Below are 144,179 nucleotides of genomic sequence, written 5' to 3' on the forward strand. Positions count from 1 at the left end.
TTCATAACATTTAGATAATGGTGTAGGCATGGGCATGCTGAATGGGGACTAATGTATTCAGGACATCTCAATATTGTTGCACAAAATTATTCTATTCCCCACATATTCAAAAGAAAAATGGTTAATAACCTCAAATGGAGATACGCCAGAAGAATAACAACAACAAAAACATTTTATACCTGGTCAGTGTGTCATTGGGTTACTTTTTGTAGGCTTAGAAAAACCTGCACACCAAAAATCAATGATAGTCATTCGGGAGTAAAATAGAGAACATGAAAACAGATTGCTGATTATTGGAAATATAAATTCCTCCCAACACATAGATAGGCTATATGTCCTATTCGTAATACACATTTTGTAAGAGAGTAAAGACACATACATTCTTTCCTCGGACACTGTAATTATAAGTCAATAGCGAGCTATCCAAAAGTCAAAATGCATTAAAAAAAAAATTTAATCTGTGAGAATTGAGGCACTGAAATGGAAAAATATAACAAAGTAAAGAGGAACAAAAATAGAGAAAAATAAGAAAAAAAGAAAAGGTAAGAGGGGAAGAAATTACTCACCAAGGAAAATTTCAAGAGTAAAATTGTTCAAAGAGCAATAAGAGATCAACAGACGCAGAAAAAGGTACAGTACTGTCACGGCAGCAAGGCAAGCACCGACTGTAGTGAAATTCAGCAAAGAGCCACTATCTGCATGGAGCAAACCATTTTTTTTACCATAGGGGTGGAAACAAGGGATCTGTCTCTGCACAGTGCACTGGAAGTTCCATTCCCACCGCATGATTAAGGCAAAGACTATTCACCCCCATGAAAACCATGTGAAATGTTCATAATCATTTATATGAAATAACATTTTTAACTTTGTTTCCCATTTCAAATTGTGTAAACACAAATCACAATTCGAATGACTGCAGTTGACTGCTGAGGTACAATGTAATGTCGTAATTTGTTTGTGCTTAGCACTGTTATCCTACCTGTTAGTGGCTTGCTTAATCTCATTTTTCAACGGAATTGATTTGAGTTGGTTTACAAATGTAATGCTTATATTTAGTTTGTATTGTTACGAACAGGTAATGTAACAATTATACACTGTAATTGCACTGTACTTGCCATTACCATGTGAATACTTAAGAGGGACATAACTTTATACAGCTATAATCCTGATCTTGGTTGACCATCACTGAATCAGTGAATGACTGCAGTCTATTCTAATATGCAATTTTAGGATCAAATCAAAATGTATTGGTCACATACACGTGTTTAGCAGATGTTATTGTTGATGTATCGAAATGCTTGCTCTTCTAGTTCGATAGTCCAGCAATATCTGACAAGTAATATCTAACAATTTCACACAAATCTAAGTAAAGGATCATGTACTGTGTTGGCTGTTTTCAGGCACTTTTAATCAAATGGTGCAGTAACTGAAATACACCAACTCAATTGTCCATTTATGGGCTATAATCGATTGGAGAATATATGTTTTTTGACATTTTATTGAGATAGTATGAAAATCAGAAGAGGGTACAGTGGGAAGGGTGATCAACCAGAGGATTGAACCTTGGTCACCAGTGGGAATAATTGCATGGGACTTGTGCTAGGAGTGCTACCACTCAACTATAGCTCTGCACAGAGATTACAAGATATTTGAAATTAGTTCAGTGCAGTTTAAATCCATTGGCATGGTCCTCCATGCTGCTAAGGTTTTGTGCAGAGTGAACTGAGGGCCAGTTGGCTTTGCAGCGCGCTGCTGATGGGAGTGTCTAACACTACCCCGAAACAGTAGTGTTAGCAGCATAGCCACGGAAAGTACTTTGGGGGTGGGGGTCGGGGGGGGGGGGGGGGGTTTAGATTTTTTTTCAGGGTGTGCTGCAGCACTCCTACTTTCTGTGGCTATGGTTAGCAGTCAGGCTGCCCAGGGTTTATTTTCTCAGTGTTCAGACCGCAAAAGATGCTCTCATCTTACAGCAGTGTCTAGCTCTACAGTACCCTATTCGTCTCTCTTGCATCAACCCACACGTACACACGGGTGTGTGCACAGCCACGCACGCACCGCCCATACCAGGCAAGGGGGGGTCAGCAAAGGGCCATGCCAGTCAGAGACATGCACAGCCAGAATTAAGGGCATGTTATCCATGTGTGGATGTAAAATCTCACAGGCTTACTCAACTGTTTAACTTTACTTGTCTTGGTGTTTCTGTTGAAATGTACACTGTGGCAGTGTTAGCCAAGCCTCTGGTCTTAGGACTGAAACAAAAAAATATGCCTTAATGTTGCCTAACATGAAAATATAAGATGTATGGCATGATGGATGTACACATCACACAACTTTCAACAGTGATATAGGAGCAGTTTGTCGAAAGGATTCCACTAAGCACCGAGTCTATATCAAACACTAATAGTCTTATGACACACTATAGTGTGCCATAGGACAATGCCACCGTCTCTTATGACCGAAAAGAGCTTCTGGATACGAGAACAAAATATTACTCCCCTCGTACTGGACAAAGATTTTTTCTTTAAAGAGTCGGACGCAAAGGATTTACTTCAGACACCCGACAAGGCCCTATTCCCTGTCATTCACGGGAGAAAGAGATGGAGATATCGAGGATGTAGGTCGGGGTGCCTTGTAAGGATCCGACAGCGAATGGGTCATCTGCCTCTACCATCAGTCTTATTAGCCAACGTACAATCATTGGATAACAAATTAGAAGAGCTACAATCACGAATATCCTACCAACTGGACATTAAAAATGGTAATATCTTATGTTTCACCTAGTCGTGGCTGAATGACAACATGGATAAAATAGAAGAGAGAACAGCTACCTCCGGTAAGACAAGGGGTAGCGGTCTATGTATGTTTATAAACAACAGCTGGTGCACAACATCTAATTATTAATGAAGTCTTAAGGTTTTGCTTGTCTGAGGTAAAGTACAGTGGGGCAAAAAAGTATTTAGTCAGCCACGATTGTGCAAGTTCTCCCACTTAAAAAGTAAAGCCTGCAATTTTCATCATAGGTACACTTCAACTATGACAGACAAAATGAGAAAAAAATCCAGAAAATCACACTGTAGGATTTTTAATGAATTTATTTGCAAATTATGGTGGAAAATAAGTATGAGTGAGTACAGGAGGGGACTCAGCACGGACTCCTGAGCGGCCCCCGTGTTGAGGATCAGCGTGGCAGATGTGTTGTTACCTACCCTTAAAACCTGGGGGCGGCCTGTCAGGAAGTCCAGTATCCAGTTGCAGAGGGAGGTGTTTAGTCCCAAGGTCCTTAGCTTAGTGATGAGCTTTGAGGGCACTATGGTATTGAACGCTGAGCTGTAGTAAATTAATAGCATTCTCACGTAGATGTTCCTCTTGTCCAGGTGCGAAAGAGCAGTGTGGAGTGCAATAGATATTGCATCATCTGTGGATCTTTCTGGGATTCTGGGACAGTGGTGTTGATGTGAGCCATGACAGCCTTTCAAAGCACTTCATGGCTACAGACGTGAGTGCTATCAGCCAGTAGACATTTAGGCAGGTTACCTTACAGTTCTTGGGCACAGGGACTATGGTGGTCTGCTTAAAACATGTTGCTATTACAGACTCAGTCAGGGACAGGTTAAAAATGTCAGTGAAGACACTTGCCAGTTGGTCAGCGCATGCTCGGAGTACATGTTTTGGTAATCCGTCTGGCCCTGCGACCTTGTTAATGTTGACCTGTTTAAAGGTCTTACTCACATCGGCTACGGAGAGCGTGATCACACAGTCGTCCAGAACAGCTGATGCTCTCATGCATACTTCAGTGTTGCTTGCCTTGAAGTGAGCATAGAAGTAATTTAGCTCATCTGCTAGGCTCGTGTCACTGGGCAGCTTGCGACTGTGCTTCCCTTTGTAGTCTGGAATAGTTTGCAAGCCCTGCCACATCCGATGAGCGTCGGAGCCGGTGTAGTACGATTCAATCTTAGTCCTGTATTGACGCTTTGCCTGTTTGATGGTTCATCTGAGGGAATAGCGCGATTTCTTTTAAAGCGTCCGGGTTAGAGTCCTGCTGCTTGAAAGCGGCAGCTTTACCCTTTGGCTCAGTGCGCATGTTGCCAGTAATCCATGAATTCTGGTTGGGGTATGTACATACAGTCACTTTTGGGACGACGTCCTCAATGCACTTATTCATAAAGCCAGTGACTGATGTGATGCACTCCTCAATGCTATTGGAAGAATCCCGGAACATATTCCAATCTGTGCTAGAAAAACAGTCCTGTAGTTTAGCATCTGCTTCATATGACCACTTTTTTATAGGCTGGTTAAGGGCTTGTAAGTAAGCATTTCACTGTAAGATCTACACCTGTTGTATTCAGCGCATGTGACAAATAACATTTAATTTAATTTCATTGAATCCTGTTAGGTTTGGAGCACCTTCACAAAGGAGATCCTATTAAAAATGATTGGAAAAAATAAAGGATTATGTTGTAGAAATTGTCATGCAGTGCACAACTATGGTAAATTAAGGGTCCAGGATTACACTTTAAAGAGCTGAGGGCTACAAACAGTTCAGAAGTCAATTACAACCAACAATAGCTCAGGACTCAAGCTTTTGCCCTTTTAAGGGACATGCATTGTGTTGGTTTAAAGCCATGCAGCTACTGTGGGTTGGGGAAATAATGTGGTTTACTTCAGTGAAAACAGAGATTGTGTATTCCCAAATTAATTCTTTATCGTAAAACACAATTACATCAAGTTTTAGCATAGGGATGTGCTTACAACACATAAATGTGATGTAGGAGGAAATGCCTAACACTAAACCTTGTGTAACATTGACTAGTCATTTCTATAAAGGCTTTTACAAACATTGGGTGTATCCCCTCTAGCTTTAACCTGCTTATCCATTCCATCATTGTAATTTTGCCTGTTTGTATCTCAAAGCCATAATTCATCATCAGAGAGTTTCTATAGATAGGCTACACAAGGACCCAACCATTTGTATGATACCAGTCCATTTGAAGGCCACCATCATAAATACTGTTTCGTCTAAAGACATTTTTTAGAATACATTGAATTATTAAACAAGCAAGTATTAGCCATTTGTCTGTCATAGACTATGCCACTGCACATTATAAAAGCTGGCGAGATACTGCCTCTCCTTTTCAGGGCACTGAATAAATCTGTATTGAATATTGTGCGTCATTAATACAGCAGCAAAAAAACACTCACGTCGCACTCAAAAAGGAGCACTAAAATATCAGGGACGTGAGCTTTCCATTTCGTGCAAAATCGGAAAATAAAAACCATCTCTGGCTTCCCTACAGCTTTCTCTCCTCTCTCACATTACACTCCTTTCACATGACAACCATTTGCTATTTGAGTTGAATATGATAGGCTTTAATTAGTCCTCAACCATGTCCTCAACCACAACTCCTCCATGAGGGGGAAGCAGCTCTCCCTCTCCTACTTATACGGCTGCAGTCCAAATAGGAAATATTGGGTGTTATTTATTATACTATTTTGTCGAGGGCCTAAACGGTGCCATTTATTACTCGGTATAGTCAATGGTACAGATGCGCCATCTTAATTTGACCCCAATTCTCACAGCAGGAAAATAATCCTGGAGCAACAGGAAATTTGAATTATAATAAATTTACATTTTGGTAGGGGTTGATCAATTTTTTCAGACTTTAGAGCCTCTGTAAACCCTGAATATACTACTGTTTGCATTTCCTGCTATGAGGAAAAAGCTCTGCAACAACAGTTATCACATTAAGATAGAAATATGTATTTTGATGTATTAAAATAAATAGTTAATTAATTATTTCTCCATTGTCACCCACTACTTAAAGCCTAACCTTTACGAAGAGATAAGATCAGTACTGGGATTTTTCAAGTCCTGAGGTACTTATTCCATGCACTGATTTACTGTATTCACTCTAGTCACCTTCCATTAGGCAAATAATTCATAAAGCGAGGACATTTGACAGGACATTTGACTTCCTGAAATTGAGATGAAGCCTAGTCACCAATCCAACAACAGAGCATATCTGAAATGAATCCAAAATGGCAAAAGAGGAGAAATACACGCATTTATGGTTGATCTTTATCAATCCATGCTTTTTTATCTACATTTCAATATTTTTCCCCACTACACCTGAAAATGAGTTTCATGTTCAAGCAAAGATATGTAATAGTCTGTCGCATTGATATTTAAACGAGGATCTATATCTTTCCTTGCAGACATTCAAACCACCCTAGTTGTCATAGTGTACTGGAATGAATTAGAGATACAAACTGGTATTGGAATTATGAAGGCTGTCAAGCAATCTAAACACACATCACAGCTATGGTAGTGAGGTCCAAGTTTGCAGAGATGGAATGTCCTCCAGGACAAACAACTTCTGGTTGGGATAATTTGGGGAGTAGATTGGTTCTCATGTCCAGTGGATTACCTAGCTACCGTCTTAAAATAAATTGGGAATGTATGGGGAAACAAAGGAATCAAAAAATATGTAGGACAGTTATTTGAAAAATGCTGCTGGATGTCTGCTTTTGCATTCTCAAAGGGAACAAATGTGAGTTATTTGAATGCCTTCTTTATGGTTTGACTAGAAATATATAGGTTACATTCACAAATGAGAAATAGTGTGTACAAAACATTATGAACACCTTCCTAATATTGAGTTGTACTCCCTTTTGCCCTCAGATCAGCCTCAATTCGTCGGGGCATGGAATCTACAAGGTGTCGAAAGCGTTCCACAGGGATGCTGGCCCATGTTGACTCCAATCACAGGAGGCTGCTGAGGGGAGAATGGCTCATAATAATGGCCAGAACGGTGCAAATGGAATGTCAAACACCTGGAAACCATTTTATTTACCATTCCACTAATTCCGCTACAGTCATTAACACGAGCCCGTTCTCCCCAATTAAGGTGCCACCAACCTCCTGTGACTCCAATGCTTCCCACATTTGTGTCAAGTTGGCTGGATATCCTTTGGGTGGTAGACCATTCTTGATACACACAGGAAACTGTTGAGCATGAAAAACCCAGCAGTGTTCCAGTCCTTGACACACTCAAACCGGTGCGCCTGGCACCTACTACCACACCCCGTTCAAAAGGCACCTAAATATTTTGTCTTGCCCATTCACACTCGGAATGGCACACATACACAATCAATGTCTCAGTTGTCTCCAGGCTTAAAAATGATTCTTTAACCTGTCTCCTCCCCTTCAGCTACACTAATTGAAGTGGATTTAAGTGACATCAATAAGGGATCATAGCTAACTACTGGATTCACCTGTTATGTTCCTAATGTTTTGTACACTCAGTGTATGTTGCAGCAGTATGACTCTACAACTCCTCCATCCATATGGTAGAAATATAAGTGCACACCATTATCACAATGGAAACTATGGAGCAACATATTTCAGAGAGAAAGGCAAAGTTACCTGACAATCACAAAAAAGCCTGCCAACTCGAACATCGAGACTATGCCATCTCCCTACCCCAGGGATTTTGTAACTGTCTTTTTATAAACCTAAATGGCATGTCTTTTATGTTCCCGGATCAACATTATTAAGTGCACTCACCAGTATGGTTCCTTGCTGTTCCTGCTGTCACAATTGTTCTTAATGGTCTCAGGGGAACAAAAAAAAGACAGCTAAGGAACTATGTATTTATCCATTTTGCTGTGTGCCAGGCCGTATCATAATGGACTTGGCAGATATGCATTGCAGTCTCAAGGAACCATGTGTCGTCATCATCATTATCCTCTGCCAATCTCAACGGAACGCTCATGGACCCGTTATTACCCAAAGAGAGGGGCGCATGCACCCTATTATTTTGTGACCATTTCAGGGAAGGGTAAGCTAAGTATATTTGTCATGGGCAAATTTCTAGCTCAGATAATTTGTATTGAACATACAAGGTGGCAATTATTTACAAAATTCAATTTGGCAATAGAAGACACTTACTCTCCATTAGACGAGTGACTGTATCCACTGCCCTTTGATAAATAATGGAACACTGTGTGATCAAAATGTTCAGTGAGCTTTATTTTCTTAGTCTGATTTAGCACGTCATTGGTTCTGATTCACACAATGGCCTTCAAGCTGGGCAGTATCTCAATCTTAATCTGTATCAGGACATCCCTGCTAAGGTAAGATAACCCTTTTCCTTTGTGCAAGAACACATGTTTGGATTCATTTAATTAATAAACACTCCCAAGGTATCCAACATTTCTTATTGATATAACATTGAATTTGGCCTTATTCAGCTATTATCCCATATAAACACATTGAATAACAGATTCATACTGTCTGCATCTCATATGGCACCCCATTCCCTATTTAGTGCATGGCCTATAGGGCTCTAGTCAAAAGTAGTGTAATATACACTGTGTGCACAATTATTAGGCAACTTGTATTCCTCAGGAGGAATTTTCTTGTTGAACAAACACTCTTGTTGAACAAATGCTCTCAGTCAATCCAAAATGCTATTGAACCTCAAACCTGAATGTTTAACAAAGGAAAAGTGAGTTTTGTCTTTCTCAGGGGAATATATGTGTGCAGAATTATTAGGCAACTATTAGTGTGCAGAATTATTAGGCAACTAAATTACAACATTTATTTCTACCAACTCACTTTATTTTTAGAGTAAGTGTAACAAATAAGTGACACAAAATGACAATGAAATAATATTTTTGGCCTTTCAGAAATATTCAGTGACCAATATAGCATCCCTTCTTTTCAACAACTACCATGAGCCTTCCATCCATGGAGTCTGTCAGTTTCTTGATCTGTTCACGATCAACTTTATCTGAAGCACCAACCACAGCCTCGCAAATTTTCAATGCCATTTCAATGCCCTGGCTGAGGGAAGGAGGTTCTCACCCAAGATTGGTCCCTCCATAAAATGCAAATACATTTCTAACATTTTTGACATGTATTTTTGACATTTTTTTGTTGTTATTCTGTCTCTCACTGTTCAAATAAACCTACCATTAAAATTATAGACTGATCATTTATTTGTCAGTGGGCAAACGTACAAAATCATCAGGGGATCAAATACTTTTTCCCCCTCACTGTATATGTGTATTAATGATATAATCACTTGGGTGTCACTACCCAAAACATTTCCAACTAATTTCTACCGTGACCCTCTAGAAAAGGAGATGGCTGATGAATTCTGGATATCCAATCTTTACCCCTTATTGCCCACTTTATGCCCTTTACTTCCTACTCTGCTAAACCGTAAATTATAATATTAACTCTAACAAGGGAGTGGAAGTAACAATTTGGGTGTGCAACCGCACAGTCGGGACATATTTGTCCTTTGTATTGTTGAGGCAAATGTTGTACTTTAATGATGTGTGTACATCTGTAAATATGGAGTCTTTAGCTTGTATTTGACATCTCCCTATTTTATCAGCAAGGTCCTCTGTGTGTGTGGGTGTGTAATGGCCTGGATACTGAGCTGTCTCAATGCCAGTACCCAAACCTCAATTCAAAGCATTAATCTCATTGAAAAGACAGCCTATGCAACAAATCATTGTTTTAGTTCCATAGAATTGAGAGAAATAGTAATGGTGTTTTTTTGTAGGCACTAACTCCGCCACGGTTTGTTGGACAAAGCCTGTGGGAAAAGTTCATGGTTTTTGGATAAACACCAAAATAAAAGTCTGTGGTAAACACAGGCTTAGGAGATTTTATAAGTTTTGTTCTATGAGTTAGCTTATGAAGATTAACATTACTTTTTGAGAATTTTAAAGCATTTATGTAAAACGAATGTAAATAGGCACAAAGCACATAAAGGCTTCAGAATTAATAAAGGTCATGTTAACTGACTGATATTATCTCATTGAACAAAACATACAGTATAAGATCTCCTAAGCCTGTGACCTGTTATTTAACCTCAAAACTTACTTTCTGTGTTTATCCCAAACCCTATTCTTTCCGCTTCATTTTCCCAATAGGAATGGCGGAACGAACCAGAGGTAACTAATTTAGAACTACACGTCTAAACCCGTAGAACTACGGGTTTAGAACTACGGGTTTAGAACTACAAGTTGATGAGCTCAATATGTATAATGTTCAATATAACATCTGGAATACGAAATTCTATCATTATAATAGATAGTTATATGTCTATCAAATCAAATCAAAGTTTATTTGTCACGTGCGCCGAATACAACAGGTGTAAACCTTACAGTGAAATGCTTACTTACAGGCTCTAACCAATGTTGTTGTGTGTGTGTGTAGGTAAGTAAAGAAATAAAAAAAACAGTAGAAAGACATTTGAAAAAAAGAGTAGCAATGCTAAATACAGACACCTGTTAGTCAGGCTTATTGAGGTAGTATGTACATTTGGGTATCGTTAAAGTTACTGTGTATATATGATGAAAAGAGAGTAGCAGAAGCGTAAAAAGAGTGGTTGGCGGGTGGTGGGACACAATGCAGATAGCCCGGTTAGCCAATGTGCGGGAGCACTGGTTGGTCGGGCCAATTTAGGTAGTATGTACATGAATGTATAGTTAAAGTGACTAAGCATATAAGATAAACAGAGAGTAGCAGCAGCGTAAAAGAGGGGTTTGGGGGGGAGGGACACAATGCAAATAGTCCGGGTAACCATTGGTTACCTGTTCAGGAGTCTTATGGCTTGGGGGTAAAAACTATTGAGAAGCCTTTTTGTCCTAGACTTGGCACTCCCGTACCGTTTGCCATGCGGTAGTAGAGAGAACAGTCTATGACTGGGGTGGCTGGAGTCTTTGACAATTTTCAGGGCCTTCCTCTGACACCGCCTGGTGTAGAGGTCCTGGATGGCAGGCAGCTTTGCCCCAGTAATGTACTGGCTGTACGCACTACCCTCTGAAGTGCCTTGCGGTCGGAGGCCGAGCAATTGCCGTACCAGGCAGTGATGCAACCGGTCAGGATGCTCTCGATGTTGCAGCTGTAGAACCTTTTGAGGACCCATGCCAAATCTTTTTAGTTTCCTGAGGGGGAATAGGCTTTGTCGTGCCTTCTTCACGACTGTCTTGGTGTGTTTGGACCAATCTAGTTTGTTGTTGATGTGGACACCAAGGAATTTGAAGCTCTCAACCTGCTCCACTACAGCCCCGTCGATGAGAATGGGCACGTGCTCGGTGTTCCTTTTCCTGTAGTCCACAATCATCTCCTTAGTCTTGGTTACATTGAGGTTGTTATTCTGGCACCACCTGGCCAGGCCTCTGACCTCCTCCCTATAGGCTGTCTCGTCGTTGTCAGTGATCAGGCCTACCACTGTTGTGTCGTCAGCAAACTTATTGATAGTGTTGGAGTCGTGCCTAGCCATGCAGTCGTGGGTGAACAGGGAGTAGAGGAGGGGACTGAGCATGCACCACTGGGGAGCTCCAGTGTTGAGGATCAGCGTGGCAGATGTGTTGCTACCTACCCTCACCACCTGGGGGCGGCCTGTCAGGAAGTCCAGGATCCAGTTGCAGAGGAAGGTGTTTAGTCCCAGGATCCTTAGCTTGGTGATGAGCTTTGAGGGTACTATGGTGTTGAACGCTGAGCTGTAGTCAATGAACAGCATTCTCACATAGGTGTTCCTTTTGTCCAGGTGGGAAAGGGCAGTGTGGAGTGCAATAGAGATTGCATCTGTGGATCTGTTTGGGCGGTATGCAAATTGAAGTGGGTCTAGGGTTTCTGGGATAATGGTGTTGTGAGCCATTACCAGCCTTTCAAAGCACTTCATGGCTACGGACGTGAGTGCTACGGGTCTGTAGTCATTTGGGCAGGTTGCCTTTGTGTTCTCTGGCACAGGGACTATGGTGGTCTGCTTGAAGCATGTTGGTATTACAGACTCAATCAGGGACTGACATGTTGAAAATGTCAGTGAAGACATCTGCCAGTTAGTCAGCACACGCCCGGAGCACACGTCCTGGTAATCCGTCTGGCCCCGCAGCCTTGTGTATGTTGACCTAGCGTGATCACACAGTCGTCCGGAACAGCTGATGCTCTCATGCATTGCTCAGTGTTCCTTGCCTCGAAGCAAGCATAGAAGTGATTTAGCTCGTCTGGTAGGCTCGTGTCACTGGGCAGCTCGCGGCTGTGCTTCCCTTTGTATTCTGTCATAGTTTGCAAGCCCTGCCACATCGGACGAGCGTCAGAGCCGGTGTAGTATGATTCAATCTTAGCCCAGTATTGACGCTTTGCCTGTTTTATGGTTCATCTGAGGGCATAGCGTGAATTTCTTGTAAGCTTCCGGGTTAGAGTCCCCCACCTTGAAAGCGGCAGCTCTACCCTTTAGCTCAGTGTGAATGTTGCCTGTGATCCATGGCTTCTGGTTGGGGTATGTACGTACAGTCACTGTGGGGACGACGTCCTCAATGCACTTAATAATAAAGCCAATGACTGATGTGGTGTATTCCTCAATGTCATCGGAAGAATCCCGGAACATGTTCCAGTCTGTGATAGCAAAGCGGTCCTGTAGTTTAGCATCTGCTTCATCTGACCCTTTTTTTATAGACCGAGTCACTGGTGCTTCCTGCTTTAATTTTTGCTTGTAAGCAGGAATCAGGAGGATAGAGTTGTGGTCGGATTTACCAAATGGAGTGTGAGGGAGAGCTTTGTACGCGTCTCTGTGTGTGGATTACAGGTGATCTAGAATTTTTTTTCCTCTGGTTGCACATTTAACATGCTGATAGAGATTTGGTAGAACTGATTTAAGTTTCCCTGCATTAAAATCTCCAGCCACTAGGAGCGTCGCCTCTGGGTGAGTGGTTTCCTGTTTGCTTATTTCCTTATACAGCTGACTGAGTGCGGTCTTAGTGCCAGCATCTGTCTGTGGTGGTAAATAAACGGCCACGAAAAGTATAGCTGAGAACTCTCAGTAGTGAGAGTAGTGTGGCCTGCAGTTTATCACAATATACTCAACTTCAAGCGAGCAAAATCTAGAGACTTCCTTAGATTTCGTGCACCTGCTGTTTACAAAATATGCACAGACCCCCCCCCCCCCCCTCATCTTACCGGAGTGTGCTGTTCTATCCTGCCAGTGCAGCGTGTATCCCGCTAGCTGAATATCCATGTCGTCCTTCAGCCACGATTCCGTGAAGCATAGGATATTCGTTTTTTTATGTCCCGTTGGTAGGATATTCGTGATCTCACCTCGTCTAGTTTATTGTCCAATGATTGCGAGTAATATTGACGGTAACGGCAGCTTTCCTAGATGTTTTCTGCGGGTCCGGACGAGGCATCCGGCTCTTCTTCCTCTGTGTCGCTTCCTTTTGCAAATAATTGCAATGTCTGCCCTGTGGGTTGTTGGAGAATATCGTTTGAGTCCTGCTTGCTGCTGTTGTTGTTGAAGACATCTTCATCTAATCCGAGGTGAGTGATCGCTGTCCTGATATCCAGAAGCTCTTTTCTGCCATAAGATACGGTTGCAGAAACAGTATGTACAAAATAATTTACAAATATCGCACAAAAAAACCCACATAATAGCACAATTGGTTAGGAGACCGTAAAACAGCGGCCATCTCCTCCGGCGCAATCTTATCTATAAAAAATTTTGTAATCAGTCATAATGACTGATATATTCATTTTTCAAAGACCGTCAGTCAATCTATGACGGGTTAAGTGAGCTTGGTGACAGACGGCCTCCAGCTACCTGTCCCCAAAAACTTCTGTCCCCTCATGATCTTGGAAATTAAATTTCCTTAATTGAATTTTGAAGAATGCCTTCATATGACTACTGCAGGATACACTGTAAAGTGTGGACAGGAGCTTGGTGGAAAAAAAGCGTATTGAAGGACCATGAAATATTTACACTGGGTGGTTTTTGCCTGACGTCCAAAGGACGTCTGTATTTGGTTCAGGGTGAAAGTTTAAACAACATATTTTATGAACATCAACGAGACATCTTTATGGATGAAATGATCTTGAAAGGACGTCTTAATGAACTATTTTTTAGGTCAAATCAAGACCAAGTCAGGCCTACAAAATTTGGCACAACTCTAAAGACTAATCTGATGTGACTGGCAGCAGATGCCATACCATTGACTGAGAATCTAGGATCCAAGGTACCATTTTCAATCAGAGTATGTAGCAGCTGAGGAGCACAAAGCAGGAACCCAAAAGGAGTTGTCTCACTCGGATGAAAGTCTGTTACTCACCCTTCACCGACAACTTCCTTCCAAACTTACCTGGATTGAGAAAGCCAGACGTCAACTATAATTTCATACTTACCCATGATTAGCTTCAAAGCAATCCCTACCTCAAGGATTCCCCTATGTACAGTCTTAGAAAAAAAGGTCCCAAAAGGGTTCTTCGGCTGTCCCCATAGGAGAACCCTTTTTAGTTCCAGGTAGAACCCCTTTTTGGTTCCATGTAGAAGCATCTGTGAAAGGATTCTATACATGTAACCCAAAAAGTTTTTTTCCTTTAGGTAATTTTTTTCTAAGAATATACATAATGATTTCAGCTCTGGTTGAAAAATAGAAGAGAGAACTTCTGGAACAACTGTTATTTAACTGGCATGATGGTGAGAATCATTGGCCCTTTTTTGCATTTAACCTGTGCAACCATATATTGGCTCAGGGCAAAACACCTAGATAACTGCATAATAATTCCATGAAAATATGTAGATAATGTATATGCAAATCACTTATAAAATATACCAGAGTTAACAAAGCTTCTATTTGCCTTTTAATTTTTAGAGCGTTTTACGTACCGTACCGCAAGTTTGCAAATACTAAAACTTGTCATTCGATTGAAAAGACAGCGAGGCACGGATTTTAACGGCTGAGAGAGAATGACACTAAGTTCAAAACTGAGCCCACTATTCAAACATAACTCTGTCTGAAGCATAGCTGTCTGAGTGGTCAATACCTTTGGGGAGGTCTGGAGGTTAACCACGAGTGACTGCATGGCAGGACCTTTGATCCGACAAATGTTTCCCCATTCCCCAAAGGGAGAAGTGCCACTCACTCCTGAACTTTGAGGTTCAAATGCTGGTATTTGTTCAAATGCCACTGACTGCTGTCTACTTGTTATGTCATGATGTGCTCCTTCTTCACGGCAGCCAATGACAGCTGTGACCCAGGCAAGGTCCCATGTGTAGGGACATTTTAATGTAACCCTTTTACTTTGTATGGCCAATCTGTTCTTTGACAAGCTGCTATGTTCATTGTAGTGGCTTTGTTTGCCTCATTCAACCTTCCTAAAGACTCTCAAATGAAGAAAACAGAGCAGCTAGTGTAGCAGCTAAATACCCACATCGAGTTTTAAAAATGTGACCATGACACCCGCAGTGTAGCAGCTCTGTTTGGGTGTAGGATTGGAGTGCTCTCCTGGGTGTCTTTAAAAAACGTTGTGCTTTGATCATAAGGTGACACAGGGTTAAATTCAACTCTCTGAGATACTTAATGACTCAGAAAGAACTGTACTGCTGGTTAAAAGAAAACCACAGTTTTTTTTATTCTGTTGAAAATAGTTCTTATTATTCCTAGAAATTGACCAGTGCAGAGGGTTCATAATAACTTCTCCTATAGATAGAATAGATAATTGTCAGTCCACAGAAGAGGCAGAGACCCTGTATCATTTTTCATACTACCCCTACAACAACATAATAATAGGGATGTCTTCCAAAAAGGTTGTTTGAAAAGAGTGGCCTCTTTTCCAGGAACTCATTCAGGGGCTTTTTGTTAACTGCACCATGCTGAAGCAATGGATCCTTTTACCCCAAAACTCCCCTTTGCTTGTAAAGATCTGTTTGCTGGTCGCCCACCATTTCTTGGGCTGAGTCATAAACAGGACTTTGTCCCTCCCGCTGAACAACAACGGGTGTTGAATAGTAATACGAGACATTGATCACAGTTGACGACTCCAAATGAGGTGTCCCTCTCTAGGAGAAGCAACAGACGCAGGCCTCAAAATCAGGCGATACGCCTCTCTATGGATATGTCCCAAATGACACACTATTCCCTACATAATGCACTACTTTTGATCAGGCCCCAGTCAAAAGTAGTGCACTATATAGGGAATAGTGTGTCATTTTGGACTCAGCCTATGGGTCTCGATGACTGAACACACAATCTCATGGCAGTTCCTGTGAAGAGTGAGAATATAACTTATGACACAATAATGTTTTGTTGTGTTCCAATATTACCCCCTCCATGACAACCACACTACAGCCATTATGCACATAAGCACCAAGGACAGAATGCAGGCAACCGATTCAAATGTGAGGTAAGTAGAAAGCTATGCTATTATCCAATGTTGAAAGCCATTGAAATCGTTTTTGATTGCTTTTTACACCTTTAGAGTGGCTCGGTCTGCAAGTGCATTGGATCACTAAGTGTCTTTATTGAGCACAGCTAAGATGAATCAGACATTGCTTTGGCAGCTGCGCTATATGTCCTCTCAATAGACAGTATAGACAAAACGGACAAATATTTGTAAAACTAAGTTCCAGACCCGTTGAATATTAATGTTAAGTGGACATATCATCATGAACAGTACCCAGTAATTCCTTGTACTGTATATATGATTTGTATGCAATTTTCTTTGCACTAGTATGCACTGTTATAGTAAACAGAATGAATCATTTTACATTGCAGTTTTCATTTTAAAATTATAATCATGAAAAATTGGGGAATAGGGCTTTTTTTTTCTTTTTTTCTTGATAGTCTACATTTACTTATAATTAACTTTGCTATAAGATTTCAGATGCCTTACTACTGTAATCATTTTTTTGTATACAGTAACTCGTGGTAAGGGACAATTTCCTGGTACTAGCTCTCTCATTCATTGTTGTCTCTATCCCCCTATGAACATACCAAAGGGTTGGCTAGCAAATCTACTGACTGATTACAATCTCAGTTTTCATCTAATATAACCTTTGTCCCTCTGTGACGAACACAGTGTTTTTGTTTCACGTCTTCAAATTGTGTTTTTTGTATGTTTGTCATTGTACAATGGCCTATTTCCTATTACTGCAGTAGACTCTCAGCTTTGCAGCGCTATGTAGCTTGTGTGCCTGGGATGTACTGTTCCACCTCACACTGACGGACAGTCTGAACAGCAAATGAGTGTTAAAGCGGCACTCCCGAGCCTCGACTGGCTGCGGATATGTAACCCAACACCACAGAGTCATTCAGAGCCAACTGAATTGAAACAGGGAATCAGGGCAATCAGCCAGAACTGTCGCGAAGCGATTTGGTCTAACAGAAGTTGATTTATAAGCGATTTACCTTGATATGCCTTAATAAAACAATATATATATACGCTACCGTTCAAAAGTTTGGGGTCACTTAGAAATATTTAAAATGAAAAACTTTAATGTCTTGAGTCAATAATTATTCAACCCCTTTGTTATGGCAAGCCTAAATAAGTTCAAGAGTCAACATTTGCTTATCAAGTTACAAGTTGCATGGACTCATGCAATAATAGAGTTTAACATGATTTCTGAATGACTACCTTTAATGGCAGTGATAGGAGAAAACTAAGGATGTATCAACAACATTGTAGTTACTCAACAATACTAACTTACATGACAGAGTGAAAAGAAGGAAGCCTGTACAGAATAAAAAATGTTCTAAAACATGCATCCTGTTTGCAATAAGGCACTAAAGTAAAACTGCCCTGAATAACTGTCCTGAATACAAAGTGTTATGTTTGGGGCAATCTAACACAACACACCACTTCATATTTTCAAGCATTGTCCCTGATAACCAAAAATGTCCCCCACGTGCTATTTTCTACTGGCGCTACGTCCAAGTCTATACGTTTGTACCGCCAGCAGGCGAGTGGAGTTTGGCGTTCTAGACATAATTTGCATCTGTTGCAAGCCCACAGCAGTCCACTTTTCCATCTCTGGCATTTAGCATCCGCTCAGAGGACAGCTATAAGCCTTAGGCAAGCCATTTAGCCACGAGTTAATTTGAAAGACAAAAGCAAGGAATTTCTCTAATCTCAAATTCGGCCTGCCACCTTGCAGGCTTCTATATATTTGAGACAGAAGCTGTTTTTGTTGTTTCTATAAATAACTTACTGTTGTGATTTTAATTTGATTTAATTTATTTGCCAATTTAAAAACACAATACAACCACACGTGGACATAATCCATTTACAATCATTGCTGATGACACAAAACGTGTCAACATCAGGCCAACATCTAATAATTTACTGTTTAACCTTTTCACATGTGAGTTCCAAATATCTCTAACGGTCACCCCAACATTAGCTTTTTTATGAGTATGATGTCAGAATACACTCACTGATGACAAACAAGGTTAATTATCTATAGGCTTCAATTTGTCAATTTCAAATGATTTTCTAACAAGTTTGAATTGAGGGGAGTTCTGCCTCCTCATTAATTCACATAGAAGTATCCCATTTCACTGTTGTGGACAATTTACGTTTGAGGCATTACTGAGCTTGACAAACTTCTCTTTTCGATGAGAGCCCAAGCACAAATGTTTTCCTCCCTGGCACATTTTCCGGTTGGCACACTCATTGCATTCACTACTAATAATAACTTTGAACATGCGTGCGTCCTAACATGTTATCATTATAGTTTCTGTAAATTGTGTTGTTGTTTCTACTATAGCACACCATTTGTATGGCGCATAATGTATTGACTGTTATATTCATGTTTTCAGGTCTGATGTCAAATCATGCATTCCGATTCTTACATAGATTGTAATGGACACACATGATGTGTGTAAAATACTTTTTTGAAGGTTTTACTGATTATCATGAGCTAATGCTAAGCTAATTACCAGCTATGTGTGGCACCATGTTTGTTGGCATCATGCAATGCATTCTGGTTGTCATGTGAACGTCTGTCAGACCAAAGATGTTATAACAAAATTAGGTGAAAGGATGGTTCACTAGTCTTTCGAGTAAACTTCCAGAAGTGAATGATGGTAGACAACACACCCCCATCAACATGCATTCTACAAACAGACCCAACTCATCTTCAACCTCTTATCTTTGGTTGACACATTTTTTAATTTTTTTAAAAATGGTGGCATGAACAAACTACCCATTGTCAGATTACTTTAGATTTTGGTGATGAATTGTAACTGGCAATTGTATTACCTAATTCATATTATGGTTTCTGTCAGTTGAGAGTAAGCTACATATGACCGCTTGTGTTAGTTTTAGCGAGGAAAGAGTGACCTAATGTAGCCTACATTTTCCAGTTTGGATGAGAATTGTGTTATTTAACCTTTACTTAACTAGACAAGTCAGTTAAGAAAAAAATATTATTTACAATAACGACCTACCCCCGGCCAAACCTGGACGACGCTGCCCTATGGGACTCCCAATGATGAGATGCAGCCTGGATTTGAACCAGGGGCTACAGTGTTGCCTCTTGCACTGAGATGCAGTGCCTTGCGTCAGGAGCTGTCACTACTTCTGTGGATATCAGAACATTGCATCCACATATAAACTGCTCACATTGAGGACATAACATTGTATAGACTGTTTGTTCAAAATGTTTCTGTGAAAAAAACAGTGTGGCCAGCTCAAACGCTGACTGCTGCATCAATCGTAACTGGACTTTCTAAATACGTTTTCTAATCACACCGGTTTGAGTATATGCTGCACTGTAGAATGATCACACCCATGTGTTCGTACATGTCAAAAGGTTAAGTGTATTAATGATATATTAATTACGCCCAAAATTGCCTACATTTTACCACTGATTTTAATATAAGCTACTATATATTTGAGGTTCCTTTAAATGGTTAGTTTCTAGCAATAAATTAACAGTGGTGTAAAGTACTTAACCTGTCTAGGACTAAGCTAGCGGAACACCTCGCCAACAGCCAATGAAATTGCAGGGCGCCAAATACAAATCAACAGAAATCTCATAAATCAAATTTCTCAAACATACAAGTATTAGGCACCATTTTAAAGATAAAATTCTCGTTAATCCAGCCACAGTGTCTGATTTCAAAAATGCTTTGCAGCGAAAGCTCCACAAACGATTATGTTAGTTCACCACCAACTCACAGAAAAACCCAGCCACTTTTCCAGCCAAAGAGAGGAGTCAGAAAAAGCACCAATAGAGATGAAATTATCTTCATCAGGTGACACTGATAGGACTTTATGTTACACAATACATTTATTTTTTGTTCGGTAAAGTTCATATTTATATCCAAAAATCTTATTTTACATTGGCGTGTTACGTTCAGTAGTTCCAAAACATGCAGTGATATTGCAGAGAGCCACATGAATTCACAGAAATACTCATAATAAATGTTGAGGAAAATACCACTATGATAAATGGAACTTTAGATACACTTCTCCTTCATGCAACCGCTGTGTCAGATTTCAAAAAAACTTTATGGAAAAAGCATAATCTGAGAACGGCGCTCAGAGCCCAAACCAGCCAGAGAAATATCCTCCATGTTGGGCAGTCAACATTTATTCATAAATAGCATTATAAATATTCACTTACCTTTGATGATCTTCATCAGAATGCACTCCCAAGAATTGCAGTTCCACAATAAATGGTTGTTTTGTTCGATAATTTCCATTTATGTCCAATAGCTTCTTTTGTTAGGGCGTCTGGTAAACAAATCCAAATGCGCGATCTGGTCCATTCGGATGAAACGTTATATTACAGGTCGAAGAAACTTGTCAAACTAATTATAGAATCAATCTTTAGGATGTTTTTATCATAAAACTACTATAAAACTTCAAAAACTACAAACCTCAGGTTTATGCCTGCCATATGAGTTATGTTATACTCACAGACATCATTCAAACAGTTTTAGAAACTTCAGAGTGTTTTCTATCCAATACTAATAATAATATGCATATATTAGCATCTGGGACTGAGTAGGAGGCAGTTCACTATGGGCACGCTATTCATCCAAAAGTGAAAATGCTGCCCCCTATCCCAAATATTTTTTTAAGTAAAAATACTTGAAACTACTACTTAAGTAGTTTTTTGGGGTATCTGTACTTTACTTTTGATATTTTTGACAACTTTTACTTTTGAATGCTTAGCAGGATAGGAAAATTGTGTAATTCACACTTATCAAGACAACATCCCTGGTTACCCCTACTGCCTCTGATCTGGTGGACTCACTAAACACAACACAGCCGCGGGCTGCCCAGTGACACGAGCCTACCAGACGAGCTAAATCACTTCTATGCTCGCGTCGAGGCAAGCAACACGGAGGCATGTATGAGAGCAGCAGCTGCTCCGGATGACTGTGTGATCACGCTCTCCCTAGCCGACGTGAGTAAGACCTTTCAACAGGTTCAACTCAATTCACAAGGCTGCGGAGCCAGATGGATTACCAGGACGTGTGCTCCGGGCATGTGCTGACCAACTGGCAGGTGTCTTCACTGGCATTTTCAACATGTCCCTGATTGAGTCTGTAATACCAACATGCCTCAAGCAGACCACCATAGTCCCTGTGCCCAAGAACACAAAGGCAACCTACCTAAATGACTACAGACCCGTGGCACTCACGTCTGTAGCCATGAAGTGCTTTGAAAGGCTGGTAATGGATCACATCAACACCATTATCCCAGAAACCCTAGACCCACTCCAATTTGCATACTGCCCAAACAGATCCATAGATGATGCAATCTCTATTGCACTCCACACTGCCCTTTCCCACCTGGACAAAAGGAACACCTATGTGAGAATGCTATTCATTGACTACAGCTCAGCGTTCAACACCATAGTACCCTCAAAGCTCATCACTAAGCTAAGGAACCTGGGACTAAACACCTCCTTCTGCAACTGGATACTGGACTTCCTGACGGGCCGCACCCAGGTGGTGAGGGAAGGTAGCAATCTGCCATGCTGATCCTCAACACTGGAGCTCCCCAGGGGTGCATGCTCAGTCCCCTCCTCTACTCTCTGTTCACCCACGACTGCATGGCCAGGCACAACTCCAACACCATCATTAAGTTTGCTGATGACACAACAGTGGTAGGCCTGATCACCGACAACGACGAGACAGCCTATAGGGAGGAGGTCAGAGACCTGGCCGGGTGGTGCCAGAATAACAACCTATCCCTCAACGTAACCAAGTCCAAGGAGATGATTGTGGACTACAGGAAAAGGAGCCCCGAGCACGTCCCCATTCTCATTGACAGGGCTGTAGTGGAGCAGGTTGAGAGCTTCAAATTCCTTGGTGTCCACATCAACAACAAACTAGAATGGTCTAAACACACCAAGACAGTCGTGAAGAGGGCACAACAAAACCTATTCCCCCTCAGGAAACTAAAAAGATTTGGCATGGGTCCTGAGATCCTCAAAAGGTTCTACAGCTGCAACATCGAGAGCATCCTGACCGGTTGCATCACTGCCTGGTTCGGCCACTGCTCGGCCTCCGACCGCAAGGCACTTCAGAGGGTAGTGCGTATGGCCCAGTACACCACTGGGGTAAAGCTGCCTGCCATCCAGGACCTCTTCACCAGGCGGTGTCAGAGGAAGGCCCTGAAAATTGTCAAAGAACCCAGCCACCCCAGTCATAGACTGTTCTCTCTACTACTGCATGGCAAGCGGTACGGGAGTGCCAAGTCTAGGACAAAAAGGCTTTTCAACAGTTTTTACCCCCAAGCCATAAGACTCCTGAACAGGTAACCAAATGGTTACCCGGACTATTTGCATTTTGTACCCCCCAACCCCTCTTTTACGCTGCTGCTACTCTCTGTTTATCTTATATGCATAGTCACTTTAACTATACATTCATGTACATACTCCCTCAATTGGCCCGACCAACCAGTGCTCCCGCACATTGGCTAACTGGGCTATCTGCATTGTGTCCCACCACCCACCAACCCCTCTTTTTACGCTACTGCTACTCTCTGTTCATCATATATGCATCGTCTCTTTAACCATACCCACATGTACATACTACCTCAATAAGCCTGACTAACCGGTGTCTGTATATAGCCTTGCTAGTCTTATTTTCAAGTGTCTTTTTACTGTTGTCTTATTTCTTTACTTTCCTATACACACACACACACTTTTTTTTCTCCGCACTATTTGTTAGAGCCTGTAAGTAAGCATTTCACTGTAAGGTCTACTGTTGTACCGGTTGAATTCGGCGCACGTGACAAATAAACCTTGATTTGATTAGTTTGTATATTATGTCTGAGTTTTGGAGTGTGACAAGAAAATGGTGCTGTCTGGTTTGCTTAATATAAGGAATTTTTAATTATTAATGCTTTTACTTTTTTAGCAATTGCATTTACTTTTGATACTTAAGTATATTTAAAACCAAGTACTTTGACTTTTACTCAAGTAGGATTTTACTGGGTGACTTTCACTTGAGTCATTTTCTACGAAGGTATCTTTACTTTTACTCAAGTATGACAATTGGGTACCTTTCCCACCACTGTAAATGACACTCCCTATACCGCATCACCCACTTGAAGAAAAGTGTTGATCACAACGGCCATTAGGTGATGACACCTCTTAAACCCCACAGAAGAACCGGAAAAGCCTCAACCGGAAGTTCTTCGTAGCTAACATCCTCCATGGTCGTCACTAGTTACCACAGCCACAAAGTCATAAACCACGCTCATTTCTGAAATTGTTCTTCTTAAAATGTGATTTTAAACCTAACCCTACGCTTGAGAAGAAGGTCTGCTATGTATGCCCTCGTGACAGTTAGTACAGAGATAGCCAAGGCTCTCTAGGTTTCTTCCTAGGTTCTTGCCTTTCTACAGTGTTTTTCCTAGCCACCATGCTTCTACACCTGCATTGCTTGCTGTTTGGGGTTTTAGGAAGGTTTCTGTACAGCACTTTATGACATCAGCTGATGTAAGAAGAGCTTTATAAATACAATTGATTGATTGAAGGGTGGTTAGTCCGGTATTGTTCACCCTGATGATAGATTACATATTTAAGGAGGTGGGACAGGGAGTGGGTGTGGCCTTGTATGCTGATGATGGGGCTGTATGCAAGAGAGGTGGGAATGCGAAGAAGAAGATGCAAAAAGCTGTGGGAGTTGTGGAAGACTGGTCTCTAACATGTGGGTTTTGGATGTCTGGCATTAGTGTTTTCTAGGAGGAAGGTTAAAGATATTAGGCTGGAAATATATGATGAAACGTCTCAGTGTAAGAGGCATGTTGAGTATATTGAAATTAAGTGTAGGAAGGTGCTGAACCTCATGAGGGCAGTGGCAGGATACGATCGTGGGTTGAATAGACAAACACTGTTGTGTACGTATCAGGCATTGATCAGGTCATATTTGGATTATGGGCGCTTTCTATATGGATCGGCAGCCAAAACGGACACAGCCAAGCGCCCCGAGATTGTGTGTTTGTGCCTATGAAGCATTGCAGGTGGATAGTGGGGAACTGCCACTAAGGATAAGGTAGGACAAACTTGCATTAGCATACTGGGCAAGGTTGAAAGGGAGTTCAGGAGGACATCCTGCGGCCATGGCAACTGGGGAATTCTGGGAGTGACGAGTAGGTAAGCAGAAGGCTTACGGTGGACAACTGGGCAGAAGGTGGTAGGATATGGACAGAGATAGGGCCGGCAATTGTATTGGGGATTGTTCCTCCGTGGCGGTTTCCGAAACCAAGTGTAGATGTGGATATGATTGAGGGTGTCACACTCTGATCTGTTTCACCTGTCTTTGTGCTTGTCTCCACCCCCCACCAGGAGTCTCCCATCTCCCCTCATTATCCCCTGTATATTTATACCTGTGTTCTCTGTTTGTCTGTTGCCAGTTTGGTTTGTTCATCAAGCCTACCAGCAGTTTTCCCCTTGCGCCTATCTTTTCTAAAGTTCCTGTTTTCCCATTCTGCCTGCCCTGAGCCTGCCTGCTGTCCTGTACCTTGCCCCACCACACTGGATGATTGACCTCTGCCTGCCCTGACCCTGAGACTGCCTGCTGTACTGTACCTTTTGGACTCTGATCTGGATTATTGACCTCTGCCTGCCCTTGACCTGTCGTTTTGCCTGCCCCCTGTTCTAGTAATAAACTTTTGTTACTTCGACACTGTCTGCATCTGGGTCTTCCCTAAAACGTGATAGAGGGTAGGATAGAATGGGGTGAGGAAGTGAGATGATGTGTGGAGTGATATATAGATTGTCGTTTTTAAGAGTATACAGTGGGGAGAACAAGTATTTGATACACTGCTGATTTTGCAGGTTTTCCTACTTACATAGCATGTAGAGGTCTGTAATATTTTATCATAGGTACCCTTCAACTGTGAGAGACGGAATCTATAACAAAAATCCAGAAAATCACAATGTATGATTTTAAGTAATTAATTTGCATTTTATTGCATGACATAAGTGTTTGATCACCTACCAACCAGTAAGAATTCCGGCTCTCACAGACCTGTTAGTTTTTCTTTAAGAAGCCCTCCTTTTCTCCACTCATTACCTGTATTAACTGCACCTGTTTGAACTCGTTACCTGTATAAAAGACACCTGTCCACAAACTCAATCAAACAGACCACAACCTCTCCACAATGGCCAAGACCAGAGAGCTGTGTAAGGACATCAGAGATAAATTGTAGACCTGCATAAGGCTGGGATGGGCTACAGGACAATAGGCAAGCAGCTTGGTGAGAAGGCAACAACTGTTGGCGCAATTATTCGAAAATGGAAGAAGTTCAAGATGACGGTCAATTACCCTAGGTCTGGGGCTCCATGCAGGTGAGGGATCAGCCCAGAACTCCACGGCAGGACCTGGTCAATGACCTGAAGAGAGCTGGGACCACAGTCTCAAAGAAAACCATTAGTAACACACTACGCCGTCATGGATTAAAATCCTGCAGCGCACGCAAGATCCCCCTGCTCAAGCCAGCGCATGTCCAGGCCTGTCTGAAGTTTGCCAATGACCATCTGGATGATCCAGAGGAGGAATGGGAGAAGGTCATGTGGTCTGATGAGACAAAAAAAAAGCTTTTTGGTCTAAACTCCACTCGCCGTGTTTGGAGGAAGAAGAAGGATGAGTACAACCCCAATAACACCATCCCAACCGTGAAGCATGGAGGTGGAAACATCATTCTTTGGGGATGCATTTCTGCAAAGAAGACAGGACGACTGCACCTTATTGAGGGGAGGATGGATGGGGCCATGTATCGCGAGATCTTGGCCAACAACCTCCTTCCCTCAGTAAGAGCATTGAAGATGGGTCGTGGCCAGGTCTTCCAGCATGACAATGACCCGAAACACACAGCCAGGGCAACTAAGGAGTGGCTCCGTAAGAAGCATCTCAAGGTCCTGGAGTGGCCTAGCCAGTCTCCAGACCTGAACCCAATAGAAAATCTTTGGAGGGAGTTGAAAGTCCGTATTTCCCAGAGACAGCCCCGAAACCTGAAGGATCTGGAAAAAGTCTGTATGGAGCAGTGGGCCAAAATCCCTGCTGCAGTGTGTTCAAACCTGGTCAAGAACTACAAGAAACGTATGATCTCTGTAATTGCAAACAAAGGTTTCTTTACCAAATATTATGTCATGCAATAAAATGCAAATTAGTTACTTAAAAATCATACAATGTGATTTTCTGGATTTTTGTTTTAGATTCCGTCTCTCACAGATGAAGTGTACCTATGATACAAATTACAGACCTCTACATGCTTTGTAAGTAGGAAAACCTGCAAAATCGGCAGTGTATCAAATACTTGTTCTCCCCACTGTATATACAGATGATTCAAAGGATCCAGTCAATGGTAGGGTGGGGGCAGGGGTGTATATCCCAGATTTCAATGTGAGAGTATGTAAGCGGTTAACTGATTATGTGTCAGTGTATGTGGCCAAGTTGATGATTTGAGATGGGTGGAGGAGGTGAAACCACTTAGAGTGGTGATCTGCTCTGATTTGCCTGCAGTGATGGGTAGGTCAGATGAGGGAGACATGTTTGTGGAGATGATGGTGCTGTTAATGGTATTGGAGAGGATGGGAGTGGTGGTAAGCTTTTGCTGTTGAGGGTAATAAGAAGGCTGATGTGGTGGCTAAGAGTGCGGTGAGGAGAGAGGGGGTACATATTCAGGTCCCGTTGGGCTGCAGGGAAGTGAAGTCCTTGGGAGTGGGGTGCTAGTAGCAACGGTAGGCAATTGTATCGCGTGCACCGGTCAGTTAAGGAAGAGGTGGGGAGTATGGGATGTAGAAGAGAAGAAGTTGTGTGGAGTAGAATATGGTTTGGGCCCACAGGTTTGAATGCATTGTGGATGATAGAGAGACATGAAAACAGGTCTGTGTGATGAGTGTTTAGTGGATATTTTGTGAACTGTATGACATATGATGTAGAAGGGGAGACTGTGTGAAAGGGTTAGAGAGGCTGGGCTGGGATCAAATCAAATTTTATTTGTCACATACACATGGTTAGCAGATGTTAATGCGAGTGTAGCGAAATGCTTGTGCTTCTCGTTCCGACAATGCAGTAATAACCAACTAGTAATCTTACCTAACAATTCCACAACTACTACCTTATACACACAAGTGTAAAGGGATAAAGAATATGTACATAAAGATATATGAATGAGTGATGGTACAGAACGGCATAGGCAAGATGCAGTAGATACATTATATACATATGAGTTGAGTAATGTAGGGTATGTAAACATAAAAGTGACATTGTTTAAAGTTGCTAGTGATACATGTATTACATAAAGATGGCAAGATGCAGTAGATGATATAGAGTACAGTATATACATATGAGATGAGTTATGTAGGGTATGTAAACATTATATTAAGTGACATTGTTTAAAGGCGCTAGTGATACATTTTTTACATCAATTTCCATAAATTTTCATTATTAAAGTGGCTGGAATTGAGTCAGTATGTTGGCAGCAGCCACTCAATGTTAGTAGTGGCTGTTTAACAGTCTGATGGCCTTGAGATAAACAGCTTCTTTCAGTCTCTCGGTCCCTGCTTTGATGCACCTGTACTGACCTCGCCTTCTGCATGATAGCGGGGTGAACAGGCAGTGGCTCGGGTGGTTGTTGTCCTTGATGATCTTTATGGCCTTCCTGTGACACCAGGTGATGTAGGTGTCCTGGAAGGCAGGTAGTTTGCCCCCGGTGATGCGTTGTGCAGACCTCACTACCCTCTGGAGAGCCTTAAGGTTGTGGGCGGAGCAGTTGCCGTACCAGGCTGTGCTACAGCCCGACAGGATGCTCTCGATTGTGCATCTGTAGAAGTTTGTGAGTGCTTTTGGTGACAAGCCAAATTTCTTCAGCCTCCTGAGGTTGAAGAGGCGCTGCTGCGCCTTCTTTACAACGCTGTCTGTGTGGGTGGACCAATTCAGTATGTCCGTGATGTGTACGCCGAGGAACTTAAAACGTACTACCCTCTCCACTACTGTCCCATCGATGTGGATAGGGGTGTGCTCCCTCTGCTGTTTCCTGAAGTCGACAATCATCTCCTTAGTTTTGTTGACGTTGAGTGTGAGGTTATTTTCCTGACACCACACTCCGAGGGCCCTCACCTCCTCCCTGTAGGCCGTCTTGTCGTTGTTGGTAATCAAGCCTAGCACTGTAATGTCGTCCGCAAACTTGATGATTGAGTTAGGTGTGCATGACCACGCAGTCGTGGGTGAACAGGAAGTACAGGAGAGGGCACAGAACGCACCCTTGTGGGGGCCCAGTGATCAGCGGAGTAGAGATGTTGTTACCTACCCTCACCACCTGGGGGCGGCCCATCAGGAAGTCCCAGTTGCACAGGGCGGGGTCGAGACCCAGGGTCTTGAGCTTGATGACGAGTTTGGAGGGTACTATGGTGTTGAATGCTGAGCTGTAGTCGATGAACAGCATTCTCACATAGGTATTCCTCTTGTCCAGATGGGTTAGGGCAGTGTGCAGTGTGGGTGCGATTGCGTCGTCTGTGGACTTATTGGGGCGGTAAGCAAATTGGAGTGGGTCTAGGGTGTCAGGTAGGGTGGAGGTGATATGGTCCTTGGCTAGTCTCTCAAAGCACTTCATGATGACGGAAGTGAGTGCTACAGGGCAGTAGTCGTTTAGCTCAGATACCTTAGCTTTCTTGGGAACAGGAACAATGGTGGCCCACTTGAAGCATGTGGGAACAGCAGACTGGGATAAGGATTGGTTGAAGATGTCCATAAACACACCTGCCAGCTGGTCTGCACATGCTCTGAGGACGCGGCTGGGGATGCTGTCTGGGCCTGCAGCCTTGCGAGGGTTAACACGTTTAAATGTTTTCCTCACGTTGGTTGCAGTGAAGGAGAGTCCGCAGGTTTTGGCGTGTCAGTGGCACTGTATTGTCCTCAAAGCGAGCAAAGAAGTGATTTCGTCTGCCTGGGAGCAAGACATCCTGGTCCGCGACAGGGCTGGTTTTCTTTTTGTAATCCGTGATTGACTGTAGGCCCTGCCACATCCCTCTTGTGTCTGAACCATTGAATTGCAACTCTACTTTGTATCTATACTGACGCTTAGCTTGTTTGATTGCCTTGTTGAGGGAATAGCTACACTGTTTGTACTCGGTCATGTTTCCGGTCACCTTGCCCTGGTTAAAAGCAGTTGTTCGCGCTTTCAGTTTCGCACGAATGCTGCCATCAATCCACGGTTTCTGGTTTGGGAATGTTTTAATCGTTGCTGTGGGTATGACATCGCCGATGCACTTTCTAATGAACTCACTCACAGAATCAGCGTATTCGTCAATGTTGTTGTTGTTGGACGCAATGCGGAACATCTCCCAATCCACGTGATCGAAGCAGTCTTGAAGCGTGGAATCAGATTGGTCGGACCAGAGTTGAACAGACCTGAGGACGGGAGCTTCTTGTTTTAGTTTCTGTCTGTAGGCTGGAAGCAACAAAATGGAGTCGTGGTCAGCTTTTCCGAAAGGAGGGCAGGGGAGGGCCTTATATGCATCACGGAAGTTTGAATAACAATGATCCAGGGTTTTACCAGCCCTGGTTGCGCAATCGATATGCTGATAGAATGTAGGGAGTCTTGTTTTCAGATTAGCCTTGTTAAAATCCCCAGCTACAATGAATGCAGCCTCAGGATATGTGGTTTCCACTTTACATAGAGTCATAAAAGTTTGTTCAGGGCCATTGATGTGTCTGCTTGGAGGGGAATATATACAGCTGTGATTATAATCGAAGAGAATTCCCTTGGTAGATAATGCGGTCGACATTTGATTGTGAGGAATTGTCGGGTGAACAGAAGGACTTGAGTTCCTGTATGTTGTTATGATCACACCACGTCTCGTTAATCATAAGGCATAACCCCCCTCCGCCCCTCTTCTTACCAGAAAGATGCTTGTTTCTGTCGGCGCGATGCGTGAAGAAACCAGCTGGCTGCACCGACTCTGATAGCGTCTCTCGAGTGAGCCATGTTTCCGTGAAGCAAAGAACGTTACAGTCTCTGATGTCTCTCTGGAATGCTACCCTTGCTCTGGTTTTCATCAACCTTGTTGTCAAGAGACTGGTCATTGGCGAGTAGTATGCTAGGGAGCGGTGCGCGATGTGCCCATCTCTGGAGCCTGACCAGAAGACCGCTTCGTTTGCCCCTTTTATGGCGACGTTGTTTTGGTTCGCCGGCTGGGATCCGATCCATTGTCCTGGGTGGAAGGCAAAACACAGGATGCGCTTTGGGAAAGTCATATTCCTGGTCGCAATGATGGTGAGTTGACGTTGCTCTTATATTCAGTAATTCCTCCCGACTGTATGTAAGGAAACCTAAGATTACCTGGGGTACCAATGTAAGAAAAAACACACACACAAAAAAAAATACTGCATAGTTTCCTAGGAACGCGAAGCGAGGCGGCCATCTCTGTCGGCGCCGGTTGGGTTTGGGTTGTGTAGTAGGGGGAGAAAATGTGAGGGGAGTGGTGTCTAGGACGCTATTTCACTTTCTTTGAGGAATATGACTAATTAAGATAATTTAATGTAAGTTGGCCGTGACTAGCCTTTAAATGTAGGTATGCTGTGACTGGCACCTCAAAAGTTGAATGCGATCTGCCAACCCAATCTTAAAATAGAAGAACCCTAAATTTAACGACACTGATAACCCTAACCTTAAATTAAGACCCAAAAGATAATAGCTGTTTTCATACATTTTTACGATTTAGCCAAATGACTTTGTGGCTGTGGTAATTAACGATAGTAGAATCAATCCTCCATCGAGGTTGCAAATCTCTGATACTGGCTAGCTAATAGCCATTAGCAAGCTAGCTTTTGGGAAAGAAAATTCCACAAGATTTTGTAACTAAAGAACAGTTTAATGGTTTTATTTATCACCACCAAACGTTTGGAAATAATTAATAATATTACAGTAGCGGTCGATGAGATGCCGCAACAATTCGCTAGCCTAAATTTTGAATCTTACATGCAGCCAGGCAGTGGATCATTTGTGGGAGACAATAGACCTTGTTAGCTAGATAGCCTAGCCAACTATTATATTTTTACTCCCTGAGGAGTAACATTGTTTTTGTTTTTAGTCCTCATCTGTTCATGCACCAGATTGGAATGCATCTATAATGTTACTGTGTTAATTTCTTAGTAGTTTTACTTGTGTAACGTCCACAAGGAAAATAATGTAACCTAGCTAGCCTAGCTAACATTACGTGGCTAGCTTACTAACATTAGCTAGCTAGATAGAAACATGAACTTGACCATTGCTAGCGAAATTATGGTGAATGTGGTTAAGTTGGCTAGCTAGTTTTCTATCTGCTTGTGTCCTTGCTAGCTGAGTTAATTAGCTAGCTTGCTAATGTTATGCTAGATGGTTTGCTACCTGGCTAACAACATCGACTAACCTTATAGCTAACGTACACTACATTGCCAAAAGTTTGTGGAAACCTGCTTGTCGAACATTCCAAAATTATGGGCATTAATATGGTGTTGGTCCCACCTTCGCTGCTATAACAGCTTCCACTCTTCCTGGAAGGCTTTCCACTAGATATTGGAACATTGTGGGGACTTGCTTCCATTCAGCCACAAGAGCATTAGTGAGGTCTGCACTGATGTTGGGCAATTAATCCTGGCTCGCAGTCGGCGTTCCAATTCATCCCAAAGGTGTTCAATGTGATTGAGGTTTGGTCTCTGTGCAGGTCAATCAAGTTCTTCCACACCGATCTCGACAAACCATTTCTGCATGGACCTCGCTTTGTTCACGGGGGCAATGTCATGATGAAACAGGAATGGGTTTTCCCCAAACTGTTTCCACAAGGAAGCACAGAATCATCTACAATATCATTGTATCCTGTAGCGCTAAGATTTACCTTCACTGGAACAAAGGGGCCTAGCCCGAACCATGAAAACTGGCCCCAGTATTCCTCCTCCACCAAACTTTACAGTTGGCACTATGCATTGGGGCAGGTAGAGTTCTTCTGCCATTCGCAAAACCCAGATTTGTTCGTCAGACGTTCAGACAGTGACGCGTGATTAATCACTCCAGAGAATGTTTTTCCACTGCTCCAGAGTTCAATGGCTGTGAGCTTTACACCACATAGTGATTTTAGGCTTGTGTGTGGCTGCTTGGCTATGGAAATCCATTTTATTAAGTTCCTGACGAACAGTTATTGTGCTGACGTTGCTTCCAGGGGCAGTTTGGAACTGGTAGTGAGTGTTTCAACCGGGGACAGACAATTTTTACACGTTAAAGCTTGTCAACATACTTTTGGTCATGTAGCGTATGTAGTTAGTTAGCTACATTCAGAGGAGAAACTTACCCTTTCTTTAGTCATCTATAGAAGCTAGCTAATCTGTTCTTTCCATTAGATCATTGGCCAGCCTCAGCATCATATTCACCACAGCACCATGTGAATGTGATATCCAATGAGGTAGGTAATGTTACATTCACTTAGCCCAGATGAGACTTTGCCAATCTGTTCTTTCTTGCACAGTATGTACTTTATTTCAATGTAATGTTACTGTTTCTGACAGGGCCAGGATCGAGTCACTACAACGGGCCAAAAGTGCCAAGTTTGGGTCGTAGACATAACGGTGAGAACATTACTGTTACCAACTTAAATGTACATACTTACAGGATTGGAAATATCTGGCCATCTGGCCATAATAAAGGTATATCAAATATAGGGGGTGGGAAATATGTTAAGTGCCATTTCTAATACTTAATTTGCAGCTTAGGTTTCTGGTTGTAATGGATGCCATGGACCTAAAGTCGACAGTGTGGCGGATGCTACCTTGCTTTCTGTCAAACAGTCTTGCCATCACCACCACATAGGCAGGAGATGAGGCCTGTTTCGTGAAATTGTTTCTGATGACCATTCTTCACAGTACGTTTTTATATAAATGTGTTATATTTGTTTTGTGTACTTTATATGTACATTCTTAAACTTGTTTAAAAGCATCTGGGATTCATATGTAACTCCATTGTCTTTCTTTGTGTACAGAAATTGACCGACATACTTTCCGTGTATACTTTCATATAAATGATATGCCGTAACTGTACAGTACCTTTCCCACTCACTATACACATGGACAAACAATGGACAAACTATGTCCACAGCCTTCTGTATCCCTATAGGCTTTTTCATCTTATTTGTATTCATACTGTGGAAGGACCACCAGAGGGCAGGCTGGGCTCATGGATAGTAGCCCAACAAGGCATGGGAGACAAGGTAACCAGAGGCAATTAAGCACAGCTGACGGTACTAATGACATACTCTCCTTCTCCTATAAGAGAGAGAATGGAACCAGCAGAGAAGGGGGAAACTATCTCTGGAAGATGGCCACCGAGAGAGAGGAGCTATCCATGAAGAACCACTAAGACGGTGACAATCCCGTGACTTTTTGTTGTAGTTTAAAGATAATCCTATTGTGTTCCTGTTTCATCTGGAGAAGAAGATGTATGTTTTTTTTCCTTAGATTTTCATTGATTATGTTGGAGTGTTTGTGTTGACCAAATGCCCTCAATAGAGAACTGTGTTCAATCAAGAAAACCTACTACTGACTTGTTTATTCCACCTTCCCGCTTTAGAGTGACACCCAATTACTTGGTCCGCTCACAATACCTTATTTTTTATCTGCTTGTTTCTCGTACTTTATTATTTGTATTAGTATGCTATAATACAACATACTGAGCTGAGACACTTTTCTATTGTGTTTTACTTATTGAACACATTGAAATAAACTCAGCAAAAAGGACCCTGTCTTTCAAAGATAATTTGTAAAAATCCAAATAACTTCACAGATCTTCATTGTAAAGGATTTAAACACTATTTCCCATGCTTGTTCAATGAACCATAAACAATTAATGAACATGCACCTGTGGAACGGTCGTTAAGACACTAACAGTTTACAGACGGTAGCCAATTAAGGTCACAGTTATGAAAACTTAGGACACTAAAGAGGCCTTTCTACTGACTGAAAAACACAAAGAAAGATGCCTTGCTCATCTGCAGGAATGTGCCTTAGGCATGCTTCAAAGAGGTATGAGGACTACAGATGTGTCCAGGACAATAAATTGCAATGTCCGTACTGTGAGACGCCTAAGACAGCACTACAGGGGGACAGGACGGACAGCTGATCGTCCTCGCAGTGGCAGACCACGTGCAACAATACCTGCACAGGATGGGTACATCCGAACATCACACCTGCGGGACAGGTATAGGATGGCAAAAGAACTGCCTGAGTTGCACCAGGAATGCACAATCCCTCCATCAGTGCTCAGACTGTCCGCAATAGACTGAGAGATGCTGGACTGAGGGCTTGTAGGACTGTTGTAAGGCAGGTCCTCACCAGACATCACCGGCAACAACGTCGCCTATGGGCACAAACACACTATCGCTGGATCAGACAGGACTAGCAAAAAGTGCTCCTCACTGACAAGTCGCGTTTTTGACTCACCAGGGGTGATGGTCGGATTTGCGTTTATCGTCGAAGGAATGAGCGTTACACCGAGGCCTGTACTCTGGAGCGAGGTGGAGGGTCCGTCATGGTCTGGGTCAGTGTGTCACAGAATCATCGGACTGAGCTTGTTGTCATTTCAGGCAATCTCATCACTGTGGAAGACATCCTCCTCCCTCATGTGGTAACCTTCCTGCAGGCTCATCCTGACATGACCCTCCAGCATGACAATGCCACCAGCCATGCTGCTCGTTCTGTGCATGATTTTCTGTCAGTGTTCTGCCATGGCCAGTGAAGAGCCCGGATCTCAATCCCATTGAGCACGTCTGGGACCTGTTGGATCGGAGTGTATGGGCTATGGCCATTCCCCCCAGAAATGTCCGGGAACTTGCAGGTGCCTTGGTGTAAGAGTGGGGTACATCTCACAGCAAGAACTGGCAAAGGAGATGCACTGCAGTACTTAATGCAGCTGGTGGACACACCAGATACTGACCTTTACTTTTGATTTTGCCCCCCCTTTGTTCAGGGACACGTTATTCCATTTCTGTTAGTCACATGTCTGTGGAACTTGTTCAGTTTGTCTCAGTTGTTGAATCTTATGGTCATACAAATATTTACACATGTTAAGTCTGCTGAAAGTAAACACAGTTGACAGTGAGAGGACGTTTCTTTTTTGCTGAGTTTATATGCGTTTCTACTTGATCTACACACACATTCCAGAATCATTTAGTTCTTAATGAACACAATTATTTTGTTTATGTTCACACAAGTTGGCCATAATTAATACCTTTCCACTTGTGTACAGTTACTGTGCCTCCCAATACCTAGAATGTTGTATTCAAATCTGCAGCTAAAATCCTAATTGAAAGCTTTTGGAGATTCTTGTGGGCCTAATGTAGACTTGTCACTAGCTCACCAAGCACTGAGAGCGAACTCATGAGGCTCGGAGCCAGAGTGTGCTGCTTAGACCACTGCGCTTGGCTACCTGCCTAGCACTAAGAAGGCTATGAACACTGATGATACATAAGTAGTCTTTTTAAATTACCCAGATTTAATGCCTAAACTATTAACCTTTGAGTTGTTTCTGTTTTAAGCCTGTAACCACGAAGAATTAAGGCGTCAAAAATGCATTCATCCATGAGTGAAAGGGCAGTGAGGCAGATTCAAACCCGTGCCGGGGTAAACCGCTGCACCACACAGGCCCTGAGGTAACCAATAATGTATTCTGCCTATTGCTTGCCTTCAACATATAATAAAACAATTGATCAAACAAAACAAATGTTCCCTCACGAAAACGACATCTACCGCCTACAAATTTGTCCATTTATTATAATCCACATAAGAATTCACACGAGACGCACTGTAGCCTGCACGTAGCCAACGTAAGGTACAATGATGGATACGGTAATGCATTGTATACAAATACCACTTCTAATTCTAAATATTTCTTAATGTATTCAAATCCTCCTGTGCAGGATTATTTTCCTCCTGCGACAAAAGGGTCAAATTAAGATCCGACATCTGTATTCTGTAAGAACCAATATGACTTTTGATCATCCCAGCAATCTTGACGGAATCCTATTTGAGTTATAAAAGGATATTCATTAGACATGTAAGATATACAAAACCTTGCAGAGAGCCTATCCAACTGACAATCAGTCACAAAAATGTACTATTGGAACCAAGACTGATATTGGCACAAGATGGAAGGAATGTTGGAACATGCAATGCACGCTTTATCAGGTATAATGTAATGTATAGAATATTTCACAAGACACAAAATGGACAAATCCTACAGCACAACAGCAGTCATGTCTTACATCTTAAACTACCATTGTTCCTGTTCCCAAGAAAGCTAAGGTAACTGAGCTAAACGACTACCGCCCCGTAGCACTCACTTTCGTCATCATGAAGTGCTTTGAGAGACTAGTCAAGGACCCTATCACCTCCACCCTACCTGACACCCTAGACCCACTCCAATTTGCTTACCGCCCAAATAGGTCCACAGACGATGCAATCTCAACCACACTGCACACTGCCCTAACCCATCTGGACAAGAGGAATACCTATGTGAGAATGCTGTTCATCGACTACAGCTCGGCATTTAACACCATAGTACCCTCCAAGCTCGTCATCAAGCTCGAGACCCTGGGTCTCGACCCCACCCTGTGCAACTGGGTACTGGACTTCCTGACGGGCCACTCCCAGGTGGTGAGGGTAGGCAACAACATCTCCACCCCGCTGATCCTCAACACTGGGGCCCCACAAGGGTGCGCTCTGAGCCCTCTCCTGTACTCCCTGTTCACCCACGACTGTGTGACCACACACGCCTCCAACTCAATCATCAAGTTTGCGAACGACACAACAGTGGTAGGCTTGATTACCAACAACGACGAGACGGCCTACAGGGAGGAGGTGAGGGCCCTCGGAGTGTGGTGTCAGGAAAATAACCTCACACTCAACGTCAACAAAACAAAGGAGATGATTGTCGACTTCAGGAAACAGCAGAGGGAACACCCCCCTATCCACATCGATGGAACAGTAGTGGAGAGGGTAGCAAGTTTTAAGTTCCTCGGCATACACATCACAGACAAACTGAATTGGTCCACCCACACAGACAGCATCGTGAAGAAGGCGCAGCAGCGCCTCTTCAACCTCAGGAGGCTGAAGAAATTTGGCTTGTCACCAAAAGCACTCACAAACTTCTACAGATGCACAATCGAGAGCATCCTGTCGGGCTGTATCACCGCCTGGTACGGCAACTGCTCCGCCCACAACCGTAAGGCTCTCCAGAGGGTAGTGAGGTCTGCACAACGCATCACCGGGGGCAAACTACCTGCCCTCCAGGACACCTACACCACCCGATGTTACAGGAAGGCCATAAAGATCATCAAGGACAACAACCACCCGAGCCACTGCCTGTTCACCCCGCTATCATCCAGAAGGCGAGGTCAGTACAGGTGCATCAAAGCTGGGACCGAGAGACTGAAAAACAGCTTCTATCTCAAGGCCATCAGACTGTTAAACAGCCACCACTAACATTGAGTGGCTGCTGCCAACACACTGACTCATCTCCAGCCACTTTAATAATGGGAATTGATGGGAAATTATGTAAAATATATCACTAGCCACTTTAAACAATGCTACCTAATATAATGTTTACATACCGTACATTATTCATCTCATATGTATACGTATATACTGTACTCTATATCATCTACTGCATCTTTATGTAATACATGTATCACTAGCCACTTTAACTATGCCACTTTGTTTACATACTCATCTCATATGTATATACTGTACTCGATACCATCTACTGTATCTTGCCTATGCCGCTCTGTACCATCACTCATTCATATATCTTTATGTACATATTCTTTATCCCCTTACACTTGTGTGTATAAGACAGTCGTTTTGGAATTGTTAGTTAGATTACTTGTTGGTTATTACTGCATTGTCGGAACTAGAAGCACAAACATTTCGCTACACTCGCATTAACATCTGCTAACCATGTGTATGTGACAAATAAAATATCATTTGGTGGTGGAAAACGCTGTCTCAGGCACGGTTCCAGAATCTCTCAATCTCAATTTAATTGGGTTGTGATCTGGTGATTGACACACACACACAGAAAACCCCCATGCTCCTTTAAGAACTCACTTTCAAAGTAACTGAGATCTCTACATCTAGCCACGATACACACACGTCTTGGAAACATTTAATACCATTTATACAGTCACTATGTGACAAGGTTATTGTTAGCTACAGTACATACAATCCCTAAAATGGCAGAGCCAGAGACTGTGTTATATGGAGTGCTCATGAAGGACATGCCAGCGCAATTACCCTAGTGTTATAACACTGCGTGATGGACTGGGGTCGCACATAAAACCGTCTAGTGGAGAGTAAATCAGCGGCTATACCTATATAATACCCACCAAATTGCACTCCACTCTTTTTGATGGATTTCAGAATTACCTTTTGAAAGGGTTTAAAGCCAATAGGGCTCTGGTCAAAAGTAGTGCACAATGTAGGGAATGGGGTGACATTTGAGATGCTGCCCACATTTCCCTGAGGAAATAAATCATGCAGCAAATAAAAACAGTATCTGGCAAATTCCATCAGGAACCACTAATAACAGGAGACTCACTTGCAGTTGGCTATAGTTGGTCATCTACTATCACTGCTTAATATGGCCTGTTTCTGAGTGTGCACATGTATATCAGAATATCTTTAATCATAAGAAGTAGATGCTCAGTATTGAGAAGTCAGAATAAACACAGAGCTTGACCAGACTTGATTAGTTGGCTCTGGAAGGTCATGGATCTTTACACATAATATTAGCCCCTAACACCTTGTCTACTGTCCTTATTTCACACCCCAGTTCAGCTCAGAAGGCTGTCTACTCCAAATATTTATTTAGTAGGCCTATACTTAGTTCATTTTAAAAACATCTTAATTTAATAAGAATGATTAAGTTTATAGTCTATGAAGTATATATTCATACAATCATTAATTAAAGATCCATTATGAAATCAAACTTGAAGTGAAATTAAAATAGCAACACTTAAAACAAAATGAAAAAACAAGCATGGCAATTAAAGATAAAATGTTATCAAAGAACAAATACAAAGGTGTCATTGAATAAAGGCCAAGCTAAAAAGGCTGGTTGACAAATGGGATTTTAACACATCAAGCAGCTACACAGTACAATGCAAATTTCCAAATAAAAAACTGACAATAAAACATAAGTGATACACTTTATTTTATAAAGAAAAGTGTTTTTTACAACACTAACTAAATAAACATTACCTTTGCTCTCAAATGTCAAATGCTAGGCCCCTTGATTTCTCAGTATTTCACCTCCAAGTAGCCTAATACCTAAAAAGCAGCCTTGCTTGAAACTGGTACTACCACAGTTACTATCTCTGTAGTTCTGAAAAACTGCACTTTATACCGACAATATAGGTATATCTCTCTAGTCACCCCCAAAACCAATTCTTTCTTTGGCCGCCTCTCCTTCCAGTTCTCTGCTGCCAATGACTGGAACAAACTACAAAAATCTCTGAAACTGGAAACACTTATCTCCCTCACTAGCTTTAAGCACCAACTGTCAGAGCAGCTCACAGATTACTGCACCTGTACATAGCCCACCTATAATTTAGCCCAAACAACTACCTCTTTCCCTACTGTATTCAATTTATTTATTTATTTTGCTCCTTTGCACCCCATTATTTTTATTTCTACTTTGCACATTCTTCCATTGCAAATCTACCATTCCAGTGTTTTACTTGCTATATTGTATTTACTTTGCCACCATGGCCTTTTTTTTGCCTTTACCTCCCTTATCTCACCTCATTTGCTCACATCGTATATAGACTTGTTTATACTGTATTATTGACTGCATGTTTGTTTTACTCCATGTGTAACTCTGTGTCGTTGTATGTGTCGAACTGCTTTGCTTTAGCTTGGCCAGGTCGCAATTGTAAATGAGAACTTGTTCTCAACTTGCCTACCTGGTTAAATAAAGGTATATATATATATATATGCACAGCGCTTCATAATTCTCTTAACTGGAATAACCTGTGCCTCTGATACAGATTCTAATGCCTTGCCCCAAACCTCTGTAAATGATATTAATTTGGATGTTTCATGAAGCTACACGAGCCATGACATGAGAAATGTGTGTTTTCACATGCTGGACCAACAAGCACATCACAAGACAACAACTGTGGTACCATGCCTGGTGTTAGCTCTGCATCTGGTTGAATACGTGGTAGGCCCTTCTGTCATTCAGTGGCAAACCACTTTGTAAGTACACATGATGAGCGAAAATCAGTGCTTATAACCTTTCCCAGCATGTCTACCATATCATGTTGTTCTGTCAGCTGTCCAATGGTGAAGTCCTTGTTTGGATACACTAATGTGAAGACACTATATAAACCATTCCTATCTTCACTTGCTATGACAAACAGCTGTTTAGGGTGCAGGCAATAACATCTGAGCTCACTTCAAATTCAACACTGGTGAGATCCTTATTCTCACTCTGATCAAAGGTATGTACAGTGCATTCAGAAACTATTCAGATCCCTTCACTTTTTCCACATTTTGTAACATTATAGACTTACTCTAAAATGTATCAAGGTGTTCTTTTCCTAATCAATCTCCACACAATACCCCATAACGACAAAGCAAAAGCAGATTTTTATAATAAACTGATATAACATTTACATAAAAGTATTCAGACCCATTACCCAGTACTTACAGTCTTGAGTGATTACAGTCTTGAGTCTTCTTGGGCATGACGCTACAAGCTTGGCACAAGATTGGAGTTTCTCCCATTCTTCTCTGCAGATCCTCTCAAGCTCAGTCAGGTTGGATGGGGAACGTCGCTGCACAGCTATTTTCAGGTCTCTACAGAGATGTTGGATCGGGTTCAAGTCCGGGCTCTGGCTGGGCCACTCAAGGACATTCAGAGACTTATCCCGAACCCACTGTTGCATTGTCTTGGCTGTGTGTTTAGGTCATTGTCCTGTTGGAATGTGAACCTTCGCCCCAGTCTGAGGTCCTGAGCTTTCTGGAGCAGGTATTCATCAAGGACCACTCTGTACTTTGCTCTGTTTATCTTTCCTTCGATCCTGACTAGTCTCCCAGTCCCTAATGCTGAAAAACATCCCCACAGCATGATTCTGCCATCATCACAGGGGCGGCAGGGTAGCCTAGTGGTTAGAGCGTTGAACTAGTAACCGAAAGGTTGCAATTTCGAATCCCTGAGCTGACAAGGTACAAATCTGTTGTTCTGCCCCTTAACTGACTTCGGGATGGTATTGGCCAAGTGCCTGGTTTCTTCTAGACATGATGTTTGGAATTCAGGTTTAAGGGGGTGAGTGGGGCCTTCCCTGCTGCTCTGATTCCTTTCCCTGTAGATCATTGTAATAAACCCTGCAGTACAAATTAACCATACTCTGACTGATTTGTTGGTTTTATCAGACCAGAGAATCTTGTTTCTCGTGGTCTGAGAGCCCTTTAGGTTCCTTTTGGCAAACTCCAAGTGGGCTATGCCTTTTACTGAGGAGTGACTTCTGTCTGGCCACTCTACCATAAAGGCCTAATTGGTGGTGCTGCAGAGATGGTTGTCCTTCTGGAAGGTTCTCCCTTCTCCACAGAGGAACTCTGGAGCTTTATCAGAGTGACCATTGGGTTCTTGGTCACCTCCCTGACCAAGGCCCTTCTGCCCCTGACTGCTCAGTTTGGCCGGGCGGCCAGCACTAGGTAGAGTCTTGGTGGTTCCAAACATCTTCCATTTAAGAATGTGTTCTTGGGGACCTTCAATGCTGCAGACATTATTTGGTACCCTTCCGCAGATCTGTACCTCGACACAATCCTGTCTCAGAGCTCTACGGACAATTCCTCCGACCTCATGGCTTGGTTTTTGCTATGATAGGCACTTACTTCAGTCATTTTCTATTAAGGTATCTTTACTTTTACTCAAGTATGAAAATTGGGTACTTTTTCCACCACCGGCCTAATGAAAGTTAAAAACATGAAACTAACAAACGTTTCTAATAAAGGTTTCTAATAGAATGACATTGAAAATAAACAGGGGCCTGAAAGGCCCGGCAATAAAGTAGACATCTTTAAAATTGTTATATTTAGTTGGAGAATAGGCTACTGGGAGGCACGATTTAAGAATGCTTTTACTGAGGAGTCAAACAACTCTGTAATAATAAACACGAATGTACCATGTTCATCCTGCCAAGATAACTCTTGGGTCTGTTCTTTCTGCAATGGCAATTTTTCGGGAAAGGTTTCTGTGTCTTGTCGTTCAACTGTCCATTGATGAGTGAATTTATCATTATGTTAATAGTATGCTGTCTTTCCCAAACATCTGTGGCAGTGGCCACCATCTTTCAGGGCCAAGTCCTGGGTTTGAGATGATCTGCCTTGCACTTTCACATGATAGCGACAATAATTTTCGTCAATAAGTCATTTGTGAGGCAGATGTCTTACTCAGGCCGTTTACCATTGAAAAATATATCACAGTTCCGGTCTACTTAAGGGATGGCTCTCCCATAGACACCAATGCAATAGCAGCTGGGTCTGGTCTACCTGTAAATGAACCAGAAAAAAATTGCCAGAGGGATGTCTCGCCTCCTCTCCCGTCTATGCTGGAGTGACCATATACGGTCATTGGGAGAGACACACATGTATCACAGAGTTTCTGTTTTGTAGTGACGTGCAGTTCGCAAATGATTAATTCTTTTGGAATGACTCTTTTAACCGACTTGAAAGCAGGATTAATATTCGGGTCCGGAGGGAAATAGATCAGGCTGCTGGCAGCATAGAGGAGAAAAATACATGTTAAGAACTGATAATTGATCATATGATGCAAGAATACTATGAATTAATTCTTGAATGTTACTCGATGGACAACTTTTCGTAGAACCAAAACATACACAGTCTGCCTCTCCTCAACACTCGAACGAATCGTTCGGGGGCTGCTGCAGTTCGCAAACGGTTTTGTGCTATTCTCCCTTGCGCAGTCAAGCAGTGTCATTCCGCCAAGAGCCGTTCACCATCTAGTCCGGTTGCGGCTGCAACTAGATAATTCCAAAAGGTATCAATAAACAATATTATTTGCCTAGCAATCACAAATGTACATTGTTTGATGCACACTTTTACAAGTCTTAGTCACAAAGGACAGCTGCAATAACAAGCCCCCTAAGGTGAACGAGAGACTTGTATCATGATTTATTTGAGTGTTTTGTTTATTGTTCGCCGGTAGGGGATCCAGCATGCTCTGGGCATTACTGAATTGAATGAAATTAGTTGAAAGATTTGTAATTTTGACTGAATAAGTAGAAAAGATCTGACTATGCGCACTTCGAGGCAAGCAACACTGAAGCATGCATGAGAGCACTAGCTGTTCCAGCCGACTGTGTGATCATGCTCACCATAGCTGATTTGAGTAAGACCTTTAAACAGGGTAACATTCACAAGGCCGAAGGACCAGACGGATTACCAGGATGTGTACTTCGAGCACGCTGACCAACTGGCAGGTGTCTTCACTGACATTTTCAAACTGACCACTATAGTCCCTGTGTTCAAGAACAACAAGGTAACCTGTCTAAATTACTATGACCCGTGGCACTCACGTCTCTGCCATGAAGTGCATTGAAAGGCTGGACATGGCTCACATCAACACCATCATCCCAGAAACCCTAGACCCACTCTAATTTGCATACCGCCCCAACAGATCCACAGATGACACAATATTTATTGCACTCCACACTGCCTTTTCCCACCTGGACAAAAGGAACACCTATGTGAGAATGCTATTCATTGACTACAGCTCAGCGTTCAACACCATAGTGCCCTCAAAGCTCATCACTAAGCTAAGGACCCTGTGACTAAACACCTCGCTCTGCAACTGGATCCTGGACTTCCTGACGAGCCGCCCTCATGTAGTAAGAGTAGGCAACAACACATCTGTTACGCTTATCCTCAACACAGGGGCCCCTCAGGGGTGCGTGCTTAGTCGCCTCATGTACTCCCTTTTAACTCATGACTGCGTAGTCAAGCACGACTCCAACACCATCATTAAGTTTGCCAACGACACAACAGTAGTAGGCCTGATCAGCGACAATGATGAGACAGCCTATAGGGAGGAGGTCAGAGATCTGGCAGTGTGGTGCCAGGACAACAACCTCTCCCTAAAGGAGATGATCATGGACTACAGGAAAAGGAGGGACGTGCACGCCCCCATTCTCATCGATGGGGCTGTAGTGGAGCACGTTGAGAGTTTCAAGTTCCTTGGTGTCCACATCACCAACAAACGATCATGGTCCCAACACACCAAGACAGTCGTGAAGCGGGCACGACTATGCCTATTCCCCCTCAGGAGACTGAAAAGATTTGGCATGGGTCCTCAGATCCTCAAAAGGTTCTATAGCTGCACCATCAAGAGCATCCTGATTACACTGGTTACATCACCGCCTGGTATGGCAACTGCTCAGCCTCTGACAGCAAGGCACTACAGAGAGTAGTGCGTAGGGCCCAGTACATCCCTGGGGCCAAGCTTCCTGCCATCCAGGAACTCTATACAAGGCAGTGTCAGAGGAAGGTCCTAAAAAACTCCAATCATAGACTGTTCTCTCTACTACCGCACAGAAAGCGGTACCGGAGCGCCAAGTCTAGGTCCAAGAGGCTTCTTAACAGCTTCTACCCCCAAGCCATAAGAATTCTGAAAAGTTACCTTGACTAACCAGTACCCCCTGTATATAGCCTCATTATTGTTATTTTATTGTTGATCTTTTAACTTTAGTTTATTTAGTAAACGTTTCTTAATTTCTTGGCGCACCCATCCCTTTAGCGGGATAATTTGTGTCAACATCCACTGAATTGCAGAGTGCCAAATTCAAATTCAATTACTAAAAATATTTAATTTTCATGAAATCACAAGTGCAATACAGCAAAACACAGCTTAGCTTTTTGTTAATCCACCTGGCGTGTCAGATTTCAAAAAAAGCTTTACAGCTAAAGCAAACCAAGCATTTATGTAAGCACATCTCTCTCAGCAGACTGAATGAACACCTTTACAAACAGCTAGCAGCAAAGTAGATTGGTCATGAAAGTCAGAAAAGCAATAAAATGAATCTCTTACCTTTGTTGATCTTCAGATGTTTGCACTCACAAGACTCCCAGTTACACAATAAATGTTCCATAAAGATTATTTTTATATTCAAAATACCTCCATTTGATTGGCGCATTTTGTTCAGAAATCCACAGGCCAGAGCGGTCACGACAGGGCAGACGAAAATTCCAAACAGTATCCGTAAAGTTCATAGAAACATGTCAAACGTTTTTTTAAATCAATCCTCAGGTTGTTTTTACAATTAATAATCGATAATACTTCAACCGGACCGTAGCATTTTCAATAGTAGAGAGAGAGAAAATGTCTGCTCAACAGCTTGCTGTTGCGCATGCTAAACTCTGCTGGCACCTAGGCATCCACTGATGTGATGTGATCGTTCTCGCTAATTTTTCAGAATAAAAGGCTGAAACAATGTCTAAAGACTGTTCACACCATGTGGAAGCCACAGGAATCTGGTTGATATCCCTTTAAATGGAGGGAAGGCATGCAATGGAACAGGAAGCTTTCAAAATAAGAGGCACTTCCTAGTTGGATTTTCCTCAGGTTATACTTACAGACAATATTTTGACAGTTTTGGAAACTTTAGAGTGTTTATCCTAATCTGACAATTATATGCATATTCTAGCTTCCGGGCCTGAGAAATAGGCAGTTTAATTAGGGTAAGTTTTTCATCCAAACATCAAAACACTGCCCCCTACACTCAACAGGTTTCTTAACTCTTGTATTTTCTTAACTGCATTGTTGGTTAAGGGCTTGTAAAGTAAGCATTTCATGGTAAGTTTCTATTCAGCAAATGTGACAAATAAAATTTGATTTGATTTGAGTCCGTTTTTGTTTTTTTCCCCATCATGGGTCAGGAAGTGTAGTGTCATGATACTTATGGTTTGTCGAAACTGATGGTTTGTACCATTGTGGTTAACTTTACAGGTCCATCTAGTTGTCATGTCGGCGATAACTGAAGCATTTTAGCTAAGCCTCACGCTATCCCTTTTCCTAAGGTTAACCTCAGTGGTGACAGTCCTTCTCACGGGGATAGTAAAGAAGAACTCCCTAATAGAATACTGGAGTACAGATCCTATGTTTGCAACTCCCTTCTATGCCACCCTCTCTTCCGAAGACAGCTTCCTTGTTCTGCTGCGATGCCTGCATTTCGTCAACAATGCTACTGCCAACCTAAATGACCCATAATACAAAATAATATATGTTCTACCAGCCTGACATTAGCATTTGGTCGGGTCTTTGTGCCATACAAGGACATATGCATTGATGAGTCCCTGATGTTATGTAAAGGTAGGCTGGCATTCCGTCAATATATTCCCTCCAAAAAGCACAGGTTTGGGGTCAAGTTCTATGTCATGTGCGATGTGAAGACAGGATTTGTCCAGGGCATTACACACCATGCTGGCTCCTCATCTCAGCAAGGGAAACAATTGTTACAGCAGTCCCGCACTCTTCCAGCATCTGCTCCAAAACAGCACAGGGGCCTGTGGCACAGTCCGGTCGAACAGGAAGGGGATGCCAGCATTCGGATGCAGGAAGATGCAGAGAGGTGAGGTGGAGTTCAAGGATAACGGTCAACAGCTGGCAGTAAATTGGCATGACAAACGAGACGTCCATGTCCTCTCCACTGTCCATACAGCAACCATGTCGGCCACAGGGAAGGTGGACCACCTGACAGGAGAGAGAAATCAAACCAGACTGCGTGCTTGACTATAACCTCAAAATGGGGGCATTGGATAAGGTGGACATGTTAAACAGCTTTGTGGAATGCACTCTGGAAAACGACCAAGTGGTATAAGATATTTTTCCATCTGATCAACACTGCTGCCCTCAATGGCCATATAGTTCACCATCAACTAACAGATGAGATGATTGCTGAACAAGGTATTTTTTGTAATTGGACATACAGCTCACATATAGTAATTATTATAAAGTAAAAAGGCACTTTGATAGAAATGCAGCCTGGATTTGAACCAGAGTGTCTGTAATGACACCTCTAGCACTGAGACACTGACCTTAGACCGCTGCGCCACTTGGGAGTCATAAGAACAGGGTAGCTTCAAAATACAAGACAAGCTAATACTTCTCTGATGCAAATAGCATTGTTTCACAGAGCTATTAGAAGAATGTTGCTAGCTACATAAGCACGATTGAATGTAACGTTACCTCGCGTGTCCGCGGTTATAAGGAATATACACAAATGTTATACTCCATACATAGTGAGCTACAGTTGAAACGGCATAGCGCGACATACAGAAACTATTCATGTAATAAGGCACTTACAGTTGAAGTCGAAGTTTACATACACTTGTTAACACACACATTTCTTGTTAACAAACTATAGTTTTGGCAAGTCGGTTAGCACATCTACTTTGTGCATGACAAGTCATTTTTCCAACAATTGTTTACAGACAGATTATTTAACTTAAAATTCATTGTATCACAATTCCAGTGGGTCAGATGTTTACATACACTAAGTTGACTGTGCCTTTAAACAGTTTGGAAAATTTCAGAAAAAGATGTCATGGCTTTAGAAGCTTCTGACAGGCTAATTGACATAATTTGAGTATATTGGAGGTTTACCTGTGGATGTATTTCAAGGCCGACCTTCAAACTCAGTGCCTCTTTACCTGACATCATGGGAAAATCAAAGGAAATCAGCCAAGACCTCAGAAAAACAATTGTAGACCTTCACAAGTCTGGTTTATCTTTGGGAGCAATTTCCAAATGCCTGAAGGTACCACGTTCAACTGTACAAACAATAGTATGCAAGTATAAACACCATGGGACCAGGCAGCCGTCATACCGCTCAGGAAGGAGACGGGTTCTGTCTCCTAGAGATGAACGTACTTTGGTGCGAAAAGTGCAAATCAATCCCAGAACAACAGCAAAGGACCTTGTGAAGATGCAAGAGGAAACCAGTACAAAAGTATTTATATCCACAGTAAAATGTCAAATGTGTGTACGGGAGGCGAAGTCAGGTGTAGGAGAGCAGAGTGTATTGAACAGGCGCACTTGAATTCTGTTCCAAAATACACAGCACATAAAAACAATAACGTGCCAAAAACACAGAACATGGCAAAAGTAAAGTGCCCGACAATAATTCACAATACCAAACAAACAATTACACACAAAGACATGATGGGAAACAGAGGGCTAAATACATGAATGATTAGGGAATGAAAACCAGGTGTGTATGGGACAAGACAAAACAAATGGATATATGAAAAATGGAGCGGCGATGGCTAGAAAGCCAGTGACGTTGATCGCCGAACGCCGCCCGAACAAAGAGAGGAGCCGACTTCGGCGGAAGTCGTGACATAAAACGAGTCCTATATTGACATAACCTGAAATGCCGCTCAGCAAGGAAGATGACACTGCTCCAAAATGTCCCTAAAAAAGCCAGACTATGGTTTGCAACTGCACATGGGGACAAAGACTGTACTTTTTGGAGGAATATACTCTGGTCTGATGAAACAAAAATAGAACTGTTTGGCCATAACGACCATCATTATTTTTGGAGGAAAAAGGGGGAGGCTTGCAAGCCGAAGAACACCATCCTAACCGTGAAGCACAGGGGCGGGGGTGCTTTGCTGCAGGAGGGACTGTTGCACTTCACAAAGTAGAGGGCACCATTAGCAAGGAAAATTATGTGAATATATTGAAGCAACATCTCAAGACATCAGTCAGGAAGTTAAAGCTTGGTCGCAAATGGGTCTTCCAAATGGACAATGACCACAAGCATACTTCCAAAGTTGTGGCAAAATGGCTTAAGGACAACAAAGTCAAGGTACTGGAGTGGCCATCACAAAGCCCTGACCTAAATCCCATAGAAAATTTGTGTGCGGAACTGAAAAAGTGTGTGCGAGCAAGGAGGCCTACAAACCTTACACTAGCACTGTCAGGAGAAATGGGCCAAAATTCAACCAACTTATTGTGGGAAGCTTGTGGAAGGCTACCCAAAACGTTTTTGACCCAAGTTAAACAATTTAAAGGCAACTACCAAATATAATTGAGTGTATGTAAACTTCTGACCCACTGGGAATAAAATAAATTAAAGCTGAAATAAATCATTCTCTACTTTTATTCTGACATTTCACATTCGTAAAATAAAGTGGTGATCCTAATTGACCTAAGACAGGGAATTTGTACTTGGATTGAATGTCAGGAAATGTGAAAAACTGAGTTTTTTTTAACCTTTATTTTACTAGGCAAGTCAGTTAAGAACAAATTCTTATTTTCAATGACAGCCTAGGAACAGTGGGTTAACTGCCTGTTCAAGGGTAGAACGACAGATTTTGTACCTTGTCAGCTCGGGGATTTGAACTTGCAACCTTTTGGTTACTAGTCCAATGCTCTAACCACTAGGCTACACTGCCGCCGATTTAAATGTAAATGTTTAAATGTATTTGGCTAAGGTGTATGTAAACTTTCGACTTCATTGATTGAAACGCACACGTTTCCAAAGTAATTATTGGTAACAAAAACAACAATTACTGCGATGCGGGCAACAGACGGAAAATATGAACACCTGTGTCCAGATCCTGTTCTGATGGGAGACGTGCAAATGTCTGCAGACTTGAACTGCACAAACAATTGGGAAGTGCTTTTGGGAATTTTGTCCGGGTCGGAATTGAAAATGTATTGTCTGCTTAAGTAAAATGGACTACTTTTATGTGAATGAATGAGGAGGCGGAACACACCTCAAATCAATCTGTTATTAGAAAATAATGCCAAATTGTCAAGTTGAAAACAGCCTATAAATAAAAACAGGCTGTGTGCCTTGGTTTGAAGGCAGCGCGGATTAAATGTACTATCGCATAGCCATTCTACCATCACATGCATAAAAAACTCACACTGGGGCGACCGTTAGAGATATTTGGAACTCACACATGAAAAGGTTAAAAGTGACTCCAACACACAAATGCCGTGTACACATTTTAAGAATCTAGCAAAGCTAACCTCTTTCTTGGTAACCATGCGTTTTTTTCGGTGCAGCCCGTTGTCCAGCCCTTTGTCCACTGATCTACACGGATAGTTGTTGGCAGGTTTGTATGCTTTGCAAAAACACATTTAAAAAAAATCTGACTTTTTTTTTTTTTTTTTTTACCTTTATTGAATTATCGATTTTATTACACAGTATGCCTGCCTCCACATTGATAGGCTATGTAAAAAATATTTTTAGAAAATGCACTGAAATCAAAATACCTTTAGTGATCCTCTCAGTTCCACTCATTTTCAAATTCTCTCGTGGTGGTCCTAACCCTGGAACGAGTAGCACAATAGAAATAAGCTTGCTTGATGAAAACGGGGAAGGGAGTAGGGGGGTGGACCCCCACCCCGCCACACTGGCAACACTTCAAGGGCCATTGCACTAATGATGGTGCTGACTAGGGAAACTGTCACGCCCTGACCTTAGAGATCCTTTTTATGTCTCTATTTGGTTTGGTCAGGGTGTGATTTGGGGTGGGTATGTTCTATTATCTATTAAATGTTCTATTATTTGTATTTCTATGTTTTGGCCAGGTAGGGTTCTCAAACAGGGATAGCGGTCTATCGTTGTCTCTGATTGAGAACCATACTTAGGTAGCCCTTTTCCCACCTGTCTTTGTGGGAAGTTGACTTTGTTTAGGGCACATAGCTTTTAGCTTCATGGTTTGTTTTTGTAGTGTTTATTGTTTTGTTCAGCGTCATTTATATTAATAAAAGAAAATGTACTCTCACCACGCTGCACCTTGGTCCTCTTCCTTCAACAGCCATGACAGAAACGTTCCCGCTGTTCTGTTCTTAGTGCCAGTCTGCACGTTCAAACTAAAACAATGAAACTAATAATGGTAGCTTCATGCTTTCGTTAATTAATTAATAATATAAAAATTCTTTCAAAATGCCAATGTTTATTTAGTTATGGATCCATAGCGAATTACTATGGGAATAAATATGATTGAATTACAGAAATATTCTGCAATCTATATGTAATTATTGGCAGAGAGTCACATCATATTTTTCAATATTTTTTTAACTAGGCAAGTCAGTTAAGAACAAATTCTTATTTTCAATGACAGCCTAGGAACAGTGGGTTAGCTGCCTGTTCAGGGGCAGAACGACAGATTGTCAGCTCGGGGATTTGAACTTGCAACCTTTATTAGGTCCAACACTCTAACCACTAGGCTACCCTGCCGCCCCGATATACTGTAAGGCTACCGTAGGCAACATGAGTCTCACTAGTGTTGAGTAATGTGCTGTTAAAAGTGGTGTCTTTATTTAGAGTGATTTGAAGCAATAGCCTACAACTATTTTAGCACTGTTTTGCGCTGCTCTGGATAAATCAATAAGATTTTTATTTTCACTAAATCTCTGTTTGGGTATTGGTTCAAGTAGAATTAGAGTGTAGAAATGTTATGCTCTTAGTGTAACCTTTATTTAACTAGGCAAGTCAGTTAAGAACAAATTCTTATTTACAAGGACCACCTACTCCTTCCTCCCCATCAGGGAATTGAACCATGGTCTCCCGTGTGCAACACAGGGAATCTTTAGCTAAATTGCCCAGTACTGTACTCCCAACCGTCACATTGTACATCGCCATATTTTCTAATCCATCTAAACAGAAACCCAGGAGGGTTTGTCATTTTTCTTAGAACAGAAACACCATAATATTAATCCAAAAAGCTAATCTTTATGGTTTTGTTAATAAAATAACTACAAACAGTTACCATTCAAAACAGGCTGTTTTATCTAAGAAAATTACATTGCAATCAAAAAGAGCAGAGAAAATGGACATAGTTTTCTTCCCCATGGGCCATGTCGGTCTTCTGTGCGATTAATAATAATCTCTTTGTTTAAAAAATAACAATATTTTGGAGATGATTTTGTTTTCAAATAACATAAAATGAGTGAGGAAAAGGCCATTCTTGAACATGGGATGAGACATTGGTTCTTATTTCTGTTTTTAGAGGGAGAGAAACCAAAAACCTACAATCTCATGAGTCTCCCAGTTGAGGGCACCACAGGTATTGAAACAGCATCTGTAGCAACACAGCGTCTCAGACCATTGTGCCACTCAGGCACTGTATAATGTGATCGGTTGGGAGTGGCCTACAGTACTACAGGAAGAACCAAATAATCCAACAAAATAAAATAATAAAAACCTTAGTGTAACAACAATTTTAGTAAGTAATACTGAAGTCGTGCACGATTATCAGTAGGACCCAAAAACATAATCAGTGCTTTAACTCCCCCTTGTGCCGGTCTGGAGCAATGAAGTGGTGACGCAGGGTACCCTGTTAAAGATAGGGCTGACTACTGCCCCCTTTGGAGGAATTGCGTGCCCATAGTAAACAGAAACAAAATCTGTCAAAAATTGCTAATATATGCATATAATAATAATTATTGAATAGAAAACACTCTAAAGCTTCTAAAACCGTTCAAATTATGTCTGTATGTAAAGCAGAACTCTCAGGGCAGCCATTCTCCCAAACTCTCTCTTGCCATCATGAAAGTTGGGCCAACTTTGACGTCATCGCCCCCACCCTTCCCAACCAGCTACGGATCTGTGAACAGTTCCTATCTCTTCAGCGCGATGTCTCTTGTCAGTGGGGCCTCTCATTGTGAGAATCGAGTGCTCCCTCGAGTTTTGGCGGGCTGAACCCCCCGGGTCACGCGAAAATACATGTACTTTCATGTGCGCGTCTGGTCCGGAGCTCTCTTTCTTCCAGGATTGACCAAACGATTTCGGATTGTCTGTTCGAGCTAAGGATTGTTTTGCATGTTTAGAACATGCTAAAGCTTGATTCTGCACTTAGTTTGACCAGTTTAGTCGACATATAATATGTAAATGTGAAGTTTAGATGCGCATCCACTCGAATTTTGGCTGCATTTCAACCGGAATTTGACGCGTTTGATAACCTAAAGACACAGACTTGAAAACCAAACGCAGTTTTTGGTAAGTATAACTCCTTCCACGTCTTCTGATCGAAGAACATCAAAGGTAAGGGAATATTTATGTGTTAATTATGGGTTTCTGTGGACTCCGAGATAGAGGAGACATAATGCTAATTTCTGAGCGCCGTCTCATATTATAGCCTAGTGAACGAATTCTGTAACGTTAAAAATAAATGTAACACAGCGGTTGCATTAAGAAGAAGTGTATCTTTCTATCTATATGTAGAACATGTATATTTAGTCAAAGTTTATGATGTGTATTGCTTGTTATCTGACGTTATCTGCCGGAGCTATCATCATTTCTCCGGACATTTGAGTAGCATTTTGTGAACATGGCGTCATTGTAAACAGAGATTTATGGATATAAATAGCATATTATTGAAAAAAACATAAATGTACTGTGTAACATGTCCTATTACTGTCATCTGATGAAGATTTTCAAAAGGTTAGTGAAATATTTTTCTTTTAATCCTGCGTTTGTTGATTGCATTTTTTGGCTATTCAAATTAGCTGTGTCTTTGTTGGTGGTTTGACATAAATATGTGCTATGTTTTCGCCGTAAAACATTTTAGAAATCTGACTTGCTGGCTAGATGAACAAGGTGTTTATCTTTCATTTGAGCTATTGGACTTGTTAATGTGGGGAGGTTAAATATTTCTAAGAATATTTTTGCATTCCGTGCGCCACCGTTCCAGCTGAACGTGGGAGGGGTCGTTCCCAAAAGGGAACCTACCCCGTCAACAGGGTACCGTACTAAATCATAACATTAACTTTAAGTCCCGCAGCATAATCACAAAACCTTTAGTGGAGTAGACACTACCAGCAGCCCTACACTGCAGCTATACAGGCCTTGCAGATGCAGTATGGGCAATTACACCAGCTGGCACAGTGAGATCGTTACAATCCTTAATGCCCCTGATGTCAGAGGTGGGGATTCAAAGGTTTTCCAGAGCTTTGCCCTCGGAGTAGAACTCCTGGTTAGTATGTGGAATTCCCTTCATGGTCCCCAAGGCATGGAGCCGTCATGCACATGAGACGTAGGCCGCCTGCTGAGTAAACTTCCAAGGCACTACAGGGGTAGCTTTGTGGAGCACCTACAGGCACAGGGTAGGTTGCAGACGAACAGGATAAACACGTACAACCTGATTGACCTCTGACCAAGACCAAGGCCGAAGCATAGCGGCTCTCCTGCAAAACCACAAAGCCCTCTAAGGGAACAACCACCATCTCCAAGGCCAAAAGGTCAACCTGTCACCACCATGTACCATGCTTCTGACCAGTCGCGATTCAGAGACAGTCAGGTCAGAAAGTCCAGACATCCACCGTCTCACAGAACAACGTCAAACACTACATTTCTCAATGCCCGGAGATAGCAAAGCAGTTGTCAGAGCAGATTAAGAAGAGTATCAAGGACGACAAGCATTGCAGGAAGTGTGGCCGCACTAACCATGGGCACGATGCATGCATCCTTATGCAGGCCTATGGAGAATGAAACTAAGTACACCTCAAAGTCCTTCGTTGTGTAGCCAAGTCGAGCCCAGTGTCCTGCTTGTCACCCATCTAGATGGTCTACCTTGCCCGATCTATTCAGACCAGACAAGTCTCCTTGAAGCTAGTGACAGTCATGCTCAGGAGTGGTTAGAAGTCCCTGAGTACATATGCCATTTTAGATGACTGAGCAGAACACTTCGAAGGCCCAGAGGAGTCATTAGCCAGGAGGACAAGCCACCATGATGTTGCTCATTTTACTGTGTCATCAGTCAACGTTCAGGTGTCACCGTCGGACAGGCTGGAAGAGAGGTACACCATAAAGGGAGCTTTCACAGCCAACCGACTGGTCCTTGCCTAACAGTCCCATCCAGTGGAAGCCCTGCAGAAGTGCTATCGCCATCTAAGAGGCATCCCACTTCCTGCCTTTGACAAGGCACACCCATTGTCATTGGAGCAGACTACACCAGCCTGATAGCCACCGCAGACCTGGGTATTCCTCCGGTTTTTCCTAACATGCTATTGCCATCTGTGGGGACATCCGAGACATGTTCCATCAGGTTTGATTACTTCCAGAGGACCCGCCAGTACCGAAGTTAATCTGGAGGAACATGAGGATAGAGGAGCAGCCAAAGGTGTCATGCCTGCTCCCGCTCCCCCTCCCTGGCACTCGAAGGTGCCAGGCTGCCCATCATTTTAAGCACACCTGTCACCTTTGTTATGCACATCAGCGCTTCATTGGACCTGTACTCCTTCACAGTTTGATTTCCTTCTCTATATCTGTCTGTTTCATCCCTGTGTCAGCACGAGAGCGCTGTGAAACAGTTGGTGCAGTGACATTCTATTGAAATGGATATTTGCATAGTGGAGTATTTTGTTAAGTTTTACTATGCAATACATTTTAAAAAGCAACGTTCGACAGGATTTATTCTCTCAGCCAATCATGGTTAGTGGGAAGGTTGCTGACTTTTTCTGTGGCTTAACCAACTAGGCTCGTAATTTAACAATTGTATTTGTATTTACAGATGGCACACAAGTTTAACCTCTAGCGTCGAGCAATCCCGTATCCGGGAGCGTAATCATAGCCTCAAGCTCATTACCATAACGCAACGTTTCCTATTCATGAAAATCGCAAATTAAATGAAATAAATATATTCAAACACAAGCTTAGCCTTTTGTTAACAACACTGTCATCTCAGATTTTCAAAATATGCTTTTCAACCAAAGCTACACAAGCATTTGTGTAAGAGTATTGATAGCCTAGCATAGCATTAAGCCTAGCATTCAGCAGGCAACATTTTCACAAAAACAAGAAAAGCATTCAAAGAAAATAATTTACCTTTGAAGAACTTCGGATGTTTTCAATGACGAGACTCTTAGTTAGATAGCAAATGTTCATTTTTTCCAAAAATAATATTTGTGTAGACGAAATAGCTCCGTTTTGTTCATCACGTTTGACTAAGAAAAAGACCGGAAAATGCAGTCACTTACAACGCCAAACTTTTTTCCAAATTAGGTCCATAATATCGACAGAAACATGGCAAACGTTATTTAGAATCAATCCTCAAGGTGTTTTTCACATATCTATTTGATAATCTATCAGTGGTGGCAGTTGGCTTCTCATCAGAAGCAAACTGAAAAATACTGCAGCTGGAGATTACGCAATAATTGCGACGGAGGACACCAAGCGACCACCTGGTCTCTTATGGTCAATCTTCCAATGATATGCCTACAAATATGTCACAATGCTGTAGACACCTTGGGGAAAACGTGGAAAACATAAGCTGACTCCTAGCTCCTTCACAGCCATATAAGGAGTCATTGCCATGAGGCGGTTTCAAAAAATGCGGCACTTCCTGATTGGATTTTTATCTGGGTTTTTTCTGTAACATCAGTTCTGTGGCACTCACAGACAATATCTTTGCAGTTTTGGAAACGTCAGTGTTTTCTTTCCAAAGCTGTCAATTATATGCATAGTCGAGCATCTTTTCGTGACAAAATATCTTGTTTAAAACGGGGACATTCTTCATCCAAAAATTAAAATAGCGCCCCCTATATCCAAGAAGTTAAGGCACTTGAAAGTTCAGATGTTCGAGAAGGCATTTAGAAAAAAACGCATTTTGATTTTAAAATAAAAATTATGTACAAATGGCTCACCTGAGAAGTATTGACCCGCGACATACGCCTAGTTTCCTGAAACGGATCACATATTTTATTGCATAGAAGACGACTTCCTCACTTCTGTTTTGTTTGTGTGGGATTTGGGCTGTTCATGGCCAAGCAGCCATTTAGTCATGCGATTTTGTTACATGTAGTACATGTGTTACATGTAGTAACTACATGTAGTTACATGTAGTAAATGACTTGTTTATTGCCGTTTACACCTTTTATGCAGTTGCATTATGATGTAATTCTGCCTGCTTTATGGATATACTTGTGACACAGTTAGCTGTATGTGGTTTGTTGCCACATGCCATGCTACTGTTCATGTAGTCTGCTCTAGCTTTGGCCTACCATGCCGCACGCCATTAGTTAACTGCTGCAATACCCATTAATATGTTTACAGCATTTGCACACTGATATTGCGATTGGTACTCATCTGTTATACTAATTAACAGCCAATTAATTATGCATGTTTGCTTTTATTGCTTCGTTAGGGTCTCCTCTGTAGAAAAACCATGCTTCATACAAACATACTCTACAGAGCCACCGGCTGGTCCATCCGATTCCAGAAATGTTCATGTCAACTGTTTCATCGCCATTACCTGAAAAATATATAAAGACTCTTAAACTGATCTGCATCTGACTCCGCCTGCTCTCTAATCAGAGTCTCACAGTAGATGGGCATCACCATAAGCCTTACCCAAACCTTTCATTCAGTTACACATATCTACCTACTATATAACACATATACTGTTTGTGTGTCTGTGTGTGCATGCAGGTACATATGTGTGAGCAAACACCTAATGATGCTTACTGGGATTGTGTGAATGACAAAATCAGCCACTTTTACAATTGCTGCTGATATAATTGTTGTACTTTACTAGCCACTGGGGATCTCGGGTTTTGTCGCTTTGGAACAGTTATGATTGAAGTCGTCTAATGGCCTAAAGGGAGATGAATCTTTTTAATTAGCCTGTTCTTTGATCTCTGAATAGCAAGCAGCAGCAGCTTGGATGGCACTTGTGCTAAACACTCCCTAGAAAGATCCTTTATCGAAGGAGAAGTTTACATAAACTGGAGTGCTGCGTTCTCTAAACTGTGAACCCACCAAATATTAAGATGGACCATTCAGTATGTTGAATGTACTGTACAACACATAATCAGCAATTTGGTTGCCACTTGTTCGTAGAGTCTTGCAGTAGTTCAATTTAAACCAATCACAACAGCAGTTTTATTCGCAGTAGAAATGGCAGTGCTTCTTTTCCAGGAATGTTTCACGAACACCTTCTCCATCTGTGTTCAGTTTGCTTTGGTTGGCTTTTCTGGATTATTTTATGGAAAATTGCTAATCCAGACTACTGTATGGAAGTGCCTGTCTATACCAATCTATACCGTACCTTTCTTTCTCCATTAGATTTCAAAACATTATCTGGTGGTGCAAAACATGTTACCCTCAAGATGTCACCAAATGCAAAGGCATGATTAGAACCAGAGTGAGCCCCAAATAGTTAGTAAAAGTGGAGATAGATGGAACTGCTATTTCCCCAATGCAGTATTTACACCAGCAGGTTTCCCCCCCATCAAACCGTTTCTCTAGTTTCCTCCTCTCTCATCCCTCGCTGCAGCATTTGACGTAAACTCTGAATACTGACTGCTGTTTCATCCATTTCGAACCGTGATTAATTTGGTCGGCAATTCAAACCACCCTCTTCATTAATCAGCATACTAGCGACTGTATCTAAGCCTTCCAGCTCTAATTTAAAATTCCCTGGAGTTGGGGGGATTAATGTGGGCTCTTGCATAGAAATGCGCACTAAGTGGCTCATTCCTATGTAATGAGCCACAATGGAATTTCCAGCACAGCAAGGCTGCAAAAGCAAGCACATTGCGTTAGTCCTAGTGTCCCACTGCTTCTGTCTTCCCCTGTTCATGGCCTAGATAAGTATGGGCATACTACGGTATTATCCTAATTCTAGGACAACTCTACCAATAATCTAGCCTAGTGCCAGTCTTCTTGCGGTCTTGCCAACTCCTTATGGAATTGTCATGCCAAACAGCAATGATCTGGTTTGATTGATCATCTATTGAATTTAAGAAAAATACGGTCAGATGTACTTCTGTAACGTACAGTAGTCCATATACAGTATTTTTCAGAAAGACTTCATAATACGTATGAAGTCTAGTCTAAGTGAAGTGTATCAGTGATAATTATAGAACTTCTTGAGAGAATTCCTTGTCCCCTGGAAAAGGCCACACCAGAAAAAAATGTCCCCAGAAAAGGGCAGACAATCAACACCCGTTCCTGTCACCTTGGAGTGACTCCACAAGTCAGTAACAAAGGATTGTAACTACATTTAATAGCAGTTCAGGTTTCAGCGTTGAATAGCTTGGGGACCTTGAGTTCTATTTTAAGCCCCCTTAACAGCTGAGAGGCAGCGGGGATGCATAGGATGTTTGTGGCATTTGAAGTTAAAGTGGCTCTGTAACAATTATGAGGTGGGTCCCTCCTGATAAACGCAACCTGTCCGTGAACCTCGCTAGCAACTGTGTGCTGTGGGCTGCTTTCAGGTTGGTCAAACACCTACAGTCACATTAGGGAAGACTGTGCATGAAACTTTACTGATGAGTGTGAGTTGTACCCAGTGGTGTAAAATACTTAAGTTTAAAAAAATAACTTTTTAGGGTCTGTACTTTACTCTTTACACTGAACAAAAATATAAAAGCAACATGCAACAATTTCAAAGATATTACTGAGTTACAGTTCATATAAAGAAATCATTCAATTTTAATTAATTAATTAGGGCCTAATCTATGGATTTCACATGACTGGGAAAACCGATATGCATCTGTTAAATCTACTTAAAAATCAATGGCAAGACCTGAACCTGAACGTTGTCTAGCAATGATCAACAATAAATTTGACAGAGCTTGAAAAAATGTTTTAAAGAATAATGGGAAAATGTAATGTGTCACAAATCTATAACTGTATATAATGCTTTATAAAGAGTTCATAAATGTGGCATAACTGACAACCACCAATGTCAATAATGACAAATCTGTGCTTTATAAAGGGTGGCAAAAGCACCCTTTTTTTTTTAAATTGCCTAAAATGACATACCGAAATCTAACTGCCTGTAACTCAGGCCCTGAAGCAAGGATATGCATATTCTTAATATCATTTGAAAGGACACACTTTGAAGTTTGTGGAAATGTGAAAGGAAAGTAGGAGAATATAACACAATAGATATGGTAATAGATAATACAAAGAAAACCCCAACCGTTCTTTTGTATTATTTTTTTTGTACCATCATCTTTGAAATGCAAGAGAAAGGCCATGTATTACTCCAGCCCAGCTGCAATTTAGATTTTGGCCACTAGATGGCAGCAGTGTATGTGCAAAGTTTTGGACTGATCCAATGAACCATTGTATTTCTGTTCAAAATGTTGTATCAAGATTGCCCAAATGTGCCTAATTGGATTATTAATAACTGTTCATGTTCAAAGCTGTGCACTCTCCTCAAAACAATAGCATGGTTTTCTTTCACTGTAATAGCTACTGTAAATTGGACAGTGCAGTTAGATTAACAAGAATTTAAGCTTTTTGCCAATATCAGATATGTCTGTCCTGGGAAATGTTATTGTTACTTACAACCTCATGCTAATCGCATTAGCCTATGTTAACTCAATGTCCCGCAGGGGACCCAGCGATCTTAAAGAGGTTTTAATAAAGGCCTTAGATCATATTAAATTGAAGCTTCACAAAGCATGTATAACCCTGTCATGCATCTTGGTAGAGCATTGCAATGCCAGGACAGTGGGTTTGATTCCCGGGACCACCCAAACAAAATAAATTGATTCACGCATGACTAAATCGCTTTGGATAAAAGCATCTGCATCTGTTATAGGGCGGCCCAACCTCTTTCCCTATTGGGTGCATTGTCATTATTGGACCTGACATCAACCTTCCCCAAAATGCTGTGCTGCAAGATGACTCTAAAGTGCAGTCATGCAAGCAAAACATGTTGGTAGAGCCTTTGAAAATCAGTTACATATTTTGCCAAATTCCATTTTCTCAGTTTTGTTTTTCCAGGTTTTGGATTCCCCCAATTTTTGTCTGGTTTTCCCAGTTTGTGAACATAGAAAATATTTTTTTATTGTAGATAAACCCCCCAAAATATGTCTGTGCTCACAACAATGCTGTCACGGCTTTCTTCTGTTGAAGGAGAGGCGGACCAAAACGCAGTGTGCTTATTGTGATACATCTTTAATAAAGATGAAAAATTGAACAATATACAAAAACAAGAACCGTGAAAAACCGAAAACAGCCCTATCTGGTGTAACAAACACAAAAGACAGGAACAATCACCCACAAAACAGGCTACCTAAATATGGCTCCCAATCAGAGACAATGACTAACACCTACCTCTGATTGAGAACCATATCAGGCCCAAACACAGAAACAGAGACAAGACATCCAACATAGAATGCCCACTCAGATCACACAGATCACCAAACAAAACATAGAACATACAAAGCAAACTATGGTCAGGGTGTGACAAATGCTTAAATCACATTAGGGGATGACTTGAGATCTGGGAAAAATCTAAGGAACTTTTATTTATGAGTGTAGTTGCCCTTTAATTCTGTGAGCATGTCCTGCAATGTTTGGTTAGTTGGTTTTCTATAGTGCAGTAAGTGCAGGTGATTATGTATTCCATATACAGTGATTCGCATTGTGACTGCCAATGGACTGGGTGGAGTAAAAGGCCAGCAACACTCCGTATTATTCAGAGCCCCGTGAAATGACACCATAGACCCTACTGAGTATTCCCTACAATACTTTTACTGTGCCACTCCAGAATAGTTCATGCTCTAAGCCAACATGTATTTCATATACAGTGATTCGTATTGGCTGCATTGGAACATGTTTAAAGCCCAAATGTAATGCAAATGTCACAATTATTTTTCATATCATGAATACACACAGGTTGACACTTTTCTACTATTACGTTGGGGGACTTTTATTTGGAACATTTCTGACATTTTGTGACCTGAAAATACTTTAGTGTTGCTGACAAAACGCTGATCTTTATATCCCACAAATAACTTAACCTTTATTGATTGTAATTTAAATTAGTTTGTAGTAGTTGAGTGTTGTGTTAGATTAATAAAATAAAAATCCCACTAGATACAGCTACGTCTCATAGTCACGTCATGAGAGTTGCAAATGAAAAAAATATATAATACGAATCTAATTTCCGATCTCCCTGTTTAGGGTTTCTGGCACAGCACAGAAATGCCTTATCCAGATGGTGTGTCTAATGTTTGGTAGCCATGGGTGGACCTTGAAGGGCATAGGCCCAGCCAATAAGAATGAGTTTTTCCCCACAAAAGGGTTTTATTACAGACAGAAATACTCCTCAGCACCCCCCCCCCTTAAAATCTTCCTGTAGCATTCACTTCTGTAATTATGTAATTGGAACACAAGCTGACAACTTCAGGTGAAATTGGAGGACACGCAATTCAAATAAATAATCATAATATTAAACATCAATGAACATAAAAGTGTCTTACATAATTTAAACGCTCAACTTCTTGTTAATCTAACTGTGTTGTCCGATTTCAAAAAGGGTTTACAGCAAAAGCATACCATGCAATTGTCTGAGGACGGCACCCCACATCAAAATATTTTTCAACCAGCACAGGCCTCATAAAAATCACAAATAGCGATTGAATAAATCACTTGCTTTTGAAGATCTCCTTCTGTTTGCAATCCCAAGGGTCCCAGCTACAACATGAATGGTCGATTTGTTAGATAAAATCCTTCTTTTATATCCCAAAAAGTCAGTTTAGTTGGCGCCATCGATTTCAGTAATCCACTCATTCAACATGCAGACAAAAAGCTACCGCTACACTTCGTCCAAACAAGTCAAACAACGTTTCTATTTAATCCTCAGGTACTCTAAAATGTAAAACTATAATATTTCATACGGAAAGTAGTATGTTCAATAGGAAAGGAACATTAGTAAGTGCGCACCCTGTCCCTCGTGCCCCGAAAGACTGCTGACATTTGACAACTAGTTGACATCTAGTGGACTGTTGACATCTAGTGGAAGCCATAGGAATTGCAATCTGGGAGACGGATTTACAAAGAAACAATAGGTTTATAAGAGCCTGGCTTGTATTTTCTTCGGATTTACACCTGCCATATCAATCATGTTATAGTCTCAGACATAACAGTTTTAAAACATTTGAAAGTGTTTCCTATACAATGCTACCAATTATATGCATATCCTGGCTTCTGGGCCTGGGTAACAGGCAGCTTACTTTGGCACGTCAATCAGGCGGAAATTCAGGAAACTAGACCCTATCAGCTGTTTTTTCCAAGGCAGTAAATGAGGCTGAATTAACTGTCTTACTGCCAGACAGGACTCAGCTGGAAGCCAGGTGTAGCAGTGGTAAGGTGTTGGGGACTGGTGTTGGGACAAGTTTATTATCACGCCCTGATCATAGAGAGCCCTTGGATTCTCTATAGTGGTTTAGGTCAGGGTGTGACTAGGGTGGTGTTCTAGAGTGTGTATTTCTATGTTGGTGGTTTTGTATGGTTCCCAATTAGAGGCAGCTGGTAATCGTTGCCTCTAATTGGGGATCATATTTAGGAAGCCCTATCTCCCTCTTGCTTTGTGGGATATTGTTTGTGTTTAGTTGCCTGTGTGCACGTCATGACTTCACGTTTCGTTGTTTATTTATTGTTTTGTTTGTTTCACGGAGATTAATAAATATGTGGAACTATACTCACGCTGCGCCTTGGTTCGTCTCTCAAAACGATCGTGACAGAATATCCCACCAAACCAGGACCAAGCAGCGTGCCCAAAAGGGAAAGGAGTTTTGGACATGGGAAGAAGTAATGGGTGGATGTGAAACCCTTCCTTAGCGGCAGACGGAAGGTAATAATGGAGGACAGCGACAACACCAGAGTTCGTGGCCACAGATTGCCCAATGACAACCCCAAGATTTTTGGGGGAGGAGGCACAAGGGGTGGCCGGTCGAGCTGAGGCAAGAGCCAGAGACCGTCAGGGAGGCAATGGAGAAGTTTGGAGAGATGAGAGAGAGATGTTGTGCAAGTCTGTTCTGCTCAACATTCAACCAGAAGATCCGGTTAGCAGTCTGGTGAAACATGTGCCTGCTCCACACATCACATCTCCAGTACGCCTCCCCAGCCCGGTACATCATGTGCCGGAACCCTGCATTCGCCCTAAAGAGCCAGAGACCGTCAGGGAGGCGATGGAGAAGTTGGGAGAGAGAGAAATTAGAGAGATGTTGTGCAAGTGTGTTCTGCTCAACATTCAACCAGAGGATCCGGTTAGCAGTCTGGTGAAACCTGTGCCGGCTCCACACATCTGGACTCCAGTGCGCCTCCCCAGTCCGGTACGTCCTGTGCCTCCTCCCCGCACTCGCCCTGAAGTTTGTATCACCAGTCTGGTGCCACCTGTACCGGCTCCACGCACTAGGCCTCCAGTGAGCATTCACAGTCCAGAGCTTCCGGCGACGGTTCCCAGTCCGGAACCCCCCGGCGATGGTCCACGGTCCGGAACCCCCCGGGGTCGGTCCACGGCCCGGAACCTCTCGGCGACGGTCCACGGCCCGGAACCTCCCGGCGACGGTCCGAAGCTTCCAGGCAAGGTGTCCCGTACTGCTCCACAGCAGGAGCCTTCCTCTGCGCCAGTGCCAGTCCAGGCACGGCGTCCAGTCCAGCTTCAAGGCCGGAGCCTTCCTCTGCGCCGGTGCCCAGTCCAGGCACGGTGTCCAATCAAGCTCCAAGGCCGGAGCATTCCTCTGCACCGGTGCCCAGTCCAGGTACGTGTCCAGTCCCGCTCCATGGCGGGAACCTCCCTCTGCGCCAGTGCCCAGTCCAGTAACGGCGTCCAATCCCGCTCCATGGCCAGAGCATTGTTCTGCGCCAGTGCCCAGTCCGGGTGCGGCGTCCAGCCCACCTCCATGGCCGGATCCGACGACCCGCACCGGAGCCCCCACAGACACTATTCAACCCCCCATTTGGTATCAGGTTTGCACTTTTTTGGGGGGGGGGGGGTATTTCTATGTTGGTGGGTTTGTATGGTTCCCAATTAGAGGCAGCTGGTAATCGTTGCCTCTAATTGAGGATCATATTTAGGATTTTTCTAAAACAGGTTATAGGCAAACGAGCACACACCAGCCACGAACTATGAGTTTGCAATACTGAATTGGTGAAAATAGACCAAATTATTAGGGTGTGGCACATGGGCTACTAACAGCTTACTACACACAATACACTTAGAATTACGTTCTTAGCTACAGTATACATCTCTCTCTGGCATCCTACATAATTTATGAAGCCGCATAAGACATCATCCAAAACCTCATTTTTGGATGAATTTTGAGATTTCCAACTTCTTGTGTAATGTTATGTCCAATTGTCGATTAGCACCGATACGTTTAATCTACATTACTGTTCAAAAGTTTGGGGTCACTTAGAAATGTCCTTGTTTTTGAAAGAAAAGCACTTTTTTGTCCATTTAAAAGAACATCAAATTGATCAGAAATACAGTGTGGACATTGTGAATGTTGTGAATGACTATTGTATCTGGAAAGATTTTATGGAATATGTACAGAGGCCCATTATCAGCAACCATCACTCCTGTGTTCCAATGGCACGTTGTTAGCTAATCCAAGTTTATAATTTTAAAAGGCTAATTGATCATTAGAAAACCCTTTTGCAATTATGTTAGCACAGCTGAAAACTGCTGTACTCATTAAAGAAGCAATAAAACTGGAGGACATATAGCCTTACATTCTCCTGCAAAATGTCTTGATAAACTTGAGAATTCATTTTTCCTTCGATGACAGTAAGCTGTCCAGGCCCTGAGGCAGCAAAGCAGAGCCCTGACAAAGCAGAGTCCTGTACTCCCTGTTCACCCACAACTGCGTGGCCACACACCACTCCAACATCATCAAGTTTGCTGACTGCACAACAGTGGAAGTCCTGATCACTGATGGCTATGAGAGCCTACACTGAGGATGTCATAGACTTGGAGGTGTGGTGCCATGACAACAATCTCTCCCTCAATGTCAGTAAGACCAAGGAGCTGATAGTGGACTCCAGAAGAAAGAGGGGAGAGCACACCCCATCCACATCGACGGGGCTGTAGTGGAGCGGGTCGAGTGAATCCCCTCAGAAGTTTGAAAAGATTTGGCATGGGCTCCTTACATTTTCAGTTATACAGCTGCACCATCAAAAGCATCTCGACTGGTTACATAATTGCTTGGTATGGAAAATGCACCACCCTTGACCACAAAGCTGTCATGGTGACCGTATTACTGCTACATGAGTCATGATGGCAGTCAAATTCCATGTGACCATTTAGTCATGGTAATTAGGCTTCTCCAAGCTCTGATGCTGCTGATGGTCATTGGTAACCTACTAATCACTCTGACATCAAAGCAAAAGTAATCCAAAATCTAATCAAACACTTCATGAGCTCATGTTGCGCAACATTTCTATAGGTTATGCAATTGTGAGAAAACAAAGTGATGGCCTCTTATTAAAAGAGAATCCCATCAGCTTTCTATAGGCTAGTACTACTATATTTATTTCTCAACTTTCTTAATATTAAGTACAGGATGAAATGAAAATTAACTACGGGAATAGCATCCTCAATTACATTTATTTTTTCTCCCTGGTTCGAGACAGTTGCATGATGAATCAAAACAAATTTCACACATTATTTAGTATATGTAAAGAGAAGTTTAAATCAATATTATGTTATCACTTGTGAATGATATACTTGCTGCCGGGAAATTCAGACTTGCCTTCGTAGAAAGGAAGATGGAGGCTTTTACTAAGTTCGAATGAGTTACACTAATTGTCTATAGAACATATAAAAAATCTAAACATATAGCCCAACATGTATCACAACTAAAGTGTCCAAATAACTTCTTAAAATGAAGCATATTAATCCAAGAAAATGTATACTGAACTGCACTCTGGTCAAAGAGTGATGAGACACAGAAACCCAGTCTAGGAGTTTAATGTTGAGTATACAGTGGTTGCTCAACTAAAAGTTTGAGATTATGCTGCGGGACTTAGAGGTACTTTTTGGTTTAGTACGGTACCCTACGTCACAGCTTCATTGCTCCAGACCAGCGCAAGGGGGAGTTAGAGTACTGATTATGCTTTTGGGTCCCAAGGCGCTAATGTGTCTCTGACTGTAATGACTTCTACCGAAGTCGATGCCTCTCCTTGTTCGTGCGGTGCTCGGCGGTCAACGTCACTGGTCGTCTAGCCATCATTGATCCATTTTTCATTTTCCATTGGTTTTGTCTTTGGTTTTTCTCCTCATGACCTTGTCAGAGATTGTTTATTGTTATGCTTGTGATTTCTGGATTGGTGCGCGACAGGTTCTTGTACCCACGTTTATTTTATTATGTACTTTGGTTTTGGAGTTTTTGTTTCATGTGTTATTAAACTACTCCATTTATACCAAGTTTGATTCTCCTGCGCCTGACATCCCTGCCACCTACACACGCGACATCAACCAAATAGAAACTGATAATTGTGCACTTCAAAATTGAATTTAGAACAATACTGTGAGAATTGCTATTCCTCTGTGCTGCACACCTGAAAAAACACTTTTTTTGTTACACTAGGGTCTACTAAATAATCAAGTTGATGGCGCAGCAATATAGCCTTGGCACCTACATAAAGCTGAATGACTCAGTCATTCATGGCTTTGGATCTAAATTAATAAGTTCCAACATTCTTTCTGATAGTCTTTAATAAATAAATGTTTTTGGTTATCCTGACCTGGACACCATGCATTATAGTCTGTAAAAGGAAAAATATTACCACCGTCTCTTGAGCATGTCATTTTCCATATGGATCCATAATGAATTACTATAGGAATAAATATCACTGAATGACAGAAATATTGGAACAAAGTATGTTAATGAAGGTAAACAAATCGTTGCTTACTGGAAAATACTCTTTCAAAATTAATGGAAGAGGCAAGTGGAATGGGGAAAAGACAGTATTCAGAGGTCAAGACAGCACTGCTCTGAGACAAGCATGGGGACTGGTCTTGATAAATCGGAGATTTTTATTTTAGTAAGAATGTCTCACCCCCTTTTCAAGAATGGCCTTTTTCCTCGCTCACTTTCGGTTATTTGAAAACAAAATCTCCAAAATATAGTTCATTTTTTAAACAAGCCATAGAAAGTTGGTTGCAATTTCAGTTTAATCCACCAGAAAAGACAGAATAAATAATACAAATAAAATTGTGGTTAAACTCAAATATACTAATTGATTTAAAAAAATATTTTAAAAACTTTATCAATTGGAACCTTTAACAAGTGGAAGGGGGAAAAGTTATTTTTATTATAAACCCTGTTTTTCCAATCGGTGAATAAACTTGGTTTAAGCTTTACTAAGTTTATTTAGAACCTAACACCAATAATGCAATAAAATGTGCCATTGGGCTTTTTGTTTAGAAACTGCAATGGCTAGAGCTGTGGCGGTCATTTTCACGAGTCCGACCGAGGGTGGCTTCCCTTCCCGGTCGGGTGGCGCTCGGCGGTTGTCGTCACCGGCCTATGATAGTTGGGATTTATTAGACAGCCCGCCTGTTTCTTTGTGCGGGATTAATTATTGTGACCTTTGGTTCTGTAGTAGAGGAACGTGTTTGTTCCTGGTCGTGTATTTCGGTTGTACTATTTTCGTTCCCCGTGTTTGGGGCAGTTTGGTTGTGACAGCATTGCACAGCATTGCACTCTCTGTTTCCTGCGTCTGACTCCACACCCACGACACCCGGAGCGTTACAGTCATTCCATTTTTGTCAGACGGTTATTGTCATGCAAAAGTCTGCGGTTCTAATGGTAATTTACTGTTCATTAACAAACACATTTAGCATCTCCAGGCCACCATGCATACAAGCCGCTGATTGCACACCTACATTTAAAAGGTAATAATAAATCAATTTAATATAGGCCTATGCCGTGGGCTCCCCAACCTTGTTCCTGCAGCTACACAGTGCTTTATTTGGGAAACCAAGTGAAATCTGTTCGGGAACATTGATAGTAACATGTTTTCAAAATATACTGTATTTCACTAAACTGTTGACAGCCCGTCTGCGCGCTCAATAAATAAATTCAGGATTGAGAGGAGATGGTAACGCATGGTGGGGAGATATTCTGTATAGCTAAAAAGGTAATGTCACCCAATTAATTATGAAAATATATTTTTTAAATCCCTATTACTAGGCTATTCAAAATAAAATACTAACTGTAAGCCACTCTGCACAATCAATGAACCAACAGGACGGTGACGACGACTGCCGAGCACCGCCAGAACAAGCAGGGGAGCCAACTTCGGTGGAAGTCGTGACACTAGGGCTATACATTATCTCCTAGACTCATGGATATACATTTTGGAGCAAAGCATAAGTTAACTAGGCCATACAATATGCATAATGTCCATACTCAAATGTGTTTGATTTTGGAATATAGGCTAGACCAATTATATAGGCTACCAAAGACATCTTGAATCAGTTTTGCTTTCAGTTTTTGCTGCCATGCTTAAAATGCAGTAGGCTATGTACTGTACTGTACTGTTTAAGGGCACAATCGCTTTTAATTCCGTTTTGGGGGGGGGGGGGCTTAGGCTCCATAAACCTATGCATATGCTCTAATATGCCTATGGCAGTTTTGAATTAATCATCAGCTTTGAAACAACATCCATGTTTTACATGTTTCAACCTGCTGTTGAACTTCATAATTCAAATTGATGATCACAGTAAGGTGAGTTTTAAGTATGATAGGCCTACTGTTTTGATAAGTGTTTGATGTGATTTTCATTTGCATTTCCACTGATGTCAGTGGTTAGAGGGACAATAGAGCCCTGAGAACCAGGCCATTATGACCTGATGGTTGTTGGCAAGTTGGGTACTACCAAAGCATGTCCAGAGTGCATAAAAAGGAGATTACCATGACAACGGCCACATGGAATTTTACTTCGGTCATGACCGCAGGTGTGGCTTTTTATGGTCACTACAACAGCCCTCGTGGCCCAGTTTCAACATCTCCAAATCATACAGAAAATGAGGTCGTTTTTATCATAAAAAGAGAATGGAGGCGGGGTTGTAACGTGCAAATATAGTAGGGCTCAGATTTATCAATTAACATGCCTATGTGTTGCGTGCCACAGTTTGATAAACACAAATCCTAGAATCTCCACATGCCAGAATTTAGTAAGAAATGTATTCATGGTTGATAAATGAGACCCCTGGTCTCCTGCACACCACAAGATTGTGTTAGCCTGCTGAAATAAAGTAGGGGCATTGGTTTGTGAAGCTAATACAACTATTCAGGTCTCAGATAAGGATGCTTACTACCCACATTGCAATGGCAAACAGACCTGGGTTCAAATAGTAACAAGAAGTCTTTCTTTCAAAAGGCAAACGTTTCCATTTAGCAAAGGATGAATACAGTTTATTTGAAGGGACTTCTATTCTGCTTCAATAACGAAGTATCATACATAAACCCTAGTTTGGTTTCAATGAGGAGCCACTGCAGGAAGTGATGCAGTCCAGAGGTAACTTGGTTTCCTGTGTGTCCTGGAGCTCATGGCAACAGAGATATGATGGTTGAAAACACCCCCCAAAAAGTTGTAGCCAACAATGCAAGGATATGCCAGGAGTGAGCAAAGATATTCTATCCGGAATCATCATTGACCCACAGACTTAACCTCCATTAGTGGGGAGTATCGACCCTGCTTTAACAGAGGCTGAAATATCTAGGAACACTTGGGCCAGAAAATGATCCACTAGTGCAGAGCTGACAAAGCATCAATGCAAATAGAATACAGGTTTTATTGAACATTTATACACTGTTCAGTGTTCATATAAGGACGGCCTCAAACCTCCTGACAGATTAGATTGAGGACGTGGATATGGATATGGACTCCGTAGTAGTGAAATACATCTATGACTTCTGTACCTGTACTGACCAGCGTGCATCTGTCTCGGATGTGCATCCTGACTCACTGAATTTCCCCTGACCCAAGGAGACAGGGCACCAGGGAGAGGACTTCGCAGCAATTAGGCAAAGGGAGATTTTACTCAGCAGAAAACAACTCATTAAAAAAATCATATTACACAGTGTATTGGTTGGATTAATGCATGCAAATGCTATGCTAATTGCGGTGGAGTAAATTTCTACAGCAGATGGTTTCTGTATTGTTGTAAAGTAGCCTCCGATGGGCGGCAAGTCAGATGGCAGCGGAGGTGTGAGTGTGTGCGTGCATGTGTGAGAGAGAGTGAGGCTAAGTAAACAACACCTACTCGCTAACATGTGACTACAGGGGATGGCTAATGCCAGCTAGTGGGCTTGAGTGGCCAATGTTAAACAGCAACATTTTTCACTTTGTAATCACGCTTTCAAAGGGACCTATGTGAACATATAATATTGGTGTGTTAACATTGCCATTACTATTAGCACATTCTTAGAGCAGGATTTAATCAGCCCAGAGTATAAATATGCTTCTCAATTCCTTAAAGACCCAGGGCAGTCAAAAAAACATGATTTTCAAATATATATTCAGTTGAAGTCGGATGTTTACATACGCTTAGGTTGGAGTCATTAAAACTTGTTTTTCAACCACTCCACAAATTTCTTGTTAACAAACTATAGTTTTGGGAAGTCGGTTAGGATATCTTCTTTGTGTATGACAAAGAATTTTCCAACAATTGTTTACAGAGATGATTTCACTTATAATTCAGTGTATCACAATTCCAGTGGGTCAGAAGTTTACATACACTAAGTTGACTGTGCATTTAAACATCTTGGAAAATTCCACAAAATGTCATGGCTTTAGAAGCTTCTGATAGACATCATTTGAGTCAATTGGAGGTGTACCTGTGGATGTATTTCCAGGCCTACCTTCAAACTCAGTGTCTCTTTGCTTGACATCATGGGAAAATCAAATCAAGAGAAATCAGCCAAGACCCCAGAAAAACAATTGTAGACCTCCACAAGTCTGGTTCATCCTTGGGAGCAATTTCCAAAAGCCTGAAGGTACCACGTTCATCTGTACAAACAATAGTACGCAAGTATGAACACCATGGGACCACGCAGCCATCATACTGCTCAGGAAGGGGTCGCGTTCTGTCTCCTAGAGATGAACGTACTTTGGTGCGAAAAGTGCAAATCAATCCCAGAACAACAGCAAAGGACCTTGTGAAGATGCAAGAGGAAATCTGTACAAAAGTATGTGTATCCACAGTAAAATGAGTTCTATATCGACATAACCTGAAAGGCCGCTCAGCAAGGAAGAAGCCACTGCTCTAAAACCGCCATGAAAAAGCCAGACTACAGTTTGCAACTGCACATGGGGACAAAGATCGTACTTGTTTGATCGTACTTTCTCATTAAACAAAAATAGAACTGTTTGACCATCGTTATGTTTGGAGGAAAAAAGCTTGCAAGCCGAAGAACACCATCCCAACCGTGAAGCACAGGGGTGGCAGCATCATGTTGTGGGGGTGCTTTGCTGCAGGAGGGACTGGTGCACTTCACAAAATAGATGTCATCATGAGACAGGAAAATTATGTGGATATATTGAAGCAACATCTCAAGACATCAGTCAGGAACTTAAAGCTTGGTTGCAAATGAGTCGTCCAAATGGACAATGACCCCAAGCATACTTCCAAAGTTAAGGTATTGGAGTGGCCATCACAAAGCCCTGACCTCAATCATATAGAAAATGTGTGGGCAGAACTGAAAAAGAGTGTGTCAGTTACACCAGCTTTGTCAGGAGGAATTGGCCAAAATTCACCCAATTTATTGTGGGAAGCTTGTGGAAGGCTAGGTTTGACCCAAGTTAAACAATTTAAAGGCAATGCTGTCGAATACTAATTGAGTGTATGTAAACTTCTGACCCACTGGGAATGTGATGAAAGAAATAAAGCTGAAATAAATAATTTTCTACTATTATTCTGACATTCACATTCTTAAGATGAAGTAGTGATTCTAACTGACCTAAGACAAGGCATTTTTACTAGGATTAAATGTCAGGAATTGTGAAACGGAGTTTAAATGTATTTGACTAAGGTGTATGTGAAATTCTGACTTCAACTGATATATATATATATATATACACACACACACACACACACACACACACACACACACACACACACACACACACACACACACACACACACACACACACACACATAGTTGAAGACGGAAGTTTCTCTCAACCAGCTTCACCTGGAATGGTTTTACAACAGTCTTGAGGGATTTCCCACATATTCTGAGCACTTGTTGGCTGCTTTTCCTTCACTCTGCATTCCAAACCATCTCAATTTCGTTGAGGTCGTGGGATTGTGGAGGCCAGGTGATCTGATGGAGCACTCCATCACTCTTCTTCTTGATGAAATAGCCCTTAAATTGCCTTGAGGTGTGTTGGGTCATTGTCCTGTTGAACAATTAATGATAGTCCCACTAAGCGTAAACCAGATGGGATGGCGTATCGCTGCAGAATGCTGTGGTCACCATGCTGGTTAACCTTTCACACGTACCAACACACGGGTGTGATCATTCTAAACTTTTGTATGTTTGTATGTATACTACCGTTCAAAGGTTTGGGGTCACTTAGAAATGTCCTTGTTTTTCCAGTAAAATATCATCAAATTGATTAGAAATACAGAGTGGACATAAATAGTAAATAGTACCCACAAACCAACGTCTCAACGTCAATAGTGAAGAGGTGGCTCCAGGATGCTGGCTTTGTAGGCAGAGTTGCAAAGAAAAAGCCATATCTCAGTCTGGCCAATAAAAAGAAAAGATTAAGATGGGCAAAAGAACACACACTGGATAGAGGAACTCTGCCTAGAAGGAGTCGCCTCTTCATTGTTGACATTGAGACTGGTGTTTTGCGGGTACTAATTGAATGAAGCTGCCAGTTGAGGACTTCTTTCTATTCTGGTTAGGGCCAGTTTACACTGTTCTGTGAAGGGAGTAGTGCACAGCGTTGTACGAGATCTTCAGTTTCTTGGCAATTTCACGCATGGAAAAGCCTTCATTTCTCAGAACAAGAATAGACTGACGAGTTTCAGAAAAAAGTGCTTTGTTTCTGGTCATTTTGAGCCTGTAATAAAAATATAAAACTGAAATGTCTTGTCATAAGTATTCAACCCCTTTGCTATGGCAAGCCTAAATAAGCTCAGGAGTAGAAATGTCCTCTACAAGTCACATACAGTGGCAAGAAATGTATGTCAGGACTCTGCTTTGCTGCCTCAGGGCCTGGACAGCTTTACAGTCATTGAAAAATGAATTCTCAAGTTTATCAAGACATTTTGCAGGAGAATGTAAGGCTATCTGTCCGCCAGTTTTATTGCTTCTTTAATCATCACAACTCTTTTCAGCTGTGCTAACATAATTGCAAAAGGGTTTTCTAATGATCAATTAGCCTTTTAAAATTATAAACTTGGATTAGCTAACACAACGTGCCATTAGAACACAGGAGGGACGGTTGTTGATAATGGGCCTCTGTACACCTATGTAGATATTACATTCAAAATCAGCTGTTTCCAGCTACAATAGTCATGTACAACATTAACAAGTCTACACTGTATTTCTGATTAATTTGATGTTATTTTAAAAATGGACAAAAAATGTGTTTTTCTTTCAAACACCATACATTTCTAAGTGACCCCAAACTTTTGAACGGTAGTGGGTGTGTGTGTATACACATACATACACACACTACCAGTCAAAAGTTGGGACACACCTACTCATTCCAGGGTTTTTCTTTATTTTTAATATTTTCTACATTGTAGAATAATAGTGAAGACATCAAAATTATGAAATGACATGGAATCATGTAGTAACCAAAAGTATATTAAAAAAATTATGAAATTCTTAAAGTAGCCACCCTTTGTCTTGGTGACACACTCTTGGCATTCTCTCAACCAGCTTCATGAGGTACTTACCTGGAATGCATTTTAATTAACAGCTGTGCCTTCTGTGGAATTTATTTTCTATACAAATAATAGCAAAGAGAAACGAAAGTTCATCATTACTTTAAGACATGGTCAGTCCATACGGAAATTTCAAGAACTTTGAAAGTTTCTTCAAGTGCAGTTGCAAAAACCTTTAAGCGCTATGATGAAACTGTCTCTCATGAGGACCGCCACAGGAAAGGAAGACCCAGAGTTACCTCTGCTGCAGAGGATAAGTTCATTAGTTACCAGCCTCGGAAATTGCAGTCCAGATAAACGCTTCAGAGTTCAAGTAACAGACACATCAACATCAACTGTTCAGAGGAGACTGCGTGAATCAGGTCTTCATGGTTGGATTGTTGCAAAGAAACCACTACCAAAGGACACCAATAAGGAGAAGAGACTTTATTGGGTCACGAGCAATGGACATTAGACCATTGGAAATATGTCCTTTGGTCTGATTAGTGCAAATTAAGTTTTTGGTTCCAACTGCCATGTCTTTGTGAAACGCAGAGTAGGTGAACGGATGATCTCCGCATGTGTCGTTCCCACCATGAAGCATGGAGCAGGTGTGATGGCGCTTTGCTGGGGACACTGTTTGTCTTTTGAATTCAAGGCACACTTAACCAGCATGGCTACCACAGCATTCTGCAGCGATACGCCACCCCATTTGGTTTGCGCTTAGTGGGACAATCATTTGTTTTTTCACAGGACAATGACCCAACATACCTCCAGGCTGTGTAAGGGCTATTTTACCAAGAAGGAGAGTGACGGAGTGCTGTATCAGATGACCTATTCACCACAATCACCCGACCTCAAACCAATTGAGATGGTTTGGGATGAGTTGGATCGCAGAGTGAAGGAAAAGCAGCCCCCAAGTGCTCAGTATACTTGTGAAACCTTGAATGAGTAGGTGAGTCCAAACTATTGACTGGTACTCTATACAGTACCAGTCATAAGTTTGGACACACTCATTCCAGGGTTTTTCTTTATTTTTACTATTTTCTATGTTGTGGAATAATAGTAAAGACATAATTGTGGACTCAAAAATATACCATTCTAATTTGCAAAAATTCCCCAAAACTTGTTTTTGCTTTGTCATGATGGGATGTTGTGTGTAGATTGAGGGGGGGGGGGGGGGGGTGACATCACCAGGCAGTAAATTAGTTACACGAATAAGAAAGAGTTCCAAACCGCTCTGCCAATAACAGCTAGTTTTCCCCTCCCCACTCAGACAACTCCCAAGACAGTCCTAGCAAAATGTTTTGAGAAATTGCTATGTAGCCATTTTCAGTCCTTTTGACCAATTTAATTGAAAACAATCACATTAAGGTACTTAATTCTTACAGAGAAATTATTTGATATTGAGATAGAAGAAACTGCTGCATTGGACTTTCTAATGCCAAATGATCAGTGTAGATATAATGGAGTCACTGGCATGTCCATATTGTGCACACCATCATCAATAAAATGTACATCTCATTTTCATGAAGAAACCACTGACCTCTTGGTTTTACTTTACCAGACACTCCAAGGTGGAATGGAAAAATATGTACTTTGTATTTTATATTGTTGGTGCATCCGTCAGCAGTAGGACTAGGTCGGCTGTTTATTAATTAATGTGTTTTTGTATTCTTATTAATACTGGAAGATGTGTACACATGCATAGGGCTTAGATCAAAGATTTCTCAGCCTGAAATATTATTGATAGGTCATTTGTCTTTTAAATTAGACGCAAAAATATTTTTCAGATGCAATTACCAGGGGTTTATTAATCATCCGTTACGACGGTTTCCTTTTTTTACTTCAGCACAGTTTTTGTTCCTGAGCATGACAAATGGGGAATGAAAACACAGGCTGAATGGCAAAGCTGAATATGATGCAATGTTATCTTAGTGTGTGGACTTGAGAACTACAGTGGCAAGAAAATGTATGTGAACCCTTTGGAAATACCTGGATTTCTGCATAAATTGGTCATAAAATGTCATCTGATCTTCATCTAGGTCACAACAATAGACAAAAACAGTCTGCTTGAACTAATAACACACAAACAATTATACATTTTCATGTCTTTATTGAACACACTGTGTAAAAATTCACAGAGCAGGGTGGAAAAAGTATGTGAACTCTTGGATTTGTTAACTGGTTCACCCTCAACCAAACGTTTTCTGTAGTTGCGGATCAGACCTGTACAACGGTCAAGAGGAATTTTGGACCATTCCTCTTTACAAAACTGTTTCAGTTCAGCAATATTCTTGAGATGTCTGGTGTGAACTGCTCTCGTGGTCATACCACAGTATCTCAAAACGTGTTGAGATCAGGGCTCTGACTGGGCCACTGCAGAAGGGGTATTTTCTTCTGTTTAAGCCATTCTGTTGTTGATTTACTTCTGTGTTCTGTGTTTTGGATCGCTGTCCTGTTGCACTTCAATTGTGGGACAGATAGTCTGCAGCAAAGCAGCACCAAACCATGATGCTCCCTCCACCATACAGTTGGGATGAGGTTTTGATGTTGGTGTGCTGTGTGTTTTTTCTCCACACGTAGGGTTGTGTGTTCCTTCCAAACAACTCAATTGTAGTTTCATCTGTCCACAGAATATTTTGCCAGTAACATCCAGGTGCACTTTTGCAAACTTCAGATGTGCAGCAATGTTTTTTTTGGACAGTAGTGGCTTCTTCAGTGGTGTCCTCCCACGAACACCATTCCTGTTTAGTGTTTTACGTATCGTAAACTCGTCAACAGAGATGTTAGCATGTTCCAGAGATTTCTGTGATTTCTGTAGCTGACACGCTCGGATTCTTCTTAACCACATTCTGCGCTGTGCTCTTGCAGTCATCTTTGCAGGACGGCCACTCCTAGGAGAGTAGCAACAGTGCTGAACTTTCTCCATTTATAGACAATTTGTCTTATTGTGGACTGATGAACATCAAGGCTTTTACCTTTGTAACCCTTTCCAGATTTATGCAAGTCAACAATTCTTAATCTTAGGTCTACTGAGATCTCTTATGTTCAAGTCATGGTTCACATCAGGCAATGCTTCTTATGAATAGCAAACTTAAATTGGGATTTTTTTTTTATAGGTCAAGGCAGTTCTAACCAACATCTCCAATCTCGTCTCATTGATTGGACTCCAGGTTAGCTGACTCCAATTAGTCATTGGCCTAGGGGTTTACATACTTTTTCCCAACTTAGACTGAATGTTTAAATGTATTCAATATAGACAAGAAAAATACAATAATTTGTGTGTTATTAGTTTAAACTATGTCTATTGCTGTGACTTATATGAAGATCAGATCCAATTTGATGACCAATTTATGTAGATATCCAGGTAATTCCAGGTAATACTTTTTCTTGCCAATGTACTTCTATTATTCATACTGGAAATATATTGTAGAAAATTTAAGGTTAGCCTTTTTTTAACCTTTATTTAACTAGGCATGTCAGTTAAGAACAAATTCTTATTTTCAATGACGGCCTAGGAACAGTGGGTTAACTGCCTTGTTCAGGGGCAGTAGGACAGAATTTTTACCTTGTCAGCTCAGCAATTCGATCCTGCAACCTTTCGGTTACTGGCTCAATGATCTAACCACTAGGCTACCTGCCTTGCAAAGACTCAACCCCTGTTTTTTTCAAGATTAAGCACATAACCACAACCAAGATAATTAATTCCCTTTGGCCTCACAGGCTGTGCCATCCCATTTCTGGCAGCAATGTATGGAATTCTGAGGATAGCCCAACCAGGACTTGAATCTCTGGGAAGTTCATAATGCACTTAAAAGGTTGTTACAATATCTGAGGCTTATAACATGTGAGAAGGCTAGCATGACTATTTTGCCCAACCCCCATTTCTTTCAGATGTGAAAACATACCTTCTTTGAACTGATGTGAACTAAATACGACACATTGAGGGTATAAACTGGTACTGATACAGGCTTCCATTTTAAGTTTCACCCTAATAAAATAAATGTACTGATCCAACTCTTCCCTAGACCTTCTGAGGAGGAAGAATTGAGCCTTGAGTGGAGTGGAGCCCCACAACATTTATGGGAAATATATAATTGTTCTCTTCAGTGCTATTCTTGACATCTACTGAAAGATCCTCTCTCTTCTCACCCCATGCATACAGTATGTACCATCAAAAGAAAGGGAGAGCGGAGGTGCTATTTGGAAACCACTGTGGATTACATTATGTTTTTGCACTCCACCATGATGGAACAGATGTGTATCGATCTCAACTTTTGAATAGCTGGAGGTATTTTATAAGCCGCTCTCAAGAACAGCAAGTGTGGCTTCAACTGGAACAGTGAAGGTGTTCAAGGTTACAATGCTCAATGGATTGTTCTGATGTGCATTTATGGCTATACGTTTTCTACACTGAAAAAAATATTTAATGAGCTGAATAAAAGATCCCAGAAATGTTCCATATGCACAAAAAGCTTATTTCTTTCAAATGTTCTGCACAAATTTTAAATCCCTGTTGGGGAGCATTTATATTTTGCAATGATAATCCATCCACCTGACAGGTGTGGCATATCAAAAAGCTGATTAAACAGCATGGTCATTACACAGGTGCACCTTGTGCTGGGGGGCAATAAAAGGCCACTCTAAAATGTGCAGTTTTGTCACAACAAAATGCCACAGATGTCTCAAGTTGAGGGAGAGTGCAATTGACATGCTGACTGCAAGAATGGCCACCAAAGCTGTTACCAGATGTTAATTTCTGTACCATAAGCTTCCTCCAACGTCGTTTAGAGAATTTGGCAGTGTGTCCAGCCGGCCTAACAACCGCACACCACAAGTAACCACGCCAGCCCAGGACCTCCACATCCTGTTTCTTCACGTGCAAGATTGTCTGAGACCAGCCACCCAGACAGCTGATGAAACTGAGCTTGCACAGCCAAAGAATTTCTGCGCAAGCTGTCAGAAACCATGTTAGGGAAGCTCCTCTGCATGCTCACCCTCCTCACCGGTGTCATAACTGACTTCAGTGGGAAAATGGTCACCGTTGATGGCCACTGGCATGCTGGAGAAGTGTGTTCTTCACGGATGAATCCTGGTTTCAACTGTACCAGGCAGATGACAGACCGCATGTATGGCGTTGTGTGGGCGAGCTGTCAATGTTGTGAACCGAGTGCCCCATGGTGGCGTTGTAGTTATGGTATGGGCTAGCATATGTTATCGACAGCGAACACAATTGCATTTTATCGATGTGAAATTGATTGCACAGAGATACCGTGACAAGATCCCGAGGACCATTGTTGTACCATTCATCCACCGCTGTCATGTTTCAGCATGATAATGCACGGCCCCTTGTCAATTCTTCCATAGCTTGCATACTCAGTCATGTCACCAATTGGGCATGTTTGGGATGCTCTGGATTGACAGCATGTTCCAGTTACCGGCAATATCCAGAAACTTCGGACAGCCATTGAAGACGAGTTGGATAACATTCCACAGGCCTCAATCAACAGCCTGATCCCCTCTATGCTAAGGAGATGTTGCGCTGCATGAGGCAAATGGTGGTCACACCAGATACTAACTGGTTTTCTGATCTACACTCAGGTCAGGCACAATCCATAGATTAGGCTCTAATTTATTTATTTCAATTGACCGATTTCCTTATATGAACTGTACCCCCCCCCCCCCCAAACAAGGGTTGTGTAACGTGTACGCAAGTGAATTTAATAAATAAATGAACATGAACCAAACAAGAAACAGTAACAATAACGTCTGAGGAAAGAACCAAGGGATATCAGGAAGGAGATGAGTCCAGGTGAGTATCATGAGGCGCAGGTTCGCGTAACAAATGGTGACAACAACTAGTGATGTTGAGCACCGGAGAGGGGGAGTGGGAGTGGGAGTGGGAGTAAAAGTGACAGTTATGGCACACATTTACTTATGTTCCTAATTTTTTTTTTTTAAAGGGCAGTTTAACTACACGGGAACAGATTCAATCATGCCAGGTTTATGTTTCGTAATGTGTGAGAACCATTCGTTTACTATGTTTTTTTAAGACGCTTAAGAAAAATAATCACTGGGCTCGCTATGGACTTGGGGTTGTGAGAGACTTCTGGGTTCAGAATACAACATGGGTTTTCCAATAGGTCCGACAATAATCCAGCAACCCCGCCACAGTAGCACAAAATCAGGCTTTCATATCCCACCATTTGTAATTAAAAAAGTAATTTGGTAGATGTCTGTTGGGAATGTCAAAGTATCTCTTTGTTCAGGCTGCTTTAAAGCTGCCTTGTGTTGATTTTAAAGATGGATTTCAGGCAATTAATTTCCTGACAAGTGTAAAGATGTAATTGAATAATATAGAAATGACACAGGATGCGTCTCAAATGGCACCCTATCATGGGTTCTCAAACCTCTCCTCGGGGGCCCCCAGCCGTTCCATTTATTTTAACTATTCCCCAGCTAGCACACCTGGTTAAAATGGTCAACTAATCATCAAGCCCTTGACTAGGTGAATCAGGTGAGTTAGTTCAGGGTTACAGCAAAATTGTGAAAAGTTTGAGAACCACTGCCCTATATAGTGCAGTACTTTTAACTAGAGCCTTATGGGCCCAGGTCAAAAGAAGTGTACAATAAAAGGGAATAGGGTGCCATTTGAAATACAGAAAATTCACCAATGGGAAATTACAGCCAAGAAAGGAAATCTAAAGACCAAGCTCTATGCAAAATAGTGAAAGCTCCAGAAATCTGCTTGGCATTATGCATGGTTACAGCAGGGATGACATTGAGGAAATAGAACCCCTCAGAGAGTTCTAGAAATGTTATGGATTATATAAAAATGGACAAAGCTATATCCACCACGCATTGGCTGGTATAATAAATAATGGGGGAAAAAAAGAGCTCATCAAGCCTTTAACATTGTAAGAAATAGCCTGTTTTAACCGTATGGTCAGGAGTCAGTGTATAGGACACAGCAAAACTCAGATATAGAAAACAAATATTTATTACACTTAACAAAAATACACTGCTCAAAAAAATGAAAGGAACACTAAAATAACACATCTTAGATCTGAATGAATGAAATATTCTTATTAAATACTTTTTTCTTTACGTAGTTGAATGTGCTGACAACAACATCACACATAAATTATCAATGGAAATCAAATGTATCAACCCATGGAGGTCTGGATTTGGAGTCACACTCAAAATTAAAGTGGAAAACCACACTACAGGCTGATCCAACTTTGATGTAATGTCCTTAAACAAGTAAGTCAAAATGAGGCTCAGTAGTGTGTGTGGCCTCCACGTGCCTGTATGACCTCCCTACAATGCCTGGGCATGCTCCTGATGAGGTGGCGGATGGTCTCCTGAGGGATCTCCTCCCAGACCTGGACTAAAGCAGTGGCATTGGTGGATGGAGCGAGACATGATGTCCCAGGTGTGCTCAATTGAATTCAGGTCTGGGGAACGGGCGGGCCAGTCTATAGCATCAATGCCTTCCTCTTGCAGGAACTGCTGCCACATGAGGTCTAGCATTGTCTTGCATTAGGAGGAACCCAGGGCTAACCGCACCAGCATATGGTCTCACAAGGGGTCTGAGGATCTCATCTCGGTACCTAATGGCAGTCAGGCTACCTCTGGCCAGCACATGGAGGGCTGTGCGGCCCCCCCAAAGAAATGCCACTCCACACCATGACTGACCCACCGCCAAACCGGTCATGCTGGAGGTTGTTGCAGGCACCAGAACTTTCTCCACGGCGTCTCCAGATTGTCACATGTGCTCAGTGTGAACCTGCTTTCATCTGTGCAGAGCACAGGGCGCCAGTGGCGAATTTGCCAATCTTGGTGTTCTCTGACAAATGCCAAACGATCTGCACGGTGTTGGGCTGTAAGCACAACCCCACCTGTAGATGTCGGGCCCTCATACCACCCTCATGGAGTCTGTTTCTGACCGTTTGAGCAGACACATGCACATTTGTGGCCTGCTGGAGGTCATTTTGCAGGACTCTGGCAGTGCTCCTCCTGCTCCTCCTTGCACAAAGGCGGAGGTAGCGGTCCTGCTGCTGGGTTGTCCTCCTACGGCCTCCTCCACGTCTCCTGATGTACTGGCCTGTCTCCTGGTAGCGCCTCCATTCTCTGGACACTACGCTGACAGACACAGCAAACCTTCTTGCCACAGCTCGCATGTTCCATCCTGGATGAGCTGCACTACCTGAGCCACTTGTGTGGGTTGTAGACGCCGTCTCATGCTACCACTAGAGTGAAAGCACCGCCAGCATTCAAAAGTGACCAAAACATCAGCCAGGAAGCGAGAAGTGGTCTTAGGTCACCACCTGCAGAACCACTCCTTTATTTGGGGGGGGGGGGGGGGGGGCTTGCTAATTTCCTATAATTTCCACCTGTTGTCTATTCCATTTGCACACCAGCGTGTGAAATGTATTGTCAATCAGTGTTTCTTCCTAAGTGGACAGTTTGATTTCACAGAAGTGTGATTGACTTGGAGTTACATTGTGTTGTTTAAGTGTTCCCTATATTTTTTTGAGCATGGTATAAAGGCAACGTGCAACAATTTCAGAGATTTTACTGAGTTACTGTTCATGTAAGGAAATCAGTCAATTGAAATAAATATGGATTCTGTTGGGCACAGGTACACTACATGACCAAAAGTATGTGGACACCTGCTCGTTGAACATCTCATTCCAAAATCATGGCCCTTAATATGGAGTTGGTCCCTGCTTTGCTGCTATAACAACCTCCACACTTCTGGGAAAGCTTTTCACTAGATGTTGCAACATTGTTGCGGTGACTTGCTTGCATTCAGCCACAAGAGCATTAGTGAGGTTGGGCACTGATGTTGGGAGATTCATCCCTAAAAGTGTTCGATGGGGTTGAGGTATGGGCTCTGTGTAGGCCAGCCAAGTTCTTCCACACCGATCAACAAAACTTTTCTGTATGGACCTCGGTTTGTGCATGAGGACATTGTCAGGCTGAAAAAGGAAAGGGGCACAGAATTGTTGAGAATGTCATTGCATGCTGTAGTGTTAAGATTTCCCTTCACTGGAACTAAGAGGCCTTGCCCGAACCACGAAAAACAGCCCCAGACCATTATTCCTTCTTCACCAAACTTCACAGTTGGCACTAAGCATTCAGGCAGGTAGAGTTCTCCTGGCATCTGCCTACATTTATTTTGCAACGCTCAAGCACTCGACCCGGGCGGCGTGTGTGCGCTGCTCGGCCATGGGAACCCATTTCACGAAGTTCCCGATGAACAGTTATTATGCTTCCAGAGGCAGGTCGGAACTCTGTTGTGAACGTTGCAACTGAGGACAGACTATTTTTACAAGCTTCAGCACTCGGCAGTCCTGTTCTGTGAACTTGTGTGGCCTACCACTTCGCGGCTGAGCAGTTGTTGCTCCGAGACATTTCCACTTCACAATAACAGCACTTAGTTGACAGGGGCAGCTCTAGCAGGGCAGCAATTTGATAAACTGACTTGTTGGAAAGGTGGCATCCTATGACGGTGTCACGTTGAAAGTCAGAGCTTTTCAGAGAGGCCATTCAAAATCAAAATCAGTCACCTACATAGCAGATGTTATTGTGGGTGTAGTGAAATGCTTGCTCCAACAGTGCAGTACTATTAAAAAAATTCACAACAATACACACATTATAAAGTAAAAGAATGGAATTAAGAAAAATATATACATTTTAGGACGAGCAATGTCGGAGTGGCATTGACTAAAATATAGTAGAATAGAATACAGTATACACATTAAATGAGTAAAGCAGCATGTTAACATTATTAGAGTAAACAGTGATCCCATGTCTATGTACAGTGGGGCAAAAAAGTATTTAGTCAGCCACCAATTGTGCAAGTTCTCCCACTTAGAAGATGAGAGAGGCCTGTAATTTTCATCATATCTACACTTCAACTATGACAGACAAAATGAGAAAAAAAATCCAGAAAATCACATTGTAGGATTTTTAATGAATTTATTTGCAAATTATGGTGGAAAATGGTCAATAACAAAAGTCTCAATACTTTGTTATATACCCTTTGTTGGCAATGACAGACGTCAAACAAGTCTTCACAAGGTTTTCACACACTGTTGCTGGTATTTTGGCCCATTCCTCCATGCAGATCTCCTCTAGAGCAGTGATGTTTTGGGGCTGTTGCTGGGCAACACGGACTTTCAACTCCCTCCAAAGATTTTCTATGGGGTTGAGATCTGGAGACTGGCTAGGCCACTCCAGGACCTTGAAATGCTTCTTACGAAGCCACTCCTTCGTTGCCCGGGCGGTGTGTTTGGGATCATTGTCATGCTGAAAGACCCAGCCACTTCAATGCCGTTGCTGATGGAAGGAGGTTTTCACTCAAAATCTCACGATACATGGCCCCATTCATTCTTTCCTTTACACGGATCAGTCGTCCTGGTCCCTTTGCAGAAAACAGCCCCAAAGCATGATGTTTCCACCCCCATGCTTCACAGTATGGTGTTCTTTGGATGCAACTCAGCATCTTTGTCCTCCAAACAAGACGAGTTGAGTTTTTGCCAAAAAGTTATATTTTGGTTTCATCTGACCATATGACATTCTCCCAATCTTCTTCTGGATCATCCAAATGCTCTCTAGCAAACTTCAGACGGGCCTGAGCATGTACTGGCTTAAGCAGGGGGACACGTCTGGCACTGCAGGATTTGAGTCACTGGCGGCGTAGTGTGTTACTGATGGTAGGCTTTGTTACTTTGGTCCCAGCTCTCTGCAGGTCATTCACTAGGTCCCCCCGTGTGGTTCTGGGATTTTTGCTCACCGTTCTTGTGATCATTTTGACCCCACAGGGTGAGATCTTGCGTGGAGCCCCGGATCGAGGGAGATTAGTGGTCTTGTATGTCTTCCATTTCCAAATAATTGCTCCCACAGTTGATTTCTTCAAACCAAGCTGCTTACCTATTGCAGATTCAGTCTTCCCAGCATGGTGCAGGTCTACAATTTTGTTTCTGGTGTCCTTTGACAGCTCTTTGGTCTTGGCCATAGTGGAGTTTGGAGTGTGGCTGTTTGAGGTTGTGGACAGGTGTCTTTTATACTGATAACAAGTTCAAAACAGGTGCCATTAATACAGGTAACGAGTGGAGGACAGAGGAGCCTCTTAAAGAAGAAGTTACAGGTCTGTGAGAGCCAGAAATCTTGCTTGTTTGTAGGTGACCAAATACTTATTTTCCACCATAATTTGCAAATAAATTCATTAAAAATCCAATCTGATTTTCTGGATTTTGAAGTGTTGAAGTGTACATATGAAAATTACAGGCCTCTCTCATCTTTTAAGTGGGAGAACTTGCACAATTGGTGGCTGACTAAATACTTTTTTGCCCCACTGTATGTAGGGCAGCATTCTCTAAGGTGCAGGGTTGAGTAACCGGGTGGTAGTCTGTTAGTGATGGCTATTTAATAGTCTGATGGCCTTGAGATAGCTTCTATTTTTTTGTGTCTTGGTCCCAGATTTGACGTTGCCTTCTGGATGGTAGCAGGGTGAACAGGCCGTGGCTCGGGTGGTTGATGTCCTTGTTTATATTTATGGCCTTCCTGTGACATCGGGTGCTGTAGATGTCCTGGGAGTGCAGGCAGTGTGCCCCCAGTGATGCGTTGGGCAGACCGCACCACCCTCTGGAGAGCCCCTGCGGTTGCGGGCGGTGCAGTTGCCGTACCAGGTGGTGAAACAGTCCGACAGAATGCTTTCAATTGTGCATCTGTAAAAGTTTGTGAGGGTCGCACTCCATTCTACTGCCAATGTTTGTCTATGGAGATTGCATGGCTGTGCTGTGTGCACAATTGTATACACCTGTCAGTAACGGGTGTGGCTGAAATAGGGGTGTATACATATTTGTATATATATTGTACTGTATATATTAAAAAAGTAGGGGCGTGGATCAGAAAACAAGTCAGTCTCTGTGACCACCATTTGCCTCATGCAGCGCGACATCTCATTTACTTAGAGTTGATCAGGCTGTTGATTGTGGAGTGTTGTCACACTTCAATGGCTGTGCGAAGTTGCTGGATATTGGCGGAACTGGAACACGCTGTTGTATATTCCAATCATGAGCATCCCAAACACGCTCAATGGGTGACATGTCTGGTGAGTATGCAGGCCATGGAGGAACAGACATTTTCAGCTTTCATGAATTATGTACAAATGAGGCGATGGCGGCGGATGAATGGCACAACAAGTGGGCCTCAGGATCGCTGTGAATTCGAATTGCCATGGATAAAATGAAATGTTAGTTGTCTGTAGCTTGTGCCTGCCCATACCATAACCCCACCATGGAGATCTCTGTACACAACATTGACATCAGCAAACCACTTGCCCACACGACACCATACACTTAGTCTGAGGTTGTGAGGCCGGTTGGACATACTGCCAAATTCTATCAAACGACTTGAGGTAGCTTATGGTAAAGAAATTAACATTAAACTATCTGACAACAGCTCTGGTGGCCATTCCTGCAGTCGGCATGCCAATTACACTCTCCCTCAACTTGAGACATCTGTGGCATTGTGTTTGGTGACAAAACTGCACATTTTAGAGTGGCCTTTTATTGTCCCCAGCACAAGATGCACCTGTGTAATGATCACGCTTTTAATCAGCTTCTTGATATGTCACACCTGTCAGGTAGATGGGTTATCTTGGCAAGAGAAATACTCACTAACAGGATTGTAAACTAATTTGTCCACAACATTTTAGAGAAGTTAGCTTTGTGCGTATAAAACTTTTCTGGGAGTTTCTTTTCAGCTCATGAAACATGTGACCAACATTTTACATGTTGCTTTTATATTCAGTGTAAATACACAATTTCATAAAACAGCGTGCATGAAATGCTTGGCGACCTACTAAATTCCTGCAGTCTCTGTAATCCAGTCAGAAATGCCGCAATGACCCAAAGGTGTTGTCAGGGACAGACAATAACGCACTAAAAAGTTACACACACACGTGAGATTTACGTTTAAGGAGAACTTAACATCCAAGATTCTATTACTACTTCACTGCAAACCAGGCCTAGCCCAATTGTAGCACCTGTGATCTATTACTACTTCACTGCAAACCGGGCCTAGCCCAATTGTAGTATCTGTGATCTACATCTGTTTATATTAGTTACTATGCTGTTACTAAGCAGTAATATATTACGGCAGTGTTACATTACTACACCTAATAGGAAATGCACATGCGCACAATTGTGCAGGGGCTGTAGAGCAGAGAGGTTTTGACTAAACTAAACTCCTGTCTCCTGCCTGGTCATTTCTCCACAACACAAATATTACAGTGACGACGAGGTGATTAAGCTTCTTAAACGGACATTGCTTGAAGGGAAGAATGTTGCGTTAGTAATGAAACTCAAAAATAATTATGTAAATCGGCAGTTATCTTCTTCTTTTTTCGCCAGTCGTGAAGGCTAAGCACGGCTAGCAGGTACAGTGTTCAGGAGCTGCCAAGTAGCAAGCTTATTGGAGTCCAGAATAGCGACACTGCCCTCTGGTGGTTAAATAAAACTATCACTGAACCCATTGATATTAGGCAATCTTAAGTGGAGAAATATTGTTTTAAAAAAAGGAAGAAACGTTGCAGTGAATGATGTAATTGCAGAAACCTCTGAAATGAAGAAAGTGAAGAATTAGATGACAATTCAGAAAATTAAGGAATACAAGTAATGAGGAAACTGAACAATCAACTGTGAAAATGGCAACCATTGGTCGAGTACCAGAGTTTGAGGCTACAAAAGAGGATTTTGATTCCTATTTAGAGCGTTGGCTGGCTGCAAATGAAATCAACAATGAAAAGAAAGCAGAAATATTTCTCAGTATTTTGGGTCCAACTGAGTATGGATTGCTGAAAGGTCTCATTGAACCAATAAAAGCAGTGGAGTTGACCTATGACAAACTATTTCAAGGTATTTCAAGCCAATTCTGATTGCAGAACGTTTCAGATTCAAGGGGAAACCGTGGCTGATGTCATGTCTTTGGCTATGCCGGATTAAGTGATATGACATGCAATTATATAAAATAACTTCTCCGTAATTAATATTACCTGATTGAGCTAATCATGTAAATGTAATTAACTAGAGAGTCGGGCACCACAAAATAATATTTTATAGAGCTGTTATCTTCCGAATAAACTCTTAAAGACCTAGTAATATTTTACATCAATAGCAGTCAATATTAATCGTCATCTTAATTCAGTCTCATCTGAAAGTTGTAAATTCTTAGTTGTCTGCACGAACCCTGGCTAACAAGTTGAATCAGCTATACAAAATTGGGTTTAAATATTTATTTACTAAATACCTAACTAGAATTACACAAATACCTCACACAGAATTACACATACACATCATAACTTTTTTTTCCTTCTTTTTTTTGGAGGGTGGATCAGCTTAATATTGCAGAAAGAATGTTGCTTCCAATGTAATTGTCTGCATCATTTCCAATCCCCCATATTTTTTTGGTAAATATATATATCCATACACATATGCATATATATATACACACATACCTATATAGACATATTTTTTTTAAGAATATACCTTTATTATTATTCCCCGCAAACCCTTCCGCCGATCCCCCAATTGGAGTAAACTAATAAACACTTCTGCTTCTACCTTCAATCCATACATCTTATACACACTCTACATACACAGTCTACTTTACAATAGTTCTCTTGTTTGTTCTTAGTCCTTAGTCCTCTATTTCTGATGTCCATCCAGTTTGATTTCTATTTGTAACTATGCTATTTCACAAAAGCTCCGAACCTATATACATTCTACAGATCCCTTATGCCCTACATTGTTTATCTTATTAGTCCCACCCTTCCGCTTCACTCAACCCCTTCCATCTGTATCTCAACATCATCCATTTCGGATTTCTATTTGCCATATATTTTTCAACTGTGCTGTGATGCTTCACAAAATAATTGAACCTTCCTATTCTCATAGCTTCTACAGATTGTAAATTAAAAATAAACATTTTTGCTAAAATAATTATATTATTGATTGATTGACTATGGCTTTTCAAATCACCCAGTATTGCTATCTGTAGAGTTAGTTCTAGGCAAATGTTGCAATTCTTCAGCCATTCCTGAGCTACATATGGACAATACCTAAATAAATGATCTAATGACTCTGCCTCCTAACAGCAGAATCTTCAGAGCTGGGAAGATTGTATCCCCCATATATACAACATTCTATTAGTTGCAAGAATTTTGTATAGTCATTTATATTGAAAATTTTGAAGTTTTGAATCCGGCGTTGTTTTGTGTATCAATTCATAAACCATGTGCCATGGAATAGGTACATCGAAAATCTCTTCCCAACTATTTTGCAATTTATATGGCACAGCCGTCAGTTTTTTGGTCCAAAATGAAATTGGTATATGTTTTTATTTATCACACTTTTCTTTAACCATTTATGTTCTTTAATACAGGGCCGACATACAAGTTCCTTACTTTTTTCCCCTTCTACTTGCCTCTTCCATTTTTGTGGTAATGCTGCAATTAATTGGTTGTAATTTTGGGTAGAGCAGACATTTCCATATGTCTGTATTAGCTGTATGTGTGACATAACTCCACCAGTCCTATTTATGATATCATTCACTAAATTTATACCTTTTAAAAAAAAATATTCGATATAGTTTTTTTTATCAATTAGTATATTTGAATTTAACCACAATATTTGTTGTACTATTTGTTCCGTACTTTCAGGTGGATTAAACTGAAATTGCAACCAACTTTCTAAGGCTTGTTTAAAAAAAGAAAGATATTTTGGAGATTATTTCCTTTTCAAACAACCGAAAGTGAGCAGGTGTAATCTGAATAAAGGGGAAAAGGCCCTTCCTGAATATAGGATGAGACAATTGACTAGAGCACCAGTTTGGATTTAAGTATAACTTTTGTATGACTGATGCCTTTAGTGAGAGGTCTAATGCTTTAATATTTAATCATTTCTGCCCACCAAATTCATATTCGTTATATAAATAGTGTAACGGTTTTCTTGAATTGAAGGAGAGGCGGACCAAAGCGCAGCGTGGTTATTTTGATTCATGTTTAATAAAGGACTTCACATGAACAAACTAACAAAAAACAAGAACCGTGAAAACCCAAAACAATCCTATCTGGTGCAAACACAGAGACAGGAACAATCACCCACAAAACCCACCACCAAACAGGCTACCTAAATATGGTTCCCAATCAGAGACAATGACTAACACCTGCCTCTGATTGAGAACCATATCAGGCCAAACATATAAATAGACAAACTAGACATGTAACATAGAATGCCCACTCAGATCACACCCTGACCAAACAAAACATAGAAACATACAAAGCAAACTATGGTCAGGGGTTGACCAATAGGCCCTTTTAATTTTATCTGGTTTGCCATTCCAAATAAAATTGAATATTTTTTGTTCATATAATTTTAAAAGTAGGTCACTAGGTGTAGGCAAAACCATAAGCAAATAGGTAATCTGTGATATAACTAAGGAGTTAATCAGGGTGATTTTTCCACAAATAGACAGGTATTTTCCTTTCCATGATAGCAAGATCTTATCTATTTTTGCTAACTTTCTATGAAAATTTATTGGAGGGAGATCATTTCTTTCCTTTGGGATTTGTATATCGAGCATGTCTACATCTCCGTCAGACCATTTAATTGGTAAACTACATGGTAATGTAAAATGTGCATTTTTTTGTGATCCAATACGTAATATGGTACATTTATCATAATTTGGTTTAATCCAGTGAGGATAGCAAAAGTATCTAGATCCTCTAAGAGGCCGTGGAGAGACTCCAATTGTGGTTTTAAAAGAAAACATGAATCATCAGCGTACAATGACACCTTAGTTTGTAGGCCACGGATTTCTAATCCCTTAATATTATTGTTTGATCTAATCTTTGCAGCTAACATTTTGATGGCAATAATAAACAGATATGCCGATAGTGGACAACCTTGTTTAACCCCTCTAGATAGTTTAAAACTTTCTGAGATGTAGCCATTATTTATTATTTTACACCTAGGGTTACTGTACATAACCTTAACCCATTTTATAAGAGATTCCCCAAAATTGAAATATTCTAGGCATTTATATATAAACTCCAGTTGTACTTTATCAAAAGCCTTTTAAAAATCAGCTATGAAAACCAGGCCTGGTGTCCCCGATATTTCATAGTGTTCTATTGTTTCCAGTACTTGTCTTATATTATCTCCAATGTATCGTCCATGTAAAAAAGTCTGATTAGGATGAATAATATCTGACAATACTTTTTTAATTCTGTGTGCCAAGCATTTTGCTAGGATTTTTGTATCACAAGATACAAGAGGTCTCCAATTTTTTAAATGGACTGGATATTTATATATACCACTTGGGTCCTGTTTCAGTAATAATAATATCAGACCTTCTTGTTGCGTGTCTGATAATCTACCATTTATATAGGAGTGGTTAAAACAAGCCAACAATGGTCCTTTGAGTATACCAAAAAAGGTTTTGTATACTTCCACTGGTATGCCATCCAGCCCTGGAGTTTTCCCGTCCTTAATGGCCCCAATTGCCTCAAGCAGTTCCTCCTCTGTAATTTGGCCTTCACATGAGTCTTTCTGTACAGATATGAATTTTACATTATTATTAGGAAAAAAATCCATACAATTAGTTTCAGTTAGTGGAGATGGAGGAGTCTGAAATGAAAACATATTCCCAAAGTACTTTACTTCCTCCTTAAAAATATCATCTGGTGAATCACTCCATCATTTGTAACAAGTTTTAATACATTTTTTGGGGTAGCATTTCTATATTGAAGATTGAAAAAGAATTTGGTGCATTTTTCCCCATATTCCATTCAGTTCGCTTTATTTTTATAATATATTACACTAGATCTTTGAATAAGTTCCTCCATTTCTTTTTGTTTTTCCTCTAACTTATTCTGTGCCTCTATAGTACCGTTTTTATTGCTATCTAACTGTACTGTTAGTCCTTCAATTTCCTTTGTTAATATGGACTCTTGATTTAAATTGCTTTTGTTTTATAGATGAGTACTGTATTGCATTGCCTCTAAAGGCACATTTAAAAGTGTCCCATACAGTAAGGGGATCTGCTGTACCTGTTATGTCTGAAAAAGTCAGTTATAAATTCTTCTGTCCTAGTTCTAAACAATTTATCATCTAGTAGGCTTTGATTAAATTTCAAATATCCTCGCCCACGTGGAAATTCTGTAAGAGTAATATGCCAATTACATGATGATCCGAGCGCATTCTGTCCCCTATCAACACTTTTAAAACTTTTGGTGCCAGAGAGAATGGTATAAGAAAGTAGTCAAGGCGACTAGCTTGATTAAGCCTCCACCATGTATATCTCACTAGGTCAGGGTATTTAAGTCTCCATATATCCACTAATTCCAATATATCCATGACATTCATGATTTCCTTAAATGCCTGAGGGTGATAGTTTGTAGTGTGATTTGTAGTGTGATTTCCTTTCCGGTCATAGAGGTATTTAAGACCGTATTAAAATCTCCCACCATAATAATAGAGTCTAGTGTTGCTTGTAGAGTTGATAGATTCTTATATATATTTTAAAAGAAGCTTGGATCATCATTATTCAGACCGTATAGGTTAATAAGCCATATCTGTTTATTGTCCAATAACATATTTAAAATAATCCATCTACCTTGAGGATCTGTTTGGACAATTTGCACATTTGGATCAAAATTATTGTTAGTTAAAACCATCACCCCTTTTGAATTTCTTTGCCCATGGGAGAAGTATATTTCACCCCCCCCAGTTATTTTTCCACAAAACTTCATCTAAAACTGTTGAATGGGTTTCCTGTAAACAATAAATATTATATTCCTTCTCTTTTAGCCAGGTACATACTGATTGTCTTTTCTTATTATCTGCTAGGCCATTACAATTGTAACTGGCTATACTTATTTCACCACTTACCATAATGAGACACAAGTTTGTAAACGTACCATTAAAAAGTAACATGATGATGAAGTGTCTATATAGCTGTACCATGATTTTTGCCTTTCTACTAAGTAAACCTCCAATTGGTCCCTACTATTCCACCCGCTAAAAGCCCTCCTCATCCCGAGTTGGTTTGTCATCCCAATGCCCGGCAGACCACCCTCGACCACCCTCGACCCCCTGTATCCCATAACATCCTTTGGAAAGAGCACACAGTGCCATTTACCGAATTGAAGTAGATTAACTGCCAAATGCATTTCCATCGCCCTCACCTCGATTTGTATTATATATAGCTGTGGATCATCCTCTATTGTCCCTAACATCTTTTACTTCTTCGCAACAGTTGTGGGATACACACATACACTCACACACACTCAACCCATACCCCTAGACAACCATAAGCTCACTTACTCAACAATTGCACCACCCCAGAGCCCAACTCAAGACAGGTCTTGAATTACAAATGTACTCGCAGTTGCAGCTGCATGAGAAGGCCTGCAAGACCGCACAAAAAATTTGGCAAAAATTGAGAGATTTTATTTACCATTGTCACATCCTAGATGATGGAGGTCAAATGTACACCTCTACCCTGAAACCCCCACAATACGGTCACCCGTATTGACCATATTCCCAAGCATCTCCATGCAGTCCAACTTTGATTCTGTGCCACTAGGGTCACAATAATATACCCCCTCTCTGAATGTCCGAGTGTGACCCCCTCCCCATGGGTGTTGCCAGCACTGCCACTGCCTGGGTGGGGGCACCCCACCGGAATCCCCACCGGCTAGGTACAAGGTCGTCAAGGTTCTCATTAGCAGCTATGAGAATTTCCTTGTATAGTATGCTCTCCCTTTAGGGGGCTTTGGCTTTGCAGGACCAACCCTGCCAAGCAGGCTCAGAATCTTGAGGGAGCAGTGCTGCTCTTGGTCTCTGACCATCATTTGGCTGCATACAGGCCGCTTACAGCATGCACATAAAACAGTTAGGGACTTCTCCTGAGTCTCTGGGTCATTCAGGTGGGTGTCTAGGGTATAGGGTCATGGACCGTACCATTAAAATAGGATCATAAATAAATAATTAGATATCATTTATTTTAAAAATGTAGTTCCCCATGATAGGACAATAACAAATGAAATGTATCATTTATTTTAAAACTGTTCCACCATGATAGGACAATAAATAAATAAGACCTATAATTCATTATAAAAGTATATCCATCATCTGAACAGCATTGAAAGCCCTCTCATACCCCGGCCCACAGCAATACATTGGCTTTGGGATATGCAACCATTTCATTACTCACTCACTCAACTTATAAACATAACAAATCAAAATAAACATACACCACACCATCCACACATACTGTGCTTTCTGTTTACTTAGTTTTTATCTTCACCATGTTGAATTAGTGCTTGTGTTCAATTAGTTATATGTGAAGATATATAGAAAAGCTATATTTTTTATTGTATTGTTACAATCCATAACCGGGCTAGAATTGTGTTTATTTTCATCTATGAGAACTTTGCCATTTTTAAAATAACCATGGAGTAGTCTTTGTGTCTCTGAACAACTGGTTATCAATATATAGTTTAAATCATAACTTGATTACACATTACGTCATAAAGGAAAATGTCCCTAGCGTGTGGAACAGATATGACAGCTTGTTACACAAAAGAAAAGGGGATGGGTTTGAGTCAAAGAGTGGGAAGACTGAGGAACAAAGGGAAGAAGCTGTGCTTTCGTAAATACAGTATCTTATGCATTCTAAATTACCGCCCATTTGGAAAAGGAAAATACAATAAATATTTACTCTGAGCTGCGCTTCGGTAGGTTGGTGGTAGATGGAAGGACGTGTTGCCCAACCGAGTCCTTTGAAGAATGTCTCTGGTGGTCAATTGGATACGTTTTAGTAACGTCGTTGTGTTATAGACGGGATACTCTGTCTGTTCCATCCTAACCCTTGTTTGCATCTGCTGTTGCTAACTCAACGGCTAGGAGGTATCGCTTCTGTTGTGAATAAGAGTTCAAAGTTCATACCATTTGCAACCAAAGCTCACGCTGATGTTGGCTTCGTTCTGTAGTTATTATCTGAACCATTCTGACATAGGACCGTCGTCCTCAAATCTTCGGAAAAGGAGGTTATATTGTCGTCAAGGGCTTATATAGGAAGGGAGAGGAGGGAGTGTTTGAAAAGTTTTATAGCCCATGTCAATTCACAGGGGTGGGCCACTGATTGAGCAGATCCCTATCTTATGAAAACCAAATCTCACATTTCATCCCATCATGAATAAGTTCATATTCAAACATTTAAATTGAACAACAATTCCATGTGAATCAAATAACTCTGATGTGTAGACCTTCCACTGTAGAGTTTGTCATCTTATCATTGATGAGAATGTCTCAGATGACAACCAAAGTGACATCATATTCATTAAGTACCACCGCATATGTTCAATTGATCGGATTACCAGAATATAGTTTATTTCCCCCCACCTTCTGATGTTCCCAGAATCTCTATGTTAACCAATGGTTTTGCAAATGTAACCTCAGTAGGGTAGAGAGAGGAAAAAGGGAAAAATAGGTATTTATGACTGTCATAAACCCACCCCCAGGCCAACGTCATGACACGGACTACATCCCCCCTTGGGTTGTGCCGTGGCGGAGATCTTTGTGGGCTATACTCAGCCTTGTCTCAGGATGGTAAGTTGGTGGTTGAAGATATCCCTCTAGTGGTGTGGGGGCTGTGCTTTGGCAAAGTGGGTGGGGTTATATCCTTCTTGTTTGGCCCTGTCCGGGGGTGTCCTCGGATGGGGCCACAGTGTCTCCTGACCCCTCCTGTCTCAGCCTCCAGTATTTATGCTGCAGTAGTTTATGTGTCGGGGGGCTGGGGTCAGTTTGTTATATCTGGAGTACTTCTCCTGTCCTATTCGGTGTCCTGTGTGAATCTAAGTGTGCGTTCTCTAATTCTCTCCTTCTCTCTTTCTTTCTCTCTCTCGGAGGACCTGAGCCCTAGGACCATGCCCCAGGACTACCTGACATGATGACTCCTTGCTGTCCCCAGTCCACCTGGCCATGCTGCTGTTCCAGTTTCAACTGACCTGAGCCCTAGGACCATGCCCCAGGACTACCTGACATGATGACTCCTTGCTGTCCCCAGTCCACCTGGCCATGCTGCTGCTCCAGTTTCAACTTCCACCTGACTGTGCTGCTGCTCCAGTTTCAACTGTTCTGCCTTATTATTATTCGACCATGCTGGTCATTTATGAACATTTGAACATCTTGGCCATGTTCTGTTATAATCTCCACCCGGCACAGCCAGAAGAGGACTGGCCACCCCACATAGCCTGGTTCCTCTCTAGGTTTCTTCCTAGGTATTGGCCTTTCTAGGGAGTTTTTCCTAGCCACCGTGCTTCTACACCTGCATTGCTTGCTGTTTGGGGTTTTAGGCTGGGTTTCTGTACAGCACTTTGAGATATCAGCTGATGTACGAAGGGCTATATAAATAAATTTGATTTGATTTGATTTGATCCTTGCTTTGGAAAGGCTGGCAAGTACATGTGAGTTTGCATGATTTCTTGATGATGCTCTTCGAGACAAGTTTGTATGTGGTCTCATAGGTGAAGCATATCACAGAAGGCTTCTGTCAGAGAAGGACCTGACCTTTAAGAAAGCCTGTGATATCGCACTTGCCCAAATGGGTACTATTGAGCTATAGGGACATGCAGAATTTCAGAAAGGTGTTCACAAGGTCAGTGATGCACGTGGTGAAAAAGGCTCGTCGTCACACTTTTCTCAGTCCCGTCCTCAAGATTACACAAGAACAAAGCAGTCCACATCACAAAGGTCTAAGCCAAGTTGCTACAGATGTGGAGGAGATAATCATCAACACAGTGGATGTCGATTCCAAAATGAAAAGTACCACAATTGTGGAAAGGTTGGACATCTACAGAGAGTGTGTAAAGCTCCAAAACGCATGGCAAGAGCACACAAAGTGTCAGACGCAGCACAAGAAGAGGAAGGTACTGAAACAGTGTACACAGCTCAACAACAAAAATATCTCAGCATGGAGTTAGCGGAAAACCAGTGAAAATGCAGCTGGACCCCGGAGCGTCTGTATCGCTTGTTCCAGAAAGACTCTACAAAGAAAAAACGAAAGAGTGCCCTCTTCAGCCAGCATCCATCAGCCTTTCTTCATACACTGGTGACACTATTCCTGTGTTAGGGCAGATCCAGGTACCAGTCCAGTATGAGGGGAAGGAGTGGATGCTACCGCTTGTCATTGTTAAAGGATAAAAGTCTGCCTTGCTGGCTACAAAAGATAAAGTTGAACTGGGGAGAAATCTTCACTCTGAAAAATGACAAACCAGTGAGTCAGGCTACACTAACATGCTGGAGAAGCACAAATAACTTTTCAAAGATGGCTATGGCGAAACACAAGACTTCACAGCAATAGTCAGAGTGCAAGAAGGGACCAAGCCTATCTTTCACAAACCACGTCCAGTTCCCTATGCTCTTAAAGAAGCAGTAGATAAGGAACGGGACCACCTACAGAAGAACAACATCACGAAAGTAGTGAGGAGCGACATTACAGTGCCAAAGACAAACAAGACCGTCAGAATGTGCGGAGACGACAAGGTCACAGTAAATCACTGCATACTACCAGAGGAATATCACCTACCAAACGCTGAAGATCTGTTTGCCACTAGCTGGTGGGAAGGTTTTCAGTAAGCTGGACCTGGCATTCACTTATCAGCGACTGAAGCTGGATCCGGAGTCAGAACAGTATCTGACCATCAACACACACAAGGCGCCATTCAGATTCAATCGCTTGGCCTATGGAATGTCAACAGCTCCAGCGATATTCGTGTCAGCACCAACCATTGGAGAGAACCTTGTAGTGCAGAGCAGAGGTCATTTTTGGGGCTCCTGAACTATTACGGAAAGTTTTTGGCCAACTTGTCCACAATGTTGCATCCGCTTCACCAACTGCTGCAGGCCGATTTAAAGTGGAATTGGTACTCACAAAGCAAAGCAGCATTCAAGACTTGCAAACAGTGTCTGCTAAAGAGCAAGTGGCTTGCCCATTACAACACAGAGTTGAAGCTGAGACTCGCGTGTGATGCATCTCCATACAGAGTAGGAGCCGTCATCTCACATGTTCTGCCGTCAGGTGAAGAACACCCGATTGCATTAGCCTACGACTATGAGATCGAGTACAGATGATCCAGTGATCATCTGGATCCAGTGTTCTGCAAATACAGATGCACTAAGACTACCATGCAATGGTGACTCCAACAGTGAAGATGATAGAGCAGTCATCCAGATCTCTCTCATCGACAAACTGCCCATATCTGCTTCAGACATAGCAACGGAAACAAGGAAAGACCCAGTGCTTTCCAAAGTCTTGGACTTAACGCTAGGCGGTTGGCCAACCTTCATAGATGATGAGAACCTTCATCAACAAGAAAGACCAGGTGTCCACTGATCAAGGATGTGTTCTGGGAGGATCAAGGGGGGTGGTACGTCACAAATTCCAGAGGAGACTGCCATCTGACCTGCATTAGGGACATCCAGGGATCACTCGAATGAAAGCACTTGCCCGCAGTTATTTGTGGTGGCCTGGACTGGATCAGGACATTCAACAGCATGTTCTATTTTTATTTTACCATTATTTAACTAAGCAAGTCAGTTAAGAACAAATTCTTATTTCCAATGACGGCCTAGGAACAGTGGGTTAACTGCCTTGTTCAGGGGCAAAACAACAGAGTTGTACCTTATCAGCTTGGGGATTCGATCTTGCAACATTTCGGTTACTAGTCCACTGCTCACCTTGTGAATCAATTTGCAACAAGCCTGCTGCTGCACCTCTTCATCCATGGTCCTGGGCTGAAACACCATGGGAACACATCCATGTGGATTACGTTGAGATTGACAAGCAACACTTCCTTGTTGTCATCGATGTCCATTCCAAGTGGGTGGAAGTGTTCCCTACTCAACTGACCACAGCTGAGAAGACCATCAATCTTCTCAGACACCTGTTCGCATCCTTTGGATTAGTCAAGGAGCTCGTGTAGGACAATGGCCCTCCTTTCACGGCAAACGATTGTGAAATGTTCCTCAAGAACAACGGAGTAAGGCACATCCTGCCACCATCTTACCATCCGGCATCAAACTGAGCATCGGAGAGAGCCGTGCAAACCATTAAGAAGGCCTGGACTAGACTCGAAGTTCAGTCTGTGCCCACCCACCAAAGGCTTCCCTGATTCCTGTTTACTTACTTAACACACCACACACAGTAACGGAATGTACACCAGCTGAACTGTTTCTGAAACTCCAACCACGTACCCGTCTGACATTGTTGAAACCAGACTTATCAAGCACTGTAGCAAAGCAGAAGCTACAGCAGAAGAAAGCTCATGACAGACACGCAAGGACTGTCAGAGAATTCAAAGAGGAAGAGAGGGTGAAGGGATGCGATTTCAGACACCCCAAGTGCCTGTGGAACTCAGGTGTGATCTTGCAACACAGAGGACCTTTGACTTACCAAGTCCAAATTGGTCATCGCCATGTCAACGTTCATGTGGATCATCAGCTACGGTCCAACGCTCCAGCAGAAACATGCCGAGAGAACAAGAACAATAACGACCCCCAGGACTATGCTCCTGACTGTGGACGTACGGGAGAGACAGAGCCTGACCTTCCACTTGGCCCACCACCAGAAGCCCAGGAGGAGCGGAGATATCCTATTCGACAGCGAAGGGCACCTCAAAAGCTTAACCTGTTTCAGGAGGTAACAGTAAAACAAAACACTAATATTTCCTAGATAAAAGGAAATAAAAAAGGACATTACCTGGGTTAGTTATTAGGACACAAATTCCATCATCGGGGCAGAATAATCCCCTGGATTTGTGCTGGGCTCTGAAAAGTCTGCTTCAACCCAATAGTTGAAAAATGTTTAAGAATGCATTGTTCAGCTATTGCATTAGTAGTTCCCTAACATATTTACCTTGTTCTCTGGGTTAAACAAATGGGGGAGGAGTGTAGTATCTGTGATATACATCTGTTTATATTAGTTACTATGCTGTTACTAAGCAGTAATGTATTACGGCAGTATTACGTTACTACACCTAACAGGAAATGCACATGCGCACTATTGTGCCGGTGGCTGTAGAGCACAAGAGGTTTAGACTAAACTAAACTAACTGTACTCCCGTCTCCTGCCTGGTCCTTTCTCCACAAAACGAATATTACACCAATGACACACTATTATTGTGCAAACATGCAAATTCACTGAACACAGGGGCATAATAGCCTACACACGGTTCAGAGACCCACACATGATAAAGTCATAGAACCCCCCCCCCCCCCCCCCCACTGAGCGACGCAGTCTGGAAACGCTGTTCTGTCCGCCCCACATAACCTGCACAGTATTTAGAAAACTATACATTCTAGAAACATTTAACAAGACTAGGCCAATGAAAGAGGACATAGACATAACATTGAACATTTAAAAACACTTAGCTCTCCCAGCTGACGGGACACCCCCATGGGGTCTGGGAGTGTGCACCACCCTTGCGCCGGTCGATGTGGCAGACCAACAGTAAATACCTATCCATGGTGCACTGAATAGGCCACAAACTGGACAGGAACAACTAGGCTGTACTCAGATTCAGGGTGATCACTGTAGGTTTTGGCCTAATTAATTATGTAGAATAGAGGAGCACACAACTCACAGTGCGCTCTGTTTACAAACACTGATAAAGCTTAGCTAATTAATTTCCATGTCGAAGAGCATGCTACAAAAGTAGGGGAGATGGCTCACACTCCTAGCACCACTATCTTATCTGGTTCCCCAAATTCCACCTTAATACTTGTCTTTGTCGCCAGCTGCCCTACCCAGCAGCAAACAACCTCCCCCTGTTAAGATGAATGCAATACAGATACTTGCCAAAGCTACAAGCGCAATGTTCAAAGCACAGCTCCCCCACCCAGACCTGCCTGCTTCTTCTGTGGGTTTTATGGCTTACTACAACCCAAAAAGGTGTATTGCCGCCACCAGCTGGATGGGTTGAAACCCCCCCTAGAAAAATAAATCCATACATAATAGGGTAACTAACTTAATCCACCCTAATAGAAATAGTACATTGCCAAAACAAACAAAACTCCCACTTCTTCCTTTTAAATCTCCATATCTCCCTTCTCAGGCTCTACGACCTGAAGGTGGTACGGCTTGTGCCAATAATCCATGTAAATCTTTCAGCTCCAGGAAGCGCTGCCATTATTTACCATAGCTATAAAGGCCAAAGTCTTAACCTTTAAAATGGAAAGATCCTGCTAGTGAAAGGCAACCCCTGCAGCCTGCAGTGTAGGCCTATCCACCACCATGGACACCTCTGATGCACTATTCAAACCCTCAACCCTTTTCACAGCTGCTGCATATGGTTCCCACCGCAATTGCAACATGTCACTTATTCATCACTTTTATGACAGCTATGGTCTTTTCTGCAAACACTTGGTACATGACCAAAACAGACCTGTCTGTGCTCTCAGCTCTGCCTTTTATCAGTTTCCTAGGCAGAGATTTGCAAGCAGGCACAGGTGTGAGCAATTAGTTCATGCTTTGGTGACATCCTCCATTACATGCTGTCCCACAGCTTCACCACAGTATGAAATGCAATCAAATGCCTTCTATAAAAGGCATAATGTAGAACCAAATATGCATGTAATTTAATTAACATCTTAAATTACTATATTTTCATGAAGTTGATTATAAAATCTTGAAGTCTAGTAAAAAAAACGAATTAACCTTGTGAGGAAAAGTTTTTTTTTCAGGAATAAATGGTCTGGAATAAACTGCAGATACTAATTAGTATATAATTACTATTGTGTGACAGTGTTTCATCATACAGTTACCCATTGCTCATTCCACTTTCCCAACAGTGGTGGCTTCTCCACTCTTTCTCTGTTAGGAATTAAATATTTCTTTGAGCACCTCAGCCCCTCTTTAGTCTTTCCTCTCTGCATTTAAATGATGTCAGTGTTTGAACACACACTGGCATTTCCTCTGACTGATATGAATGCTTCACACTAAATAGTTGAATCAATGTTTTCACGTCATTTCAATTAAATTACATTTAACCAACTTCGAATAGAAGTTGAATTGACGTCTGTGTCCAGTGGGTTATTACTGAAGTGCTGGGTGACATCTAGCTGTGACTGCGTCTCAAATTCATGTGGGTTGCCAAAGTATATCTGAAGTCACAACCTCATTTGTCAAATTAGCTATATCATAGAGTGATATGTAACAGCTGTCATTTCAGCTTGATCAGCTTAAAAAGGCACTGCTGTGGTCAATCCGACGTCTGCGTTGGCCTTGCAGCATTTACAGTGATACAGCCACCGCAGAAGTCAGGGCATTCATGCTTTGTGGGAGCAGCACTATTGTGAAGGAAGTGAGTGTTCATTTTTGTACTGTAAGGGATTTCTTCCATTGACGGAGAGGCGGACCAAAGCGCAGCGTGGTTATTTTGATTCATGTTTTAGTAAATCACTTCACATGAACAAACTAACAAAAACAAGAAACGTGAAAACCCAAAACAGCCCTGTCTGGTGCAAAACACAGAGACAGGAACAATCACTCACAAACACACAGTGAAACCCAGGCTACCTAAGTATGATTCTCAATCAGAGACAACTAATGACACCTGCCTCTGATTGAGAACCATACTAGGCCGAAACATAGAAATACCCAAATCATAGAAAAACAAACATAGACTGCCCACCCCCCTAAATAATGACAAAACAAAGGAAATAAAGGTCAGAACGTGACATGTACTTAAAAATAAAAAAAAGATTTAGTCTACTTAGTTATTGTGACTAAAATATCCTGAAGTCTTAAGATTCTTGTCATGTAAAAATAATGATTTAGTCTTAGTGTCAAAATTACAAAAAGAGTGGACCATTTTAGTCTTTCATGCCCTTTTTGAGTTACATCACATTTGTATTGCCTCAACCTATAGTAAACATAAATAACTGACTTCCATGAGCACAAACATGCATAGCCTTGTCCTACCAACATGTTTTCTGCATCACATCCTATTATCTTACCTACAGCAGAAATGTGAGAAACACAGTATAAGAATATATACAAATTATCTGGCCATGTAAATTCCTTATTCAGCCTAAATAGTTAGTTATCGCACATTACATATAAAACAAAGACGCAGAAGCGCAGCGAGGCAGCAGCATAATCATCAGATGATGCCGCAAAGTACCTAAGCAATCCACAGATGCTGCAGACACATTGACACAAAAGTAGAACAGTGGCTATTGACTGTTTCGCCCAGTGATGTAGTCAAGTCACAAAACCTAGAGTCCAAATCGAGTCCCAAGTCCCCTGTGCCCAGAATCCAAGTCGCTATGGCGGAAGTCCGAGTCAATGTGCTCGAGTCTTGTCACTGGGTCCAAATTAACTCAATGTAAAGTTATTTACCCAGTCAGATATAGTATAGTGGCAAGAGGGATTTAGTCATTGTTTGCGATCCATTTTCTTTTCCTTCTTTGCCACCAAATATTTGCATATAGGATCAGTTTTGCAATGGAGCACAGCCATATCTGAACGTTCCAAAACGTTGCGTCCTGCTAAATGTGCCGTAGGTTGTTAGCTACAGCTAGTTAATGCGGTAACATGACTGAACAAGGTGTAGCCTCAACAAAATGGTTAACAGTCCAGTTCGCAAGTAGCCTAGTATAATTATAAGAACAGCCTGCCAATGCAAGATAGAAATAACAAATATATACCGCTGGTATTATGGGTCATATCTTTTGAACAATAACGGCTAGAATAAACTGTTTTCTCTGAGCAAAAGAGGGAGACTTGGCTAGTACGTTGGCTATAGAACCTGTCTATGGGATGGTGATATTTTCTGATGTAGGCTAGGCCATGTGTGGTGCATCGTTCACCTTGCTGTCAGTGTTGCCAACTCCTCGGTAAGGAAAGTAGCTATTGGCTGTCCTAAAAGTCGCTAAATGACGCCATCACCTAATTTGCATAATTGGCCAAGCATGTAATTGTGATGGACGCTGTAGGAGAGAGGAATAACGTCGTGGGATAGACAAAAAAGTGAGTAAAAAACACCCTAAATACGTTTAGAACTACAAATGAACTTTCTTCTGTCGTTTTTTTCTTCTTCTTATTTCACAAAAATAAATCTTAATTTGGTTTGGTTTTTAACCTTATGGTCCACTTAGTAGCCTACAACAAGTCACAGTAAAACATGAGCATTTTTAACCATAACATGTTTTTGTTTACAATCTAAATGGACCAAAAAGAGACAATAGAAAAAACTTTCGACGTGAGAAAATTATAGTAACTAGTCTGGCCCTAATTCAGATTAATTGTTTGTTTTTCAGACCCCCCTCCACACACGCACACGTTGTGCTGGCTCACAGAAAGAGTGGGACATTGTCATTTTGGTCAAGACTCTCTATGACAGGTTCAGTAACTGAGGGAGCTGACTTAAATGAGTAAGCAGCTGATGTGCCAAAAAGCTGCAAAACATTATCAGGCAGCTGGTGCTCATAGCAAGCCTCACCAGACAGCTTCAGTCCATATCAAATCTACAGGATGGAGTTAAGGGTCTGCAAGGACATCCGATTTCTAAGTTTGCTTTTTACCACACTCATCTGGCTGAACACTCTCTCGACATCAGCATTCGAGTGTGGCAAGGACAACACAGACACAGCAGCCATGGCAAGTTCTTGAAATGGGTTGATATCAGCTGCATCCCTGAACTTCCAAATCTCACCCCAGAAGCCCAGTGTGTTTTTGTCTCATTCCATTTACTAAGATGGATGGCACGCCATTGCTGGACAATCTTGTCTATCTTTGCAAGGGAGTAGCCAACACCGTGCAGGACGTTTTTCATTTGCCAGAGAACACCAAGATTGGCAAATTCGCCACTGGTGCCCTGTGCTCTTCACAGATGAAAGCACGTTCACACTGAGCACATGTGACAGACGTGACAGTCTGGAGACGCCGTGGAGAACGTTCTGCTGCAACATCCTCCAGCATGACCGGTTTGGCGGTGGGTCAGTCATGGTGTGGGGTGGCATTTCTTTGGGGGGCCGCACAGCCCTCCATGTGCTCGCCAGAGGTAGCCTGACTGCCATTAGGTACCGTTGGCCCTGGGTTCCTCCTAATGCAAGACACTGCTAGACCTCATGTGGCTGGAGTGTGTCAGCAGTTCCTGCAAGAGGAAGGCATTGATGCTATGGACTGGCCCGCCCGTTCCCCAGACCTGAATCCAATTGATCACATCTGGGACATCATGTCTCGCTCCATCCACCAACGCCACGTTGCACCACAGACTGTCCAGGTGTTGGCGGATGCTTTAGTCCAGGTCTGGGAGGAGATCCCTCAGGAGACCATCCGCCACCTCATCAGGAGCATGCCCAGGCATTGTAGGGAGGTCAAACAGGCACGTGGAGGCCACACATACTACTGAGCCTCATTTTGACTTGTTTTAAGGACATTACATCAAAGTAAATTTTGAGTGTGACTCCAAATCCAGACCTCCATGGGTTGATACATTTGATTTCCATTGATCATTTTTGTGATTTTGTTGTCAGCCCATTCAACTATGTAAAGAACGTTTTTAATAAGAATATTTCATTCAGATCTAGGATGTGTTATTTTAGTGTACCCTTTATTTTTTTGAGCAGTGTATATATTTCTGGGTCTACTTAGTCTCAATTGCTATTGAAAAAAAGGTGTTTGATTTGTTGGAGTCACTTATTTGACTAAATGAACACTGTCTTACTCTTAATTTGCGAGCTAGGTTGAATGGTAAACAAGGCAAGTGCACAAGGCCTTCTACAGCACATAACAGCAACAATGTCAAACTAAAACGCAGAGTATGATGGCTAAGACATTTGAATCACATTGTTAGATTCCCTTGTAAGACAACCAAATAATGTCACTCAGAAGGAGGAACTAACAAAGTTAGGTGGGGTTTTAGGAGAGGTTCTGAAAGACCCTCATGGGGGTGTCCACTGAAAGTGGACTAACAACAACCTAAAAGACACCCACCATGAGCACTCAATAAATTTGCCCAAGAAGAGGCAAACAGAATAAGTAATACAGGAAAGATGAAGGATTGTTTGTCTGAAAATAGGGCACACCAAATAAAGGTGGTAATCATCCAGATCTCGTAAAACAACAGTAGCACTGTGCCAGCCCAACTTAAATAACACCTGGGCCAGCACAGGTGAAACACCTTCCCACTAATGAGATGGCAACCAGCACAGGTGTAACACCCTACTGACTAATGAGGTGACACCAATCGGTGAGCCCTACGTGGTAATGCGTCAGTACCGGTCAAAAGTTGACACACCTACTACTCACTCATGGGTTTTTCTTTATTCTTTTACTTTTCAACATTGTAGAATCATAGTGAAGACATCAAAACTATTAAATAACACATGGAATCATGTAGTAACCAAAAAAGTGTTAAACAAATCAAAATACATGTTTTAGATTCTTCAAAGTAGCCACCCTTTGCCTTGACAGCTTTGCACACTCTTGGCATTCTCTCAACAAGCTTCATCTGGAATGATTTTCCAACAGTCTTGAAGGAGTTCCCACATATGCTGAGCTCTTGTTGGCTGCTTTTCCTTCACTCTGCGGTCCGACTTATCCAAAACCATAGCAATTGGGTTGAGGTTGTGTGATTGTGGGGGCCAGGTCATCTGATGCGGCACAAAATCACTCTCCTTCTTGGTCAAATAGCCCTTACACAGACTGGAAGTGTGTTGAGTCATTGTCCTGTTGAAAAACAAATGATAGTCCCATTAAGCGCAAACCAGGTGGGATGGTGTATCGCTGCAGAATGCTGTGGTAGCCATGCTGGTTAAGTGTGCCTTGAATTCTAAATAAATCACTGACAGCTTCACCAGAAAAGCACCATCACACCTCCTCCTCCATGCTTCATGGTGGAACTACGGATGCGGAGATCATCCATTCACCTACTCTGCGTCTCACAAAGACACAGCAGTTGGAACCAAAAAAATCTCAAATATGGACTCATCAGACCAAAGGACAGATTTTCAATAGTCTAATGTTCATTGCTCGTGTTTCTGAAACTTACTGCTTCAGAATTTGTCACTGTGTGACCCTGTGAAAACAGCGATGGTGCTTAAGAGCCTCCACAAACACACTGCAAACGGAACCATGGAACTGTGAAACAGAAAGGGACCCAGCAACACGATGGAGAGGAGAAAGAGTATGTGCTTGACCCAGCAGCTCCACCACTGACATTGGCCCAGAAATTGGGTTTGGTGCAGTCCCCGGACAGGAAACTGACGGTAGATGAATGGAGTCGGGTCGAGGCCTATTCATGAAGGGGACTCCAAGCAGCCCTGTGTGATCTGCAAGGAGGAGTTTTGCTTACAGACTCAGGTTTTGCTCTCCTGCTCCCATGTGTTTCACAGAGCCTGTCTGCAGGCCTTTGGGAGGTTTTCAGGCAGGAAATGCTGTTCTATGTGCAGGAAGGAGCAGTGTGAGACCAAAGTGATCCACAATGGAGCTCACCTCTTCAAAGAGAGGTGTGCCATCAGAATTCAAGCGTGTTTGCTATGTTGTTCGGAAGTGGTACGGACATATGAGGAAAACAATTCCCCCAAAAGACAACCAGACAAAACAAATGGAACATGAAAAATAGATCGATGATGGCTAGAAGACCAGTGACGTCGACCACCGAACACCACCCGAACAAGGAGAGGAACTGACTTCGGTAGAAGTCGTGACACCGAGAATAACATTGACGAATACACTTATATGGTGACTGAGTTTATCAGGAAGTGTATAGGAGATGTTGTACCCACTATGACTAATTAATCCTACCCAAACCAGAAACCATGGATAGATGGTAGCATTCCCGCAAAACTGAAAGCGCGAACCACCACATTTAACCATGGCAAGGTGACTGTGAATATGGCCGAATACAAACAGTGTAGTTATTAACCCTGTAAGGCAATCAAACAGGCAAGTGTCAGTATAGAGACCAAGTGGAGTCGCAATTCAACCGAGCCGTATGTGGCAGGGTCTACAGACAATCACAGACTACAAAGGGGAAAACCAGCCACGTCGTGGACACCGAGGTCTTGCACACCAGAATGTATTCTATCTAGTTTCCTGAAATTGAGACGTTTTGAGAAATGGGCAAAATAAAGTATGTTTCTATAACTTCTTCCGAATAGGGGGCAGCATTTTCACTTTTGGATAAATAGCTTGCCCAAATTCAACTTCCTGCTACTCATCCCAGAATATAAGGCACAGTGGGGCAAAAAAGCATTTAGTCAGCCACCAATTGTGCAAGTTCTCCCACTTAAAAAGATGAGAGAGGCCTGTAATTTATCATAGGTACACTTCAACTATGACAGACAAAATGAGAAGGAAAAAAATCCAGAAAATCACATTATAGGATTTTTTATGAATTTATTTGCAAATTATGGTGGAAAATAAGTATTTGGTCACCTACAAACAAGCAAGATTTCTGGCTCTCACAGACCTGTAACTTCTTCTTTAAGAGGCTCTTCTGTCCTCCACTCGTTACCTGTATTAATGGCACCTGTTTGAACTTGTTATCAGTATAAAAGACAGCTGTCCACAACCTCAAACAGTCACACTCCAAACTCCACTATGGCCAAGACCAAAGAGCTGTCAAAGGACACCAGAAACAAAATTGTAGACCTGCACCAGGCTGGGAAGACTGAATCTGCAATAGGTAAGCAGCTTGGTTTGAAGAAATCAACTGTGGGAGCAATTATTAGGAAATGGTAGACATACAAGACCACTGATAATCTCCCTCGATCTGGGGCTCCACGCAAGATCTCACCCCGTGGGGTCAAAATGATCACAAGAACGGAACCACACGGGGGGACCTAGTGAATGACCTGCAGAGAGCTGGGACCAAAGTAACAAAGCCTACCATCACTAACACACTACGCCGCCAAGGACTCAAATCCTGCAGTGCCAGACATGTCCCCCTGCTTAAGCCAGTACATGTCCAGGCCCGTCTGAAGTTTGCTAGAGAGCATTTGGATGATCCAGAAGAAGATTGGGAGATTGTCATATGGTCTGATGAAACCAAAATAGAACTTTTTGGTAAAAACTCAACTCATCGTGTTTGGAGGACAAAGAATGCTGAGTTGCATCCAAAGAACACCATACCTACTGTGAAGCATGGGGGTGGAAACAGCTTTGGGGCTGTTTTTCTGCAAAGGGACCAGGACGACTGATCCGTGTAAAGGAAAGAATTAATGGGGCCATGTATCGTGAGATTTTGAGTGAAAACCTCATTCCATCAGCAAGGGCATTGAAGATGAAACGTGGCTGGGTCTTTTCAGCATGACAATGATCCCAAACACACCGCCCGGGCAACGAAGGAGTGGCTTCGTAAGAAGTATTTCAAGGTCCTGGAGTGGCCTAGCCATGAGGGAGTTGAAAGTCTGTGTTGCCCAGCAACAGCCCCAAAACATCACTGCTCTACAGGAAATCTGCATGGAGGAATGGGCCAAAATACCAGCAACAGTGTGTGAAAACCTTGTGAAGACTTACAGAAAACGTTTGACCTCTGTCATTGCCAACAAAGCGTATACAACAAAGTATTGACAAACGTTTGTTATTGACCAAATACTTATATTCCACCATAATTTGCAAATAAATTCATTAAAAATCCTACAATGTGATTTTCTGGATTTTTTTCTCATTTTGTCTGTCATAGTTGAAGTGTACCTATGATGACAATTACAGGCCTCTCTCATCTTTTTAAGTGGGTGAACTTGCACAATTGGTGAATGACTAAATACTTTTTTTGCCCCACTGTATGCATATTATTTATAGATTTGTATTGAAAAATCTAAAAGATTTGGATTATTAGTAGATTATTAGTAGATTTAGATTGAAAAATCTAAAAGATTTGGATTAAAACTGTTTGAATCATGTCTGTGAGTATAACATAACTAATATAATAACTAACATAACTAACATAATAATAACATAACTAACATAATGTAGCAGGCAAAACCCAGAGGACAAACCATTCAGATTTTTTATTTTTTGAGGTCACTGTCTATTCAATGAGGTTTCATTGGGAAACGAGATTTCTGAGACTTGTTTGCAGTTCCTACTGCTTCCACTGGATGTCACCAGTCTTTTAGAAATTGGTTGAGGTTATTCCGTTGTCTAATGAAGAAGTACGGACATCTTGAATGAGTGTCACATCATGTGTACTTTTTGAGAGAGGCGCATGACTCAAAGTAGCGTCAGTTTGTTGTCTTCCTGTATTGAACACAGATAGTCCCGTCTTCAATTTGATTGATTATTAATGTTTAAAAATACCTAAAGTTGTATTACAAAAGTAGTTTGAAATTTGTTTGAAGTTTACAGGTAACTTTTGAGATATTTTGTAGTGACGTTGCGCAAATTGGAAGCTGTGTTTTTCTGAATCAAACGCGTCAAATAAATTGACATTTTGGATATATATCGACGGAATTAATGAAACAAAAGGACCATTTGTGATGTTTATGGAACATACTGGAGTGCCAACAAAAGAAGCTCGTCAAAGGTAAGGCATGATTTATATTTTATTTCTGCGTTTTATGACGCGCCTGCAGGGTTGAAATATGCTACTCTCTCTTTGTTTACTGTTGTGCTATCATCAGATAATAATAGCATCTTGTGCTTTCGTCGAAAAGCCTTTTTGAAATCTGCCATGTTGGCTGGATTCACAACGAGTGTAGCTTTAATTTGGTATCTAACATGTGTGATTTAATGAAAGTTTGATTTTTATAGTATTTTATTTGAATTTGTCTCTCTGCATTTTCCCTGGCTATTGGCCAAGTGGGACGCAAGCGTCCCGCCTATCCCAGAGAGGATAACACTCATCCCGTTGGACCGAGTCCAACCAAAACAATACTCCTCCCCAAAACGTACAGTCAAATTGTGACCCAGGGCTACACACTGGCTAAACACTAAACACAAAACGTGTTGACTGCCCACCCTTCAAAGACAGTCGGCTACCAAGTTGTCCTTACCACAGACATGTCTGATTTCAAGGGGAAACTCCTGCAATATCTGTAGTAACTTTCCTCTTGTGATTTTTCTCAGTGGAATGGCCTCAGGGAAAATTGTCAGCGACCATAATAGTCAAGAGAAAAGGACTGAAACCTCGCAAAAGGAAGTGACTTCTCTTGATTGCTTTTTGCGTAAGGATAACTACTGGGTACTTTGTTTGTGAAAGTAGTTTTGTGTCAAGACAAACTCATCTGCTTTCTCGAGGGAGATTATTGTGCTCATAAATGTAAGTAGTAAGCCTTTCATGAAGGCAATTCTTGAACTGCTCGAAGAAAGAGTGTCTTACAATCAAATGACATGTATTTATAAAGCCCTTCTTACATCAGCTGATGCCACAAGGTGTTGTACAGAAACCCAGCCTAAAACCCCAAACAGCAAGCAATGCAGGTGTAGAAGCACAGTGGCTAGGAAAAACTCCCTAGAAAGGCTAAAACCTAGGAAGAAACCTATAGAGGAACCATGCTAAACAGCCACCACTAACATTGAGTGGCTGCTGCCAACACTGACTCAACTCCAGCCACTTTAATAATGGGAATTGATGGGAAATTATGTAAAAAATATCACTAGCCAATTTAAACAATGCTACCTAATATAATGTTTACATACCCTACATTATTAATCTCATATGTATATGTATATACTGTACTCTATATCATCTACTGCATCTTTATGTAATACATGTATCACTAGCCACTTTAACTATGCCACTTTGTTTACATACTCATCTCATATGTATATACTGCACTCAATACCATCTACTGTATCTTGCCTATGCCGCTCTGTACCATCACTCACTCATATATCTTTATGTCATATTCTTTATCCCCTTACACCTGTCTCTATAAGGCAGTAGTTTTGGAATTGTTAGCTAGATTACTTGTTGGTTATTACTGCATTGTCGGAACTAGAAGCACAAGCATTTCGCTACACTCGCATTAACATCTGCTAACCATGTGTATGTGACAAATAAAATTTGATTTGATTTGCTATGAGGGGTGGCCAGTCCTCTTCTTGCTGTGCCAGGTGGAGATTATAACAGATCATGGCCAAGATGTTAAAATGTTCATAAATGACCAACATGGTCAAATAATAATAATCACAGTAGTTGTCGAGGGTGCAACAGGTCAGCACCTCAGGACTAAATGTCAGTTGGCTTTTCATAGCCGATCATTCAGAGTATCTCTACCGCTGCTGCTGTCTCTAGAGAGCTGAAAACAGCAGGTCTGGGACAGGTAGGACGTCCGGTGAACAGGTCATGGTTCCATAGCCGCAGGCAGAACAGTTGAAACTGGAGCAGCAGCACGGCCAGTTGGACTGGGGACAGCAAGGAGTCATCAGGCCAGGTAGTCCGGAGGCATGGTCCTAGGGCTCAGGTCTTCCGAAAGAAAGAATTAGAGAGAGCATACATAAATTCACGCAGGACAACGGATAAGACAGGAGAAATACTCCAGATATAACAGACTGACCCCAGCCCCCCGACACAAACTACTGCAGCATAAGTACTGGAGGCTGAGATGGGAGGGGTCGGGAGTCACTGTGGCCCCATCCGATGATACCGGGCCAAACAGGCAGGATATAACCCCACCCACCTTGCCAAAACACAGCCCCCACACCACGAGAGGGATATCTTCAACCACCAACTTACCATCCTGAGACAAGGCCAAGTATAGCCACAAAGATCTCCGCCACGGCACAACCCAAGCTGGGGCGCCAACCCAGACAGGAAGACCACGTCAGTGTCTTGTTAGGGTTTCGTCAATTCGAATCTGGTATCAGGATAAGTATGACACTGAGTCATATTAGCTAAGCAATAAGTGGTAAATGCAATTTTCGTATATACGGGCTCTCTGTCCCACCTCGCAGGGCAAACAGAGAACTGACTTGTTCCTGACAAAGATATTATAATATACTCTGATGACAGAAGTAGTTCCTGCTTCCGAGCCGGCCTGTCAGAGTAGAGACTGGGCGTGGTTTAGACTCACCCAGCCTATCGCTGATTGTTGGCGTAGAGCTGGTCCCGGCCCCCAGGCGCTCCAGTTGATAGATGTAACTGTTGCTGTGAAGAATATCTATGCGCTCATGCTCGATATCGTTATCTCGCACCTGGCTCCTGTTATCTAACAAAAGACCGTTTGTTTTCGCAACACTACGTTCTGACTGTGCCCCCCCAACTCATTGCAACAGTTCCTGTCTTCATGTTATTCTGTATTTTTCCATCATGAGAAAAACCCATGGCCCTGAAACTGTTAACAATGTTTCAAGTCAGCTATGTTGCATAACACATACATACATCCACACAAGCCAACAGCAGATACTATTCAATCACATATATGGTAACGGGCTATAATGCATAACACAGAATCCTCTTAGTCTCCACCCACTCAAGTGACACAACCCTCCAAGGGACAGCATGGAAGAGCACTCCTGGGCCAGACTACACTCAATCATAGGACCTACTGAAGAGACGAGTCTTCAATAAAGACTTAAAGGTTGAGACTGAGTCTGCGTCTCTCACATGGGTAGGCATACCATTCCATAAAAATGGAGCTCTATAGGAGAAAGCCCTGCTTCCAGCTGTTTGCTTAGAAATTCTAGGGACAGTTATGGGGCCTGTGTCTTGTGACCGTAGCGTACGTGTAGGTACGTACGGCAGGACCAAATCGGAAAGATGGGTAGAAGCAAGCCCATGTAATTCTTTGTAGGTTAGCAGTAAAACTTGAAATCAGCCCTTGCCTTAACAAGAAGCCAGTGTAGGGTGGCTAGCACTGGAGTTATGATCACATTTTTTGGTTCTAGTCAGGATTCTAGCAGCCATATTTAGCACTAACTGAAGTTTATTTAGTGCTTTATCCGGGTAGCTGGAAAGTAGAGCATTGCAGTAGTCTTACCTAGAAGTGACAAAAACACGGATACATTTTTCTACATTTTTGGACAGAAAATGTCTTATTTTTGCAATGTTACGAGGTTGGAAAAACACTGTCCTTGAAACAGAGTAACGCTGAGGTCCTTCGCAGTTTTATTTATTTGAGACTGTATAACCATCAAGATTAATTGTCAGATTCAACAGAAGATCTCTTTGTTTTGTGGGACCTAGAACAAGCATCTCTGTTTTGCCCGAGTTTAAAGTAGAACATTTGCAGCCATCCACTTATGTCTGAAACACAAGCTTCCAGCGAGGGCAATTTTGGGGATTCACCATGTTTCATCGAAATGTACAGCTGTGTGTCATCCGCATAGCAATGAAAGTTAACATTATGTTTTCGAATGACATCCACAAGAGGTAAAATATATAGTGAAAACGATAGTGGTCCACAAACGGAACCTTGAGGATCACCAAAATGTACAGTTGATTTGTCAGAAGACAAACCATCAACAGAGACAAACTGATATCTTTCCGACAGATAAGATCTAAACTAGGCCAGAACTGATCCGTGTCGACCAATTTTTGTTTCCAATCTCTCAAAGAATGTGGTGATCGATGGTTTCAAAAGCAGCACTCAGGTCTAGGAGCACGAGGACAGATGCAGAGCCTCGGTCTGACACCATTGACTTGTTTGGGATAGGATTTCACTTTTGGATGAATAGCGTGCCCAGAGTGAACTGCCTCCTACTCAGTCCCAGATGCTAATATATGCATATTATTAGTAGTATTGGATAGAAAACACAGAAGTTTCTTTGAACGATGTCTGTGAGTATAACAGAACTCATATGGCAGGCAAAAACCTGAGAAAAAATCCAAACAGGAAGTGGGAAATCTGAGGTTTGTAGTTATTTAACTCACCCCTATCGAATACACAGTGGGATATGGGTTATGTTGCACTTCCTAAGGCTTCCACTAGATGTCAACCGTCTTTAGAACGTTGTTTCAGGCTGCTCATGTGAAGGGGGGCCGGATGAGAGTGGATTGAGTCAGAGGTCTGCCTACAGCCTCGTTCTCAGTCACGCGCTTTCACTTGAAAGGTAGCTCTCGTTCCATTGCTTTTCTACAGACAATGGAATTTTCTGGTTGGAACATTATTGAACTTTTATGATAACATCCTAAAGATTGATTCTACACTTAGTTTGACAAGTTTCTTCGACCTGTAATATAACTTTTTGAAAGTTTCATCCAAATGGACCAGATCAAGCTTTTGGATTTGTTTACCAAATGCCCTAATAAAAGAAGCTATTGGACATAAATGGACGTAAATTATGGACATTATCAAACAAAACAAGCATTTATTGTGGAACTGCGATTCCTGCGTGTGCATTCTGATGAAGATCATCAAAGGTAATTTAATATTTATAATGCTATTTATGAATAATGTTGACTACATGGTGGATATTTCTCTGGCTGGTTTGGGCTCCGAGCGCCATACTCAGATTATGCTTTTTGTGTAAAGTTTTTTTTAAATCTGACAGTGGTTGCATTAAGGGGAAGTGTATCTATATTTCCATGTCTAACAATTGTATTTTCATTGACATTTATAATGAGTATAATGAGTATTTCTGCAATATCACCAGATGTTTTTGGAACTAGTGAACGTAACGTGCCAATGTATACTGAGACTTTTTTTATATAAATATGCACTTTATCGAACAAACATACATGTATTGTGTAACATGAAGTCCTATGAGTGTTATCTGATGAAGATCATCAAGGGTTAGTGATACATTTTATCTGTATTTTTGCTTTTTGTGACTCCTCTCTTTGGCTTGAAAAATGGCTGGGTTTTTCAGTGACTTGGTTGTGACCTAACATAATCGTTTGTGGAGCTTTCGCTGTAAAGCATTTTTTAAATCAGACACTGTGGCTGGATTAACGAGAATTGTATCTTTAAAATGGTGCCTAATACTTGTATGTATGAGAAATTTGATTTATGATATTTCTGTTGATTTGTATTTGGCGCCCTGCAATTTCATTGGCTAGCGGAACCCCAGTCCTAGACAGGTTAAAAGGTCATTTACCACCTTCACAAGTGCAGTCTCAGTGCTATGATGGGGTCTAAAACTAGACTGAAGCATTTGGTATACATTGTTTGTCTTCAGGAAGGCAGTGAGCTGCTGCGCAACAGCTTTTTCTAAAATATTTGAGAGGAATGGGAGATTCGATATAGGCCCATTTTTGGTCAAGGTTTGGCATTTTCAAGAGAGTCTGAGGTGTGAGAGCCTGATGAGCCGGGTGAGACCGACCCCGGTTGCCTCGGTCGAGGCACGGGAACCTGTTCACCCAGCTGAGGCATGGGAGCCTATCGAGCATGGAAATCCGACAAACCGGCTGAGGCCTCCCAGGTAGCTCCGGTTCTGACACCTGGACCCAACATCACCTCCTAAACAAACAAAAATACACTCCCCGATGCTTCCCTTTGGTGAGGCGTCATTCTGTAACGAGTGCACTGGGAGTCGGGAAGAAAGTTCAGGGAGTGCATAATTTAATAAACAAATGAACAAAACAAACATGAACAACGCACAGACCAGAAACAATGATGCATGGGGAAGGAACCAAAGGGAGTGACATACAGTTGAAGTCGAAGGTTTACATACACCTTAGCCAAATACATTTAAACTCCATTTTTCACAATTCTTGACATTTAATCCTAGTAAAAATTCCCTGTTTTAGGTCAGTTAGGAACACCACCTTATTTTAAGAATGTGAAATGTCAGAACAATAGTAGAGTGATTTATTTATTTCATCACATTCCCAGTGGGTTAAAAGTTTACATACACTCAATTAGTATTTGGTAGAATTTTCTTTAAATTGTGTAACTTGGGTCAAATGTTTCGGGTAGCCTTCCACAAGTTTCCCACAATAAGTTGAGTGAATTTTGGCTCATTCCTCCTAACAGAGCTGGTGTAACAGTCAGGTTTGTAGCCCTCCTTGCTCGCACATGCTTATTCAGTTCTGCCCACACATTTTCTATAGAATTGAGGTCAGGTCTTTGTGATGGCCACTCCAATACCTTGACTACTTAAGCCATTTTGCCACAACTTTGGAAGTATGCTTGGGGGTCATTGTCCATTTGGAAGACCCATTTGCGACCAAGCTTTAACTTCCTGACTGATGTCTTGAGATATTGCTTCAATATATTCACATCGTTTTCCATCCTCATCATGCCATCTATTTTGTGAAGTACACCAGATCTTTGTCCCCATGCGCAGTTGCAAACTGTAGTCTGGCTTTCTTATGGTGGTTTTGGAGCAGTGGCTAGCTGAGCGGCCTTTCAGGTTATGTCAAAATAGGACTCATTTTACTGTGGATATAGATACTTTTATACCTATTTCCTACAGCATGTTCACAAGGTTCTTTGCTGCTGTTCTGAGATTGATTTGCACTTTTCGCACCAAAGCACGTTCATCTCCAGGAGACAGAACGCATCTCCTTCCTGAGCAGTATGACGGCTGCATGGTCCCATGATGTTTATACTTGCATACTATTGTTAGTACAGATGAACATGGTACCTTCAGGCATTTGGAAATTGCTCCCAAGGATGAACCAGACTTGTGGAGGTCTACAATTTCTTTCCTGAGGTCTTGGCTGATTTTTAATTTATTTTAATTTTATTTTACCCCTTTTTCTCCCCAATTTCGTGGTATCCAATTGTTTTTAGTAGCTACTATCTTGTCTCATCGCCACAACTCCCGTACGGGCTCGGGAGCGACAAAGGTGGAAAGTCATGCGTCCTCCGATACACTACCCAACCAAGCCGCACAGCTTCTTAACACAGCGTGAATCCAACCCGCAAGCCAGCCGCACCAATTTGTCGGAGGAAACACCGTGCACCTAGCAACCTTGGTTAGCGCGCACTGTGCCCAGCCCGCCACAGGAGTCGCTGGTGCGCGATGAGACAAGGATATCCCTACCGGCCAAGCCCTCCCTAACCCGGATGACACTAGGCCAATTGTGCATCGCCCCACGACCTCCCAGTCGCGGCCGGTTGCGACAGAGCCTGGGCGCGAACCCAGGTTCTCTGGTGGCACAGCTGGCGCTGCAGTACAGCGCCCTTAACCACTGCGCCACCCAGGAGGCCTCGGCCGATTTTTTTTTTAAATGTCAAGCAAAGTGGCACTGCGTTTAAAGGTATGCCTTGAAATTCATCCATAGGCACACCTCCAATTGACTCAAATTATGTTAATTAGCCTATCAGAAGCTTCTAAAGCCATGACCTAATTTTCTGGAATTTCCCAAGCTGTTTTAAGACACAGTCAACTTTAGTGTATGTAAACTTCTGACCCACTGGAATTGTGATACAGTTAAATAATCTGTCTGTAAACAATTATTGGAAAAATTACTTGTCATGCACGAAGTAGATGTCCTAACTGACTTGCCAAAAGTATAGTTTTGTATCAAGAAATTTGTGAAGTGGTTGAAAAACGAGTTTTAATAATTCCAAGCTAAGCGTATGTAAACTTCAGACTTCAACTGTATATATTATAGGCTGTTTATAGCCCTTATAGTCTTTATCAGCCCGGATGGGTTTAGTAAGGGTGCTGCTGCTCCTAGATGACATATTCCCCTGGAGTCAACAGTTCGGTCCCCAGTTCCGCCACTCACTTTGTCTTCTGTGTCCTTCTCATCTATCTTTCCATCTCATATTCTGATCTGTAACTGTGAATAAAAATTTAATTTACCCTAAAAATATATATTGCTCTATTTAGCAAAATGTCATACAGTACTTGCAGAGTGGGGTGGAGTAGGGGAAGTAGGGGAAGTGGGGTGGAGTGGGGTGGAGTAGGGGAAAGATCAACATGCAATGAAGCACTGCACAGTATTGATCACAGACTCTGACATACCTCCACGGAGTCATAAAAAACAGCTTCAAATTAACTATTGAAGGCTTCCATATAGATTTTAAATGGAGGGCCAAAATTATAGCCTAATCGTGAAACAATCAGCAGAAATAAGAAGCTGCTGCAGCTGTTGAGTCCTCTTCAACCTTTTGAACTTTTAGTAGAGGGGAATCAATTGATTCTAACTTGTTCAGCCAAGCACAGACACTCCTACAACATAAACAAACTGTAGGCGCCCAGACATTCTTGAAAGGCTGTTCAGTACAGTGGAGGCTCCTCAGAGGAGGATGGGGTGGACCCTCCTCTGTGAATTTCTTAACTTTTTAAATGTTTTACCATTTTAATTTCTCATTTTTCGATAAAGCTATACTAAATATAATCACGTCACCAAATAACTGATTAAAACACTATTTTGCAAAGAAGGTCTACACTAGCCTCAACAGTACTCTGTAGGGTAGCACCATGGTGTAGCAAGAGGACAGCTAGCTTCTGTCCTCCTCTGGGTACATTGACTTTAATACAAAACCTAGGAGGTTCATGGTTCTCACTCCCTTCCATAGACTTCCGGACTTCCAGAGGGCGTCCTCCAGCCTATCAGAGCTCTTGCAGCATGAACTGACATATTGTCCACCCAATCAAAGGATCAGATAATTAATCTAGTACTGAAAGCATAAGCTAAAAAGCTACAGCTAGCTAGCACTGCAGTGTATAAAATGTGGTGAGTAGTTGATTCAAAGAGGGAGAAATACAATAGTTTAAAAGTTTTGAACAAATTAATTTTCTTCCCGAAATGAATGAGAGGCAAGAGAGAAATAGAGAGATTGTCATCTTTTTTTCAGTTTCACTTACTTAGCTAGAAAAATGCAGCTAGCTAGTTTAGCCTACTGAAACACCCTGCTCCAAAAGAGGAATGCTATGTTGGCTATGACTTTCCAACCCAACACTGGAACTCTTCCAAGTCATGGTATGCTTTTGGAATTACTAATATATTGTCAACGGGGCCTGCCGGTGTAACTGCTTACTGACTGTACACTAACGTTACTGAATGATTTGTAACGGGTTTACTAACACATTATTTATATTAGCTATGCTAACTATGGTGATACTTTAGCTAATATGTTGACAACAATGTAGGCTGTGTAGCGGTTTGGCTTGGAAAGGTTTTTTCGCCTGGTGACATATAGCTGATGTGTTGTGCATTGAAGTTCACAAGCGAAGGGAAGAGAAGGAATACAATGTGGCTGTGAAGAGAGTGAACTGTGTTTACGTGTGATCAGAAGTGTATTCATTCTGCCGATTCTGCCGGAACAAAATGGGGAGGAACATACCTGATTTTGTCCAATAGAAACTGTTGTTTGCAACTGTTGGACTATATCAGGCAAAAGTGTGCAAGGCGGTATTGAATGTCTGTCACCTCATGTGTCTCTTGACCTGTGTGGAACTACTATCAGACCTCAGGATAAGACCCAGATGCAGTCAGTTCGAAGTATCAAAAGTTTATTATAAAAACAGGGGTCTGGCAAACGATAGGTCAAGGGCAGGCAGAGTTCAGCAATCCAGAGCAGAGTCTGAAATTTACAGAACGGCAGGCTCAGGGTCAGGGCAGGCAGAATGGTCAAAACCGGGAAAACAGGGGCTAGAGAGAGAACAGGAGTACAGGAAAAATGTTGGTAGGCTTGAGGGGACAAGACAAACTGGCAACAGACAAATGGAAAACACCGGTATAAATACACAGGGGATAATGTTGCAAATGGGCGACACCTGGAGGGGGGTGGAGACAAGCACAAAGACAGGTGAACCGGATCAGGGTGTGACAGTACCCCCCCCCCCCCCCTCCTCTAGGGACGCGACCTGGCTTCCTACCTGGGCACATATCTGGTTGACCCGGGTGCCGACGATGGAACTCAGCGATGATGGCTGGGTACAGGATGTTTCTAGCGGGGACCCAGCACCTCTCCTCCGGGCCATAACCCTCCCAGTCAACTAGGTACTGGAATCCCCTGCCCCACGGCTGAACCTTCAGGGGGCGCCTCACCATGTATGCCAGTGAGCCGTCGATGAGACGTGGGAGAGGGGTGGGCCTGGAAACAGGAGACAAAGGACTGTGAGACATAGGTTTAATCCTAGACACATGAAAAGTGGGATGTATACGGAGGGCACAGGGCAACAGAAGATGAACAGCAGAGAGCTATTAATCTTGGGGAAAGGGACAATAAAACAGGGGAGACAGTTTGTGGGACTACCCGGAGGGGCAGATCCCGAGTGGACAACCATATCTTCTCCCAAAGATGATAGCGGGGAGCTTGAGAAGAGCGGACCGAGAAGAGTGGTCCGAGCTCTCTTCCAGGTACGCCGACAGTGGCGGACGAACATCTGAGCAGAGGGTATGTTGACCTCTTCCTCTTGCTCCGGGAAGAGCGGGGGCTGATAACCCACGGAATACTAGATAGGTGAGAGCCCAGTAGCCAAGCAGGGAAGGGTGTTCCCAGAAATACTCCAACCACACAAGTTGCTGGCTCCAGGTGGTAGGGTTGGCCGATACGAGTTGCTGGCTTCAGGTGGTGGGGTTGGCCGATACGAGGCACCGACGAGTTCTGATTGGCATGCTCTGACTGGCCGTTGGATTAGGGATGAAACACGGAGGACAGGCTGGCCGATGACCCAATGAGTGTACAGAACACTTTCCAGGACCGGGACTAGAACTGAGGACCACATCCATGGATCATGAAGACGTGCTGCACCATGAGCTGGGCTCATTGGCAGAAGGTAGCTTTGGGAAGGGAATGAAATGGGCGGCTTTGGAAACCTGTCCACCATCATGAGGATAGTAGTGTTGCCATCAGACGGAGGGAGACCAATGACGAAGTCCAGAGATATTCTATATGACCTGGGATGGTGAGGGACAGGAAGACATTGAAAGAGGCCAGCCGGAGATTGCCGTGGAGTCTTGTTCTGAGCACAGATGGTGCAGGCGGTGATAAACGCGGAGACATCCGGAACCATGGTGGGCCACCAAAAGTGTTGTCCACAAAGGCCAGGGTTCGACGGGAGCCAGGGTGGCAGGCAAGCCTGGAGGAATGAGCCCATTCCAAGACCGGGGAGTGGGCAGTGTCTGGGACAAACATCCAGTTAGCCGGGCCCCCCGGGAATGCTTCACCTCAACCTGGTTCTCTATTCCCCAGACGAGAGTAGCAGCCAGGCATGCGGTAGGAAGAATGGTCTCGGGGTCCGAGGGTGTATAAGCGGGGCAATAGCGGCATGAAAGCATGTCCGGCTTAACATTCTTAGATCCCGGGCGGTAGGAGATGGTGAAATTGAACTGGGTGAACAACAGGGCCCAACAAGCTTGCCTGGAGTTGAGAAGCTTGGTGGTGTGGAGATATTCCAGGTCTTGTGATCTGTCCACTTCTTGTGATCTCTCCACTTCTCCAAGGCCATCTTCACCGCCGGTAGTTCTTGGTTCTCCACGTCATAATTCCTCTCCATGGCATAAAAGCAATGGGATGAGAAGGTGCAGGGATGCAGCTTAAGGTCCAGGGCAGAACGCTGGGACAGGATAGCCCCCACTCGGACATCAGAAGTGTCTACCTGCACCACGAACTGACAGGGCGGGTCCGGATGGATCAAAATGGGAGCTGTGGTGAAGTGATGCTTAAGGTCCAGGAATGCCCGGTCAGCAGCTGGGGACCATGTGAGAGGTGGTCTTGGGAGAGGTGAGTGTTGACAGGGGGGAAGCCAGGGTGCTGTAACTCCAGATAAAATGGTAATAGAAATGGGCAAATCCTATGAAACGTTGCAGCTGCACTCTGGACATAGTTTGGGGCCAATACACCACTGCTTTCACCTTTCCCGGATCCATCTGCACATTCCCAGCAGTGATGATGTATCCAAGGAAGGAGATGGTGGAGAGATGGAACTTGCATTTTTCAGCTTTGACAAACAGCGGGTTCTCCAGGAGACGCTGGAGGACTTGTCAGACGTGGTGAACGTATTCTTGAGCCGAGCGGGAAAATACAAGGATGTTGTCAAGGTAGACGAACATAAACTGGTTCAACATATCCCGGATAACGTCATTAACCAGGACCTGGAACACACCAGGAGCATTGGTCAAACCGAATGGCATCACCAGGTATTCATAGTGTCCGCTAGCAGTGTTGAAGGCTGTCTTCCATTCGTCACCTTCCCGTATCTGTACCAGGTGGTAGGCATTGCGCAGGTCTAACTTAGAGAAGATAGTGGCCCCCTGCAGCGGCTCGAAAGCCGAAGTGATGAGTGGTAGCGGGTAGCGGTTCTTAACCGTGATGTCATTGAGGCCCCGGTAGTCGATGCAGGGGCACAGGGTTTTGTCCTTCTTCTCCATGAAGATGAACCTTGCAACGACAGGGAAGGCAGAAGGACGGATACCCCCTGCAGCCAGGGACTCCTCGAAATATACATCTCCATAGCCTTGGTATCCGGACCCGACACAGCCATCACCGGGGTGGTGTAGTGCACGGGAGAAGGTAAATCCCGCAGTCATAGAGTTGATGCAGAGGAAGCGAAGTGGCCCGGGCCTTGCTGAAAACCTCCCAGAGATCCTGGTACTCCGCGGGAATGACAGAGGTCTGAGGCTTCTTCCGAGCCCACAGGGAGACATCCCGGGCAGGCTGCGCCAACTTCAGGCAATGGGCGTGGCGGGCTACAGACCTACACTACTCATAGAATACCTACTCAGTCAAGGTTTTATTTTATTTTTACATTTTCTACATTGTACAATAAGAGTGAAGACATCAAAACTATGAAATAACACATATGGAATGTATGTGTATCATGTAGTAACCAAAAAAGTGTTAAACAATAAAATACATATAATTTATATTTCAGATTCTTCAAATAGCCACCCTTTGCCGTGTGGACAGCTTTGCACACTCTTGGCATTCTCTCAACCAGCTTCACCTGGAATGCTTTTCCAACAGTGTTGAAAGAGTTCTTACATATCCTGAGCACTTGTTGGCTGCTTTTCCTTCACACTGCAATCCAACTCATCCCAAACCATTTCAATTGGGTTGAGGTCAGGGGATTGTGGAGGCCAGATCATCTGATGCAGCAATCCATCACTCTCCTGTACTTGCTAAAATAGCCCTTACACAGCCTGGAGGTGTGCTGGGTCATTGTCCTGTTGAAAAACAAATGATAGTCCCACTAATCCCAAACCAGATGGGATGGCGTATCGCTGCAGAATTTTTATTGATTTATTTTACCTTTATTTAACTAGGCAAGACAGTTAAGAACAAATTCTTATTTTCAATGACGGCCTAGGAACAGTGGGTTAACTGCCTGCTGTGGTGGCCATGCTGGTTAAGTGTGCCTTGAATTCTAAATCCATTTCAAACAGTGTCACTTGAAAAGCACCCCCACACCATAACATCTCCTCCTCCATGCTTTATGGTGGGAAATACACATGCAGAGATCATCAGTTCACCTCCACCGCATCTCACAAAGACACAGCGGTTGGAACCAAAGACCTATGAACACATTTCCACCGGTCTAATGTCCATTGCTCGTGTTTCTTGGCCCAAGCAAGTCTCTTCTTATTATTGGTGACCTTTAGTAGTGGATTCTTTGCAGCAATTCGACCATGAAGGCATGATTGAGATGATGTTGAGATGTGTCTGTTACTTGAACTCTGTGAAGCATTTATTTGGGCTACAATTTCTGATGCTGGTAACTCTAATGAACTTATCCTCTGCAGCAGAGGTAACTCTTGGTCTTCTATTCCTGTGGCATTCCTCATGAGAGCCAGTTTCATCATATCGCTTGATGGTTTTTGCAATTGCACATAAAGAAACTTTCAATGTTCTTGAAATTTTCCGTATTGACTGATCTTCATGTCTTAAAGTAATTTGCTTATTTGAGCTGTTCTAGCCATAATATGGACTTGGTCTTTTACCAAATAGGGCTATCTTCTGTATACCAACCCTACCATGTCACAACACAACTGATTGGCATTAAGATGGAAAGAAATTCCACAAATTAACTTTTGAGAAGACACACCTGTTAATTAAAATGCATTCCAGATGACTACCTCATGAAACTGGTTGAGAGAATGCCAGTGTATAAATCTGTCATCAAGACAAAGGGTGGCTATTTGAAGAATCCCAAATGTAGAACATTTAGATTTTTTTGGGTTACTACATGATTCCATATGGGTTATTTCATAGTTTTGAATTCTTCACTATTATTCTACAATATAGAAAATAGCAAAAATAAAGGAAACCCTTGAATGAGTAGGTGTTCTAAAACTTTTGACCGGTAGTGTAGGTTGTAAACTTCATTCATAGGCTAGGTTGTAGCAACTTCATAATGGGTATAGGGAACATTTGAGTGTGATGTTGTATCCTAAACCTATCGCTGTTATATTGAACTGGGTGAATGGAATATGAATGAGAGTCATCCAAAATGCCTTAATAGAAATAAGGCCATGCTCATGAAAATAAATGTCCTCCCTCATCTTAAACGGCACTGAATGCCACTGGTTCAGTGTCAATAGGTGGAATTATAACAGTGTACCTATCATACCTACACATACTACATGTATGCATGTGTTTGTGTGAGCTGTGAGAGTAACATTGTTAAATCCAACTAACAGAAAAGGGCTAGCTTTTGACTACATATACTTTGTTTACTTCCTAATTGAGCTACCCTTGGAAAAATCCCATTTGGCTCGTTCAAGAGGTTTATTTCCAATTCTAAGCAAAACCCTCGCTGCCCCATCTCAGTAACCAGTCAGACATTGACTGGCTGCTCGCCGCTGCTAATTGCTCACAGATAGAGTAATTGAGTGGTCTCAAGGGCTCCATTCAGCACCCCAAGCTTCAACACGGTCAGCGCCACGTCGATGTCTGCCTCAGGATTAATGAGCTAGCACTACACCCAGTGCATGGACCTCCTCCGTTTTCCTGGGCTTCCGGTCCTGACACACAGTGACAGCACATGACGGGCCCAGAGGAGAGATTAATGGAGCACAGGTCATGCAGCCAACTTGGCCCATCCCTCAATCACTCACAGGGGTCCCGTAGGGCAGTGGTTCTCAAACCTCTCCCTAGGGACCCTCAGCCAATTCCCTCTATTTGATCTATTCCAGAGCTAGCACATCTGATTCAACTTGTCAACTAATCATCAAGCCCTTGACTAGGTGAATCAGGTGCACTATTTGAGGGTTACAACAACATTTTGAGACTTCTGGGGTCCCCAAGGAGAAGTTTGAGAACCGCTGTCCTAGGGGACCACCCAGGGGCCTGGGAGATGTACAGCCGCCGGTAGGCCCTAGAGAGATAATAGAGGGTTCAAAATGCGCTAATTGTGATTTTGGCCACAGGCTGGGGAAACTGCCCCCAGTTTTGGCCATACTATGAATACTGTTGGACGAACACTGTTTGACCAAAATTGTGAATACTTTGAGGTTGTGATGAAATATGACTACAACTTCTGATGTAACTTTAGAATATGTACTGTATCAATATGAGACGAGAGAAAATATCAGAAATGATGCACACATTCTGGAGGATAGTTTTTTAGATGCATCTTTCCAGTGATTTCTGTTCTCCTGTTAATGTGCTAGTCCAAAATGTTCATTTCATTTGAGTCCTGGACCCCAGAGAGAACAGAGTGTCGGTGGAAATATATTTCCTTGGCGCATTGGCCTGACGCATTATTGTCAGTTCAAGTGCAGGCCATCAATCATGGGGAATGGCGCTCCACTTTTTTGTCTCTCTCCCGTCCAGCACAAGATCCGTGTTTAATCACAACTTGGCCCCCTTTGCCCCAGCCATCTTACAACATAACGGATGGGCTGCTGTCTTTGCACAGATCACAGAATCTCGGGAGGAAATGCAGTGTCCTGTTTATCACCTTCAAGCGCCACACTTCCTCCTAAACTTTTCAGCTAACAGAGAAAAATGTGGAATATATCTTGTCAACACTTTGTTGACACCAGGCCATCATCGCTGGAATGCCTTGTTAATGAGAGAGTGGAAGGTTGTTTTTCCTCCAGTTCCGAAGCAACGAGACCATTGCAGTTATAACACAGCAACTGTATGCAATCTAAGAGCAAAGCATGCAGGAAACCCAAGCAATTTATTCCCATTATTCAAATGAAAATCTCTCTGCCTGTACTATGCTTGAACATTTTCTTAGATGGGTGGACTCTATGATAGACTCTTTGAACTTCACACGTATTATTTTCTCCCGTTTTGAAATGTACATTATTATTATTGACATAATAAAGCAGCATTCAGTTTAGAGGTGATACTGTTGTCTAAAATGAATGCAAGGCAGGAGTGGAGGACATTTCACCTAATTCTCTATCCATTCTCAGTACTTATATCTCAGTGCTTATATCTAAATTTGAGACTCAGCCTCAAATTTACAAGACATATGAATTTACCAAAACGGCTGTCAGGGAATAGTAAACTGCACTATGAAAATTTTGCCATTGAAAATTCAGGTTTAGCTTGTCTATTGTCAATATGTCAGTTGCAGGCCAAGTACTGTACATGTATTAGAATCCACATTGGCAATCAGTTTGGATCTGGAAATATCTGATGCTGATATATAAGATATAAGTATACATGTCCATATTAGGACAGCCTCAATCGTCAGAGATTGAGGATGTCCTAATATGGACACCGTATTTGGATAAAAAGCCATAAAGTTAATTCAATGTACATGTGAGTTACAAGTTTCCAACTGACTAGTGAGATTAATTTTAGGATTCATTAAGCTTATGACAAGATAATCAATAAAAAGGTTAAATCTTGTTAAATGTCATGTCAAAATGTACATAATGCCTAAATGGACATACCCAAATTGAATTATTTATAATGAAAGGGCCATAAACAATACCTAGTAATGCTTATGTAACAGTATAGACTTTACATCTGTCCCCTCACCTCAACCTGGGCGCGCACCAGGGACGCTCTGCACACATCAACAGTCACCCTCTAAGCATCGTTACCCATCGCTCCAAAAAAGCAGCGGCCCTTGCAGAGCAAGGGGAACCACTGCTTCAAGGTCTCAGAGCAAGTGGCGCCACTAGCGCGCACCACCGCTAACTAGCTAGCCATTTCACATCAGCTACACTTATACTACCAGAAAGATTTTTTTAAACTCACCTTTCTGGTAAAAATAGTCATACATTGCTGAGATGTAGTCACTTTTGAGGACACAAGCTCAAGTGCACAGTATAAATATGAAAATATTATTATTTTCCCTATTCAAAAGAAGTTGGGGAATCAGGCTTGACATGATTTGAAATGCTTTCCAAATTTAGTAACAATCAAATTATAAACAACTTACTATAATATTTCACCTTTCTTATAACTAAAATAAATATTTTTGATACTTAGTGACAGTACAAAATTGGTACCATTTCATATAACTGACGACAGAGCATTTTCTTCCCAGCTTCCTCTGAGTGACGTAGAGACACCATTAAAATGCCTGCTGACTCGTTACCACTTCAGCTTTTTAAGCATTCCGTCCCTCTGTGACCAAGACAAGGTGGTCTTGTTTCAATTCTATGACATTATTTGGTATTTCTTAATGTTGAGGGCTCTAAATTAATCTGAGAACATCACAGCGAGATGAGACTACTTTTGCTGCAATCGCTGGGTCTCCCGTTTCATATGCCTTATTGTAAGCAGAGTTGCCAGGTTCACAGGCAGAGAAAATCAAACCTTTGCCTGGATTGGCAAGAAACTTTGACGTGTTGCTCCCTATGTAAATGAGGTGTCAGATTTCACATACTGCATCTCAGATGAAAGCAGAGAGAGGTATGTGAAATGGGACAACCAGAGCTTTCACGGACTGCACAGCAATTGATGTTACACTGTTCACAGAGCGCTCTATACAAACAAATGTCGGTTAGAACCGGTCCAGAACCACTGAAAGTCCCCTAAATATACTCTTATAAGAAAAGGTGCTATGTAGAACCTTAAAGGGTTCTTTGGCTGTCCACATAGGATAACTTCTTGAATAACTCTTTTGGGATCCATTTCGAACCCATTTCACAGAGGGTTCTACATGGAACCCAAAAGAGTTCTACCTGGAACCACAAAACCATGTAGTGGAATTAACGTTAAAAGGGCAGGCAGCTAGTGAGACCACAAACACTTGCTCTTGTGTCTTTCTGACACTGAAGGTTACATTCATGTTGGAAACGCATGAAACAAAATAAAGGTTACTTGACATCCATAGTGGATTTTACTGAACAAAATACAGACGGATTTAACTTTTCCAGAAGTACTTCAATCGAATAATAGCCAAAACCAATAAACTGTCAACACTGGAAAGGAGGACAAATGAACTCAAAATTGACTTAGTGAAGTCATGGCAGCTAGTTCTCTTTAGTACACTACAAATTGCTACAGTGCTAAGGGGATGGTGCTATCCTGTGCTGAAATAGGCATTTAGTAGCAAGGATCTTGAATTATGAGTGGATTGCCTTTTGGAGGCTCCAACTTAGCAAGAGTATGTAAAGCTGTCATCAAGGCAAAGGGTGACTATTTGAAGAATGTCAAATAAAATAAATTACATTTGTGTTAACACTTTTTTTGGTTACTACATGATTCCATATGTGTTATTTCACAGTTTTGATGTCTTCACTATATTATTCTACAATGTAGAAAATAGTAAAAAATAAAGAAAAATCCTTGAATGAGTAGGTGTGCTAAAACTTTTGACAGGTAGTGTATGTATTTATAAATGCATTTTCAAGTGGATGAAATGCTGTCAATTAAATTTTAATGTTCTGCTTTTGAGCCCCCATCAGGATTATGATATTGTAGTTTTCCATATCTCTTGATATAAATCTCCAGACACTACAATACAATGTTATGTTTTAATGTACAATTCATTCTATTTCATAAAAGAAGCACAATGCATCTGGAAAAGGATACAAGTGTGCATACTTTAGCCCCACAATGTCACCTTTCTTTGACATAATACCTTTAGCCCTCACCATTCCGACACATCTGACAGAAAGTCCAAAAGGCTATTTTGATGTAAACCCTGGTGGCAGTTTCTCAGCCCTGTTGGTGTACTCTTTCCCGTCATGCTGTAATGACTGTCTGCCCTCTGTATCAACCCACCCAAGGCTGATCAACCATGGAAATAACTGACACTCGCAAACACACACATATAGACACGAGCATGTTGCACACACACCCACATGCACGCACACAGGCACGTACACAAACAAACAAACAAACATACCAGATGTATATTTTTGACCCATAAAACAAATGAAATGATGTATGTTAGCATAATTACATTGAAATATTTTTAGGATATTCGTTTTCTAACTCACTAACACATTCATTTTTTTCTCAATAAGCAATTGATCCCCCTGCTCAATGAATGCTGTCAGTGTTAAGCAACTACTGCTCTTTTCCTTTTGATATCCAACACCATAAATCTTTCCAAAGAGGTTTCCTATGAAGCTCCATGATGCTAGTGCTACAGGCAGGAGTGCTCTTTGCTCCGTTGTTAGACATGCTATAGGGAGGAAACAGGATTCTAACCATTACCTACTTCCGGGCAAAATGTGGGCTGTTTACCATGGCCTGCAGGCAGGGCTTCGAACCAAAATTATTTAAAATCATTCCGTTCTTAGCAGAATCCCTATTTTTTTCGTTCTGTTCCAGTGTTCTGACCAGTAAAAAAAGTTCTGAACCGTTTCGAACCCAAATAACGTCACAGTTCATCTAGATTAGATTAGATTCAACTTTATTGTCATTGAACAAGTACAAGTACAGTACAACGAAATGCAGTTAGCATCTGACCAGAAGTACAAATAAGAGAATGCAAAAAATGTGCAAGTAAAACAATTAAGTACAATGTATGTTATTAAGTGGGATGTATAAATATACAAATGGTAAGTCTAAATGTGCAATGAAGGCAAATTGAAAGTGCAAGGAGGCATGCAACTGAAATTCAGGGATAGTAGTAATGAGGTTACCGAGGTAGACATGTACATGTACAACAGAATAATGTCCTTAATCAGACTTTGCAAAGTAATGTCAGAGTCCAGTAGTACTGTGAAGAGTGCAAAGAGAGTAGTGCAACAAGGTCCCTGAGAGGCAGTACTAAGCGGTGGGTGGGTGGATATGGCTAGGGCCATGTCACAGTGTTCAGCAGGGTTACAGTAGCTGGAAAGAAACTGGTCTTGAGCCTGCGGGAACGTAGAGACCTGGTAGGAGAGAGAACAGTTTGTGGCATGGATGTGAAGGATCCCTGATGATGCCCTGTGTACTACGCAGACACCGCTTGCGCTGGAGGTCTACGATGGCAGGGAGCTGGGCACCAGTGATGTGTTGGGCGGTTTTCACCACCCGTTGCAGGGCCTTCCGGTTGGCCATGGAGCATCTGCCAAACCACGCTATGGCACAGTTAGTCTGAATGCTCTCGGCCGTGCAGCGGTAAAAGTTCACCAGGGTCGAGTTCCTTACTGTAAATTTTTTTATCGTTAGAACCTTCGTAGGAGCATTGATAAATTCAGCCTTGTTCTAAAATGAAATATTTTTTTTCTCATCCATCTACATGCAATAGCCCATAATGACAAAGCAAAAACAGGTTTTTACTCAATACTCTGTTGAAGCAGTGATTACAGCACCAAGTCTTCTTGGGTATGACGCTACAATCTTGGCACACCTGTATTTGGGGAGTTTCTCCCATTCTTCCCCGCAAAATCTCTTAAACTGTCAGGTTGGATGGCGAGCATTGCTGCACAGCTATTTTCAGGTCTCTCCAGAGATGTTCGATTGGGTTCAAGTCCGGGCTCTGGCTGGGCCACTGAAGAACATTCAGGGACTTGTCCCGAAGCCACTCCTGCGTTGTCTTGGCTGTGTGCTTAGGGTCGTTGTCCTGTTGGAAGGTGAACCTTTGCCCAAGTCTGAGGTCCTGAACACTCTGGAGCAGGTTTTCATCAAGGATCTCTCTGTACTTTGTTCCGTTTGTCTTTTCCTCGATCCTGACTTTTCTCCCAGTGCCTGCCACTGAAAATCATCCCCACAGTATGATGCTGCCACCATCATGCTTCACTGTAGGGATGGTGCCAGGTTCCATCAGACGTGACACTTGGCATTCAGGCCAAAGATTTCAGTCTTGGTTTCATCAGACCAGAGAATCTTGTTTCTCATGGTCTGAGAGTCTTTAGGTGCTTTTTGGCAAACTCCAAGCAGGCTGTCATGTGCCTTTTACTGAGGAGTGGCTTATGTCTGGTCACTCTACCATAAAGGCCTAATTGGTGGAGTGCTGCAGAGATGGTTGTCCTTCAAGTTGTGTTTTACTTTTAAATTAGCAGAAATGTCTAAAATCCTCTTTTCACTTTGTCATTATGGGGTATAGTGTGTAGATTGCTAAGGAATTTATTTCATAAAATCCATTTTAGAATAAACCTGTAACATAACAAAATGTGGGGGGAAAAGTGGTCTGAATACATTCCGAAGGCACTGTATTCATGAGGTGTAGCCTAACATGTGCTTAATGATGTGCCAAAACTGTGATTTTGTGAATTTTTAGGGTAAGCCTTAGAATCAGTTGCCTTAATATTCGCAATCTCTCTCTGAGAGCTGATCCGTCATCAGCATTGTGAAATAATTATGTTAAGGTAACATTTAAATGGAGAAAGCAGTTCTGCCTTTATTTCAATCCTATCAGTATTGACATATGCTCCAATGACGCACTTAGCGACCGTCCTCTCTGTGGGGTGTTTTGGGAAACTCATGTTACATCTTTGACCATTGTAGGATCGATGCATCGTTAAAACACGAGTAAGCCTAAATTCTCCCGCTGTCGGGAACCTGGGCCCTGTTCTGGAACACTAGAGATCACGTTCCTTCCATTACGTTTCATTCCTCCAAAAATGTTGTTCCTTTTTCGGTTGTCTGTTCTTTTCCCTGAACCGATTCCAATCCCTGCTTGCAGGGGAGTGGGTTATTGAACTTGTCCATGGTTGGGCTCCAGAGACTGGAGTAGCTGGAGTAGTATTGTGGGCTACTGACTCAGGATGTTAACATGGCTCCTATGGCCTCCAGACTCATGTTGAAGACAGGCAGTGAGCATAATTGGTTTGGTTGTCAGGGCTGATCTCCCAGCTTACTGCCCAGAACACTATATCCAAAGATGTGGCAATATGGGTAGTACATGTGTGTACATTACTAGAGCCTGTATTCATGTGGGTGAAAGTAATGTAAATGTAATGCTTGAGCACAGTGGTGTTTTTAAGTAGGCTATGCTAAATAAACAATGATGACAGGTACATTTGCATAATGTTCTTAAACACTATTAACACACATTAGTTTACCTGCCAGTACCCTTCTGCATAAATAGTATATTAACAATGTAACATGCCTCCAAATGAGTGTGTTCAAGACCCATTTGGAGGCACATTACAAACAATGGCAAAGAGATCCCCTGGGGCGAGATGCTCAGTGGCGTCCCTGAAACATGTCACCGCTAGATGAAGCATAAAGTTCTACTGCAGCTGGTCCCCCTAGGCCACAGTAAGATGGTTCAGTGACTCTCCGGTCTGGCATTGATTTTGCTGAGGAACGCTCATCTCCGTTCTCTTATATCAAGGTGGAGTTGAGTTTTGATGTGTTCGTTTGATTTGCTAGCAACAACCTTGAGTCGCCATCAGTTGATATACTTGTATACTTGTAAAAATGTAAATCATGAAAATGCTTACCTGTACCTATGTTTATCCTGTACAACCACAGTCCTTCCACAGGGTGCTGAAATTCATACTTTTAATTAAAACATTTATCAAATACAACCACCAACTTTTTCCTAATTTAAGTTGCTCAATTGAATCTCAGTTTACGTACTAGTGTCAAGGCCGCTACGTCTCCAGTTAAGCAACACAACCTGGGTTGTTTATATTTTACTGGCTAGCAGATCATGAAATGTATTACATTTATGATAAAGATAAGCTATGTGCAAATGTTACGAAAATTTTAGCTCTGCGATGAGTATGCGCTGTTGCTGTCAGCGTGCGGCCATCGGCTTGTATACATTTGGAGTTATTTGATTTGCATGTCACTGTGGATATAGGAGCATCTGCTTTAATGTATGTAAATGTTTGTTTATTCCTAGAATCATGAGTACAGATGCTCCTTCCCTCAGCATAATTCTCAGAAAAACTAGTGTGAGTCAACAAACATAATTCAGTGATATCACTGCTATCCCAAAGGGGTTAGGAAGTTTATCTACACTTTATAATAACTTTCATGAATAAGTCATTATAAATTCTGGTCCCCCTTTATTTGAAGTGCATTTTATGAATGATTCATAAGGCATTCAGATAGGCTTCATAATCACTACATAAATGTTTATAAATACAAATACTTATAAATGATTACGCATTTTATAAATGATTATGATTTTAAATGATTTGATCCTTGCTATATGAGCCACTTTAAAATTTCCACCAAGTGAGTTAACCAAGTGTACCAAGATGCATGCTCTTATGAAAAGTTTACATTATTTTTACATATTAAACAGCATCATTGTCAGAGTATTAATACTTCAAAGCTTCTCTCAATTTCTCTCTATTTAATAGCCAACTTCAGTCGGAACAGTCAAAATACCCGTAAAACCCATATTTCCCCATTTCTAACTGGTTTGTCAATGGTATTCATCTAGTCAAACCCACTTATTTGCTGCCATCCAGAAGAGTGATGGAGGTCAATTGCACTGCATGGTCTTTACAGATCCTAAAAGCATGTAAATATTTTAGGGGGCTCAGCAGTAACTAGCTCAAAGCAGGTATCACATGGAGCTCATGCAGTGTCCACTGTCAGAGGGACTGTATGCAGCGGATCTGTATTCGCTCTCGCTCGCTCTCGCTCTCGCTCGCTCTCGCGCTCTCTCTCTCGCTCTCTCTCGCTCCTTCTCACACAAACAAACACACATAGATGCGCACGTGCACACACACACACTGACGCACACATGACATACACAACTCCACTCTTTTTATTAGTTGCTCATAGGAGTAATATATTTTCAACATATATTGCGGTTCTTACTGTATTGGCATTGAGAATTGACACAATACACAGGGAATGTAAAGAGGCCTTGTCATGGCCACCACAAAAATCATTGTGAATGCAATACATTTCTTGTGTGGATGCTTCCATGGATACTGTACTGTGGAACTCCCTAAAGTGCGTCAAGGCTTTAATGATCATTTCTAATTTTTCAATATGAAAATGTATTTACAGTCATAAGTCTTAAGTTCCGTTGTCCCTGCCTTAAAACAAAAGCATTGTAATAATGATTAGGTGCAATAATTTCCGAATTCATTGATATCCCAAATATTGATTACTCTCACAGATTGCGGTAACAGCACAAACATGGTAAATATGATATAATGGAGGCTTACAGATCCATGACACATTATACAAATGGTGGTCCTAATTTCAGCACAGGCTTTACTCCGTCACAGATGTGAGTGGGTTGCAGGTTTCCCTGAGTAGGGTATACTGAGGTATACAGAGTAAGCAATAAGTGCAGACTGTAGAGCTGACTTGGCTTGAAGCTTCATCATATTCTTCATACAAGTTGCTGGCAGTCTTTTCATTTTTTACGATTCTTTAAATATGTATGTATATACATACATACTGCATTGATTTTGATTTGTTGTTGTTGATGATGCAGAAGATTAAAGATAAAATGGTTTTCCTGGCAACATTATATATGTCAAATATGTCTCGTACTGTACAAATAAGAGTGAATGTTATCATATGCTCATATGTTTGTACTGTCTGTCCTGTACCAATAATATGGTTGCACCTATTTTATGTTCTGATGGTCTGTTGGATGGAGATGAATCACTTCCTTGTAGGAAGTGTTCTTAAAAAAAGGATCCATTCCAAAGATGGATTATACCCATTATGAACTCCATTTCATAAAGAGAGTAATAGTAAATACCTATTATAAGAAAAGAACAGTACTATTAGACCTACCCACACGTAATACCTTCTCACCCACTGCTCCGGGCATGTGAGGTTGCCCATTAAACTTAAATTAATATGTATTGATTTACTCTGAAACCAAACACTAATGAACACCATTTGGCTGATGTTTTAGACACAGTTTTTGCTTTTCAGAGTGAAGATATTGATTTGGGAGTGTAAGATGAAAGAACCTTTCTAACTATACCATACATAGTAGAGTAGTCACATTTCATTCAGACACACCTCCCTGAGAAAAATTGGTAACACTTTACTTGACACACAGCGTCATAACACGTTATGACACGGTCAAAACAGGTTATGACACGGTCATGTCATAATGTATTTGTCACATACACATGGTTATCAGATGTTAATGCGAGTGTAGCGAAATGCTTGTGCTTCTAGTTCCGACAATGCAGTAATAACCAACAAGTAATCTAACCTAACAATTCCACAACTACTACCTTATACACACACGTGTAAAGGGATAAAGAATATGTACATAAAGATATATGAATGAGTGATGGTACAGAACGGCATAGGCAAGATGCAGTAGATGGTATCGAGTACAATATATACATATGAGATGAGTAATGTAGGGTATGTCAACATAAAAGTGGCATAGTTTAATGTGGCTAGTGATACATGTATTACATAAAGATGGCAAGATGCAGTAGATGATAGAGTACACTATATACATATGAGATGAGTAATGTAGGGTATGTAAACATTATATTAAGTGGCATTGTTTAAAGTGGCTAGTGATACATTTTACATCAATTTCCATCAATTTCCATTATTAAAGTGAGCTGGAGTTGAATTAACAGGAATTAACAGGTCTGCCTTGTTAAAAGTTCATTTGTGGAAGTTATTTCCTTTGAGCCGATCAGTTTTTTTGTGACAAGGCAGGGGTGGTATACAAAAGATGGTCAAATACCAAGTCCATGTTTGAACAGCTCAAATAAGCAAGGAGAAAAGATATGAAGGTCAGTCAAATATGGAACATTTCAAAAAGTTTGAACATTTCTTCAAGTGCAGTCGCAAATACTGCAAAAGTCTAAATATGTGTAATGACAGTATTATGATCATATTATGACAGGTTAGGACAAGTTATGTCAGCTGTTATGACATGGTTATCACCGTGTCATAACATGTTTTGATGCCAGGGTGTCAAGTAAAGTGTTTTCAGTCTGACTATGAACTTTTTATTACCTCAGGACATTATTGTGACTACATAAACACACTGTTTTGTTAGTAAAGTATGTAAGGGTATGAAAAGGATTGGAACCATCAAGTTCTATTTAACAGAAAAACAACAAAAATTGTAAAAATTGTAAATGAAGAATTGAAAACGAATGGACAAGGACATTCTCCCCAAAAATAGTTAAATTTCCACATTACCAACAAATACTATTTCTTCCCCTTAGGGCCACCGCATCTCCATTATATTCTATAATTGCTTTGACCTCTATCATTGACAAACCATGTCAATTCAACACTGAAGATAGGTTAACAATTCATCCCAATTGCAATCTCCATATTATTCTGACAAGAATGTATTTGTTTCACGATGGTGAAGAGAAAACATCCAGAGGAAAATAATCAGTCTTTGGGGATATCAGGTTTGTGTGTCACGCCTTGAGTTGTTTCACCTGTCCATGTGTTTGTCTCCACCCCCTCCAGATGTCTCTTATTATGTATTTATCCCTGTTTCCTGTCTCTCTGTGCCAATTCGTCTTGTTTGTCAAGTCAACCAGCATTTTTGTGTCTCAGCTCCTGCTTTTCCCAGTCTCTCTTTCTTGCCCTCCTGGTTTTGACCCTTGCCTGTCCTGACTCTGAGCCCACCTGCCTGACCACGCTGCCTGCCCCTGTCCTCGAGGCTGCCTATCATCTTGTATCGTTTGGACTCTAACCTGGTTACGGAACCCCTTCCTGTCCTCGAGCCTGCCTAGTTGGTGATGTGGACACCAAGGAACTTGAAACTCTTGACCCGCTCCACTACAGCCCCGTTGATATTAATGGGGGCCTGTTCGGCCTGCCTTTTCCTGTAGTCCACGATCGCTCCTTTGTTTTGCTCACATTGATGGAGAGGTTGTTGTCCTGGCACTACACTGCCAGTTCTCTCACCTCCCTATAGGCTGTCTCGTCATTGTCGGTGATCAGGCCTACCACTGTTGTGTCGTCACAGCAAACTTAATGATGGTGTTGGAGTCGTGTTTGGGAGGGAGTACTTGAGGGGACTAAGTACACAACCCTGAGGGGCCCCAGTGTTGAGGATCAGCGTGGCAGATGTGTTGTTGCCAGAAGTTATTTTCGGTCATAAGAGACGGTAGCAGCAACATTATGTACAAAATACGTTTTCAAAAAAGTTACAAACAATGCAAAAAAAGTAACAAAATAGCACAGCTGGTTAGGAGCATGTAAAACGTCAGCCATCCTCTTCGGCGCCATCTTAATTTGGATGGATAATGAGCGAGTTTGTTCTGTGACGAATGCATGTAGCGGAATAATGCCATTATTCATTTTCCTTTGTCTCCTTCCATTTAGGAATTGCTTTTGTTATGTACAGAAACATCAACAATATACATTTGGGTTACATAGAGTGCTATTGCAGCATTAATGCAACATAATTTCAGCAAACAACAATAGCACAAAGGGCATCTCTGCTTTATTCTGAAACCTCTTTGATCTTGAAATGGCAACAACAACCTAAGTACTACCAAATGGATGCTGCAATTTGAATGAGTCATTTGGTCCAAATTGGGTTCAGATATTCTTCGAAGTCAGATGCTGAGAAATCTGACTGCCGATAGGTACTTAGCACAGTAGGAGACAGTTCCTTCTCTTGCTAGAACAAAATACGTACATGCTGCGTACCGACCTGGTACCGACGAACCTGACGTTTCTACTTGTAGAATTGTAACGCTTGGTAGTGGCCAACAACTTCACTTTGAGCCAATCAGAGAGCATGAACTTCCACGTGGGGGAGCTGACATAAGTGGGCATTTTTCCCAGTGGAGGAGCAATATGATTTGGAAGTTGGCGGAAGCTGAGATGGAGCTTGAATCTGATGGCGGTGGAAATAAGGATGAATAGACTTTTGTCTTAATTAAAGAATGGAAAAATAAGCCAAATTAAGGTGTCAAATGATCTTGTATCTGGTAGGAGTATGTTTTCTGGGAGTATTGGTGCCTGACTTGGTGAATCAAAATGGTGAAAAAAGCTTTGGGTAAAGTGCAATCGGTGAAGATAATGAGGATGCACTTGATTTCTTGTGTTTAAGCTGATCAGAAGGAATGTGTTGGGCCTCACTCGAGTCGATGATTATCCTGTGTCGTGCTTTGAGCTACGGAGCAGGGCACCTGTCAAAGGAGTAATTTCTGAAGTGTCAGAGGAAGGTGACATTGAAATACTATTCCTGGAGTGGTCAATGCTCGTAGGCTGAATCATGTGGTTAATGGCAGGCATGAGAAGAGTTTGTCTGTTCTTGTGTTTCTCGATGTGGAATTCCACCTGACCCGAGTGCAGCTGAAATATGTGTACTATGATGGACATCCACAAATTAATACATGCCATACAAAACGTAACATATCATACTAATTAGAGTGTCCCAGATTTACATGTTCCTGAGTCCAGGTTGCGAAACCTCAAATCCCCTGCTATGACACTATGAAATAACACATGGAATCATATAGTAACCAAAAATGTGTTAAACAAATTGAAATATATTTTATATTTGAGATTCTTCAAAGTAGCGACCCTTTGCCTTGATGACAGCGTTGATGACACACTCTTGGCATTCTCTCAACCAGTGTCACGCCCTGACCTTAGTTATCTTTGTTTTCTTTATTATTTTGGTTAGGTCTGGGTGTGACGAGGGTGCTATGTGTGTTTTTATATTGTCTAGGGTTTTTTGTACATCTATGGGGTTTTGATTTGTCTAGGTAAATATAGGTCTATGGTGGCCTGAATTGGTTCCCAATCAGAGGCAGCTGTTTATCGTTGTCTCTGATTGGGGATCCTATTTAGGTTGCCAAATTTCCATTTTGGATTTGTGGGTTTTTGTCTATGTGTAGTTGCCTGTCAGCACTCGTGTCTTATAGCTTCATGTTCGTTTTGTTGTTTTGTTAGTTTGTTTAGTGTTCTTCGTGTAAATAAAGAAGAATGTATTCTTATCACGCTGCGCCTTGGTCTCCTCGTTATGACAAACGTGACAGAATAACACACCAAACAAGGACCAAGCAGCGTGAAAAGGAGGAACAGCGTTTAACGGGGAGATGGACCTGGGAAGAGATATTAGATGGAGCAGGACCCTGGACACAGCCAGGGGAGTATCACCGTCATAAGGAGGAGATAGAGGCAGCGAAAGCGGAACGGCGATACTACGAGGAGAAATACAGGAGAATAGAGGAACAGCGAAGATATGAAGGTACACGGCTTGCACGGAAGCACGAGAGGCAGCCCCAATAAAAAATGTGTGTGGGGGGGGGGGGGGTACACGAGGAGATTGCATGAGTCAAGTAGGAGACCTGAGCCGACTCCTCGTGCTTACTGTGGGGGGCGTGTAACTGGTCAGGCACCGTGTTATCCAATGCGCTATTCTAGCCCTGTGCACTCTATTCCAGCTCCTCGCATTTGCCGGGCTAGAATGGGTATCCAGCCAGGACGTATTGAGCCAGTTCTATGTTCTGGATCTCCAATGCGTCTCCACTGTCCAGTGTATCCTGTGCCTCCTCCCCGCACTTGCCCTGAGGTGCATGTCACCAGCCCAGTACCACCAGTGCCAACACCACGCACCAGGCTTCCTGTGCGCCTCCAGAGCCCAGTACGTCCTGTTCCTCCTCCCCGCACTCTCCCTGAGGTGCGTATCCCCAGCCCGGTACCACCAGTTCCGGCACCATGCACCAGGCCTATAGTGCGCCTCAGCAGTCCAGTACACCCTGTTCCTCCTCCCCGCACTCGCACTGAGGTGCGTGTCCCCAGCCCGGTACCACCAGTGCCGGCACCACGCACCAGGCCTCCAGTGTGCCTCCAGGGTCCAGTACGCCCTGTTCCTGCTCCTCGCACTCGCCCTGAGGTGCGTGTCCCCAGCCCGGTACCACCAGTTCTGGCACCACGCACCAGGGCTAGAGTGCGCCCTGTTCCTGCTCCTCGCACTCGCCCTAAAGTGCGTGTCATCAGCCCAGTACCACCAGTTCCGGCACCAGGCCTATAGTGCGCCTCGGCCGTCCAGTACGCCCTGTTCCTCCTCCCCACACTCGCCCTGAGGTGCGTGTCCCCAGCCCGGTACCACCAGTTCTGGCACCACACACCAGGCCTCCAGTGCGCCTCCAGGGTCCAGTACGCCCTGTTCCTGCTCCTCGCACTCGCCCTGAGGTGCATGTCCCCAGCCCGGTACCACCAGTGCCGGCACCATGCACCAGGCCTATAGTGTGCCTCGGCAGTCCAGTACGCCCTGTTCCTGCTCCTCGCACTCGCCCTGAGGTGCGTGTCCCCAGCCCGGTACCACCAGTGCCGGCACCACGCACCAGGCCTACAGTGCGCCTCGGTAGTTCAGAGCGTCCGGCGACAGTAACCAGTCCAGTGCTTCCTGCGACAGTCCACAGACCGGAACCTCCAACGACAGTTCACAGACCGGAACCTCCAACGACGGGCCACAGACCGGAACCTCCAACGACGGGCCACAGTCCGGAACCTCCAACGACGGGCCACAGTCCGGAACCTCCAACGACGGGCCACAGTCCGGAACCTCCAACAACGGGCCACAGTCCGGAACCTCCAACGATGGGCCCCAGCCCGGAACCTCCAGCGACGGTCCCCAGCCCGGAATCTCCAGCGACGGTCCCCAGCCCGGAACCTCCAGCGACGGTCCCCAGCCCGGGGTCTCAATATACCACTCATATCCAATAAGCACTGCCATGAATTTGTAGATAAAAAGAGTTTCTCAGCAGATTAAAGTAACAATTTGTGTTTTTATTTCATGTTGGGCCCAATTTCATAGTGAAAATATACATTTATTGCTGTCAACTCAATTCATTGTTTTTAAAAGCTATATCTGACCTCTCTCATTAAAGGTCAAATGCAGCCATTTTTGTCTCAATATCTTTTAGGTACCTTAAAATTGCTTCATAGCAAAGGACTGTCTGGGAGTGGTCTGAGAACATCTGCTTTTTCCTTGACAGGTGAATCCAGGTGAAAGCTATAATTTGTTATTGATGTCACTTGTTAAATCCACTTCAATCAGTGTAGATGAAGGGGAAGAGACAGGTTAAAGAAGGATTTTTAAGCCTTGTGACAATTGAGACATGGATTGTGTATATGTGCCATGCAGAGGCTGAATGGGGAAGACAAAATATTTAGATATCTTTGAACGGGGTAGGTGCCAGGCACACCGGTTTGTGTCAAGAACTGCTACACTGCTGGGTTTTTCACACTCAATGGTTTCCTGTGTGTATCAAGAATGTCCACCACCCAACCGACATCCTGCCAACTTGACACAATGGTGGGAAGCATTGAAGACCACATGGGCCAGCATTCCGACTCCTTGTCAATGCCCGATGAATTGAGGCTGTTCTGGGGGGGTGCAACTCAATATTAGTGAAAGGGAAAGGGGGATACGTAGTCAGTTGTCCAAATGAATGTATTCAACTGATGTGTCTCCGGCGCCCGGTGAACAATGGCTTAACTGCCTTGCTCCGGGGCAGAACAACAGGTTTTTACCTTGTCAGCATTATTGGTTAATGGATTTTTGGCTAAGAGAGTCTCAGAGTAGTTTTGTTTTTAAACGGAGTGGTCCTTAAATTTGTATGGCTCCTTAAGTTTTCAGCACTGTGTGTTTGGTGGAACTATATAGAAATTATGGTTGGCCATCTGTGCCAAAGGTCCTTTATAACAAATAGTGTCTGTTGCAGGTGCGTAGGTTTCAAAACAAGAATACTAGGAGGGATGGACACCCGCATACTGTGGAAAAGTTGGACAGATACACAATGGAGGTGTAAAAATAATAACAAAATAATAGTATTTAATTCATAATGCACCATCTCATGGGTAAATTGGTGTTGTGACAACAATTATTATAGTCTATAAAGTACTTGGAGGTCAGGTCTTGGGTGAGCTTCTTATTTTCCCATTTAAAACCTGTGCGTCAATCTAAGTAACATAAAACAATTCCCATCAAAATCAGTCAATTTAAGCTTGAGATATCAGCAGTCACACCTTCATCTGTTTCACCTGTCTTGTGCTTGTCTCCACCCCCTCCAGGTGTCACCCATCTTTCTCATTATCCCCAGTGTATTTATACCTGTGTTCTCTGTTTGTCTG

At 42.2% G+C, this 144,179-nt stretch overlaps 1 pseudogene; it reads left to right on the forward strand.

Annotated features, from left to right (window-relative positions):
* Positions 1 to 64,852: 64,852 nt before the first annotated feature.
* LOC109890721 (uncharacterized) lies at positions 64,853 to 108,655 on the forward strand (annotated as a pseudogene).
* The last annotated feature ends 35,524 nt before the right edge of the window (positions 108,656 to 144,179 follow it).

The sequence above is a fragment of the Oncorhynchus kisutch genome, linkage group LG1, assembly GCF_002021735.2.
Source record: "Oncorhynchus kisutch isolate 150728-3 linkage group LG1, Okis_V2, whole genome shotgun sequence".
Taxonomy (NCBI): domain Eukaryota; kingdom Metazoa; phylum Chordata; class Actinopteri; order Salmoniformes; family Salmonidae; genus Oncorhynchus; species Oncorhynchus kisutch.